The sequence below is a fragment of the Malania oleifera genome, chromosome 2 (genome assembly GCF_029873635.1).
Source record: "Malania oleifera isolate guangnan ecotype guangnan chromosome 2, ASM2987363v1, whole genome shotgun sequence".
Lineage (NCBI taxonomy): Eukaryota > Viridiplantae > Streptophyta > Magnoliopsida > Santalales > Ximeniaceae > Malania > Malania oleifera.
In genome coordinates, this window is record NC_080418.1 from 142002603 (window position 1) to 142116627 (window position 114025).

The 114025-nt window shown below is 36.1% G+C and overlaps 2 protein-coding genes across 4 annotated transcripts; one reads left to right on the forward strand and one right to left on the reverse strand.

Moving 5' to 3' along the window:
• Window positions 1-40040: 40040 nt before the first annotated feature.
• On the forward strand, window positions 40041-85639 carry LOC131149242 (ABC transporter G family member 15-like). Of its 2 annotated transcripts, none has more exons than XM_058099516.1 (9): window positions 40041-40600; window positions 42256-42335; window positions 42723-43184; window positions 43567-43689; window positions 44123-44254; window positions 44452-44736; window positions 44864-45136; window positions 45216-45323; window positions 85493-85639. In XM_058099516.1, exons 1-9 carry the CDS (start codon window positions 40312-40314, stop codon window positions 85514-85516), a joined length of 1776 nt encoding a protein of 591 aa, XP_057955499.1. In that variant the 5' UTR covers window positions 40041-40311; the 3' UTR covers window positions 85517-85639. The 2 variants fall into 2 exon arrangements, with proteins under 2 accessions (XP_057955499.1, XP_057955498.1); XM_058099515.1 differs by lacking the exon at window positions 85493-85639 and adding an exon at window positions 45634-46443.
• LOC131149243 (protein TRAUCO) lies at window positions 59267-91328 on the reverse strand. Of its 2 annotated transcripts, XM_058099518.1 has the most exons (3): window positions 89972-91328; window positions 77004-77108; window positions 59267-59697 (listed from the first exon to the last, which is right to left on the reverse strand). In XM_058099518.1, exons 1-2 carry the CDS (start codon window positions 91056-91058, stop codon window positions 77029-77031), a joined length of 1167 nt encoding a protein of 388 aa, XP_057955501.1. In that variant the 5' UTR covers window positions 91059-91328; the 3' UTR covers window positions 59267-59697; window positions 77004-77028. The 2 variants fall into 2 exon arrangements, with proteins under 2 accessions (XP_057955501.1, XP_057955500.1); XM_058099517.1 differs by lacking the exons at window positions 59267-59697; window positions 77004-77108 and adding an exon at window positions 77865-78322.
• Between the last annotated feature and the right edge of the window lie 22697 nt (window positions 91329-114025).

Below are 114025 nucleotides of genomic sequence, written 5' to 3' on the forward strand. Positions count from 1 at the left end.
ACACTTTTTATTGCTTTCTGGTGCTTGTGTGAGTAATTAAACTGTTTTACTTAATTTTTGATATATTTATATTACTTGCACTAGATTGACCATAGGCTTGTGAACATACTGTTGTTAAGAGGAATACCTAAGAGATAAATTTAAAAAATACCAATTCACCCCACCCCCTCTTGGGATCACGATAAAGCTAACATTAGGAATACACCAATTCCAATACTTTATACCGTTAATCCATTTTAACATTCTTGTCTCGACTTTTATGACCAATTTAAATCAAAGATTTCTCTTGGAAAAGGAAAGAAAAGGAAAATAAGAAGGAAATTCATTTTCCACTATATTTTCTTGCTATGTCAACTCCTATTAAAAATGAAAATTTATTCTAATATTATTAAAAATTAAGAAAAATCAAATCATAAAAATTTGTAAAATTAAAATCTTGTTATTAATTTGCTGCTTCTGCTGCTCTTCATAGTAACTAGGTAACTCACTTTTCCTCACCAGCACACTATTTGGCCTGCGATGTAAGCATCCTAATAATTTGAATTGTTCCTCTTTTATCATATTTTATAAGGAGTTATGCCCGAACTATCATGAATATTTTCCATTCCTTAGTTTATCTTCTAACTTTATATTATTTCTCCATGTTAACATTCTCATCTCAACAACTTTTACTTTTTGGATGTGTTATTTTTTAGTCACCCAATATTTTGATCCATATAGCATGATTAATTTTATAGTCATCTTTATCGAGCTTTCCTTTTAATTTTAAAGGTATTGTACAATTACACAACACACTCAAAACACCTCTTTATTTTGCTTGCCCTACTTTAAATATATGCATTACTCGTCAATTTCTCGTTCAATTTGCATTTTAACAAAATTAACAAGTACTTTTGATTATTTACATATTTTGAAGAAAAGGGTTATAATAAAAAAGCTTGACAGTTGTTATCACACATCCATAATCAACTTTAATAGCTTCATTGACCAATATATAAATTTCTACCATATTGAATTGCTTTGGTGGGTTCTTTATTAAAATTTCATAGCTTGGTGATATCATTTGAATTATATGGCAAGAGATTTTTAATTAGATTCAAGCTATGATTCTAATTTTGAAAATCTATTAATATTAATGATTAAATCAAAATAAATATCAAATTTTAATGACCTTGGGGTTAGTTAATAAACAAAAGCGGTCACAAAATGCAAGGTTATAAGCCAATATAAAAATTTAAGCTATGCACGATCCATATAAGTCAACAAGTCATGTGATTAAAATGTGAAGAAATTTGACATGACATAGGAGAAACCACTCTATTTAATTAATTTATTATTTTTTTTATTATAAATTTTATTATAGAGTATATTATATAAATATATTCTAATTAATATTAATGTTTAATTAGTGTGTGTATGTATGTATATCATTATTTAGTATTACTTAGTTTATTTAGTATTAGTAGAATGTCATTTATACATAGTTGTCCTCTATAATGGATGAAATAAATTCAATTGTTGCAACATTTACATAATCTATTATGCTTAAATAATAATAAGCATCATTTTAACTAATTAATCAATTTGGGCACACTTCATACCTATGTGGAAATCAAACAACTACAAAATAAAAATAAGGGAAGTGTCGCACGTCCTATTATGTATGAGAGATTATGAACATTTCTTACTTATATTCCAATGTTTTTGATTGACTTGGTCAAGGGAGAACCATCGGAACATTCTTTTTGTTAGCCTAACTTTTCATTAACCTAATTTTGATGATAGCAAACTACGTACTATATATTATTGGTTTTGTATATAAGTTTTTTTTTCAACATATACAAGTGACTAGAGTTAAATAATTGAGAAAAATTGAAGTTGTTATTTCTTGTCTTATTTCACTTGTTTCTCCCTCATTTGTATTGTTTTATAACTTGTATATCTCTAAGAATATAAAAGTCAAGACACAATAACACTTATTTTGAAAATTTGAAACAAAATTAAGATTGTTTTGAGCTACCTTGCTAGGGTAGGCCATCAACTAGTAAGAGTGGTCGACTGGGGGTAGTCGACCAGTCAAGAGGGGTGGTTGACTAGTTTAGGTAGAAAGTTTGACCGGTCGACCAAACCAAGAATGCGGTCGATTGGTCTTACTTTTTAGAGACTACAATGGTCAGTTTTTCTCTTTAACATCTAATGCCTGGTTAACCATATTGTGACACAGGTCGACCACTATGAAAAAAATAACTAACTCCAACAAGCAGAAAATGGTCAGTTTGATTCCAAACTCTTTAAAGATGCCCTCTAAGTCCAAGGAACATTAGAGAACATATCTATAATGAATTTTCAAGTTCTTAAATTCTCTCTCTCTCTCTCTCTCTCTCTCTCTCTCTCTCTCTCTCTCTCTCTCTCTCTCTCTCTCTCTCTCTCTCTCTCGCACACACACACACACACATATAATCTCTTTGTGCCTTGACTTTCTCATTTTGAGAGATCACATGCAAAACTATTATGCCATCACTTGCATATTTCTTAAGAGTTGTTTTGTTGTGCATCAATTTATATATCAACTTATGAGGATATTTTCTCTTTTAAACTACAAGTTGTATTTAGTTACCTTGTCTCCATATAAAACAAGGGGCATAAGCCGATATTGCTGCCGTTAAAGTATGGAGATATATTAGTGGAATCTCAAGGTAGTTGACCTTGAGAGAACGATATATGTTGGCAGAGATAGTCGAACCATTATAAAGCATTTGCAGCTCTCTTCCCTAATCTCTTTAATTTAATAACTTTATATTTGTTTGGTTACTTGATTTGTTTAATTGGCTTTAAATTTCATATCAAACTATTTAATTTTTACTTAATCTAATTTACCCCTCCTTTTGTGTTGCCACTTGGGCTAACACTTTTGACCAACTTATTTTGCAATTCATATTATGCAGGGACCCAAAAAATATAATAATAAAAATAATTGGAAATGGAGGATTTTTGGGTTGGTGAATAGAAAATTGGCGATGGATTTGTGGAGCATTAAGAAAATCATCGACGGTTATATGGTTTCACGTACTGCAGCCAGGTAAGTGGGTAAACGGTAAAAACTGGGCCAGTTAAAGAGAAAATTGGTGACGGTTTTCTCTACAATGTGGAAATAAAAGGGATCCTATGAGTTTCATTGTTTTAATTAAACAAATCCTCTTTATCTCTCTCCTCTCTCTCTCTCTCTATCGATCTCTCTCTCTCTCTCTCTCTCTCTCTCTATCTCTCTCTCCTCTCTCTCTCTCTCTCTCTCTTTCTCTTTTTCTAAAACCTATGGCTCTCCCTCCCTTCTCTCTATGATTCTACTCCGGCCTTAGCTTGAATTGATGATCAGAAGATACCATGAGGTTTGTGGGAAGATTCTCTGCAACTTAACTGGAGCATATATTCAATTTGGAGTTCCGGGGCACCACTCCAAAATTGAGGCATGGGTGTTAAATATTAATTTTAATTATTAAATTGGAGTATTTAGGACCTAGGGAATACTAAATGATAATATTCTGGAGGTTGAGTTGATTAATTTGGGGAAATGTAAATTTCAAGCTTTTGAGCTGTGAGTGTCATGGAGCGTAGGGTTTAGGGTGTTAGTGGACCTCTCAGTAAGTCAGGTAAGGGGAATAAACTATAACAGTATTTTAGAAATTATGGGTTGAATGAATATGTGAAAATGGTTATATGATATTTTTAACTGCATACATTATGATATGAATAACAAACGAAACTGTGTAGCATATGAGTTATATTGAGAATATGTTTGAAACTGGGTTGTGTGAACTGTATGATGAATTATGGGAATATGAAGTAAACATATATTGAAATGTTTTTGGGAAGAAAAGAATGTAAGAGAAACCCAGTGAAGTTTTGGTCTTTGAAAGTTATGAAATGATGAATTATGTTTTATTGAGAAATGTTGAAATATGCGAAATGTGAAATATACTATTATGATAATGGAATGAATATTGAAAAGATGATAAAGAAACAAAAAATGTTGAGAAAATTGAAATGTGATATATACTATTATGAGATGAGATATAAGTAATGAAATGTGAATATGAAAATGTGAATATTGCAATATGAATACTGTAATGAGAATGTTGAAATATGAACACTGAAATGTGAATAAGAAAATATGGATATTGCAACTTGAATGCTGCAATGTGAAATGTGAATACTGATATATGAATATTGTAATGTGAATACTGTAATGTGAATGTGGAATTTGTTAAGTTGTATAGGTTAGAAACTCAGCAGATGAATGTTAGTTTGTATGTGGCTGCACCGTCAGTGGCTTTGTTAAGTTGTGTGGGTTAGAAACTTAGCAGATGGATGTTAGTTTGTCAGTGGCTACACCGTCAGGGGCTGTGGAAATATGTAAGAAGGTACTCGATAACTGTCCATTCGGTATTCAAGGGAGGTATTTATTAGCTAATCTGGTGGTGTTGGATATGCATGGATTCGAAATGATTCTGGGGATGGACTGGCTAGCTACCCACTACGCTAGTATTGACTGCCATTAGAGAGAGGTAGTGTTCAGACCTCAAGGAGGACAGGAGTACCGATTTGTGGGGTCATGTGTGCGCACCCCACCACAGTTGTTATCCACTATTCAAGTGAAGAGATTGTTGCTAGAATACTGTCAATGATATTTGGCTTATGTGAAGGAAGTATCATAAGGGGAGTTGAGGTTATAGGATATCCCGGTAGTGAGGGATTTTCCTGATGTTTTTCCCAAGGAGTTATCGGGACTACCCCCTAATCGTGAGGTAGAGTTTACTGTGGATATAGTTCCAGGGACAGCTCTGATTTCTAAAGCGACGTACAAAATGGCACTAGCAGAATTGAAAGAATTGAAGGAACGGTTGCAGGAACTATTGGATAAGGGGTTTATTCGGCCCAGTGTGTCACCCTGGGGAGCACCGATTTTGCTCGTGAAAAAGAAAGATGGGTCGATGAGAATATGCATCGACTACAAGGAAATTAATAAAGTAACTATCAAGAATAAGTACACGCTTCCCCGCATCGATGATTTATTTGACTAGCTACTGGGGACATAGATTTTCTTAAAGATAAATTTACAGTATAGGCATCATCAGGTAAAGGTCAGAGTAGAGGATGTTCTGAAAACAGCATTCAAGACTCGGTATGGCCATTACGAATTCTTGGTTATGTCATTTGGACGAACAAATTCTCCCGCAGTATTTATGGATTTGATGAACCAAGTCTTCCATTGGTATTTGGATCAGTTTGTAGTGGTGTTTATCGGCAACATGCTGGTGTATTCAAAGAGCCCAAAGGAGTATGAGGAACATCTAAGGATAGTGATTCAGGTGCTAAGAGAAGGAAAGTTGTATGCGAAATTCAAGAAGTGTGAATTCTAACTGGAGCAAGTTACCTTCCTTGGACACATGGTATCCAGGGGTGGTATTTCAGTAGATCCGAGCAAGATTGAGGCAGTAGTGGATTGGGCACGACCGAGGAATGTGCAGGAGATCAGAAATTTCTTGGGATTGGCTAGGTACTACCATAGATTTGTTGAGGGATTTTCTAAACTATCAGGTCTATTGACTAAATTGACCAGGAAAGGTGTGAAATTCGAGTGGACTGATGAATGTGAATGGAGCTTTCAGGAGCTAAAGCAGCGACTCATCACTGCACAGGTGTTGACAATTCCTTCAGGAGAAGAGGGTTTCATAATTTATAGTGATATGTTACATAAATGGCTCGGATGTGTTCTGATGCAGCAGGGGAGAGTGGTAGCATATGTCTCCTGAAAGTTGAAAGAATATAAGAAGAATTACCCTACCCATGATTTGGAGTTAGCAGCGGTGGTTTACCCACTGAAAATTTGGAGACATTATCTCTATGGGGGTAGGTGTGAGATTTTTACTGATTATAAAAGTTTAAGATACTTCTTCACGCAGAAAGAATTAAACATGAGGTAGAGAAGATGGTTGGATCTGATTAAAGATTACGACTGCACCATCAATTACCACCCTGGAAAGGCTAATGTGGTAGTTGATGCACTGAGCTAGAAATTAGTGGGAGCAGCAGTATTTGCAGGAATGATTCAGCATCCGATCCAGATGGATTTGGAAAGATTTGGGGTGAAACTCATAGACGGTGATCATCAAGCATTTATTGCCAATCTGGTAATACAGCCAACCTTGCAGGAAAGGATTAAATCGGCTTAGAGGAGTGATGCAAAGTTAGTAGAGCTTATACATCAAGTATAAGATGGTAAGGAGGCAGATTTAAGTATCTCAGAGGATGGAGCCTTGAGGTTCCATACCAAACTGTGTGTACCTACTGACCCTGAGATTAAGAAAGTTATTTTGGAGGAAGCATCAATCCCTGTATACTGTACACCCTAGTAGCACTAAAATGTATAGAAATCTTCAAGAATCATTTTGGTGGAGCAGCATGAAGGAAAAGATCGCTGAGTTTCTAAGTTAGTGTTTGACATGCTAGCAAGTGAAAGCTGAGCATCAGAGACCGGCGGGATTATTGCAGCCACTCTACATTCCTGAGTGGAAATGGGAAGATATAACAATGAATTTTGTCACAGGATTACCGCCGGCACTACATAGATAGGATGTTATATGGGTAGTCATAGACCAGTTGATGAAGACTGCCCATTTCCTACCTATCAGAGCTAACTACTCCATAAGAAAACTTGCAAAGTCGTATATACAAAAGATAATTAGACTTCATGGCGTGTCAGTGTCCATTGTATCGGACCAAGACCCACGGTTCACATCTCGTTTCTAAAGGAGTTTACAAGGAGCCATGGGTTCTCAATTATCATTCAACACAGCATTTCATCCTCAGACAGATGGCAAATCGATGGAGAGGACAATACAAATATTGGAATATATGCTACAAGCTTGTGTGCTAGACTTCGGGGGCAATTGGATACAGTTCATGCCACTAGTCGAATTTGCGTATAATAACATCTATCAGGCCAGCATTGGGATGGCACCAAATGAGGCATTATATGGCAGGAGATGTCGATCCTCGTTGTACTGGGATAAGATTGAGGAAAGACAAGTATTGGGGCCAAAGCTGATACAACAGACACAAGATAAAGTCAGGCTCATCAGAGACAAGATCAGAATGGCATAGAGTCGGCAGAAGAGCTATGCAAATACTCGCCGACGAGAGTTAAAGTTTGACACAAAGGATCATGTTTTTCTAAAAGTGGCACCAATGAGAGGGGTTATGAGATTTGGGAGGAAGGGTAAGCTGAGCCCTAGATATATTGGACCATTCGAGATTTCTGAAAGAGTGAATCCAATTGTCTATAGGTTGGCGTTACCACTGGTTTTGTCTAGAATCCATGACGTATTTCACATTTCTATGTTGAGTAAATATGTCTCATACCCCTCTTATGTGATCAGTTATGAGGCAATGGAGCTTGGTGATGCTTTGTCATATGAAGAAGTGTTAGTGCAAATTTTGGATCGGAAATAACAGGAGCTACGCACGAAAAGCATTCCACTAGTACAGGTGTTATGGCACAATCATGCAGTAGAGGAAGCTTCCCAGGAATTTGAGGAACAGATGCACCAGAGATACCCACACCTGCTCAGTGGGACCTAGGGTGGAATAACAAGGTATGTATTTTGATTTCTATAGTGTAGTGCAGGGTAGATAGTGTTTTTGGTTTTAGGATAAGAATGGTTTTGGGGAGAATTTTATTTGAATGGTTGTAATCTCCCAGAACCCTCCTTTGTAACCACAATAGTCCTCTACCATAAGTGAGGGTAATTAATAAAATGGTGGTATTTCTCCTTAAGAATGGAAATGTGATAAATGGCAAATTTTGAGGACGAAATTTTATAAAGAGGGGAGAACGTAGAGACCCGAAAAATATAACAATAAAAATAATTGAAAAGGTAGGATTTTTGGGTTGGTGAAGAGAAAACCAGCGACGGTTTTCTTGGGCATTAAGAAAATCGCCGAGGGTTATATGGTTTCACCTCAGTCGGGTAAGTGGGGAAACGGTAAAAATCGAGCCGGTTAAAGAGAAAATCGGCGACGGTTTCCTGAGATCCAGAGAAAACTTGTGACGATTTTCTCTACAGTGTGGAAATAAAAGGGATCCTATAAGCTTCATTATTTTAATTAAACAAATCCTCTCTCTCTCTCTCTCTCTCTCTCTCTCTCTCTCTCTCTCTCTCTCTATCTCTCTCTCTCTCTCGCGCTCTAAAACCTACAACTCTTTCTCCCTACTCTCTACGATTTCACTCCGACCTTAGCCCGAATTGACGATAAGAATATACTAAGAGGTTCATGGGAAGATACTCTACAGCTTAACTAGATCAGATTTTCAATTTGGAGTTCTGAGGCATCATTCCAAAACTGAGGTAAGGGTGTTAAATATTGGTTTTAATTGTTAAATTGGAGTATTTGGGGCCTAGGGAATACTAAATGATAATATTCTGGAAGTTAAGTTGATTAATTTGGGGAAATGTGAATTTCAGGCTTTTGAATTGTGAGCATCGTGGAGCGTAAGGTTTAGGGTATTAGTGGACCTCTCAGTAAGTCAGGTAAAGGGAATAAATTATAGCAGTATTTTAGAAATTATGGGTTGAATAAATATGTGAAAATGGTTATATGATATTTTTAACTGTATACCTTATGATATGAATAACAAATAAAACTGTGTGGCATATGAGTTATACTGAGAATATATTTGAAACTGGGTTATGTGAACAGTATGATGAATTATGGGAATATGAAGTAAACATATATTGAAATGTTTTTGTGCAAAAAAGAATATAAGAGAAACCCAATAAAGTTTTGGGATTTGAAAGTTATGAAATGATGAATTATGTTTTATTAAGAAATGTTGAAATATGTGAAATGTGAAATATACAATTATGAGAATGGAATGTATATTGAAAATATGAGAAAGAAACGGAAAATGTTGAGAACATTGAAATGTGATATATATACCATTATGAGATGAGATATAAGTAATGAAATGTGAATATGAAAATAAAAATATTGCAATGTGAATGCTACAATGAGAATGTTGAAATATGAACACTGAAATGTGAATAAGAAAATAAGGATATTGTAACGTGAATACTGCAATGTGAAATGTGAATACTGAAATATGAATATTGCGATGTGAATACTGCAATGTGAATGTGGAAATGTGAATACTAATAATGTGAAAATTGCAATGAGAATTCTGGAATTTGAGTACTGAAATGTGAATACTGGAAATGTGAAAATTGTAATGAGAATACTACAATGTGAATACGAAATATGAATGATGTAAATGTGAAAATGAGAACCCTGATGGAGGGATTGTGATAGAAAGCAGGGTACCGATGCTAGCGGATGAAAAGTGCAACCACACGGTTTCGTGGAAAGTGTGGCATGGAAGTCGAATGAGCCAGTGAGAATGGTAGTTTTGCCCCCTGGAGTCCGGACCAGGGTTAGGTAGTTCATTCGTACTCCAGACAGGTATATGGATTGTTTATTTTGATCTAACGGGGTAGGCCAACGGCGGTTTAGATCCAGCCTTCAGGCCGCATAATCTTGACCATGCGGGGAAGCATAGCGTGGAGAATATCCTCAGTGCAACCAAGAGTTACAGACACGAATGTATTGGTTACCGAGAACACTCATGTGCTAGATGATGAAATGAAATTGAAAGTGAAAACAAAAAGTGTGAGTTTAATAACATAAATAAATAAGGCGAAGTAAAACTCTCCGCCTAAGGGCTTATTGAGTAAGGTGAATGCCCTGATAAGTATCAGTTGTTGTTGTTGTACCCGAGTTAATCGGGCAGGGTTACAAATGATATGAGAGCATAGGGGAGCTACATGTATGGGCGTGTAATCTCTCCTCTAAGGATCTTTTGCTGGTAAATATGGGTTGCATGTGAGTGAGTTGAAAATGGAATTAAAGCTTATAAACGCTTGTGTTTTATATTTATATGATTATGAGAATAATTGGTATATTTTCCTCAAATAGTATTATCACTGAAATGGGTATATTAAGATATAATGAAACTCATATTGCCACACACTGTAAATAATTTATTCCGTCTTACTGAGATATGTCTCACTCAAATATCTAAATATTTCAGGGAACCATGATAGACCAGGAGATGGAGCTCCGAGATAGAGGGAAGCTGGTACCTTGATAAACAGGGTGAATGTTTTGACCTATGGATGTGTAATTCTCCTAGTGTTTTTGATTGATTTTTAGGAGTGTGTTGGATATGTATATGTGTATGGATGTTTAGTACTCTGGTTATTGGTATTTTGGATTATTTGTATATATTGACTTCTGCTGATAAGGTTGTTTATAAGTTTGACTAATTACCCAGTATCCCACTTCGGGTCAGGTTATACTTAAATGGTATTAGAGTTTTGACGTGACCGATGGTTGAGTATCATTGATTTATTATTTAGTGAAAAAAAAACGGTATGAAAATCGAGGCATCACATATTATGTTAGTGTATTTAAGCCACTTTAAAAAGCTTTGCATTAACAATTGGTGTTGCTTTGGGAAGTTCTAAACAAAAGCGGTGACTCAATGTAACAAGATGGGGGCACACAAGTGTACTATGTCTTTGTACAATTGTTTTTTAGGAATTAGTTTTTTATAGTTACAAACACAAATAAACCCCCTCGATTGCACTAGAAATCTAAGTTATCCTACTTGAAAAAATAATAGTTAACAATTTTTTGTTCATCTAAAAAGAACTTATCAAACCACACAATGAGAAAGAATAATCATTTGGGTCTTAAAAAGGGAAGAATCAAAGATCTGAAGGTTGTAGATCCCTATCATAGCAAGCTCTTAAACATAGCAAGCAATGGAGAATGAAAGTTGAAGGGTTGAACACTTCACACCTAGTGAAGTTTGTACGGCTCTAGTCAAAGCACTCTTACTTAATTAATCATTCAAAGATTACTACAATTGATCACAAGAATACATTCACAACAATTGAAAAAAAAAAAAAAGTAAGAGAAAGCATTTGGAAATTGATGAAAGCAAATGACAAGCAAGCGGTAGACATTGAAGTAACTTAATTCATTAACAGCACCTCTATAAGCAATGTTTTATTAGTGAAGGAGACAAGTAGGCTAAACACGTTTGTAAAATGCTAGTAAGTTTTATAAGACTGATGAACAGTAGTTATTCCCGTTAAAAGCTTTATATGATAGTTTAGCTTTAACACTAGGAAACATAAAAATATCTAAGTCATAATAGCACTATACACTAAGATTTACACATACTCAAAGCATAAACCCTATATTATTGTTTACATGTTGATAACATATCCCATATATATATATATGAGACTAACAATCACAGGAACATACATATAATGCCCCAAACAAGTTTGGCTCATGACAAATTATAGAAAAGTGGTTGCCATCATGATATTCAATCTCAACAGGTTAGATAGAGTAGTGAATAAGACCCTCACGTGAAATTAGACTCATCATTTTCATTACAATAAGGATTATTCCCATAGGTAGAGATGTACCAAGGATGATTAAATAATGAGTTGTGTTGTTTCCTCAAATTGAGTATAGAGAGGTCTTGGAAAGAAAAATCTAAAGATAAGTAGAAGATTAAACTATTAAAGTGGGCTTAGTAGTAAGGGTGAACAAAGACTAAAAGAGATCCTGAATTCCATTCCCTTATAAGTCTCCTTGACTTGCCTAGGGGTTTGCCTATATGCAATTGTAGTCAGTTTCCTACTAGGTTTTTGTAAGGAGGTAAATGCTCGAAGGGCTTTGACCACCTAAATTTCTCAATATATGAAAAAAAAATTAAAAATAAATACAAGAGGATAGAGACAGAAAAGACTAGTTAGGATAAGTGAAAGTAGTAGTTGTCGACATGCATTAGCTCCCATCTACGCAATACTCTTTGGATGAACCATTGCCTAAAAAATATAGGTTACCTTAATAAAGCAAGAATGACAAAAAAAAAAAAAAAAATGATCCTAATAGTACCATCACGATGCTACCTACATTATTAGTGCAGTTGGTGTCAACCTTTGATCACTACTCTAAAAAAAATGCATACCTAAATTGACATGTAAGTAATGTGATAGCACACAAGCTTATGTGACGTCTTTTTATTAGAAGGTGCATAATACCTCCAAAGCAACTAAGTTTTTTCTCCTAAGGAACAAGAATGTGTATCTCATCCAGTGATGATAGTTGGGAAGTGTCATAAGCCATTTTTTTTTTTTTTTAAAGAAGGGAGGCACCTCCATTTATTTATTGATAAACCCTCACATACCATGGTTACAAGATAATCAAAGGGAGAAACAAAAGACAAAACTTCAAAGGCCTCCCAAATAACAACACCAACATCCAGCCAAAACAGGATTACAAGTTCAATCAAAACAAAACAAGGACCTACAAAACAAATATCTCGCAACAAAACAAACAAAAGATAAACAACATAAAGCATAGACCAAAACCAACAAGAAATCAGCTAAACATAGCTCATATAAGTCGTACCCATCTTCTCCAATTTATACAACCCATTGATAACTCTAGGGAGTTGACTACTATTTGTAAACTATTCCTCCCCCTAGCACCTTGACGAGCCAAGGCATCTACCACTTTATTTCCTTCTCTATACCAATAATTTATCGAAAAGTCTACTCTCTCTAATAAACCAATCAGATGCTCCCCAAAATCCCATAAATACCACAAGGAGCACCTACTTGATCTAATCCAATTTACAACAATATTCGAATCACATTCAATATCAATACTAATATGTCCCAAATGTTTGCAAATCTTTATTCCCTCCAACACTGCTCTCAATTCAGCTTTATTATTTGAATAAGAACCAAAATATTTTGAAAAACCAAACATAAAAGAACCTGTATGGTCTCTAAGGATGCCACCACCACCCGCCGGCCCTGGGTTCCCCAAACTACTCCCGTCCAAATTTAGTTTCAACCTCCCTTGCCTCGGTTTTAGCCATCTCACACATTGCATAGTTTTAATACTTTTATTCACAAAATTTGCACTTCCAAATTGTAACAACCCGAATAATAATGGGATTTAAATAATAAGAGGAGGGGAAATGGAAACGGTAACAGAGGAAGGAAGTCAACGACATTGCCTTTTGGAAGGAAAAACCAAAAAGGAATCATCAGGGCTTCATCGAAGAATACAAGGGATTCGTCGACGAGGTCTTAAGAAAATTTGTCGACGAAGACTGAATTTCGTCGATGAAGAAATACCAAGAGAGTTTTGAGTCGACTGAATTTCTTCGACGAGGACTGAATTTCGTCGACAAAATTATTAAAGGATTCATCGATGAATGACATGGCTTGTTGACAAATCCAGTTCTATAAATAGAAAAATCCAAATTTTTAACTTCATTATTAAGCAACCTTTGCCCTCTCTCTCTCTCTCCTCTTCGGTTCTCTCTCTCTCTCTTATCGATTTTGGGCTGGATTTACGCCGGTTCAACATTCCGAAGTCACCACAACGCTCCTGGAGAAGTTCTCTCCAAACCTGCTGGAGCGGATCGTTGGTGAAAGCAAGTTGAAAATCATCCCTGAGTTGAGGTAAGGTTTTTTAAGCCAAATTTGGTCTTGCGACAGTTATAGGAAATGATGTACACATAGAAATACTGAAGTTTAATACTGGAAGTTTTTAATTTCAGGGTATTGATCAGGAAACCCTACGGGTGTGAGATTAGAGTTTATAGGGGCTTTTCTCAGTAGTCAGGTAAGAGAATAAACTAAAGCAATTGCTTTCTTGCAAATTATTGTTATCTATGAGAAAAGTTATTTTTAGGAAAAGCATATATTATATCTGTATATTACGAAGAAAATGTAGGTTTGAGAAAAACACTGTTATTATGTTGGAAACATGTATATATGTATGAGATGCCAGAAATCATGATTTTCATAATATAATGTATAATTTTATACAGCAAATGTGTGGCATGAATATTATTTTACGCAGAGAAATACTATGATATGATAATGACTTGAATGCAGTATGATTTGAGAAGTGATGAAGGTATACGGTACATTATGATTCTTATAAATGCATGATAAAATGATTATTTTCAGAATGACGTATTTATGTATGATATCGGCGCAAGGCCGTAATTATGATATGATCAGCGCGAGGGCGTAATTATGATATGATCGACGTGAGGCCGTAATTATGATACAATCGGCGCGAAACCGTAATTATGATATGTTCGGCATGAGGCTGTAATTATGATATGTTCGGCACGAGACTGTAATTATGAAAGATGTTATATAACTATGTACTATATGTTATCAAAACTCGGATGTTAGTTTAGTTCAGTTCAGGAGCTCGGTACCGTAGCTATATAGATCAGATATCTATGTTCAAATTAGTGCTAACCACCCCACGATGGGGTGGGAGATGGATAGTCGATGTGGCTTTCAGTAGAGTGTGAACATCCACCTGGCAGTTCGGACCAGAGTGTGGCGGGCTCATCATACTTACAAACATATTTGATTCGGCAGTGGTCAGCCAGCCATTGTCGGGACCCGCCTTCGGGTTGCACAACCCGTCATGGAGGGTAATTTATGACATTAGTTAGTTATTCATCCTAGGTATGTTTTCAGTATTATCAGTATAACAGATGTTTTATGTATGATACGACTTACTAGAAAATATGAAAGCATGTGATTATTCAGTATAATATGATGAATGTTTACGAAAATATGAAATGTACTGTATATGTATAATTGCATTAAATGTTCATGTTGCCACACAGCTGTATTTAGTTTATTTTTCCTTACTGAGATGTGTCTCACCCCCAACATTCATTAATTTTTCAAGAGACCCTGAGTGACCGGCGGGTCGTGGCCGCCATTGAGATAGGGATATTACCCCATTATGAGGGTAAGATTTTTGTACTAGGGTCAGAATTATTTTGTATTTGACCCTAAAGTTATTTTGATGTTTATGAGGATGTATAAAAATACAGTATTATGATGTTGTAGTAAACTCTGGTATTATGCTTGATGAGTGGATGGTTTCAATTTTATAATTGCTACTGTTTAGGTTTCCGCTATGATTGACAGGTGTCCACATTACCCATGGGTTCGGGTTGATCATTTTATCTATTATGTAACATTTTATATTAAGAAATTTAGGTTCCTTACACAGATTCTGCAATATTCAAAAATCAGCATCCTTTAACTGAGTTATTTCTGTCATATTCCTACTCAAAACCCTCACCCAATACTTAATGGACAGCCAGACATCTGTACTGCTCTTCAATTTCCCCTCCATTCTAGCCACACATCTCCTTCTCCACAGCCTCCAAACTACTAAATAAGGAATCAAACTCATCAATGATCCCAATTGAGAAAATCTGGCAGCTCTATTAAACCACATTTTGACTATTTCTTTCCAACTTTGTTGTCTAAAAAAAGGAACACCAACCTCCACCGAAACCTTCCTCCAAACCTCAGTAGCAAGGTCTCCCTTATTTAACACATGCTCCATATCTTCTAGCTGCCTCATCTCACAACAATTACACGTCGAAGCAAGCGAAACCCCCACCCTTCTCACCTTTTCATCAACACTTAAGCACTCAAAAGCAGTACCATTTATTCCGAAGTGTCATAAGCCATAGAGAGCTAGATAATTGAATTAAAGGGATCTACCAATAAGAGATTTGGGAACCTCAAAGAATACATTATGCCTATAAAACACATCCATTATATCTTTGCAATATAAATTCTCATGGAAATGGAACTTGATTTTTAAGCATAAGATATTCATATAGAGATGTAATTCCTTAAGCCAAATACCTAGTCATATTTATTTAAAAACATAATGTTCATGAATGAGAGGGAGAGAGAGAGAGAGGGAGAGAGAGAGAGAGAGAGAAGAAGAAGAAGAAGAAGAAGATATAGCGTTCTATATATACAAGGGCAATAAAGAAGGATAATATTTCTAAATTTCCCCTAGTTAATATATAAGGACAATATTTTTAAATTTCCCTTATATAGAGTTCTAGTTAATATATAATGGCAATAAAGTACGGATAATATTTCTAAATTTCCCTTATTGTGTGTGTGTGTGTGTGTGTGTGTGTGTGTGTGTGAGAGAGAGAGAGAGAGAGAGAGAGAGAGAGAGAGAGAGAGAGAGAGAGAGGAATATTTATAGAGAAGAGGGGGAATCAAGGAAAAGTGGGAAAGAAATATAGTAATGTTTTGAGTTTTAAATAAACATAAAGAAATGAGTACAACTCCAATTTTTCTCACTTGATGAACCTAATTAGTTCAAGTAAGGGTTTTCTTACTAATTCAAAAAAAAAAAAAAAAACCCTAATTTCTAGTTTGAAAAGAGATATTGTCTAACCTAATCTATAGTTTGAGAAGTATTGTTATTGTTTTTGTACACTACATGCATCTTTTCTTCATAATGTTGAACATTCTCGAAATATATATATATATATAGGCTATTAGATTTTTAATTAGAAACCTAACTTAGGTAAGGAGGTATACGAGATTTTTGAAATCTCAGGAAAGGTATTTGGGAATTTTAAAATCTTAAAGAGAGTATCTTTTTATCAAATTTCAGGAAAGGTCAATAATACTTTTTACCATGAGCCCACGAATAAAATAAAATAAATATAGTTCTTATGATAAGAGGACACTATGAGTTATTAATGCAGGGTGGATGTCTAAGGACAGCCCATTCTACCAACAATGTTATCATTAAAAATGGAGTAAATGGATCTATCCTTTTCAAGAAATGGTCCCATTGCCCATCAGAAAGGTAGATATTATGTACAGATACCTCTTCACCAACAGCACATCACATCCCCTTCCAATTCTCACACCGTAGAAAAATGAAAAATCATTTGATTAGGAGATGCATGTTAGGGAAGACCCCACCCTCCCACTCCTCATTTACTCAAACCCCATATTGGGAGATTGGGATATATGTTTGTATGTATATGTATATAGCTGCACCCCCATCACCCCCATATATATCATATCCTCTTGCCATGTTCCTTCTTTATTTCATATCTCTTGAGGAGAAAACAATTCTACTCGCACCTATTGTATTACTTTTATTTTTTGAAATTTTCATCGGAAGCTCACTAGATTTGAACGACACCCGCCCATAAAAGTCGCATGTAGTTCATGATCTTTCTTCGTACCCTTTTCAACCTTCTTTAAAGTTCAAATCGAAGATCTCCAATGTAAAAATCTTGATATATTTCAAAAGAACCCATATTTTATGCTTGCTTTTTATAAAAAATTATAGATATATCGAATAATATTGTGTGTATATATATATATATGGTAAAATCATGTTAAATTTAATGCATGCAATCAGTGTATTGACTATTTTCTTTCTTTTTATTCCTCGATCGGAAATTAATCCTTTTTTTTTTTTTTTTTATATTTGGGTTTGACCTCTTCTGCATTGGTTTGGCACTTTTTATTTTTGGAATAGAAGTTTTCAAAGTTTGAATACGTAATTCAAAGGTTTTAAGATGGGGGTATGGAGGTGGAAGTGAAGTTGTAGGAGTAGGTGCACGGAATGGTACATGACTCCATGCATGCAATCCGACGTTGTAGCTGATGAAAAGCAATATTAATTATGAATTTATTACGTATTACATCCATATCATTTAAATATTTGGTCCAAAATGCCAGAGTTCAAATCCAAGTTGCAAACTGACAGCCAAAAACTCATTTAATATTCATTGCAGATGTTGATACGTAATATATAATGGTAATATCTCTTTACTTTTTTAGAGTTTTGGTTAGCATGATGCTTAAGATTTTCAAAAATATGATGTTAATAACATTAAATTCTTATTTATTTAAAAGAAAAAAAGAGGCTGATCTCTTAATTTTAAGGTTTGAGAAAAAGATAACGATTTCTCCTAAAATTTCAAAATTTTCAAAAACTTTCATTAAAATTTCAAAAATTTTACATATCTCTCTCAATATTTGATTCTTGAGACACTTAAATATCTCAAAGGGATTATCTTGTCAATTTTCTGATGAACACTTGAAAGTTGAACTTAATGCATTAATACAAGTACAAAATGTATTTATAGAGAAAATAATATGACAGAAAAATAACTTTCTACATCTTATCCTACTTTGACACATGCTTCTTTAGACTTTAATTCCATTTGCTCAATTTGCAAGGCTATACTCCAACCCCACCCCACCCCCCCCCCCCCCCCCCACCCACTCTTCAAGATAAACATGTATATTAAGGATGTTCATCTTACGAAAAGTGTGATGAGAAGGAAGGGAGCCTAAAGGTTTTGTGAATATATCTGCCAGCTACAATCTTGAACGAATGTGGAAAAGTTTAATAATGTTTTGCTGCAGCTTCTCTCTAACAAAAATGGCGGTCAATTTGTATGTGTTTTGTCCTCTCATGCTAAACTGGATTAGTAGCAATAGATAATGCTGATTTGTTGTCTGTATAGAGTAGTGTTGGTTGTTGGTGGTTGATGTTTAAGTCTTGCAAGACATAAAGGAGCCATTGGATCTCACATGTTGTTAAAGTAAGGGCTCTGTATTATGCTTCTGTAGAAGATCTGCTAATGGTAGCCCACTTTTTACTTTTCCATGAGATCAATGAGTTGCCTAGGAAAATAGCAAAACCTATTACACTCCTAGTATCAGCACACCCTGCCTAGTCATTGTCTGAGAAGGCCTTTAGCTGCAATTCTGATAAAGAAGAGAAGAATAGACCTTGTCTTGGTGTAGCTTTTAGATATCTGAGTACTCTAATAGCTACTTGGTAATGCCTAACAGCTGTTTTGGCAAGGAATTGACTCAGAACTTGAACTAAATATGCAAGGTCAAGTCAAGTGATTGTGAGATACAATAATCTTCCAACCAACCTAGGATCTTCATAGAGATCAGAATCTATTGCAGTAAGTTTAAGATTCGACTCCATTGGGAAGGCAACAAGCTTAGTGTAGAGACCCAAAAAATTTAATTTATGTAGTGATAAAGGAAAATATGAAGGGAAAGAAAAGGATAAGAAAAGAAGAAGGAAAGAAATTCAAAAAGGGAATCTTCAGGGCCTCGTCGATGAGATCCTTGTACTCATCGACAAACTATCTTCTTAAACTTATCGACGATGACATGTGTCTCATCGACGAGATCTTACTGAGAGGGGTGATTTCAAGACCTTCAGGCTCGTCGACGAACTTGTAACCTTCGTCAACGAACTGCCTTCTTGAGCTCGTCGACGAGGTGACATGGCTCTTCGACCAGGCCACGTGGACAGCTGCCTATAAATAGTCGAGAGCTGGGATTTTTTGAAAGAAAATTTGTTTTTCTCTCTTTCTCTCTCTAGAAATGGCAGTTCTACCTTCTCGCTAGGATTTCGGCCCCATTTTTGGCCGGTTCAACGATCAGGAACCGCCACGGTGCTCATGGGAGAATTCTCTATGACTTTACCAGAGCAGAATTTTAGTTTGGAGTTTTGGGGCAGCATTCCAAAACCAGGGTGAGTTGAGTATTTTGGAGTTTAATGATTTATTTGGATTATTAGGAACCTAGGAAGTGTTTTATGAAAATTATTTTGGGGTTTTGTTGAATGTTGTGGGAAATGAGCTGATTGATTTGGTAAAAATATGATTTTTAAGCTTTTGAGTTGGGAACACCGAGGATCGTCGAAATTGGGTATTGTTGTGAGCATCTCAGTAAGCCAGGTAAGGGGAATAAATTATAATAGGTCTTTTTGTGAAATACTGGGTGAATTATATGTGAAATGAATTATTGTATTTTCCTTGAAATTATTATGATATGATTAATAAATGAAATTTGTGTGGCATATGACCATATGAAAATGATGAAATGCTAATTGATTTTGCTGGATGATAGTGAAATGGGATAAAAGGATGTATGGAAATGATTTTTATGAAAACAATGAAAGTATGAAATAGTGATATTTGTGAATATAAAGAAATGTGGAAATATGTGAAATATGGAAAGGATTTTATGAAATGGGGGAAATATGAAATATTGATATGTGCATACTGGAAATGACGAAACATGTGATATGTAATATATTTTCATATATATATATATATATATATATATATATGTATATTGTTATGAAATGAAACTAGTATTGAAATACTGAGAATGTATCAGTAGACAAATGTGAATTTATCAGAAATATTGAAATGTGAATATTGGTTGGTAAATACTGAATTGTGAATGGTGATTATGAATATTGGGAATGTGAACATTGCAACGTAACAACTGCAATGAATATTGAATTTGGAAATGCTGACATGAGAAAAGTGAAATAATGGAAATAAAAATCCTGATGGAATGGATATGTAAACCCATGTAATGACTCGAATAATAATGAGATTTAAATAATAAAAGGAAGGGAAATGGAAACTGGAAATAGAAGGAGGTAGTCGACTTCGTCGACGAACGCGACATTGTATTTTGGAAGGAAAGACAAAAAGGGATCACAGGGCTTCGTCGACGAATCCCCTGTATTCGTCGACAAAGGCTTAAGAAATTCGTCAACGAATACAGGGACTCGTCAACGAGAAAATACCGAGAGAGGATATGGGGCAGTCTGAATTTCGTTAACGAACACAAGGCTTCGTCGACGAATTTACGGAAGGATTCATCGACGAAGTGACATGTCTCGTCGACGAATCTGGCAGTATAAATAGTGGAAAACCAGGATATTTTGTCATTTTCACGCCCCTCTCTCTCTCCTCTCCCTCTCCTATGACTCTCTCTCTCTCTCTCTCTCTCTCTCTCTCTTCGATTCCGGGCCAGTTTTACACCGGATCGACAAACCTAAGCTACCACAACACTCCTGGCGAAGTTATCTGCAAATCTGCCGGAGCGGATCATTGGAGAAAGCGAGTTAAAAATCATCTCTAAGTTGAGGTAAGACTTTTTAAGCCAAATTTGACTTTGTGGTAGTTATAGAAAATGTTGTACGTACGGAAATATTGAACTTTAATATTATGAGTTTTCATTTTCAGGATATTGGTCAGGAAATCCTACGGGAGTTAGATTAGATTGTTTAGGGGGCTTTCTCTGTAGTCAGGTAAGGGGATAAACTAAGTTAGTACTTTTTAGAAAATGCATGTATATGTATATATAGCATCTGGTTTCAGGAAAAATAAATATATTTATATATATATATATATATATATGATTTATATTTGCAAAATACTGTGAAAATGATCGTATGTTGAATATGTGAAAATCCCTTTGTGTGGCTTGAGTAAAAATGTTGTGAAATACTGTTTTCTGGGAATGTGGATGATATGGATTTTTATGATAGAAAACCAGTGTACGGGCCGAGATTTTATATGATTTTCCAGCGTATGGGCCGTGTTATATGGATGTGATTTGCTAGCGTACGGGTTGTGCTATGATTTGCCGGCGTACGGACCGAACTATGATAAAATGTGTAAAATCGGCGTACGGGCCTATTCTTTTCATGATACACGTATGTATGCAAAATGATATGATTGATGTGAAAATTAATGATATGAGATATCCATGTATCACACTTTCAGTATATTATATGATATCAGAACCTGGTTGGCTTGGTCTAGGCTAGCACTTGCACGGTACCGTTGCTATGTGTTCATGGTCTTTGTGATCATGATATTTGTGTTAACGCCGCTGTACGGAGTGGTGTGAGATTGGATGGTCGATGTGGTTATTAAGAAGTGTGCTGTGATCGCCCCTAGTGTACGGAGCAGGTCTGGCAGACCCATCGGACCTACAGACTACTGTTTGACTTGGAAGTGGTCGGCCAACCATTGTCAGGTCCCGCCTTCAGGCCACACAACCCAGTCATGTGGGGGTAATACATGACGACAGCCAGCTAACCTACTAGGAATGTTTTTATATTATTATTATTATGATATGAGATGAGATATGCTTATGAAATGCAGTATGTTCTGCCATGTTTTGATACACTATGTTTTCCCAAATTTGATAAATAGTACTAAATATGTTATATATGATATATGTACAACATACAATACTCATGTTGTCATACACTAGTATTAGTTTATTTCCCTTACTGAGAGGTGTCTCACCCCTGAATCTTATAAACTTTTCAAGAGCCCCAGATAGGAGAGCGGGAAAAGCCCCGCTGAGCTAGTGTTGTATATCTGCCCTCTGCGAAGGGTAAGTTTTGTAGGGACAGTTAGAATTTGTGGGAAATGTCCCTAGATATGATTTTTGGTATGTATATATATAAAGAAATACAGTGGTATAGTGACTCTGGTATATTGTAATACATGTTATGGTGAGATGTATATGATTATATGTTTTCTGCTGCTTAGGCTTCTGCTATATATTCTGTTAAATCCCTGGTACCCACGGATCCAGGTGGATGGTGACCTGCTGAGCTGGGATGTATGACGTTGATATTATTATTATAAAAAAAATGTGGAAAATGAGCAAGTTGTGACAGATGGATTATGATATCGAGGACGGTACCAATGCTAGCGGATGAAAAGTGCAACCACACGGACTCATGGAGCGTGTGGCGAGGAAGTACGAATAACCCAAAGAAGGGTTGTATATTGCCCCATGGATTCCGAACCATGGTATGAGGCAGGTCATTCGTTACTAAAGACAGGTATATGATATTATTTCATCTAACCAGGTCGGCCAGCCACGGTTAGATCCAACCTTCGGGCCACACAACCCTAACCATGGGGGGAAGCATGGCGTTGAGAAAGATCCTCAGGGTAGCCATAATTTATAGACATGGGTGTATGGGTTATCAAGGATACTCATGTGCTAGATATGGAGATGGAAATGGAAATGGAAAATGGAAAATGGAAAAGAAATGGAAATGGAAATGAAATGAAAATGAGAAATGAAATTGCGTAAGTAAATAAATAATTAAAGCGAAGTAATACACACCGCCTAAGGGCTTGAGTAAGGTGAGTGCTCTGATAAGTAAAAGTTGTAGCTGAACCCGGGTTAATCGGGCTAGGTTGCAAACGATTTCAGGGCAGAGGGAAGCTGCTTGTATAAGCGAGTAAGTTTCCCTATTCTTAGGAACTTCACAGTTAAACTTGGATTATGAATGAATGATTTTGGAAATGGAAGTAAAAGCTTATGAAAGCTTGTGTTGTATATCTATATGATTATGATTATGGAAATGATATATTTTCTCAGAAGATACTATCATTGATATGTTATATGCTATGAAACAGTGAATCTCATATTGCCACATACTGTAAATAATTTATTCCTTCTTATTGAGATGTTTCTCACCCAATCATTTAAAATATTTCAGGAAACCGAGATCGAGCTGGTACTAAAGCTCCCAGATATAATGGAGCTGGTACCCTGACATACAGGGCAAGTGTGTAAACTATTCCCCTAGAGTTTTGTTATTTTGGGATGTATGTTGATGTATAAACTTCTAGTTGGTTGACACTCTGGTATGTGTATTCACTGTGATGTTTATATATATTGTGACTTCCACTGATAGGAATACTGGTATGATCGTTTTATCCGGTACCCACCTCGGGCTGGGTCATGTTTAAATGGTATCAGGGTGGTGACGTGGTCGATATGTTATGTATGTTAATATGTGAACAAAAAATGGTATGAAAAATTAGGGCGTCACACTTAGCACCAAGAATCCCAGTGTAGTCTTGAAGTATGTCTAAGGCATACTTTTGTTGACAGGGTGATATGCCATTTTCAGACCTCGCCACTTCCAAGCCAACGAAGTATTTGAGTTTCCCCAAATCTTTAATTGTGAACTTGTCATGTAAAAAATTTTTGAGCAATTCAATCTCTAGTAAACTGTCACTAGCTAGGAGAACATCATCTACATAGACTAGGAGTGCTATAAAAGAGGATTCATATTTCTTAATGAACAAAGATGTTGGCTTTATTGTAATTCCAAGAAGGAGATGAATTGGATATTTAAAAAAATTTTCCTAGGTCAACTAACCAGAAGCAGTATTTCACAAACCTAGGGTCAATCTAGAATGTGTAAGAAGCAAGCCAACAAATACAACTGTAATTAATTTGCTCTAAATAAAGCAAACAACCATACACAGTATAGTAAAGCAAATAAAATAAGGATGACACCAGATGTGTTATCGAGGTTCGAAAAAAGTGCCAATGTCCCTACCTCTACTCGCAAGCCCTAGGATTCCACTAGAGCTCACTTAACGGGTGGAGCAACACCGTATACAATACCATTTCAAATTTTCAGGGCTGACATCAACCTTACAACTAATCATTAACGAGCTAGATTTACACCCCTTTAGGCCACGCCTAGAATACAACAGATAATGAAATACAAATTTTGTGTACAATATGCGTGCTTCTCCAATAAGCAGATTTGTACCAGTATAACCAATGCACTACAATATAATAGGATATTATAAGCTCAATGTAGATTAAATGACTACTCTCAAGGTAATGCAAGTATAGCAATCAGAATGTGAGAGTGTATGTGTTAGGATTTTTGAATCAAGATAACAATATCAACCACAAAGTGCAGTATCAAAGATCTTAAGCACGCAAGAAAATATCTCAAAAAAGTTTTTCTCAAAAATCAACCACAAGAGATATTTGGATTTAGTTTGTGAAAAAAAATTTCACAAACAAACACAATACAAGCTTTTGAGTTTTGCAACAATAATGCAAGACTCACAAGCTCTAGAGAGTTTTCCCAAAGAAGACTTATAAATAAAATCACAAGGGAAAACTCAAAGCTTACTCTTAATAAAAATCAATCTCAATCAAATAATATGAGAGTGTAAGCTTATATGAATAATCTCTAGAAACACTCACAAAGGATATCTTGCAATAGGAATGAGTAAGAGTAGGTTTTTGAAGCTTGTATGAGAGAAATAGGTTTTTCAAATTTCAAAGAATATTTTGCTAATGATGTTTGCTAATCAGTGCTAATCAAACCAAATGAGAGAGTATTTATAGACACTCCAAATGAGGGAGTATTTTACTTTTCAAATCATCAATTCATCTGAGAAAAATATACTAATATATATGCTCATAATCGTATAGATATAAAACACAAGCTTCCATAAGCTTTTAAATCCATTTTCAAAATCATTCACACACAACCCAAGTTTACCAACGAAATTCCCAAAATAGGGAAGATTACCCACCCATACAAGTAGTGTAACGACCTGCTTAATTAAATGGGTTTTTTTTTATACTATGATAATCTACATGCTCTGATACCCTACTGAGATAAACCCATCCATAAACCTAAGCAGCAAGAAGCAGAAACTGAATAAACACATCCATATACGTTTATGTACAATACCAGAGTGCTAGTATGTAATCTCAAAATATACATATATCACTGTTCCCAAAATAACCTCAACTGGTGAGGGATATACAAAAATGCTCCCAAAAATGATACTCACTCTCTGTCAGGGCACTACAAAAGCCCCTCTATTTTCGAGCCTGGTCTGCTCGCCCACCTGGATCACCTAAAAAATGTTTCAACAGTGGGATGACCCAATGCTCAATAAGAAGAAATATGCTATTACTAGTGTGTGGCAAATGAGCTACTATATATCATGAAATCTGTTTTCATATAAATATGAATAACTGAATACAAAAGTACAGTACAAATAATAAAATACACCATATCTTTCCATGTTGTTTAACATAGCAGCATTATAGGTTATAATTCAAAGTACTTCTAGTGTACATAAATATGGTCCCTGTTTCTGTAAATTCGTACATATGTAATAGTAACTGAAATTGTTCCCTGTGGCTATCTGTGTGTCATGACTCCCCCCCCCCCATGACAGGATTGTGCGGCCCGTAGGCTGGATTTACCCTAGCTGGCCAACTAAAAATAAATCACTGAACTCTGTCAGTCGACCTGCCCACCTCAACCCATATCTAGATAGGGAGCCTAACCTCTTCAAGGGCCTAGGTGGTCGACCTTACCACATATTATCTGAATAGGTGGTTGCACTAAATAAGTAACATAGTATCTATAGCAACGGTACCGTGCTCTGTAGCTGCAAGTCCAACAGGGTCTAATACCAGATAATATATTTCTATGTATATATATCTATCTGATTTGTCATGATTCTGAAGTACTGAAATAATCATAATGCTACATAGACTGTAACTGTAATTCATACGTAATACTGAGAACTGAATAATCATAACACTGAACTACATAATCATAATACTGGAATTCATGTAATCATGGTACTGAGATCCGTATAATCATGTTACTAAAACCCATAAAATCATGGTACTGAAATTCGCATAATCATAATACTGAAATTCATAAAATCATGAAACTAGCATTCGTAAAACATATACCTGTACCATATACATATTCACAAGCCACACCATACTAAATACATAATTTTCGTAATTAAATAAATTGTATCATATTTTAAGAAATGCCTAGCATAGCATATTTCCCTTACTTGACTACTGGAAAGCCCCTAGGGAATACAAGCCTAACACCCGCAGGGCTTCCTACAAAACACCCTGAAACCAACATATGCCAGAACATAATATTAGTATTTTTTTCCGTCTATATCATTTCCTATAACTATCAAAAAGCCAAAAACTAACTAAAAGGTCTTACCCTGAATTTAGGATGAAATCCAACTCTATTTTTCCGACGATTCGCTCCGGTAGATTCGCAAAGAACTCCACCAAAAGTGTCGTGGTAGCTTCGAATCATCGATCCGACTACTAGTGGGGCCGGAATCAAAGAGAGAAGGGAGAGGGAGATGTAGAGAAAGAGAGGAGAGAGATAGCTCGGTGAAAAATGATAAAAATCCCGAGTTTCCACTATTTATAAGGCTAAGTTCGTCGATGAGACAAGTCATCTCGTCGACGAGCCCTTCATAAAATTCGTCGACAAGACCCTGTGTTCGTCGATGAAGCTTGGCAATTTTTTGAAATTATGATTATTTAATATTATCTCCAAAATTCTATACGGCCTTCTTCTATTTCTGTTTCTATTTTCTCTCCCTCTTTATTTAAATTCTATTATTTTCTGGGTTACTACAAGTAGCTTCCCTTTGTCCTAATACGTTATGCAGTCAGGTATGACTACATCTAATACTTATTAGGGCACTCACCTTACTCAATAAGCCCTCAGACGGAGAGTTTTACTTCGCTTAATTATTTAGGTTATTAAACTGACACTCTTTCATTTTTCATTTTTCATTTTCCATTTCACTATCCATCACATGAGTATCATTGACATTTAATACCAACATCGCATCTGTAACTCATGGCTATCTTGAGGATTTCTTTACCACGCAATGCTTCCCCCCATGGTCAGGGTTATGCGGCCCGAAGGCTGGATCTAACCACGGTTGGCCTACCCAATTAGATCAAAATGGAAATCCATCCATGCGTCTATAGTACGACTGGCTGGCCGGCCTGTAGCCCTGATCCAGACTCAAGGAGCACAAAAACTCTACTAAACGGCTCAGTTGACTACCCACACCACACTCTCCACGAGATAGTGTGGTTGCACTAACACCTCACTAGTAACGGTACCATGCTCAATATCACAACCTATCATTAGAGTTTCCATAACCATCTGTTAGGGTTATCATTACCGCATACCCACAATCATTATGTGGTATCGGCATTTCATCAATCATATTTCAATGATCCCATTGCAGTTTTCGCACTTTACAATGTTCACATTTCCCAGTATTTATTGATCCCATTGCAGCTTTCGCACTTTACAATGTTCACATTTCAATTTCCACATTTCAATATTTATATTGCAGAATTTACTTTGCAATATTCCTATTTTTAATATTCACATTTCAAATTTTATTTCATAATAATACATACATATATATATATATATATATATATATATTATTTCACATTATTCAACATTTCCCAGTAAAGCATTTCTATATTGCATATTTCATCATTTTTCAGAAAATATTCTTCAATATATATATATATATATATATATATATATATATATATATATATATATCCTCGTTTCAATGTTTCTCAATAAAACAATTCTCATATTAGTATATTTTAATTCATCTCAATAAAAATATTCTCATCATTTTCTATGCACATTTCATCATCTCATAATAGTATATATCATGTTTCACATGTTTCAACATTTATCAATAAAACATATCTTCATTTCATAATCATTTTCCCATAAACATATCAATGTTTCACATATCAGTATTTCTCAGAAAATACTCATTAATATTTATCACTTTTCATCACCTTTTGTATTTCAAAAACCAAAACACCACAATTCAATATAAATCATGTGCCACATAACTTTATCTGATATTCATATCATAATAATTTCAGGCAAAATATCATATACTCATTTTCACATATTAACTAAATTAGTAGTTCTCAAAATAACTGTAATAATTTATTTCCCTTACCTGTTTTCCTGAATTACGCCTGTAGAGATCTCAAAATCATACCTGCGGCACTCACACGAACCCTAAATTCAATAACCTTAGTTCAATCCCAAAATGCCCAATATTTAACTTTTCCAAATCTACAATAATTAAATAAAAATTAATCTCTAAATAACCCCCTTATCCTAATTTTGGGGCTATGCCTACGATGATCCCACGAGAAATTTGCTCCGCTAGACTTGTAGAGAATCATCCCTAGATTCTCATGGTGGTGTTTGATCGTCCATTTGACTTAGGATTTAATAAAAATTGAGGTAAGAGTGAGAATTTGCCTTACCCTAGGGGATATGCCTTCGTCGTTCTTACGATAAATTCACTCTGGTAGAAATGTCAATGGCAGAGAATGGAGCTCAGCGGTATTTTTCGATTTTCAATCGACGCTCGTTAGGCCAATGAAATCGAGGAGAGAGAGAGAGAAAGAGAGAGAGAAAGAGAGACAAGCGTGAGAGACGGAGAGACGCCTAAGAGAGATTGCAGAGAGGCGCAGTGGTCCAATTTCAATTTTGAAATTGGAAAGCTTCTTCAGGAAGAAGCTTTGCTAAAATACATATATATATATATATATATATATATATATATCCATCCTATTATTTATTTAATTAAATTAATTTAACAATGTTTAATCAATTAATTTAATTTAATAATGTTATATTAATTAATTTTATTTATTTATTTATTTATTATTTTATTTTATTTTATTTTACATTTCCATGCATATTATTTTTGGTATCGTTACAAAATATGTTATTTTACCTACGAATATTATGATATAAATATTAGATGAAATTGTGTGGCATATGCTTTATATATACTAAGAATATGTTGAAACTGGGTTGTGTAATGTGCACGGAGATTAATGAGGATATAATAAAAAACATATATGGAATGTTTTCTGCAATAATGAATATAAGAAAAACCTAGTGATGTTTATATACTGAATTGTAAAGATATGAGAATTGTTTTATTGAGAAACATTGAAAAGTGATAGCTACCGAAGAGTATCCTCTGAGAAAATGATGAAATATGAAATATGAAAATGCTTTACTGAAAAATATTGAATAACGGGAAATGGAATATATATATATATATATATATATATATATATATATATATATATGTTATTATGAGATGAAATGTGTATGGAAATAATGAAAATATCATTGGTATGATGAGATGAATTGCAAATGCAGAAAATGAAAATATTGTAATGTGAATTCTATAATGTAAATTTTGAAATGTGGAAACTAAAATAAGAATACTAAAATGTGAATATTGCAATGTGAATAATGCAATGTGAATGATGAATGGTGATTGTGAATAATGCAGTATGAATAATGAATTGTGAATACAGAAATGTGAAAGGTGAATGATGAAATATGGAGAATATTTTCAGGGTAGTATAACCTCGACCATGGGGTGAAACATGGCGTGGAGAATATTTTCAGGATAGTATAACCTTGACCAAGGGGTGAAGCATGGCGTGTAGAATTTTTTCAAGGTAGTATAACCTCAACCATGTGGTGAAGCATGGTGTGGTGAATATCTTCAGAGTAGCATAACCTCGACCATGGGGTGAAGCATGGCATAGAAAGAATATTCTCAGGGCAGTGTGCTAGATGATGAAATGAAATTGAAAGTGAAAATAAAGACCGTGAGTTTAATAACATAGATAAATAAAGCGAAGTAAAACTCTCCGCCTAAGGGCTTACTGAGTAAGGTGAGTGCCCTGATAAATATCAATTGTAGTTGTACCCGAGTTAATCGGGTAGGGCTACAAACGATATCAGAGCAGAGGGGAGTTACATGTATGGGCGTGTAACCTCCCCTATCCTCAAGAACCTTCACTGGTAAATATGGGTTACATGTGAATGAGATGAAAGATGGAAATAAAGCTTATAAAAGTTTGTGTTTTATATCTATATGATTATGAGAATGATTGGTGTATTTTCTCAAATGGTGTTCTCACTGTAATGTATATGCATATTATGATATAATGAAATTCATATTGCCACACACTGAAATAATTTATTTCGTCTTACTGAGATGTGTCTCACCCAATTATCTAAATATTTCAGGGAACCGTGACAGACCTGAAAATAGAGTTCCAAGATAAATGGGAGCTAATACCCTGATTAAACAGGGTGAGTGTTTCGAGCTAGGGATGGAGGATTCCCCTAGACTTTTGATTGACTAGAGGTGTGTGTGTGTGTGCGTATATATATATATATAGATGTATAGTACTCTGGTTATTTGTATTCTGGATGATTTGTATATTTTGACCTCCGCTAATAGGGTTGTTATATAAGTTTGATTGATTACCCGGTATGTCGCTTCGGGTCGGGTTATGCTAATACGGTATCAAAGATTCTAACGTGGTCGATGTGTGATTTTGAATATTTATTATTTATGTATGTTAAAAGAAAAAGGTATGAAATCGGGGCGTCACAACTGGTCTTCCAAGTTTTTCAACCGGCTATGGAAGAATCCTCGGACAGTCAACCACCTCCCCTTAGTTGGTTAACTAGCCCAACTTAGAATACTTTGAAAAAGCTACAACAAAGATAAAACCAAAAAATATACAAAAAGATGTCTGTTTTTAGATTTTGGCTTGGAGTGGTCAATGACTAGTCTTCCAAGTTTGTCAACGGCCCTGGAAAAATGATCAAATGGTCAACGACCTCCCCTTAGTTGGTTAACTAGCCCGAGAGCCTAGGTGGTCAACCAATCCAAAGAATAGGTTAACTAACCCAACTTTTCAGAAATTTCAATAGTCTGTCCAAAACTCTAACAACTAGTACCACGTTCAGCAATCACACTAAAAGACGGATTCTAATGGACAAAAACAACCTTTTGAATCAAAAACTCTAATATGCACCTTCTAAAGCCCAATAAAAAATACCCAAGGTACTCACTTTTAAACTTTAAGAGAGGTCAAACACTTTCTTCTCTCATTAAATTTCAGTGTGTTTAAATTTGCTTATTTGGAGGGAACCCTTCAAAAATTATTTTGTCATCCTCTTGGATTCATAGTGCTTTGTTTTGTATGCATAGTTTGTGAGATTCCATCTTCTTTATCTTTTAAAAGAAAAAAAAATCATATTTGGTGTCCTTGCCACTAAGTCCTCAAGACTATTGGCACCTTAATAGAATGTACTTTTGCTTAAGAAAGTTGAACCACTATACGAGTTTATTTTGCTTGATTGAGTGGCTTAATTTTTAAATTTGTATTAAATTTTAATTAACCCAATTCAACCCCTCTCCCCTCCTGGGATGACCTTGGTGTACTTAGGAGAGCCAAAAAAAACATCACCACCAAGATATCCTTTTGTGCCACGAGGTTTCATAAACGATAGTATTTTTTAAAAATATATGGAAGTAGAACTAGAGACTCTCTTTGGCCTTAAAATCTCAATACAAATTTCTAATAATTTTAAATTTTAAAATTTAAATTCTAACTACCAATCAAGGTTTTCTGTGCTATTAAAAAAATAAAAATTAAATTTAATGTAATGGCACAAAAAATCATTAATAATAGGAGGGAAATAACAGCATACAATATGTTAGAATTGGTGTATTCCCAAGAGAGGGAATGAATTGGATATTTAAAAATTAGTCCTCTAGGTTCAACTAATCTAGCAAGTAGTATTTCACAAACTTAGGGTCTTTATATGCAATTATAAACCCAACCATTCACAATAGTAATATATAAACATTCATACGCTGGGAATTTAAAATGCAGAAATTAAAAGCAAGCACAAGAAATGTTATCGGGGTTCGACCAACTATGCCTGCATCCCCGCCTTAGCTACACCAAGACAAGGATTCCACTAATGGCTCACTTAATGGGTGGAGCGGCACCGATTACAATTAGGTCAATTCAAGAGACTGACCTCAACCAACACGTCTTACCAAGATAGCGCACCTAACTTTCCTAACCGGGTCTAAGCCAATCCGGAACTATTCAACAGGGCTAGTCTCCCTCTTCAAGCCCGTGTCTAGAATAAAACAAATGTGTAATACAATTTTTGCGTACATGGAAATATGTTTCTCACACTAAGCAGATATGTACTACAATATGCGCAAGTAATAACCAATCCACACCAAACATGTAAGAACCGTAAACTCAGTGGTATATATGTGCAATCTACACTCAATATAATGATTATACTCAATCAAGCACAAGAGTGTTCAAGCAAACTAATTTTGAAAGCAAAGCATATGAGATCTCAATATCATATTAGTGTTTCAAAGATGCTAGCAATATTATTCAAATGAACTCAAAAAATATTTTCTCAAATTGTATCAAGCAGACGAGTTTGTTTGAAAACAACCTTTGTAAAATATTTTGCACACAAAAATAATTACTTAAGGAATCTTGTAATGACAATGCAAGATCCTCAAACTAAAGGGTTTTCCCAGCACAAGATTTATCAAGTTAAATCTTTGGGAAGAACCTTAGCCAAACTCTCAACAAAAATCAAACAATACAAATATCAATAAAAGTATAGGACTATTTAGGATAAAGCACTAATAATCTAAACACTCTCTCTAGACTTGGATTATCAAAGAAAACGAAGTAGAGGAGTATTTGGGATAGTATTTGGCAAAATAGGCTTTTTAAATTTGAGAGGATTTTTCGTTAATGATCTTGCTAATCTCTTACTAATTTTTCCAAATGCAGGGGTATATATAGAGATCCCCAAAAATATAATCGTTCAGGACATGTAGGGTATTATTAGAATTGTTTAAAATCATTTTAACACCATTAACCATGTTTAAACAATTTAACCACGGTAAAAATAATATGGCAACCCAAGAGCACCGGTCGACCGAAGCAAGGTTCGGTTGACCAAGTTGTGCACGTTTGGTCGACCGAGTAAAAAATGAACTAGAAGTTCGGTCGACCGGTCAACCAGGTTCCAGAGGCGATTTTCCTTTTTAGCACAGTTCAGTTGACCGAGAGCTTTTGAACTGAGTAGTTCGGTCGACTAGAGCGTTGAGTTCTCACACGTGGGAACTCAGTCGACCAGGGCATTGGCTTACGTTTTGGGCACGGTCGATTGTAAGGTCAAAGAGTTGACTTTGAGGGAGTTCGGTTGACCGGGTGAGAATGAACTGGTATGTCTCGGTCGACCAGGCAGTGGTCAAATAATTGACCCGGTCCCGGTTCAGTCGACCAGGTGATATTGTACTTTCAAGTACGGTTGACCGAACATGTATTTTTCATACATCTCGGTTCAATTTAATTATGTGATCAGTCTTTCCATATGACCATATATATATATACATGTATAAGTGTCCTAAAGTCATTCTAGATCTTCTTTAGGACATCGAAAAAATTCGGCATTGGTCGACCATCCCTAAGGTCATGATTTTGTGTAGGGACCTAGAGTCGTTTTAAGGTGTTTGAGTTTTGTAATTCCTACATGCATGATATGCATTAAATATTATAGATCTTTCCTACTTAAATATTACAGACCTGAGTTAAATAATAATAAAATACAATAAAAATGATTTTCAAGGTCTTCAAGCTTTACTTCATGTGTCATTAGTGTATCTACTAATATAAACATGCACATGAACTAGATAGTCATTAAATACATGAGTATTTGTCATTATCAAAATCGGGATATGACTCATAGAGTCAACACAATAAATTCATCGTTGGCCCACAACCTAATAGTTTAAGATTTTAGTTAAAGTTATAATCTTACATGGTATCAAAGTCAGTTTCTAGGAGGTCCTGGGTTCTAGTCGTGTTGCCCGCGTTTATTCTATGGTGTTTAAAAGAAAAATTATGTTCCCTATCATGAGTGTTTTTTATTGTGTGTTTATCTCTCCACGTGCTGTCAGGTTATACGTGCGGGGGAGTGCTAAAACTTAATATACATTGTTGGCTCACAACCTAATAGTTTAAACTTTTAGTTAAAGTAGTAATCTAACACTACATTATTAAACATTATAGCAAGTTTTAAACAAAGTAATAATGTAACTTTAAAATCACGACGAACATAACAACTTATTTGTTTCCTTTTTGCAACAATAAAACTTCAAAACAGCAAATTAAGTATATCTCGTAATTATCCTCAATCGTTAAATTTTCATTTTTTTGAATTATTTAAATAAACAACTCGACTTTAATTTATGCGATCAAGAAATTCTCACAAAACACAATATATATTTGAGTGGGAGCAAATTCAAAAATTTGCATAAAATTAATTATTCAATATCCTCATTTAAATAAATTATTATAGCAATACACATTTATAAAAAAACACCAGAATAAAATTGTAAAAATTAATGATAATGATAAATATTCATTTAATGTTTACTTACATTTATTACATGCACTTATTACTTTCATCTATTATGTAACTATATACCTAATATGAGTTGGAAAAAATGCTCATAATGAGTATCTATTTGAGTCGGATCTAATTTTTCATTGACTCAGAATTTATATGAAAGATGAGCCTACAACCCAGAAACCAAGTTTAAGAATAAGGTGGAAATTTTTAATTATTTTTTTATAAATATTTTAATTAATATTAATTATTACAATTTGTGCAAGAAGAGCTATTCGAACATTAAAAAAAAATAGGATAAAAAATACTAATCTCTCCCGAGATTTGACAAAAAGACAATAATTTTGCTTGAGATTTTAAAATTTTCAGAAACTTTTTCTAAAATTTCAAAAATTTCAAGAACCTGTCCTAAGGTTTGTTAAAAAGACATAACCTCCCCCTCCCCCCCGATAGTTTGTTAAAAAGACAATTTTTTTTTTAGAAGATTTGTATCTTTTTAGTAAATTTGGGAGGTCCGTGATATTTTTAAAACCTCATAAGAGATTTTGACATTTTTGAAAAATATCATGGAAGGTCCTTGGGATTTCTGAAATTTCAAGTGAGATAATTATTTTTTTGTCAAATCTCAAGAAAGGTAAATTATCTTTTACACAAAAAAAAAAATATTATTGAGTCTCTCATTTATAATTTCACATTTAGCTTTTGATTTCACTTTACAAGTGAATGAAAAAAAAAAATAGAGAGGGAAAATATTTCATTTTATTGTATGAAAAAAATAATTAATGGAGTGTCGACGATATTTTTTTGAATATCAATAGCATGCATTTCCCTTTATTAATACATTGAATTTACCAAACAATGCTGAGGAATGTAAATGTATTCGAGTTGGTGGATATTCCGCCTTGGTTTGCCTTGTAAGGGCACTGTTTGATGGTATCAAGTAGTACATAGTTGGGATAATTTTTGTAATCTGAGGCAGATTTGAGGCAATAAGTGAGAAATATATTTTTCCACCCCAAATTTGTCCCGTTTAATTGAAATTCGCCCAAATCACTTCTAAATGTATTGTTTTTATTTTATTTTATTTTATTCTATTCTATTTTATATTATTCTACTAGAAAGGTTATGTTATCTATAATTATATTTAAAATATGATAAATTATACTATTTTTATAATATAAAGACAAATAATGTAAGGACCTGAACCCGAGTGGGTTCCTACATATAAATTTTTCAGCAAACGTAATAAATTTTAATTATTTTTATTACTAGAGCACAAAATAACTTTATTACAAATATACGTCTCAAATATTAAAATTAAAATTTATAAAATTCTAAAATACACTAACATATTTTAAATTGTTTTATACTAAATTTTTATTCTACTCTACTCTTTCTACTTCTACCTATGCACTTGATACACCAAATTTCTGGTACACTTTTCGAAATTATTTGAAATGTAAAATAATGATTTGGGTGAGACGACGCTCAGTAAGTAAATAAGATTATTATTAGTGTGTAGTCAAAATGAGCTTTCATAATATTATTATTTCGTAAAATAATATTTAATACTATAATTTTAAAATTATTTTTAAAATAAATGTAAATTTAAATTTTTTTACATAAAACTTTTACCATCAACTACAGCAGTAAAATTTTATAATCATATACTATAATTGTTAAATTATACTTTTAACTTTAAAATTATAACTATAATATTTAATTATATATACATATATTTTTTCTTATACATTTCCTTTAGATCATTATTTAGATACAAAAATGATCATATTCACATAAACATATATTTTTCCTTCAAATCATCAATAGTTTTATACACGCAATTAAATATATATATACATATACTATAAAAATCATTCTTAAGTCTGTTAGCTGTAAATCATGTTTTTGTTAGCCGTAAGTCATGTTTCTATTAACCATAAGTCATGTTTATCCCCATGATTAGGTTGTGTCCAAAAACTAGACTTAACTAACTGGACGGTCAAATTAAATCAACGTATATAATCATTAAGTGAGATTTTTCCTATTAAACATTGGTCCGACCCAGGTGTGCACTTAAAAGAAATTCACTATCATATAAAATCATTCTGTAAACAGTGTGGGTGCATTATGATCCATTTAAACTTTAAGCTGCGGTACCGAATATTCGTAATTTTTTGTATCGTCTGAATCATAAGAGTTTTGAAAACATCTTATTATATAATTTATACAATTAAAATAATATCATGAAAATCTCATTTTACTCATATTTTCATGAAATACGTAACGTAAGAATAAACTCATGTCATCGTTACTCATATTTTCATGAAATATGTAATGTAAAAATAAATTCATGTCATACAATTTGCGTGATAAAAATATTTTCTTAAATAGAAATTAATACTATAAAATGCCTGAGAGGTTTAGAACATTTCTTAAAAATAAACGCAAGTATATTAAAAATAAAACCAATATAATTAAATATGTGTAAAAATAAATTCAAAAAAAATTTATGAAAAATAACTAACATAATCAAAATTTACTTACAAATAAATTCAAGTATATATTTTAATAAAAATCTAACATAATAAAATTTGTTTACAAATAAATTCGAGTATAAATTTAATAAAAATCTAACATAATCACAATTTACTTACATCTTACTTAACCTTGTGATGCGGTTACAATGAATGTCTCTAAAAATGATATCGGAAAGAGTGAGTGAGCTAGTGAGAATCTTAATTATAATAAAAATTCTTCCTGCGCCACTAATTTTTTCACTCACTAATCCTTCTCTTTCTTTGAAATTTTTTTGTAAAAAATGAAATTTGAGAGCTTCTTATTTATAGGAAAATTTTGGAGAAAAAAATAGAATTTATAAAAATGTGTGGAGAGATGTGAAATTATAATTTTTTTAAAATAAAGGAATGGATAAGGAATGGGTATGGAATAAATAGATTTGGGATGGGAGGTATGGGATGGGGATGGGGATGGGGATGGGGGTACATGTGGGGAAAATAGGAGTGTTTGCCGACACTCTTATTTAATTAATTTTTAATTAATTTACTTAATTAATTAATTAATTTTTGTAAATCGTTATTATTTTTAAATTATATTTTAGTATATTTTTTTATGAAAAAAGAATTAAATTTGAATTTCGAAAACTCATGTACACATGGTCTTGTGAACCCCACACAAATTTGAGACACACATGGGTCTTACGAAATTTCAATAGTCCTCACACGATTTTATGGGTTCTACACAATTTCGGAACTCATGTGGACCCCACACAACTTCGGGACTCATATGGGCCCCACATGGTCTTGTGGGCCTCACATAAGATACCTAAATTATTATTATTATTTTCTCATATATTTCTACAAATTATATCAGTCAAAACATTATTTTATATATATGTACTTATTTACGTGTACAAATAGTATCAACCTTATTTATCTTATGAAATTTCATTTTTATCATGCCGACCTTCAGGGACCAACTGAACCACAGTGGTCTCTGAACACTCGTTAAGATAAGATTTTTCTTAAGCATCAAATATGAAATCAAGTATCCTACAGAAAAAATACTTATGTATTGATATTAACTTCATGACTATTTTTATTATTTTATTATTATTATTATTTTATTTTAATCGTATATATATATATATATATATATATATATATTTGGGACATTACAAATAATTTTTTAAAAAAAATATTTAATACTTTTTGTAGTTAGCAGGGTGAATTCGGATCCTTGACAAAAGGCACGTCCCTAAATGAGGCAAAGATGGAGATACAAAGGAGGTAGGCAAGATGGATAATTATTGATGGGGGTCGAATTCGGATTCTGCCCCTCCCTACTCCAAATTTAACCCATTAATATCCAACATCGAGAAGAATATGATGCAAATGCCAACATTTTAAATGAAGATTATTTAAAGTCATTATTTCATGAGGTTTTATGCCATTGAAAAGAAGAGTAGGTTTTTAGATTTGACTAATTTTAAATTAAGTATTTGTTTTAGAAAAGTTATAAAATTTTATTTTAAAAATTCATTTTATTAATGGACAAAAAACATTGAGTATCTTGAAGATTTATTAAAAATAAGTATATCAATCTATATCAACATTCATAAAATGACATTAGGCTTTTTTATATTTAAATATAATGATATTTATTATACTTTCTCTATGGGTCATGCAAGACCAACTGCCAACATTGTTCTTTTATGACATGTCCAAAAATGGTAACTTTTTTCTGACATTTATTTTTTTTTCACTTTAACATTTATGAGACCTAATTTGTTATTAAGACGCATGATCCAACTAGTAAAATAGGTTTAAATGTCATCTAGTGAAGCTAGTGTCTTTTTTATTTTTATTGAGAAAAAAAGGGTTCATCCTTTCTTTTTCTTATATATATATATCACGAGAGCTAAGGTCCGATAATCAATTCTGATCTCAAATTCCTTTTCAAGATTAGAACTCATCAGTATGAAGGATTGCAAATCTCAAAGGTTAGATCTTAATTTGGCCTTTTTAACAAGTCTCAAGATAAATATTTACATAATGTATTTGAAAGCGAGCATAAATTTTGATGCTTAAATTTGGATTTATGTGAATTTGAAAAAATTTAATGTAATTTTGTATAACATCTTTTATAAATCCAAATAAATCTAAATCCAAACTCTCTCCCAAATATAAGATTTGTGTTTAGAAGCAACCTAAAATTTAGATTTGTGTGAAATGGATGAAAACAAATTATATTAAATTCTAATTCTAATCAATCCAAATCTAAGATATGAGAAATGCATACTTACACAATCCATTGTTTGAGAATTGCATAATCACAAACACAGGCCATTGCCTGAGAAACGAATACTCACAAGCATAGCCCATTGTATCTTGTCCTCTATAAATTTATAGTGCATTGCCTAGCCTCTCTCTCTCTCTCTCTCTCTCTCTCTCTCTCTCTCTCTCTCTCTTCGATGATCTGTTGTCGTGTAGGCGTAAATGTGTTTCCCTCCCTAACTTCTCATTTTCTACGCAAACAAACAGTACTGGTGGGGTGGTCATGACAATTTGGTGAGTTGAAGTTGGAGCCACCCTCCATACAGCGTCATCATCATGCAAAATTTAAAGCTCAGATCTGCAGAGACCAAGTCGCATATGCATCTATCTACAGCACTATGCCTGCCCATCTAAGCTACCTTTTAAATTTTTAATTAAGTTTCCAAATTTTACAGAAGGCCAGGGGGTCCAACTATTCAGCTCTCTCTCCCCCTCTTTCTATAAAAAGCTTGCTTCCCCCTAGCTAGCTACCCTCCATGCCACTTCCTCCACTCATGTGCCTCCTGCATTCATGAATTGAAAGGTTGGTTTGGTGAATACAGTTCCTCCCACACACGCATATTCCTCTGCTGGCTAGCTAGCTAGTTAGCTATTGCTATAGCTTACCTATATAGCACTGTGTGTGCGTGTGTGTATGGAGATAGAGGCGGTGGCGGTGGCGGCGATGGGTGGTGATGGACACGGTGGGGGAGGTGGTGGAGATGGTGGTAATGGGGCGGAAAAGGGCGGGGGAATGTATCTGGTGTGGGAGGACTTGACGGTGGTGCTGCCATCAACAGTTAAGTTTGGGAAGATGGTAGGAGGAGGCAGCGGCTGCAGGAGGTTGCTTCATGGGCTGAGTGGGCATGCTGAGCCTGGCAGGATCATGGCTATTATGGGTCCTTCTGGCTCCGGCAAATCCACCCTTCTTGATTCTCTTGCAGGTCTCTCTCTCTCTCTCTCTCTCTCTCTCTCTCTCTCTCTCTCTCTCTCTCTCTCTCTCTCTCTCTCCTAATACGAGTTCAGTTGCAAGAGCGTACTTAGCTAGGGCAGATCAGTCGTGTATGGTCAATGACTAACTCAAGGTAACAAGTCAAAAGATTGTAGCGAGTAAGGATAACGTTAAGTACATTATCGTGATTGTAACGTGCACCATTCTATCTCATCCCTTCAATATCATTGAAGGAATCATATAAATTTAGTGTTGACCTTACAAAAACAATGAAGGAATGAGACGGGATAATTGTCTTTAACTGTTTTCGGTGTACTAATTATTAAGGTAGGTATGAGAGTTTAGGGTTTTCGGGTTTCAATCCAACTTGGTCTGAAAGATTTAGAGCATTTTTAAAGTTAAAGTTTGCACTTCAGACCTTCCAAACCAAATTTGAACTTCATACTTCTTCTGATTGGGTGAGATCAATTTTATAAAAAGTCTATAAAATAAATTTTAGACATAACTTCTATTTATAGTTCAATCAAGTCAAATGTCTCCTAAATTAATATCAAAAATCTAACCTCTCTCATCTTAGTGAAAGTTTTATTTCCCTCACCGACCCACATGGCCTTTATAGATTAAATAGTAGACTTAAATCGGCATACTTTTAATTGGTCATATCATATTTATTAATTTTAATTGAAGTAATAAATATTAGTTAGTGTTAAAATATTGCAAGCCAATAAAAGAATTGTTGTGAAGTAGGGTAAGAAAGCTAGTGGATCTTCTACTTAAATAGGGAAGATTTCACATACGTCTCTCTTTCTCTTACCGTCTCTCTGGCGTTTGGCGCATGCCCCGAGAAGAAGCCTTTTTTGAAGTCCAATACAGTCATGCTAGATGCATTGCCTTGCCCTTGTTGGTATTGGTGTTAATCCAACTAAACATGAATTTGGTACTTCAATTAGTTTCGTACTTTCATGCTACCCCTTCATTGATTCATCATTCATTCTCCCATGAATCATTAAATGATATTGATTGCATCAAGTAGCCCACCCATATAGGTTGAAGCCCACTTAAATATGTATATAAATTCACATACCATGTCCTTCAATAAAATTTACCAACATCCTATATAATAATAATAATAATAATAATAATAATAATAATAATAGTTTATCAACAAATAAAATAATATTCAACAATAATGCACGCAGTTAAACGTGCTTGGGTGAGAATAGTACTAGGATGGGTGACCTCCTAAGAAGTTCTCGTATTGCACTCCTTTTAAAATAAAACAAATAAAATAATATAGATACCTTCTATAATATATATATAGATATATATATATATATATATATATATGTGTGTGTGTGTGTGTGTGTGTGGATAGTATATGCATAGACAAATAAAAATTTGCGATTTTGAGTTTCCTAATTATTAAAAATGTATTTGCTTGAGTTTTGTCAAAAAGAAAACTTCTTCGATTTTTTTTCTGAAACTACACATTCATCACATAGTGTTACTTGTTGATTATTTATTCTTATGGGTGCAGAAGGGTGGGTAGTGGATTATGCCATGAATACTGGAAGTGCAGCAGCTAGGGTTGCTACTTTTGCTTAATGTGTAGTTTATTGTGTTAGTAAAATTTTCAGCTTGTTACAGGTAGACTTGCAGGGAATGTTGTTATGACTGGCAATGTTCTTCTTAATGGCAAAAAAAGGAGACTAGACTATGGAGTTGTTGTAAGTATCCGTACAACCCTTACAAACTAAAAGCTTCAAACCTCAAAACTCATTTCCAGTTTTCTGCAACCCATATGTATGTATGTGTATATATATATATATAGGAATTTCAATTCCTCATGAATTCCTGACAGGACAGATTTTCAAATCCATTTTCTGCATTTGTCAATACAAAATGTTGCTGAACATTTCAACAGTTGCTCAGTGAAGAAAATTAATATGCAACAGAGTTTAGAAAACTAAAAGGAATGTTCATTCATTCTTACTTTCATGAATTCTAGTTGAAGATCAAAAATCTTGTTCATTCCAGGCTTAAGATCGTATTGCAGAAGCAGCATGCACTATTACTTCTGTCCGTTCTGATTCTGCCAGTTCTTCAAATTTCAGGCTTATGTGACACAAGAGGATATAATGTTGGGAACTCTGACAGTAAGAGAAACCATCACTTACTCAGCACATCTGAGGCTTCCAACCAGGATGACCAAAGAAGAGATTGATGGAGTTGTGGAGGGAACAATTTCAGAGATGGGTCTCCAAGATTGTGCTGATAGGATAATTGGAAACTGGCATTTGAGGGGTATAAGTGGTGGGGAGAAAAAGAGACTCAGCATTGCATTGGAAATCCTCACAAGGCCACGAATCCTGTTTCTTGACGAACCCACCAGCGGCCTCGACAGTGCCTCAGCATTCTTTGTGGTCCAGACTCTCAGAAACATTGCTCGCGATGGCAGAACTGTCGTATCTTCAATTCACCAGCCAAGTAGTGAAGTTTTTGCACTGTTTGATGACCTTTTCTTGCTAGCTGGTGGGGAAACTGTCTACTTTGGAGATGCCAAGATGGCCGTGCAGGTATACAACAATGCACATGATCATAGAAATGGGTAAAAGTATGTTTTTTAAATTTTTTCATCAAAAAACCAATACACTAAATTTATGATCTCATCAACATTTTTTAACAGGAAAAGATTTTGTAAGTGTTACTATGTTTCTTTACATATGAAGTATATGTGATACTGATTTGGTCTGAATTGGTCTGAATCTTTTTTCCCATACTAAGTTCTTATGTTTTTTTTTTCTTTTTTCATCATAAAACCAAAACACTAAAGTTTATGATCTCATCAACATTTTTTAACAGGTCAAGATTTTGTGAGGGTTACTATGTTTCTTTACATATGAAGTATGTGTGATACTGATTTGGTCAGAATCTTTTTTTCCATACTAAATTCTACAGTTCTTTACCAAAGCGGGATTTCCATGTCCAAGCAGAAGAAATCCATCAGACCACTTCCTTCGTTGTGTAAATTCAGACTTCGACGTGGTTACAAATACCTTGCTGGGATCTCAAAGAATGCATGTATGTGCGTGCTAGTAGCTTTCTGTCATTATATTGAATTCATAAGATGATGAGGTGATGCATGTTTCCTGCAGCAAGATGCATTTCTTGCAGTATAATAAAAATGCGGCATGGTGCTACATTTTCAAAAAACATGTTGCGAAGAACTTTGCATTGTTTCTTTTAAATTAAATCCACAAAACACTTCAGTGAACTGAGAAAGAAAAAAAGGGAAACATTGAGTCCTTCCTCAACAAGGCTCAAATTTCACAATTTTCTTTTTCGATCATTGATCCAATCATTGCACACATACAGAAGTTATGATAGATTCTTAATGATTCATTTCCGCTCAAAATTATGTGAAAGATTGAGATAAACCCGACACTTTAATTTCAACCTTCCATTTCTAGTTTCTTACTAACAATTTTCTGGCTTTTTGTTGCAATTTTATCAGGATATCGATAAGACAACAGATGGTTTGATTAGTAGGACAACTGCAGAGATCAAAGAAATGCTTGTTCAGATATATAGATGCTCAGAGTATGCAAAAATGGCACGGGCTAGAACACGTGAAATTTCAGCCATTGTTAGTATTCAGGCTCAAGTTATCTGCATTTAAAGAAACATTCACCAAAAATAAATTAAAATTCTTTAGTCATGCATACAGAACCATTTTGACTTGTGTGCTTTATAAGAGCAAATTTTCTTGGGGCAAAATACTTAAAAGATAATCTGCATCATTATAAATCACTGCTCTGATCATTTCGATGGAAAGTATTGCAGGGTGGACTATTGATCAAAACTAAAAGCAGCAACCAAGCCTGCTGGGGGAAGCAACTTTCAACCTTGACACAAAGATCTTTTGTAAACATGAGTAGAGACATTGGATACTACTGGTTGAGGATAGTAGTTTACATTGCAGTAGCCATTTGTGTTGGTACCATTTTCTTTGATGTTGGCACCAGCTATCCTGCAATCTATGCACGGGGATCCTGTGGTGGATTTATATCAGGTTTCATGACATTCATGTCCATTGGAGGCTTTCCCTCATTCATAGAAGAAATGAAGGTAATTAGATATTGTCATTCTAAAAGAAAATTATATTGAAATTCTCAACGGAGGACGAATGGTAGAAAACACTGCACTTGGTGGTTTAGGCTCTCAATGCTTCTGTTTTGTCTGTATTCTAAAACAGGTGTTTCATCGAGAAAGACTCAACGGGCATTACGGGGTTGCTGTATTTATTCTATCAAACTTCCTCTCCTCTTTCCCATTCTTGGCAGCAATGTCAGTTAGCACCATTACCATCACTTATAACATGGTGAAATTTCGTCCTGGACTTCCTCACTTCCTGTATGCCTGCCTGGATCTCTTTAGCTGCATTGCTGTTGTTGAGAGCTGCATGATGATTGTTGCTTCACTGGTTCCAAATTTTCTAATGGGAATCATAACCGGGGCTGGATTTATTGTAAGAAAAAACACAAATGCCTTATACCTTTCCTACGTGAGTCTCATGTTTCTCATCATCTGTTCGTTTACGTATGCAGGGAATCATGATGATGACTTCTGGGTATTTCCGGCTGCTGCCTGATCTACCAAAGCTATTCTGGCGCTACCCAATTTCTTACATCAATTACGGAACATGGGCATTGCAGGTAATTCACAATAAGACATTTTGCATTTTTACTTCCCTTCATTTTGAAATGCCATGGAAAATTCTCTCGAGTGTGAAAAAAAAGTTAGTTCTGTTTTGTCAACTGACCTTGCATCTGCTGCAAGTCGATTTTCGTAAATTTAGGAAGAAAAAAGTGTTCTGAAACCATCAAAAAGCACAAACTAACCTACTCAACAGAGGAACTAAGGAACAAGATTCAATTTTTTTTTCAGAAACAAAAAAAAAAAAAATGAGCCTATTGCCCCAAAAGTTTAAAATTCAATGATTTTTACTAACAATGAAACATTTAGGGAGCATACAAGAATGACATGATCGGGCTAGACTTTGATCCTCTATTTCCTGGTGACCCCAAACTGAAGGGCGAGTACATCATCTCCAACATGTTTGGCATACCACTGGACCATTCCAAGTGGTGGGACTTGGCTGCTGTTTTTATCATTCTCATTTCTTACAGACTCCTCTTCTTCACCATTCTCAAGCTGAAGGAGAGAGGTTTGCCATTGTTACGAATGCTTTATGCCAAGAGAACTCTGAAACATCTTGACAAGAGGCCTTTCCAGAAGAACCCTTCCATGCCTTCCAGGAGGCACCAAAATCTTCAGTCACTGTCTTCTCAAGAGGGTCTCAACTCCCCAATCCATTAGAGGCCACAAGAGATGAGGCTTTACATTGAGTTTTGAGCCATCACCAAGGTTACAAGTCAACTTTAGCAGTTACAGTTCATAAAAAGAGCATATCCTTAATGAAAGTTTCCCCATTTGACTAGCTTTGATTAATTGGCACACTTCAAGGGAAAACAAATGGCATATATGATTGCTCTAGTACAAGAAAGAGCAAGAGAGATCAAGGAAACAATTTAAATCAGTGATAATGACCTCAAAGAAACAGCATCGAGGTGGAAATTTGAAATGTTAATAGTGATCATTGGAAAAACAAAATGAGAATACGAGGTTTACATCAGTTTCTGTATTTAAAAAAAAAAATTTCAAATTGTGATAGTCAACTTGCATAACTTATATGTAATCCTTCATATTACTTTGTTAATTATCAGGCAATGACATTGACTATGTACTTCAACAAAATCAAAACATTTTTCTCTATGTATACATATGTAAACAAGCACACATGCGCATTTATATTGGAGTAGCTATCCTGAGCTGCTTACCCTTTTTTATTTATGGAATAAAATTTAGACAAAAATAGAGAAACCAGCAACATCAAGAAGCAATGAAATCCAAATTTGATGGGGGGGCATTCTCTAACCAGCCCCTTCAAGACAAAAATGATGCATTCTAGCTGGGTATCACGTTCCAGACGCCTCACACCAGATGAAGGGACGTGTGATACTAGTTGTAGAGCACAAGCATAATTATTCAACCGAAAGTTATCCATGGATACACAACATGAACACATTCAGCAGCATTGATTACAGAGTACATGGTCAGCAGTAAGTAAGCAAGAAGTGAACACGATAATTTAAGCATGAAGTGAACACGATTATTGTATGGCAAAAAGCAAAACAAAGTAATTGATCTGATTACGCCTTCATAGAAAACATATGTTTAGTGAGAGAAGCAAGTAGGCTAAACACATTTACAATAGCTAGTTTTACAATAATTGATGAATAGTCATCCCATCTATCCAATTCCAACTCTAGCAAAAGGAAACATCATTATTGACAAGGAATCATCCTCCCTTTCTTTCCCTAGGGTGCTTCAAATTAAAAATAAAATCCTATATTGTTACCCACTAAATAAACAGAAGATAAGCAGTCATAGGCAAACATAAAGTCATGAGGAAGTTTAGCTCATGACATTATCCCCCACTTATGCAGCCAACCTCCTAATAGACTTTGACCAAAGTACTCTTGAACTTTGTCCACTAACGGATGCATGTCTTCCGCTGACATCCAACTGATCTCTTCATCTCCTAGGCGCCTTCCACTTCACTAAAAATTTGTGTTGTTATCGCCTTGATGATATTGACTCTCCATCTACAAAGAATATTTTCCACTTCTTTCCAGATTGCTTAGTCTTCTTTGGTTGATTGAATGCAAGTTGCTAATTGTAACACTGAACGCACTTCCATCCAAGCAAAATGAGTTGTAATAGGTCTTCCCGACTTTGGCTAACATGGGAACTAATCCTTTATATTTATGAAAGGATCTCCTAACTTGACCCTGAAAATACATCATCTATTCTGGATGGAGCTTAACAAGCATCAAATCTCTCTCACTGAAGAGTAACTGCTACTCATTTTTTGTTCACTTGATAGCTTTTTCTAGTTAAGCTTAGGCAATATTGAGATTTTGTCTCCATTCTCCGGTGAGGATGTGTGCTGCACAACTCTTTCCTCTATAAGGCTCGTCCATTTTGTGAGGTAACAGCGACAACCAGCATGTAACAAGCTTAAAAGGCTGTTGTTGAGCTCTTTTGGGCCTTGAAACAAAAACTAAGCCATATTAAGTAACTACACCCCAATTCTAGTTGTTGGCATTGACAAAATCGCACAAGTACTCCTCTACTAGCCCATTGAATCTCTTCACTAGCCTTCAGTCTGCAAGTTGCAGGTTGTTAGTGAAGTCAAGTGAGACACTTCCCACAATCTTGTTGGCACAAAAAGAGGCTCCAACAACTTTGTAGTCTTCTTCCACTCGACCTTGTCCTGTTTGCATATGAGATAAAGTGTAAATATACCCAGGATTTTGTGATATGCTTGAAAAATAGTCGTGCTGTCTCCTCAATACTAGCATAAAAGTAAATCGTAGAAAAATCTGTCCATAACCACAAGCATAGACCCCAGTCCCAACTTCGAGCAACTTGATGATAAAAGCCAAGTGAGACACTCTCCCATAGTCTCGTGGCACAGAAAGAGGCTCCAACTGTCACGCCCCGAACCCGCAGGTGGGTCCCAGGGATGAATTTAGTAATATAACCTGTCTCTGTATCAATTTAAATCATACATGATACAATACAAAAGAGGGTCCGACCCCGTGGGGCGAACGGATGCTTCATATACATACACCTAAACATCCATACTCATCCAAATACGTAGCGAAATACGGTCTTTTTATACATGAACAATATCATACCCGAGTCTATACAAACTAGGACATACATTCCCATAATATCAAACATACCTCAGGTGTCTACAAAACCATCCCAACAACCTGGATACCAAAACTCGTACCTAACTAGTACTAGCAGTAGCTAATGACACCCCCGCTTCCAGATGCTAGGATGCTAAATACGACTACCAGAAGGACCTGAAAAACATTGTATGTACATTCGGGGTGAGACACCTCTCAGTAAAGAAGAAAGTAGGTTATATCAATGTGTGGCATACCAGTGTTATTTTACATATTTCATAACACTATAAAATACGATACAGTTCGAAACATTTACATACAGTTCCATACATTTCTAGTATTTTCACAAAAACAATTCCACTACATACGATACCCAAAACATAGGGTCAGTGTCATCACACTAGTTCGCAACTACACAAGGTCACCTCATCTCACAGCGATTACATTGCTACATATGCAACTACGCTGCGACGACCGAGGCCCAATAGTGATTACATTGCTCCATACGCAACTACACAAGGTCACCTAGTCTCACATCGATTACATTGCTACATACGCAACTACAATGCGACAACTCAGGCCCAATAGTGATTACATTGCTACATACGCAACTACACAAGGTCACCTAGTCTCACATCGATTACATTGCTACATACGCAACTACAATGCGACAACTCAGGCCCAATAGTGATTACATTGTCACATACAGTGTAGAACACACCCTTCGGTGACCAGCCGGAACATAATGGTGATATTTCACACCCCGAATATAAAGTCGGCCACTCTCGCCCACGGTAATTAACCGATACATGACTGTTTTACAAATCCCTGGAATCATTTTGGAACTCACGTTCCTATACATTTCAGCGTACGGTAATTAGCCGCCACATAGCTGTTTTACAAATACCTAGAACTAATACATACAACCATACATACCACACTTATTTGTTTACGGCAAATCATATCGTTTACAAATTCAAGTATACAGTTTATGCAAATATGGATTACGGTCACCTCAATAATACAGTTTCAACGTAATTAATAGTTTTCCAAACCAATTAGAGATGATACCTGAAATCCCCAATTTTTTCGAAAACTGTAACCCGAAAATCCCACATTTTTACCCGATAGATTTCCCCAAATATGTTTCCAAAACATACATACGATCGTAGCCTACAAGCTTACCGATCCCGATTTCAAAAATGAACTGATATAAACAGAATCCCCTTACCTTAACCCGAATTCCAACTACAAACTTTACGGTCCCAAAACTATGAACCGAGACTCCAAAACCTACAAACCACCGTACAGTACAATCTTACAATCCGTACTACTACACATATACTGAATCAGAAATAAAAACCGAGCCTTACCTCGATTTTAGCTCGAAACCCAAAATTGCTCGAAACGAGATTTCGATCCGCTAGAAACGTAGAGAATCCTTCACTGATCCTCGCAGTAACTTTGGATTTACGAACCGGGCAACGATCGGTAAAGAAAACTAGAGAGAGAGAGTGTAGGGAGAGTTCTAGAGAGAGAGAGAGTGTTTGGGGAAACTTAGCCCCAAAGCAACCCAAAATATCCTTTTATAGGCCTTTGACCCGAGGGGATTCGTCGACGAATTAAGGTCCTCGTCGATGAATTCTTCACTAGCCTCGTCGATGAGCCAGATATTTCACATTTTCCTGGACCTCTCAGCATTCACTCGTTGACAAGCTTCTGAATTTCGTCGATGAGAAGCCTTCAGCCTTCGTCGACGAATTATGGCCTCGTCGACAAATTCTGTGCAAATTCCATTTTTCACCCCTCTTTCACATAATTAACCCCTATATCATGGTTCGGGTTCTTACAACCTCCCCTCCTTACAAAAATTTCGTCCTCGAAATTTGCAATCTCTCGTTACAAACACATTCATACTACTACATACATACATACTCTGAGGTGAAACGACGGCCATTCATACGCAGCCTCGTCATGATACATACATACATACTCTAGAGAATACAGCGGCCATTTATACGCAGCCCCATTACGATACATACATACATACTCTAGAGAATACGACGGCCATTTATACGCAACCCCGTTATGATACATACATACATTCCCTCACTTATGGCGGAGGAATACCGTGGTCACATACATACACGGTCTCGGGAGCTTACAATACAACAAGACTCTCCCAGAGACTAACCACCAAATACAATACGATAACAGAGGATTACATACATACATACTCATACCACCCTGCTATCCAACTACTACTCAGAATAACTGCGGATACTTCCGGCGTATTTCTGTTTCCAGTTCCCAAGAAGCTTCCTTGACCTCGTGGTTTCGCCACAATACCTTCACCAATAGTATTTCTTTGGTATGAAGCTTCTGAACTTTACGGTCCAGAACCTGAACAGGTATCTCCTCATACGCTAAAGTATCCTCAATTTCCAAATTACCATAACTGATAACATGAGATGGATCCAACACGTACCTTCTCAGCATAGATACGTGAAATACATCGTGGACCCTCGAGAGTGTCGGGGGTAGTGCAATTCTGTAGGCAACTGGACTCACTTGCTCAATGACCTCGAATGGTCCGATATACCTCGGGCTCAACTTGCCCTTCCTTCCGAATCTCATCACTCCCTTCATCGGAGCGACTCTAAGGAATACTTTACCCACTACCTCGAACTCCAACTCACGGCGACGAACATCCACATAACTCTTCTGCCGACTCTAAGCCGATCTAATCCTCTCCCGGATCAAACCTACATTTTCAGACGCCTGCTACACGAGTTCAGGTCCTAAAACCTAACATTCACCTACCTCATCCCAATACAAAGGAGATCGACACCTCCGACCATACAAAGCCTTGAACGGTGCCATTCCTATACTGGCCTGGAAGCTATTGTTATAGGCAAACTCCACCAGTGGCAGAAACTGAATCCAACTACCACCGAAGTCCAATACACAAGCTCGTAACATATCCTCCAAGATCTGTATTGTCCTCTCTAACTGTCCATCAGTCTGGGCGTGGAACACTGTACTGAAAGTAAGCTTCGTCCCCAACGCTTCCTGTAAGCTTTTCCAAAATCGAGAAACCTCAGGTCTCGATCTAAAACAATGGACACCGGTACGTCATGCATTCTCACAATCTCATGCATGCACATATCAGTTAGTCTGCTCAAAGGGTAGCTAACCTTCGTCGGTACAAAGTGAGCAGATTTCGTCAATCTATCCACGATCACCCAAATAGCATTCTGCCCGTGAAGCGCTGGCGGCAATCCGGTTACAAAATCCATGGAAATATGCTCCTATTTTCACACCGGAATAGGCAAAGGCTGCAACGGCCCTGCCGGCCTCTGATGTTCAGCTTTGACCTGCTGACACGTCAGACACTGCTCCACAAACCGGGCAATATCCCTCTTCATACCACTCCACCAGAAGGACTGGCGCAAATCCCGATACATCTTCGTACTATCCGGATGTACCATATACAAAGAACGATGCGCCTCCTCTAGAATCGTCCTTCTGATCTCATCATCTTTTGGAACACACAGCCTGGTCTCAAACATCAACACACCTCTGTCAAAGATGTTAAAATCCACAGCCAAACCCTACTGTACTTTCTCCACAATATCAGCTAACTTTGCATCATTAGCCTGCGGGGCTTTAATACGCTCATACAAGGTCGGTTGGATTATCAAGCTAGCAATGAATGCCTGATGATCACCAGACACCAACTCCACGCCAAGGCTTTCCAGATCCCGTCTGACATGATGCTGAGCTACAACTACAGTTACCGCTACATGTTCTAACTTCCGACTCAACGCATCAGCTACCACGTTAGCCTTTCCCGGATGGTAACTAATCATGCAATCGTAGTCCTTGATCAACTCTAGTCACCGCCTTTACCTCATATTCAGCTCCTTCTGTGTGAAAAAGTACCTAAGGCTTTTGTGATCAGTAAAAATCTCACACTGAACACCGTACAGGTAGTGTCGCCAGATCTTTAGGGCATAAACTACAGCAGCCAATTCCAAATCATGCGTAGGGTAATTCTTCTCATGCTCCTTAAGTTGCCGAGAAGCATAAGCTACCACCTTACCCTGTTGCATAAGCACACATCCCAAACCTTTCAGAGACGCGTCACTATAAAGCACAAAACCCCCATCCCCCGAAGGAATGGTCAACACTGGGGCAGTAACTAGCCGGTGCTTCAATTCCTGAAAACACTGCTCACAATCGCTAGTCCAGTCAAATTTCACCCCCTTCTTAGTCAATCGTGTCAGAGGTCCAGACAATTTCTAGAAACCCTTTACGAACCGACGATAGTAACCCGCCAGTCCCAGAAAACTCCGAACCTCCTATACACTCTTCGATCTAGCCTAGTCGACCACAGCTTCGATCTTACTAGGATCAACAGAGATACCGCCCTAAGACACCACATGGCCTAAGAACACGACCTGATTCAACCAGAATTCACACTTCTTCAACTTAGCATACAGCTTCTTCTCCCGCAGAATCTGTAACACTAACTTCAAATGTTCCACATGCTCTTTCGTACTCCTCGAATATACCAGAATATCATCAATGAATACCACCATGAATCGATCTAGGTACTCATGGAAAACCCTATTCATTAGATCCATGAACACCGCTGGAGCATTTGTCAACCCAAAAGGCATGACCAAAAACTCATAGTGGCCATATCTGGTTCGGAAAGTGGTATTTGCTACATTCTCAGATCTAACCCTCACCTGATGATACCCTAACCGTAAATCGATTTTCGAAAAGAAATGCGTGCCCTGCAACTAGTCAAAAAGATCATCTATACGAGGTAAAAGATAGCGGTTCTTCACCGTCACTTTGTTGATCTCACGGTAGTCAATACACATACACATCGTCCCGTCCTTCTTCTTCACAAATAATACTGGAGCTCCCCAGGGTGAAATACTCGGTCGAATAAAGCCCTAGTCTAGTAGTTCCTGCAACTGCTCCTTTAACTCCCGAAGTTCTACTGGAACCATCCGGTACGGAGCTTTAGAGATCGGTATCTTACCAGGCAGCAACTCTATCGCAAACTCCACTTCACGATCTGGAGGTAAACCGGCTAAATCATCTGGAAACACATCCAGGAACTCACTAACTACCGGAATGTCCTCGAGTCTTAACTCATCCCGTGGCAGTTAATTCATACAAGTTAGGTACCCCTGACATCCGTCCAAGAGTAGCCTCCTTGCCTGTAGTGTCGACAGAATCTGTGGCGTCGAACGCACACACGATCCCACGAATTCATATTCCTACTTCCCAGGAGGTCTAAACACTACTACCTTTTTACGACAATCAATAACCGCATAGCTAGAGAACAACCAATCCATTCCCAGTATAACGTCAAAACCCGACATGTCGTACACTACAAGATTTGCCGATAGCAGTCTCTCTTGAATCACAACTGGTCAGTTTCCTAACATCTTACTACAAATCGTTACACTCCCAGTCGGCGTAGTCACAGACAACATTTCATTCATCACACAGGTTTCCGCCTCACACAACTTCACAAGACTAACAGATATGAATGAATGAGGTGCCCCCGAATTAAATAAAACAACAACTCTATTCGAAAGCAATAACATGGTACCTGTCACCACGTTCCCAGCGTGTTCCGCATCTGCTGGAGTAAGTGAACACACTCTCGCCGGAGTCGTGGTTGCTTGGTGTTTCTCCCAAGGCATCTGATTACTCCCACGGTTCTGACTCTGTGCAGGTATAATCCTCCTCTCTTCCTGACAGTTCTTCGCCATGTGGCCCGACTTGCCACAGTTGTAACAGACACCCCAGAACGGCTGACATTCGCCATCGTGCCATTTACGGCACTTGGCGCACGGTGCGGAGGATGGATCCCCCTGAAAACTCGGCCGCTCGGTGTTCTGCCGATAACCAAAGCTGTAATTCTTCTTCTTCTTCCACTTACTCTGCTAAGGACCACTCTGAGGACCAAAAGATACTGGCATTTTCCCCTGAACTTGCACTATCTCATCTCCCCGAAGGTCAGTCTCAACTCCACCATGACAGAGAACTCACGGATCTGCAGCATCCCCACAAGACGGCGGATGTCTTTCCTCAGACCCCTCTCGAACGTCCGAGCCTTCTCGTGCTCATTCGGAACAAAGTACGGTGCAAATTGAGATAACTCGATATATCTGGAAGCATACCTCTGCACCGTCAAAGTTCCCTGCGTCAGGCCTGAAAACTCATCAGCCTTCGTATCCCGATTGGAGACCGGAAAGTATCTCTCGAAAAATACCTCCTTGAAGCGGCCCCACGTCATACCAGATGGACCAGCTCTCTGCCTCTCAAGCAGACTCACCGTCGTCCACCATCGCCCTACCTCCCCAGTCAGCTGGAAGGTGGCATACAAGACCTTCTACTTCTCAGTGCAGTGGAGGACTTCCAAAATCCTCTCGGTCTTCTCGACCCAGTCCTCCGCCACTATCGGATCGGGTCCTCTCGTAAATGTCGGAGGGTTCATGCGTGTGAACCTCTCGATGGTACACCCCGCATCAGTAGGAGAGCTCTCGCGTCTCCTAACACTCCGCCCAATCTCTCGGATCACCTGTCTCGCCGAACCATGAGACACAGAAGGAGACTCATCGCTTGTCGTCTCCTCGGAGCCACTTTCCAAGTTATTATCCTTGGATTCCATTCTAAAAACAAAATAGGAATCGGTTAGAATTCCTATATCGTACGAAGTTAACACAATCATAGACCTAATCATGTCAACTATTACTCTCACAGGTCTAAGCCTGTCCCGTCACACTGACATAAAAGTCGTCAATGGTCTGCCCTGCCTTTACTAGAATCGTCATCCTAGGAAAAACACAAAATACCACCGATAAATCCGGATCTAGCAACAAAACAACCCTCAACCAATACTACCCATTTCCGACATCCTATACTCTAGTATGTACACATCAATACTCCTAACCAAATCTACAAGACCTAACAACCTGGTTAGCTTTGATACCAAGCTGTCACGCCCCGAACCCGCAGGTGGGTCCCAGGGGTGAATTTAGTAACCTAACCTGTCTCTGTATCAATTTAAATCATACATGATACAATACAAAAGAGGGTCCGACCCCGTGGGGCGAACGGATGTTTCATATACATACACCTAAACATCCATACTCATCCAAAATACGTAGCGGAATACGGTCTTTTTATACATGAACAATATCATACCAGAGTCTATACAAACTAGGATATACATTCTCATAATATCAAACATACTCCAGGTGTCTACAGAACCATCCCAACAACCTGGATACCAAAACTCGTACCTAACTGGTACTAGCAGTAGCTAATGACACCCCAGCTTCCAGATGCTAGGATGCTAAATACGGCTACCAAAAGGACCTAAAAAACATTGTACGTACATTCGGGGTGAGACACCTCTCAGTAAGGAAGAAAGCAGGTTATATTAATGTGTGGCATACCAGTGTTATTTTACATACTTTATAACACTATAAAATACGATACAGTTCGAAACATTTACATACAGTTTCATACAGTTCCATACAGTTCCAGTATTTTCACAAAAACCATTCCAGTACATACGATACCCAAAACATATGGTCAGTGTCATCACACTAGTTCGCAACTACACAAGGTCACCTCGTCTCACAGCGATTACATTGCTACATACACAACTACGCTGTGACGACCGAGGCCTAATAGTGATTACATTGCTCCATACGCAACTACACAAGGTCACCTAGTCTCACATCGATTACATTGCTACATACGCAACTACAATGCGACAACTCAGGCCCAATAGTGATTACATTGCTACATACGCAACTACACAAGGTCACTTAGTCTCACATCGATTACATTGCTACATACGCAACTACAATGCGACAACTCAGGCCCAATAGTGATTACATTGCTACATACGGTGTAGAACACACCCTTCGGTGACCAGCCGGAACATACTGGTGATATTTCACACCCCGAATATAGAGCCGGCCACTCTCGTCCATGGTAGTTAACCGATACATGGCTGTTTTACAAATCCCTGGAATCATTCTGGAACTCACGTTCCTATACATTTCAGCGTACGGTAATTAGCCGCCATATAGCTGTTTTACAAATACCTGGAACAAATACATACAACCATACATACCACACTTATTTGATTTACGGTAAATCATATCGTTTACAAATTCAAGTATACAGTTTATGCAAATATGGATTACGGTCGCCTCAATAATACAGTTTCAACGTAATTAACAGTTTTCCAAACCAAGTAGAGATGATACCCGAAAACCCCAATTTTCTCGAAAACTGTAACCCGAAAATCCCGCATTTTTACCCAATAGATTTCCCCAAATATGTTGCCAAAACATACATACGATCGTAGCCTACAAGCTTACCGATCTCGATTTCAAAAATGAACTAATATAAACAGAATCCCCTTACCTTAACCCGAATTTCAACTACGAACTTTACGGTCCCAAAACTACAAACCGAGACTCCAAAACCTACAAACCACCATACAGTACAAGCTTACAATCCGTACTACTACACATATACTGAATCAGAAATGAAAACCAAGCCTTACCTCGATTTTAGCCCGAAACCCGAAATCGCTCGAAACGAGATTCCGATCCGCTAGAAACATAGAGAATCCTTCACTGATCCTCGCAGTAACTTTGGATTTACGAACCAAGCAATGATCGGCAAAGAAAACTAGAGAGAGAGAGTGTAGGGAGAGAGAGAGAGAGAGTGTTTGGGGAAACTTAGCCCCAAAGCAACCCAAAATATCCTTTTATAGGCCTTTGACCCAAGGGGATTCATCGATGAATTAGGGTCCTCGTCGACGAATTCTTCACTAGCCTCGTCGACGAATCGGCAGGCTCGTCGACGAGCCAGATATTTCACATTTTCCTGAACCTATCGACATTCACTCGTCGACGAGCTTCTAAATTTCGTCGACGAGAAGCTTTCAGCCTTCGTCGACGAATTATGGCCTCGTCGACGAATTCTGTGCAAATTTCATTTTTTACCCCTCTTTTACATAATTAACCCCTATATCATGGTTCGGTTTCTTACACAAGCAAACCTGTAGGCTTCTTATTCTTGGCTCAAATAAGTTGGGGATAAATATTTAACTTTAATAATTTCATAAAAATATGATGCTTTGTGGATTCACTAGGTGAACTTGTTTGACAAAAACTTTAAATAGGAATATGTGAAAATAAATTTGAGAACAAAATATAATTGGTTAGTTGTTAGGAGACAAAGGTTAAAAAATAATGACAATGAGAAATTTGTAAATATAATATATAGGCAAGGTTAATATGTAATTGCCTAAAGTTGAAAAAAAAATTGAAAAAAGAAAAATAAACAGAAGAGGGCCTGTTCACTTGGAATTCTTGAAGAATTATTGTGTTAAGAAGTTATCAATAATCTAGTATCATTATAATATAGTAGATTGTATGGACATATGTATATTGAATGGAGAATTTGCTTGGTTAAGGGAAAATATATATTTATATATATAAAGAAAGAGGAAATGTGGCAAGTAAATTTTGATAATCTATATATATATATATATATACATATACAACCTACTTATTTTATTTTCCTATTTCCTTTGTGAGTTAAGTTGTCCAAAATAAATAATCAAGAGAACAACTGTGATATTAGAATTAAATATTACAATACTAGGTATATTTTTCTTGAAATGCTCCCCTTTTTTTTTAGATTAGGGGGTTTTGTGTAGGGTTGTGTTTAGACCATCTTTAAAATTGATGATATTTATTATGGAAATATTGTTGTGGGAATATTTCTTTAGGAATTAATTGATTCAAACAGAGTTTTAATCAAGGGCAGCGAGACAAATGATCTTTGAGTGATTGATTTTAAAATAATTATGATTAATTATTGAGCCGAGATTTATTGCATTTATGCATTATCTGGATTTCCATGTATACTCAAAAAAATATGTACTGATATATTATTAAGTTGGTGGCACATCGACAAACCCATGGGGTGGGTGCACCTAGGTAGTTTGGACAAACTCCGATTGCAATACGTACATATACGTAATTACATATATATGGGGGTTGTGTGGGTGTGCGCGCATAGGAAACACATATAATTATATAAAATATATATCATTGTATTAATGGTACCAATGCATGTTAACCATGTAGATTAACCACAGAGATAGTATATCCAAGTATATATTTTTTTTATAGGTATACCTAGATGCATGTGTATTTATGTACATATATTAAGTGATTGAAGAAATATTAATATAAATGGTAATGCTAAATGTTAGTGTGAATTTAGTGTTTTTGCTTCACTTTGGTTATGTAATGTTATGTTATTTGTGTGGATTCATTGGTAAGGGTTTCATCTATTGTTTGCCACATTGATGAATATAAATTGTGGCGGTATGGTAATATGTGTCATTTGATGTGGTAATGTGTTGTAAGGTAATCATTAAGGGACGAGATTTTGTGATACCTAGTTTGCGTGGCAAAATTAAAATGAAACCCCTAAAAATCAAATAATTGACGATGTGACATGAGATATTTTAAACTAGAAATTCTAACTTAAAATCTCTTAGCCTATGTTCAAGGTGGTCATAAATTAAGAGTTGTATTACATTTTGGTAAAATGTAATATAAAATTATATTAAAATTTATCTCAATTCAAATATAAGGTCTGAAATCTATACTCCCAAACACAACATAACTTAACTTGAAATGAAACAATTGATGGAGTGGTTGGTTGGTTCACACCCCGAGCCATTGGTTGGTTCATACTCAAACAATAAAATATAAAATTATATTAAAATTTATCCAAATTCAAATATAAGATTTAAAATCTATACTTCCAAACACAACTTAATTGAAATAAAATAATTGAGGGTGGTTGGTTCACACCCCGAGCCATTGGTTGGTTCGTACTCAAACAATAGATTCATGATCATGATTCATTGGGTTGTATGCCCGGGCTGTCAATTGATCCATGCCCGGGCTGTCAATTGATCCACACCTAGGTCATTGATTGGTCAGGTCATGGTTTATGAGGGTTGTTGGTTGGTCGGTCCCAAAATTGTTGATCAGTCCACGGTCACAATAGATGTAGGCTGTTGGTTCAGGCACTGGCCTGCTGATTGGTCTACGCCACTGGTTCACAGCCAGCCTTTGATTCGTTCAGAGGCTGATTGTCTCTTGATGGCTTGGTTCACATCCTGCATCGGAATCAGACATGTCTATATATTTATTTCAAGTTACATCTGCATACTTATATACAATCTAGGTACACATACATGCACATATATATACATATATACATACCAAATTTGTTTTCAAAATAATCTAAAAATTCTCTCTACAAACCTAGTGTACTATTTTGCAAGCACCAAAAAAAAAGTTAAAAGAGGATTTGAAAATATTTTACGAAATCATATTTTGTTAAATGGGGTACAAGATTTACATGTCTTTTCTAGTTCACATCCGCATATTAGAGTCTACTTGAAAATGTGATAATGGCTTGAATACGACGAGTTCTATTGGAAATTGAAATTGTAATTCTGGCTCAAATTTAATATTTTATTTGAAACGAAAATTGATTCGGAAAACTCGAATGAGAATTTTCTTACAATCTGCAACAACACCAAATATGGGAAAAAAAATAAATAAATAACAATCACCTAGACCTCTCAAAGAGTTTATTTTCAATGGATACCTTAGTTGGGTACTCCTAAAGGAGGTACCTCCCATTACAAGAATCAAAAAGGTATAGAAATAACAAGTAGAGAAAAATGTTGCAGTACTGAAAACACTTCAAGGCAGGTTACAATGTAGTTTTCCTTAAAACATTATTTGTCCCCACTAGATTGGTGTGTATTGAGTCAACAAATACATTTCCAGAATATGATCTGATATCAATTGCGTTATACATGTTGTGCCGGGCACCCCACTTGTGTCAAACACCAATACTACAACTATTGCTATTGAATATATAAAAAATTAAAGTAATGCAGAAACTAATAATAAAACAGTAAAAAGAACAAGACAAAAAATTTACGAGGTTTGGTATAGAATTACCTACGTCCTCGGGCGCTGATGATCAATCCACTACTTTTTGACAAAGTACAACTTTGAGGTGTGTTTTACAAATGAAGAGTTGAGCTCTTTATATACTTTCAACCTCAAGTCCAAAAAACACTTCTCTCCAATGTGGGACAAATAATATAAAAAATTCAAAACAACCTTTTATACTAATGTGGAACTATTCTACCAATGTAGGACAAAAAAACAACAAATCTCCACCTTGACGATAAATTCAATAAATTTTTCAGTCACCAACATTTTCTGGAGTTCCACATCATCGGCGCCTTCAAAAATTATTCAGACTTGCAGGATATTGATCAAGTCCAAACAATGTTTGAACTTGATTGTTGTCACAATCTTAGTCAACATATCTACGGGATTTTCAGTTGTAGCATTCTTCTGAACAAGTATCTTGCCTCCATCAATAATATCCCGCATAAAATGAAACCGAACGTCAATGTGCTTCGTTCGTGCATGGTAGACTTGATTCTTTGCCAAATGAATAGCACTCTGGCTATCACAGAACACAACAATGTGCTTCTAAATAACTCCCAATTTTCAAGTAAACCCTGCAACCAAATAGCTTCCTTAACAGCCTCTGAAGCTGCCATGTACTCTACTTCTATTATAGACCAAGGCAATGGTAGACTGTAAGGTAAACCTCCAACTCACCGAACCATTAGTAAATGTAAAAACATATCCAATAGTTGATCGACGTTTATCCAAATCACCTACAAAATCCAAATCCACATATCCAACAACACTTTGATCAATAGTATTATTTTTCTTAAATACTATATCAATATCAATCATATTCATAATATATCTCAAATTCCATTTCACAGCTTGCCAATGTCCTTTTACCCGGATCATGCATATACCTGCTCACTATACTAACAACTTGTGAAATATCAGGTCTAGTACAAACCATTGCATACATCAAACTACCAATAGCACTTGCATAAGGAACTTGTGACATATACTTACGTTCTTCATCTGATTTAGGAGATAAAGCCGCACTAAGTTTGAAATGAGGAGTAAGAGGAGTGCTTACTGGTTTTGACTGCTCAGATATGCCATAACTCTATACTACCTTCTTCAAATATTTTTTCTGAGACAAACTAACTCTTCCTCTCATTCTGTCTCTGCGAATCTCCATGCCAAGTATCTTCTTTGCTTCACCAAGATCTTTCATCTCAAACTCTTGATTTAACTGACTTTTCAACTTGTTGATTTCTTCCCTATTCTTTGAAGCTATCAATATATCATCAACATTCAAGAGTAAATATATAAAAGATCCATTTTGTAGTCTGCAAAAATAAACACAATGATCATGTTTATTTTTAATGTACTTCTGACCCATCAAAAATTGATGAAATCATTTGTACCACTGTCTTGGAGACTGTTTTAAACCATACAACGATTTACCAAGTTTACGTACCCAATTTTCTTTTCCAGCAACCTGAAATCCATCTGGCTGAGTCATATAGATTTCCTCTTCCAAATCACCATGTAAAAATGCAGTTTTACATCGAGTTGAACTAGTTCAAGATCAAATTGTGCTACTAAAGCCAACAAAATTCGAATGGAAGAATGTTTAATAACTGGAGAAAATACCTCATTATAATCAATGTCTTCCTTCTGTGCGTAACCCTTAGCTACCAATCTAACTTTGAAGCGAACATTATTTGCATCTGGAAATCTTTCTTTCTTTACATAAACTCATTTACAACCAATTGCTTTCTTACCCTTGGACAGCTATGCTAGTTCCCAAGTCTGATTATGATGAAGAGACTGCATTTCTTCATCCATTGCTTTTTTCCACTTTTCTGATTCAGGGTTCCTTATTGCTTCTTTGAAAGTGTAAGGAACATTATCATCCACAACTGGAAGTGCATAGGCCACCATATCAGTATACCGAGCAGGTTTTCGAATTTCTCGTCTTGGCCTTTGAGAAACAATCGATTCTTATTGCTGTGAAGATTCTCGAATTGAAATCTCCTCTTCTTGTACACTATTCCCCACCATAACTGGAGAGCTACCTTGTGTAGTCTCATTTCTCACTGGGTTTCAACAAAATTGTCTCAACCTCCACCTAATGTTGAGTACCACTGGTTTTCTCTTCAACTTGTGACTCCTTGCATATTGTTTTCTTTATCATCGCAAGTTCATCAAAAGTTACATCTCTACTTAAAATCATTTTTTTCGTCTCTAGACACCAAAGACGATATCCTTTGACTCCTGCACTTATCCCCAAGAATATTGCTTTCTTGACTCTTGGATCCAACTTAGATTCTTTAACATGATAATAAGTCATAGTACCAAATACATGTAAAGAATCATAATCACTAGCAGGCTTTCCAAATCATACCTCATAAGGTGTTTTCCCCCTTATTGCAGATGATGATAGACGATTGATGAGATGACACACATATCTAACAGCCTCAGCCCAAAACCTTTTGTCTAACCCAGCATCAGAACACATACATCGAACTTTCTCCAGTATAGTCCGATTCATGCGCTCTGCCACCCCATTCTGTTGTGGTGTATTTCGAACTGTGAAGTGTCGAGCAATACCTTCATCCTGACATACCTTCATAAACGGGTCACTCGTGTATTCACCACCATTATCTGATCTGAATCATTTAATCTTTTTGCCAGTTTGAGTTTCAACTAATTTTTTCCACTTACAGAAAATATCACACACTTCATTTTTATGCTTCATAGAATACACCCAAACTCTTCTGAAAAAATCATCAACAAAAGTGACAAAATAATGCATACCACCCAACAAAGCTGTTTTTGTGGGCCCCCATACATATGTATAGATGTAGTCTAAAATACCTTCAGTCTGATGGACTGCTATGCCAAATTTCACTCTAGTTTGTTTTCCCAAAATGCAATGCTCACAAAATTCAATTTTGCACACCTTTGCACCCTTTAACAAACCTCGCTTAGCTAATTGCTGCAAAATTTTTTCTCTTGCATGTGCTAATCGCATATGCCATAATCCGGTTGTATCTGAACCTGCATCTTTCTCAAAAACAACAGCTACTAAGCAAATAACTGTACTACCTTGTAAATAATACAAGTTATTTTTCCTTATTCCTTTCATCACCACCAGCGCACCTGATTTAATCTTTAAGGTTCCATCTTTCAAAGTGATAGTGAACCCTTTAGATTCTAAGGCACCCAATGAAATCAGATTCTTCTTTAGGCTTGGAACATACCTAACATCAGTCAAGGTTTAATAGTTCCATCTTGACATTTCAACTGTATTGATCTTATTCCAGTTGTTTTACAAGTATTATCATTTCCCATAAAAACAACCCCACCATCTAATTCTTCAAAATTAGAAAATCATTCCCTATTGGGACACATGTGATAAGAACAACTAGAATCCAGAATCTACTCACCAAAATAATGTGACGAAGATGTTCCAACAAGAGAAAAATCTGACTCACTTCCATCATCATTGGTTATATTGGCATTAGAATGTGTTTTGCCCTTATTCTTCTGTTGTAATTTAGGGCAATCTTTCTTCCAATGCCCTCTCTCACAACAAAAGGCGCATTCATCTTTAGTAGGTCTCCCACGAGATTTACTCCTCTCATGAGATTTACTCTTCCTTCCAGGCATACGACTCTAAGAACGTCCCCTTATTGTTAGTGCTTCTGTTGTTTCCTTATGAACCCTCTGATCCTTCTTTCTGCATTCAGCACTAATCAATGCAGTACAAACGGCATCATAAGTAACTTTATCTTTCCCATATAATAAAGTGGTGGTCAAATGTTCATACTCATCAGGGAGAGAATTCAGTAACAATATGGCTTTATCCTCATCTTTCACCTTTTCATCCAAATTTAACAAATCGGCCAAAATTTTATTGAAAGCATTTATGTGGTCATTAATCGAAATACCTGGTTGATACTGGAAGCGAAACAGTTTCTTTTTCAAATACAGCCGATTTTCCATACTCTTGATCATAAATGTATCTTCCAATGTCTTCCACAATTTCTTTTCAGATGTCTCCCTCATAAGAAAATATTTCTGATTTTTGACGAGACACAGACGAATTGTACCACATGTCTGACGATTGATCTTTTCTCAATCTCTGTCACCCATATCTACTGGTTTATCATCCAAAGCAATATCTAGTTCTTACTGATACAAGATGTTCATTACCTCACATTGCCACATACTAAAATTATTGGTACCATCAAATTTCTTCACCTCAAACCGAGCATTAGCTATCGTCTTCGATGATGATGCCGAAGCTGAAGGGGTTGGAGTTCGTGTGGACAGAGTTTTTTCTATTGCTGCACTAGTTTCTGCCATCTTCTATATATTCAATAGCAACCAACAAAGCAAAAGGCCTAGGATGAATAGTACGTACCAACTCTGTCTACTTTGTTTTATCCTATAAAATTTCACTTTGACCAAGTCGACCTCCAGGAAGCGACTGAGCCGCAATGGTCTCTGAGCACTCGCTCAGATAAGGTCTTTCTTAAGCATTAAACGTGGAATCAAGGATCCTAACAAAGGAACACCTCCGTATCAACACTATTCAACCTAACTCTGATACCAATTGTTGTGTCGGGCACTCCACTTGTGCCAAACACCAATACTACAACTATTGCTATTGAATATATAAGAAATTAAAGTAATGCAGAAACTAATAATAAAACAATAAAAAGAACAAGACAAGAAATTTACGAGGTTCAGTATTTAATTACCTACGTCCTCGGGCGCTGATGATCAATCCACTATTTCTTGACAAAGTACAACTTTGAGGTTTGTTTTACAAATGAAGAGTTGAGAATTAGGCAAAATTATTTCTTTTCCGAAAGATTGCATCTGTTCAAATCTGAGCCATTCGCGAAGCAGATTTCTGAAATCGACCAGGCGCCAACCTGGTCGCGCCCTGGTCAAGCCTTGGTCGACACATTCTGAAAAATCAATTATTTCTTCATGTTACTGTCGACTAGGTCGCACTTCCATGGTCTCCTGGTCGCACCCTGGTCGAGACATTCTAGAATTCAATTATTCTGACCGTCAGATTATTTATACGGTTCAGATCGCACCACTTGATCTTATAAAAAATATAAGATTAAATTTAAGTCATCCGATCATGATCAACGGTCAAGATCTCACAACGATGCAAACGTGCTAAGTGCTTGTGCACCAACTAAATGTGCCATTAGCGCCCTACAGCCCACATGCGCAAAGCACCGTCTTAGGGTGCATTAGAGTACACACTAGCAATATCTCTTAACCAACTTTAAAAGATTATTCCACCTTATCATTTATTAATGACTTTTCATTTTCCACTCTTTTCAATGTGGGACAAACCCACATAGCATTAGATACTCCTCATGAATGCTTTAGAAAATTCACAAACAAAATATTTTGAAAACCCCATAAAATCGATTATTTTAGAAAATATTTCAACAAAAAGTTCATTTCATATCCCATACCACTACTTACTCCTTTCAGATTCGACTAAGAAGTTTAACATAGAAGTCCCAGACGTAAACACTATAGGATGCCCCCTAAGAGATTCCAATGCATTGTCATATATTTTTTTTTTTCTAGATTTTATGAGATGATCAATGTGTAACCGCAAATTTCATTCCTTCAAAATTAATGACAAGGTAATTTGAAAGAAATTTGTATACTAAATAAAATGAAAATGGTAAAATCTCTCTCTCTCTCTCTCTCTCTCTCTCTCTCTCTTTATATATATATATATATATATATATTCTTTACAATAAAGAATAATAATTCCTCTTATTCAATCTAAAGGTCTACCAATTTGAGGGTTCAAAGAACATGTTCTCAAAGACAATGGTGAATCTTCCAAACAACGAATTTGATTATCTATCATAAAATGAATGTATTTGTATTTGATTCTCAATCTCCTTGAAAAGAGTTCATTGATTTAAGGGCTCAAGAGTGTTCCTAAATGAATTGGTGGTAGATTTTTCAAATGACAAATTTGCTAATCTTTTTGAAAATGAATTTGTATTTGATCTTCGATTTTCTTGAAAAGATCTATTAAATCAAGAGCTTATGTTCCTGGATAAATAGGTAGTGGATCTCCCTTTATCAATAGATAGATTTGTATTTGGTCTTCGATCTCCTTTAGAAAGATCTATTGATTCAAGAGCTAGTGTTCCTGAATGAGTCGATTGCAGATCTTCCAAATGATGGGTTTGTTGATTTATTGAAAGATAGGTTTTCATTTGATCTTTGATTCAGGGCTATAGTGTATGTTCCAGACGAAGAATTTGAAAATCAACAAGAAGATGGATTTGCACTTAATCTTTGTAGGCATGAGCATGGTCACAAAAAAATGAATTTTCAAGCAAAGAGTGAATTGCAAAAGAATGGTCGAAGACTTGTTTTTCTATAACTTACTAATCTTCACAATGTAGACAGCTTTGATCTCGAGTTTTTGCCAAAAAATACAAGCTAGATTTTTCTTCACAGGTTAATATTTGGCTCATAGTTGAGAGCCACTTTTGAAAAGCATAAAAGATTTTATACAAAGAAACTAGGGTGAGGTAAAATCTTAAGATTTTTAATATCCTAACATGCGTCCTGACTTATACAAGATATGTAATATCCTGACACATGTTGAGTTGTTTATATGTAGGACTATTAACTAGTTAGGTTCATATTTAAATATTGAGCCCAGAGTCTCCTTAACAAGTGCCGAGACATCTTTAATTAATTGGACCTATGATAACTAGTCAAACAAATTTTTAGTTTGACCAATAAGACATTGAAAAATTTTTTTAATGGCTACACTGTAAGTGCTCTTGCAAGTGGAAACAGCAACTACAAAGAAAACTAATGAAGATAAAAATTATAAATATATATCAAGTGATCCCAGCGAGGCAAGATTTGATTTTATGTTCCATAGAGTTGTGGGCTACCTTTGGCTCCCCAAAAGTCATACTTCAATGAATCTACACATCCAAATCAATCAAAACGAGGATCTAAATATACCAATTTTGCAGAGTCAAAACATATACTAACCAATCGTGCTAATTATAAAGAATAGTCGATTGATTAAACTATGCGAAGTAAATCTAGGACTAGTGGTTCATCTCTTGGCCTTCTTAAGGGAGGCTAGGGTTCAGATCCCCTCCTTTAAACCTTGGGAGATACAAAGAGATGGGGTGCTATTGAGTAGGATAGCAGACTCCCCCCTTTTTAGTGGCCATACAAAGCCAAACTCCCAAAAAATGAGTTGAAAAAAAAAACAAAAAACAAAAACAAAAACAAAAACAAAAAAAAAAAACACTACTCATGCTTTTTTAGTGTCTAAAACATAGATTCAAAAATTAAATTAATACTTGAACTATCAAGAATTTAAAGTCTAAATATACGAACTTGTATACATCTAAACATGCTTTATCCTATATAAGCAGTAAAATGACACAAATGAACTTTTAGAATAGAAGGGATTACCTCTCTTGAGCTTCAAAAGGATGAATTTTCCCTCATCTATTATTGTATCTCTTTCTTTGCAATAATATCTTCCAAACCCCATGGAATTACCTCTAACCCCGTTGTAGAAAATGAGGGACAGGTTTTGACACAAGGCTCAAATTCATGAGTTTGTTATCTCATTTTCTTTTCATTTCAGAGGTTTATCAGCTTGGGGAATATGGATTAGGTTCGTGAAAGAAATGAAATTTTAATCTATATTGCAGGAAGAAAGAATGTACAAGGAGGACAAGAAATCTTCTAAAGTGAAGCAAAATAGGAAAACAATAATCAAAAAAGAAAAAGGCCTAAATCAAACAAGGAGAGCCAACTACTCTTGCTAAATATCCCAAAATGCCCAACACCCAAAGCATCCTAATGAAATTACCCATAATAAAGCAAAAAATACAATCCAATCCCAAATCAAATTGACAATCCTGGAAATACAAGCAACACTTTCTAGCCAAAGCCACCACAAGACAGCAAAAGAACTTCATATTGCCATAAAGTCCTAGCATCTTTATGCCTCCCAGATTCTACAATGATCAAAATGCTAGGATACGCCCAACACTCTTCAAACAGATGAAAAAGCTCACGACAAACAAGCCACAAAATAGTGTAGGACGACGAAGGAGCATCTGTCTTCCCGCTTAACATAACATTGTTGGTGTTAATTCTAAAGCACAAGCCTTAACCTTAGGAAGAACCGTAACTTTTCCACAAATAATTACATGAGGAAAAAATTGGGATGACTGAGTTAGGTGGACATACAAAGAGCTACATGAGAAAACACTGAAAGCATCCAAATTCCAAATACAAACATCTCCTATAGGAATACCCAAAAAAATCAAACAAAGAAATTAGTGAACTCGATTTTCCACTCTAATATTAGTATCCCATCCCACCCATTCGTTTGCAAGCGAAACACACTTAATCACTTTGTGCATAGGAGAACTCACTTACAAGAGAAATCATCATAGAAAAAAGGTATACATTTTTTTAAAACCAAGGACTCAAGAGCTCTTATTTGATGTCAGTTTGAGTGAGCTTCCATCACACTCATTGGGACAGCCAATCAGTTGACAGAGAGCTGATCGGTTGTCTGCCCAGTTTCTCTCCTATATTTGAAATGTTCAAATGCTTCCAGATCCTCCTCAATGTCCTATCTGAAGTAAGTTTCAGCTCCTTAGGTTCCAACAATGTGAAATCCTTCCCCAAATCAAATGCAAGAACCCAAATCTATAGAATTACAGCCGATCTTTGGGTCAATAGAGTGGCATCTAAAACATTTGATCAAAGATCAACTATGTTCTACTGGAGTCTAACTACTATTTTTTTCATAAAATAAACTAAAACAGCATTACAGTTACCAAAAAATGCATTATATTAATCTCTCCAATATTATTAATTGCTTGTCAGGCTTCAATTCCATTCAGTATAAAACAAAATTTGAATGAACGGGGTTGAATTCAAGTATTTTTCAAACAGGTATTTTCACTGCCTCAACTCAAAGGAGGAAGCCTGGTGTCACGAGGTGGTAGATTTCCAAGACGACATGGTATTACCCTTACATTAATCTGCCTAAGACGTGACGGAGTCACACCCACGTAGTAACAACACCACACCAAGTTCTATCCAATCGTACTCATCCTTATCCATTATTCAAGTCTCACGGCAAACTAATCTTTGTTCCAACTAAAATTGTCAATGAGGAATCATGATTCAAACAATAAAGGTATAAACCTCACATTCTACCGGTACTGAAAATAATTCTCATCCCAAAGCACATTTCTCATGTAAGAGTACCTCCACTTACCACCCACTAGCCGAAGTTAAGGGAAGCAACACCATAACACTATACGAGTCTGACATATGAAGGATCAATATTCCTCGATAGTCCAATTGGGCATGAGACTACACCGCCCAGAGCATATCCAAGGGCCAACATGAGTGTAAATCTCAACCACTAGACTACGAATAACACGCGCCTTCATTCTCTAATAAGTTGCCTATGGGGCTCCCAATCTGACATGCAAGCCCAAGACACCCCTTGAAGATGTCTGGAGCCCATCCCTAAACTCTTCTCAAGGTACTCAATTAGTAACCAATGGGATACCAGGGGAGGTAGGCCGCTCACCTGGTGTTCCCCAAAAGATAATCTCTCCAGTGCATTCTCATTCACATACAAGTGACCACCTATATGTCTAATAACAATCATACATCATAGCCCAAAAATGCTACCATGGCAACTGTCTATATCCACCACAATGTTACAATGACATTCCAAATACAACTTATGACATCTCTATAATTGAAAAGCTCAGAGTTATAGGCACGATACGACTTGACAAAATTGATCTTCCTAATTTAAAAGTCTAATGTGTCGTTTTGTATTCGTTTCGTTTTCGTTACGTTTCGTTTCTATCTGTTTGTAGTTTGCTTTGCTGGAACCACAATATTCCTCCATCATAAGTGAGGGGTTTTCTAATAAAGAAAGGAGGTGTCACCCTCTTTTATGAATAATAATAATAATAATAATAATTAATAAATAAATAAAATTGAAAAACTCGGTGCACAAAGCTCCCGCGTATGCGGGGTCCGAGGAAAGGGCGAACCACAATGGGTCTATGGTATGCAGCCTTAAATTGCATTTTTGCAAGGGGCTGTTTCCACGCCTTGAACCCGTGACCTCCTGGTCACATGGCAACAACCTTACTGTTGCGCCTAAACTCCCCTTCTCTATAATTGAATCTATATACTAACCGAAGTTCCTTCTGACATGAACACCATAACCATCCAAGGTTGCCCAACGAGCCATTTGATATATGTCATAGTTACAAGAATGTAGGACCATAGCATATTCCCCCACTCCATCTTATTAATGTCCTCATTGATTGGCAACCATATATCTTCTATTGAAGCTTCCACAAGCCCCAATTAAGAACTCTTAGAACAATCGAGCTTCAACACTCTTGTCCTCACAGCACACTTACTCATCTCCATTACCCACGATAGACCTGAACCCAGTTCCCATCAGAAGGACCCTTTTGGAACACATTCCTAAACACAAAGTCCTTTTCAAATCTCATTATAGAGCTTAAATTTAGATTCCTATAAGAATCACACTCTAATCTCTAATTCCTCTATGAAATCAATATGTCCAAGAACATTGCTCAAACCCACTTGTCATCAACCAACCTTATTACCACAAGTTTTCAAAGGTACCAATCAATCCTCTCAAAACTCTACCTCACTAATCCTTGATACAGATTTGTATTTTGTCATTGTCTCTTAAAGCCCAAGCTCTCACCAAAGTGGAGAAAATTCATCACCTAATATATCGAGCAAAATCCTTCCCATGGCCCAATCTCACTCTTGAAATCAAAGGAAACCCTTATCAGTTTAGCCCAAGGGCCATCATACCCAAAATTCCATTTTGTTTGTGATTTCCTAAAATTGACATCTGACACATAGATTTGATACCATCTACTGGAGGTTGACACAACTTCCTTTCTATTGCAAAGCGTTCCATTTTGTAACCCTCATTTCCAAAATTATATTGACTACCTCTTCCACCATTTACTCGCTCACAAACAAGATTCCCACACCAAATGAACCTTCAAGGCCCATTCTTGACACTATAGTTCAAATATAACTCCACATCTCGAAGACTCTCCAAATCTGGTAATCCCACGACTAACACACCAAGCATGACGTCCAAGCTCAATTCCAATATTTTAGTCCAAAGATGAGTCCCCACCCTAGAGTCTCAAAAGCATGTTTCCAACACTCGACTCCAAAGATAGGGGTGAGCATAATTCGGTTAAAACCAAATTAACCAAATGGTTCGATTCGGCTAAAAATTTATTTGGTTCAGTTCAGTTTTCATTTTCATTGAATTTCGGTTTTCAGTTCAGTTTTCGGTTCAATTTTTGGGTTCGGTTAATTCAGTTAACCGAATTAACCGAATAGTATAAATTAATAATAAATAATTATATATATTATACATTAAAATATTTTATATAATATATATATAAACTAAATTTTTATTTATTTTTTATATATTAAATATAATAAAATTTTATATATATTATATATATTTTTATATTTTATATATATTAAAAATCTATATTTTACATATATTAAAATATTAAATCGATTAAAATAGGTTAATTAATTTAATCGAAATTTGGTTTGGTCGGTTTTGAGTTCGATTAAATATAGAATTTCAGTCAATTCGGTTAATGAGATTTTTTAACCGAAATTTTTTTGCTAATTAACCGAACCAATCAAAGCTCACCCCGATCCAAAGATGAGTCCAAACCCCACAGTCTCTTAAATATGACCAATTTTAGGTATCAAAAAGTCCACATTCCAAACTTCTCAAAAGTACCCAATATTCTCGCACCCACTTCAAATGTCAACCATGCGGTCTACACAACTATCAAATATCTACTCAAATTCACTTTTGGGATCCTCAAGATTCAATAGTATAATTCCCACCTCGTGTACCAACCCTCAGTATCATATCTAGTCTTCCACGCCCTTAGGAAAAATATATACATATATTTATACATACATACATATACATACATACATACATACATATATATTAACCACTATCCATTGTGGCTAAAGTCCTAATACCACTACCCTCTAGCTTTCCTATGTTCGAACTCAAATCTTCTGAATAGATTGCCCTCTAGCAAAGTTGCATCAAAAGTAACATGCTCAACAACAAACAAAAAAAGCCCCCTAGCCACAACAACTCATGTTCCCTCTAGAAACAGGGCTCAAATGCCCTCTAACACGAGTAAGGATAAGGCCCAAAGGCCAATGAGCAAAAGTGCTCAACTGTCAATTCCACAAATGCAGTCTTCAATCACGTTCCAATTAGAGCTCAAATCATAAAGTCCTCTTGGAGTTCCAATGAAGTCCTCTAACCAACATTTGCAATTCCCCTAAGTCCATACTTCATTGGATTTTCGTGCAATACCTTCTACAAACTCCTACATCCATCCCTTCCATCAAATCCAAGAATATTACCTCTGCCTATAGAACAAGGACACCACAAAGTCTTAATGTATCGTAATTCAAGCTCAAGTGCCAACCAAAATAGGAGAAATCCATAATGTCGCCTTAATACACGCCTAAAGGCCCCAAGGTCTTCTGATCTTAGTTTCCACAAATCAACCTCATTCCTCATCAAGGGTATGGGGCACTATCAAGCATCCTAATGTTGAAAGGGCAAACTACCAAAGGCTAACTGTCTCCTCATTAATGCAGGAGTCACATGACAAAAGGGAAGAGAGTGATCAACACCCACTCAAAGGTAGATTGATTCTTCTCCCACTCAATGTCACATATTGAATTCCCATTCTAGAGTTGAGGCCCACAATATCAATCTCAATTTAGCTCTCAAAATAGAAACACACTATTACACACTGATATCAATAGTCACGAACTATAGATTACCAAGCCCTAAAGGAATCACCCTTGTCTTAATATGCCTAAGATGTGACAAAGTCACCTATGCGATGAAACAACACCACCGAGTCCTGTCCAATTGTACTCATTATCATCCGTGGAAACACTCCAATGTCCAATAAATGATTAACTCTCATGGCACGACAATCCTTATCAACAATTGAAATTGTCACTGATGAACTATGATTTGAGCAACAAGGGTGTTGAACTCACATTCCACCAATATTAAGAGTAATCCCCAAAACACAATCCTTGTGTAAGAGCAATTGCCACTTGACATCCACTAATTGGAGCTGAAGGAAGCAACACCATGCCTTGTACAAGTCTAACATACTAAAAATCAACATCCCTCAATAGTCTAATTGGACACCCAAAAGTACACCCAAAGGCCAATACAAGCGTAAATATCAACCTCTGGGCTAAGAAAAACGCACAACTTCATTCTCCAATGAGTCATCCATGGATCTCCTAGTCCCACTCGGAAACCCAAGACACCCCTTCAAGGATGTCAAGAGCTTGCTCCTGAGCTTTGCTCAAGGCGTTCACAAAGTACCCAATAGGATACCGGGGGAAGTAGGTCACTCACTTGGTGTTCACCCAAAAAAATATATCTTTGATGTATTCTCGTTCACGTGCAAATAAACACCCATAGGTCTAATGATCATACATCACGGCCCAAGATCGCTACTATGTAGGGGTGGCAAAACGGGTTCACGAGCCGGACCCGAGGGGGTCGTAAATGGGTCGAGGTTAAACGGGTTTGGGTTGTCCCGTTAATAAACGAGTCACAACAATGTAAACCCTAACCCGTTACCCATTTAAAAAATATAATTTATTTATTTTAAAATTTTCATATAAAATGACATTTTAAAAAAAAAACTCTATTTTATTTATTAATTATTAGTATCTAAATAAAAACTACATAAAAAGCAGATCAATGGCCAGTGGGGAATGAAAGTTTAGAAACTTCGGCTTTGTTTGGCAGTCTATGCTTCCATGGCGCCTTCCACTGCCCATCACCATTCACTTGTCATTCTGCTCGCTTGAACGGCCAATGATTTTGTCTTTGGCATGAGGTTAGAGATGGCGGTGACCCCCCCCCCCCCCCAAAAAAAAAAATCATTGTAAAAAGCATACGCTGTAAATCACCGATGCCCAAATCGTACTAGCCTGCTAGGTGAGAACTGAGACTCGGGAGATCTCAGATCAGGGGTGGCTGCGTTGGGGCCCTAGGGGGTCATTAAGCGAGGACGACGAGAGGACGAGAAGGAGAGGAGGGTGCGGCGTGCTAGGCAGTGAACTTGGGTAGAAATTAGGGTTATTTTTAAATGTATATATATAGGAAAATAAACGGATCACCTAACCCGAACCCGGCTAACCCGTTTAATAAATAGTTTGGATCTGGGTTGATCCGTTTATAAACGGGTTGACTTGTATTAAAACCTGGTCACGGGTCACCCGACGGGTTTTAACCCGTTTTGCCACCCCTACTGCTATGGTGACTGTCCAAATCCACTATAATGTCATAGTGGCATTCCAAATACATCCTAAGGCATCGCCATATTCTAATCCGCATTAACCGAATGTCTCTCCATAACCCATCCGACATGAACACAATAACCATCCCAGGTTGTTCAACGAGTCCTTTGACATGTGTTATAGTTGCAAAAATGTGACACCTAGCATCGAAAAGAGTAGGACTAGGAGTTCGTGCCATTCTAAATCATAGCCAATCACAGGCTCTGAGTAAGAAAATTAGCAGTGCAATAAATAAATAAATAAATATACAAGCCCGATGTGTTATTTAATAAGAACAAGAAGAGACCCTTCCCAGAAATGGTAAAACATTTTTCCCTAGAGGCCAAAACCAAACAATGACTGAATAATACTCACTACCAATCTTTTGCTCTCTAATCTCTACAAGAATCTTAAGCAAAAGTTTCCATATACTCATCTTCTCCAAAGAATATTTGTCGGTCATAACTATGCTCAGAGAAAGTTAAGGCAAAGTCCACATGAACACGCAGCAACTACAACTATTACAAAAAAAAAAATATCGCCATTGTTTTTAAAAGCAAAAAACATGATTGAATAAGGTAAGAATAATTAAAAGTACCTAAAATAAAGTAAGAACTATTAAACGTCGCTGTACATCCAACAAAAAATTTACCTCCCCCAATTATTCCAAATTTCCAATATTACTATTGTTTAACACGCACGCACACACACAAAAACATTTGTTTATTATATTACCAAACTAAGAACCTTTTACAAATAAATATATGTTACATAAATTCAAAACATCTAAGAAATCTTACATTGTTCATATAGATAGGGTCAGTCCAAACTCTCAATTTGATAAGATCAATCTAGGCATATCTCACATTTTTTGTGAGCATCCAAAACATTACATGCATGCTTCCATACAAGCACATTTTACTCTTCAAAGAGCACGGGGTATTCAATTACTTTTACAACAAAAGTTCCAAGCAAAGCTTCAGCATTTGTAAAATCGTTCATAAGTCACATCTTCAAATGCACCATAGAAGTTTACAAAGAAGGTCTGAGCTTAATCAATTTTTGCCATAGCCAAGAAGCTCTTGTGAAATTGGACTGCGATGCACTTAGGTATAGTAAATGTTCCTATGGACACCTCATCGCCCATTAGAATAACAAGAAGCTATTGGTGATAAGACAAGGTCAGGTTAAACCCATTATCGAACATTCTAAACCATGTAAAACATTTGTTATGGTAGTCTTGATTTCAAATAAATGCCCAAACTGTTTTCAAAGACATTTATGCATTTGGCAATCAAATAAATGTCAATTATAATAATTAAAAAAGCAAATAGAACATGAAAAGCTTCTGATATAGTGGGCCTGTAAAACTCACTAGGACAAGCGATATAATTGAATCAGACAAAGCAACAAGCAGTGAAACCAAAGACAGATAAAGCACCTACACTACATGACAAATAAGCCTTTCCAAACCATACAAGTGCATAACAAGCCCATACGAAAGGTTTGGTTACGATATTAGTTCGTATTTCCAACTTAGCAATAACATTCTTCCATGTGTACTAGCATGTAGAAGTGCATGATCAAACATAAACAGGCCCTAAGGTGTGAGAAATATGCCCTCAAACCCAAATAGTTTGGGATGCCTCGGATGCCTTAAGAGTCGAAGAGCACCCATACAAGTCCCTTCAAAAATATGGTTATTCAGAAACGTGAAATTTTGAACCATTAAGAACTTAGCATGTAGTCTCTACTCACAAGGCCGGACCAAAAACAAAAGGTTGATTAGGATGGGAGAAGATTTTCAATAAAATATTGCACATATCCCTTCTTTCACTTAAGAGCAAACCATACTAAAAACACAGTTCAATAACCAAGATGTGAAGACGAGACACAGCCATCCACGCACAGATTTTCATCCAACAACAATATAACCAACCTCAGCGACTCCCATTTAGATTTGATCAAATTCTGCAGCTCACTTCATCATCTTGCTCTTCACCACCTCGATTAAGGGCAAATTCAGACAAGCCCCTTATATTTCCTGCCATCAGAAAGAAATTCATAATTATATAACATCAGCCACCACAAAAACCCACTCAACTCTCCCACTCCCACTGTCAAAGCCCTCCCTGCCACCCCACCCCACCCACACCCCCAACAAAGGGAGAGGGAAAGAGAAACTCCATCAGAAAATTGAAAATAAACACAAGAAGCTAAAGAGAAAAATCAAGGGATTTAAGCTTTTCTGGCATAAATGGTAATCCACAATAAAGATTATTGCTTTCTATTTCTTTGGCGTCCTCATGCATCCCTTGGGTATGCAAAACAAGAGGTTGCAACTGCTCTCCCTGATTCACACATAAGGTACACGCTACAAACCACTTGTCCAGAACAGAATGAGAACAAGCAAATGTTTATTGGTTCTTGAAACTTGAGGCTTGCATAAAGGGTCAAGCAAAATACCAACAAACTTCATATTACCTCTCTTACAGATGGTGAAAAGGATAAACAAATTTATCTGGGTCCAAAAGTCCCAAGCAGATGACAAGAAACAGAATGCAGAGATACAGTAACCCATCAACTTACCACAAGAGCACAACATCTTTTTAAATGCAAACCTTGCAAAAATGAAGTGAAAATTTTAACAAAAAATAGAAGAACAAAAAATAAAAATATTAAAAAAATAGATTCTAAAAAATCAAATGTGATTGACCCACAAACACACCCTATAAATCCATTAAACAGATCAAAGAAGCTTAATCATGTTAACATTCAGCTCATGCAAAAGCTCACTATGTACTGCATAAAAGGAAAATATCCCTTTTTGTTCTTTCATTAAATAATTGAGTTTACATCATTTCATTTGTTCATTGGCCAGACATAATGTAAGAATCACTACAACTAAAAAATTGAAAACTGAACTCATGTCCACCCTCCAATTCCCCACGCCCACATATATCCCGTAAAATGGTCAAAGGATGCTCTGTTGCTAATGTTTCTTCTCACTGGATACACCATTTTCCATTCTGTTGTCAAACCCATGGTAAGGGACTTCAATCATGGGCCTGGGGACTGGGCGGCCACTGAAATCTTCCGGAAAGAATTCAAAATCGGGACCAAAGTTGAACTTGACAGTGCAATTAGGTTGATTGGGAAGAGTGTACATAGAAGCAGCAGGGTAGTAACGACCGCCGTACAGATCTTTGAAAGCGACCCCTTGGCATACCCCATTTTTGAAGAAGGATATCTCACTTCCTGCACAGCGAAGGATATTTTTTATTCACAAAATGATTAATTACTGTCAAGAAGAACTGTCAGGCACACATCAGAAACTGTAGCTTGTCTCTCTTCTTCGACACTCATCAAATATTGTCTAATCAACCCTATAGTCTTATAAGATTTCCACTTTTTTTTCATAAACAACGTTGTTTTAGTAATTATTGAATGTGAAATACAAATACTATCTGTACAAGCATATTGTATTTCACCAACTTTTGGAGATGTTAATCCAAAGTGCTCACTCAGTACCAAAAAACACAGAGTTCACATGCATTTAAACATGACCAGCATTGGACAAGACTTTCAAGAAATTTAACTTTATTTTCATCCATACCACTAAAAATGATACAAACTAAAATATTATCCATATATCAGAATCCATAGCACACATGGTTCATTACATCCGACCAAATGAAAACGAATATTTGAATACTAACTAAGATCTACAATTAGAAAAACTTGGTCTGTCAAATAAATAATGGTTTTATGCAAATATGGTTCATTACATATATCAGAACCCATAACACACATGGTTCATTACAACCAACCAAATGCAAATGAATATTTGAATAATAACTAAGATCTCCAATTAGATAATTCTGGTCTGTCAAACAAATAATGGTTTTATGCGTATATGCCTACATTATATGCTCATTTTCTCCACACTTGACCAGTTTCACCCAATACGAGCACATGAACCCCCCCCCCCTCTTTTTTGTAATAAAAGTAGAGGGGGATTTATTACACAGGAGGATAAGGCATCTTCCTTTAGGAAACTAAATGAAGCAAAAGAAACAACTAAAACAATGGAGGTTTTAAAGATTTAATCCATCAACATGCCCATGTCAAGTCAAGTCTCCAAACTGTTCCGATGCAAATGCAACATAGCCAGCAGTAGAAAGAGGCAACCATTGTTTTATCACCCCATAGTCTTACAGATTTCCACCTCTGAATGACTAGCATTATCGTAACAATTATTGGATGTGAAATATAATTACCATATAAATAAGCATATGAAAGTCGTACTTCACTAACTATTGCAAATCTTAATCCAATAACAATAACAAACCAAGCCTTAAATCCCATTAGGTGGGCTCGCCTACATGAATCCTTTTCCACCAATTTACACAATTTGGGCAATTTCCTCTGACAATATAAGGAGCAGATCTTAATCCAAAGTCCCAAAAAAAAACACAGGCACACACTCTTTTACACATTTGAATGTGAACTGCATTAAACTCCACCTCCAAGAATTTTTTTTTTTTTTTTTCCTTTCCATGTCACTAATAAAATGAATAATTAAATAATAATTTGCAAATAGAATATCTTGGTCAATCAAATAAATAATTTGGTTTTATGCATGGTTTAAAACTCAGACCGTTGACCAACCCCGTGAGGCCACTAGGTTGGTGTCAAACTGGGGGTCAAAACAATGATATCATAAGATAGATATATATATATATATATCTTATGATATCATTGTTTTGACCCCCAGTTTATATATATATATATATATATATATATATATATATATATATATATATATATATATATATATATAGGCATGCACATGTATACATGATAATAATATTGACTAGTGATAATATTGCAAAGATGTTGGACATAATCGCCTATTAGCTTTTTTTTTTTTGAGCCACATTGGACCCCCTAGTGCGGCACCAAACCCACAGGATAATGGGCCTGCCCCTCTACCCTTCTCCACTTAAATACTTGAATATGATCTCAGGGGCAGCAGGTTCGAATCCTCGACCATGCAGCAAACCAGGCACAATCCTTACCACCTGAGCAACCCCAAAGGACCACCTATTAGCTAATTACTAGTGACAATTACATAAAATTTAAATTTTTTATTTTTCTAAAATATTGTTTAAATTTATTACTATTATTATTATTATTATTATTATTATTAATGTAACAAAAAAAGGGTTTAACAATGACAGCGACGATATCATCACTGATGTCATCATAAGGCAAACAAATACTAAAAATAGTGGGACAATAATTGATTCAATAAAAAGTTACATAAGGGTAAAAGAGTTCCATTAATTCATAAAAGTAAAAAACAAGAGCAAGGAAAGAGATTGCCTCAATTAAAAATATATTTAAGATTAAAAAATTAAGAATTTGATTAATTCTATATCAGATTGATGCAGGACAGTATCAAAGAATTACAGCAATGAGAGAAACAGGAAGGAGTAAAGGAGAAGAGGAGGGAAGAACAAGGCAGAACAAGAGAGGAGAGCAAAGAGATATTGAGGGAAAACTCATGTTCACTTCTCAATTCAAATTCATCAATAACCACCAACATGGCATTCACACAATATTTATAAAAAATCCTATAATACAAGAAATTACACATATACCTCTAAATTATATAAAATTACAACCACACCCCTAAGATGCACAAAAATTATGAACAAGCCCCCAGAACACATAATCCTAGTGATTAACAAACTAAACACACGTAATAAACTAGTGATTAACTAAACACATTTGGGTCAGGACACAATAATCCATTGATCTTATTCTTCAAAATAGGCCCGGATTGGATCAAAATGATCCATCCAAATACACACTTCCTGATTTTAAATAATATTATTTGTTCTTTTAAAACTTGAAAAAGTACATCAACTCAATCTCCGTGAGGTTATGTGTTCAAATCCCTCTAGCAGCATACTTGATTTCCTTTTTCCTTTTAATGAGGGGCTGGGTTCGGGCCAGGTTCACCAAGTCACCTAAATCTGGCCAGGTTGACTCCAGTTTTTATAATTTCTGGATTCCTGTCCTCACTTGGACCAGTAAAGTGAACACGATTTGGACCATCTGGTTTGATCCAAATTTCAAAATCATGGTTTTATGCATATATGCCTACATTACTATGCCATTTTCTACGCACTTAGTAAATGTCACCCGTTATGTGTATACCTTTTTTGATGAAGGAAGAGGAAGATTTATAAAACAAAAGGCGAATAAGGGATCTTCCTAAAGAAAACTGAATGAAGAAAAAGAAACAGTAAAGAAACTACTAAAATGAAAAAGTTCTCCAGCATCTAAATTTCAGCAACTGGCACTTCTCCAGAAACGTGTTGAAAGCCAAAAAGAAGTGAAAAAATCACTCTATCCCAAACTAATTGCATAGGCAGATAAAAGTCCCTAAAAATACATGCATTCCTCTCAATCTAAATACAGCAAATCACTACCATCAAACCACATGTCATAGAAATCTTCCCATCTCTCTTTCCTTTGATCTGTCTCTCCCAGAACCAGTGAAATGAGTAATTAACAGATTCTCCAATGACTGTAGGCAAACTCACTGCTCTTCAAAAAACCAAGAAGTCTATTACAAAGACTCCACAATGAGACAATGCAAAGCAGAAAAAAGATGATTTGCAGTCTCACTGCTATGGTAGCCATAAAAGAACATCAAGAAACAGCCTTACTTAGCTCTTAGTTTGTAACCAAACTATTTGTGTTAATTTCATAAGGAATGCTGACAAAACAAAAGCCTTAGTCATTAGATAGTGTTTTTGTTTCATGTGATAGGCTGGCTAAGCTCTCTTAGCCTATGTTTACTGCATCTCAACAGTAGGATAGGACCAACTAGGGGATGGCTTCCTAGCCCCCTTCACATAGGCTAGAGCTGACTGGCCACCCCCCAGCTAGCTCAGGCTAAGGGAGTTAAAAGATATAAACCTAAAAGTAAAAACATTAAATAAAAAAAATTCACCTATGTCCTATCCTATCCCTTACAGATGGCAGATCAAAACACGAGACAGGAGTACAGGACAACTATCCTATCAAGTCCAGTCCAATACTATTCAACCAGTCCAATTCTACAAAATCTTAGCTTGAGAAACAAACACACCTAGAGGGAACTTCATATTTCCAAATGTGCTTAGACAATATGGAATGGTTTGGATGAGGAGCCCGAACAAGAGAACTAAAGAAAGACTTGCAAGGAAGGCACCAAAACTATGCAAAAATCAAATCCTTCTATCTGAACCTATAGAGAAATGACAAGAATCAAGAATATTAAGCAGTGAAAATAGATCCATCACCTCCCTCTTGTTAAGGTTCTTGTGAAAATGAAAATTCCAAGATACCTACCAATGTACCATCAAGATTGTAAAAACTGGAAGTTCGGTCATTATGAAGGCTCAGAAGAAGATAAATGGAAGGAAGTGCTTGAGGAAAAAATAAATAAATAAATAAAAAGAAAAAGAAAAAGTATCCATGTTCAACATATCATCCAGGAAAGGAATTCAAGAAACATCTCTAACCTTGTATTTTAACTGCTAGAAAGTAAAGAAAAGAAATAGTGACACGAACTTTCACAGACTAGAATGAGATATATTGGATACAGCCTCAGCATCGAAACTATTCAACTGAAGACTTTATGCCAAAGGGAAAAGAACTCCAAAGGGAATAAAGCTCAAAAGGGAAATGCCACAACCACTTCCACCAAAGCAATGATCTCTGACACTAAATTACCAAGGTCGACCCTACCCAACTTTAACTAACAACAAATCCCCCAACTAACTAAATGATCATGTTTCATATTCCTCACACAGCCACATATAACCACAGAAAGCCCCTCCTCAACATCATCAACTTAACAATCTTAGTAGGAATTCTGAACAAGGACAACCATTGTAGAGGAATACTAGACTAAGAAGCCTGCACAAGGATAATAAAACCTTCACAAAGAGAAAAAACACCTCTAACCATCCAAGCACCTAGAAACATCATCCACCACAGGGTACCAGAAAGCATGACCTTAAATTGCCCCATAAAGGAACACTCGGACAAGAAAGAGGCCACTTCAAAAACCCCCCAATGAGCCAAAACGGAAAATTTAGCCGCTAACATGTTGGGGGTGACCAATATGGCATTATAAGAGGATTCAGAAATCAGAAGCTAATCCTTCAAATTCCTCTCAAATTGAGAAATTAATAATCCAGAGTCTACTAGTAAAATTTTTATTCATGACTATAATGAAGAAACACACACACACACACATACATAGAGAGAGAGTTAAAAAAAATCAGCTGAGCAACTTTAAGAGGAATTTGCCTACAAAAGATATCATCCCAAATTTTCATCATACGTTTCAAAAATCCTCTAACCAACCTTTGATATTTCATTATATGAGGCAAAACCCACCAAAGTTCCCTAAATGTTGCTGCTAATTTCATGTTCAGATATAATCACCTTTCACCAAAAGGCTATCAACTTCCTTTCAGAATCTCCAAGACCATTTGTGCATCCAAGCTATATTTGATGAAGTTAGGGAACTTTCAAACTCAAGAAGAAGGAGAAGAAGAAGAGCTTAGAGAACTCTATCCCTCCCTATGTTACCAGGAATTGAGTGCAAATAGCGGGTGTAGATGTTTAAAACAGAGCCAAATTGATTCCACCATGAAATCTAGGACAGAGATATGGTCAAAAGTTGTTGAAGTGCCCAATTCTTCTTATCTATACTTCAAAGCAAAATGAAACATGTGCAACACAATTTCTCTAATGCAACAATTATGCAAATTTGCAAACCGATTAAACATTTAAAATAAACAGTAAACTATATCGAATGTCCATTTTTGTTATATTCCTTTATTCCCGAGTGACCTTCAATTTCCTTCATAACCAGGAGCCTCAGAAACTCCTGCAAAATTATATACAATCAGAAAGCGAAGTATCAAGGAAACCTCCAATAGATAACACCATACCAAAAACAAATTTCAGGCAGAGGACACTAGTTTGCAATTAGAAAAATGGGTGGACATTTGACAATGAACTAGCTCACCTTCATGGACAAGAAAAAGATAAGAAAATTTAACACCCTATTAAAAAATCCTTCTCAAAAACATATCTCCAAAATCGTCTTTAATTTTTCTTTTTCATTTGATGGACAACATGTCACTGATGTCGTCTTGCACAAAATCCACACTACCTGAGAGGTTCGATCTTAAAAATTTGAAAATGTAGATTGCAATCTAGAAGACACTGTCAGTTATCAATTTAGGGAATGAAAGTTGTTGAAGCTCAAGTTTGGTATGAAAGAGTCAATCTACAGGAACGGGACTGCACCATGAGTGGGAAGTGGGAACAAATCCAGATTTTGGGAGTTGCATGTTGCAAGTTTTTCTCAGTGGTCCCCACTGCTACACCCAAATTGTCATTCTTGGAACTCCTAATTGGGGAACCCAAGGGGGTGCGTGCATCTAGGTGGAAGGAATAGATTTTTATGGCTCAAAATGGTAATATTGCCCTTTGACCACTACACACAAAAACAAAAACAAAAACGAAAAAAAAAACAAAAACACAAAAAAAAATAAAATAAAATAAAATACGTTTTAGTGTTTCCAGTCCCACGCATTCCCATTCTAAGTTCTATACGATGCATCAAGGATATGCAAGGACCTAGTTCATCTGCACATAATATTTAACACTTCTAATTAGACTTGCCTTCATAACCTGTTCCTACAAAAGATTATGAAATCCTCATTTCTCTTCACAATTATGAATTGCAAAAACTACCCCAATTGTCCCTGTCATATCGGACTCCTATTACAGAAGCGGTAAAAATTTTAAAATAAAACAAGAGAGAGAGAGAGAGGGGGGGTAGAAAGAATTACCTTTTTTCCCCCTTCCAATTGCAGTCAAAAATAACGATGGAAGAGAGTCAGGTTATCTATCATTAAATTTGCCTCCCAAAGGTGAACAAAGCTCTAATGCAATATGAATACATTTTCAAAACGTGTTAAATGTGAAGCTAAACAAGTGAGTACAAGGTACAATTGCAAGATTTCGATTTTAACCATACAATATTTAAAATGCATTATATTTCAATATTTGATCTTGGTTGCTGGATTCCACGGGTGCTTTTTCATGCAAATCTTTCTTTCATTTCTTGGTTGCTACCAATCATTCCTTTCCACACTACAAAGTAACCTGGAAGGTCAAAATCCCCTGTAAAATGAAAGCATTTCTTTTGTTGGTTGTGCATACTAGAATAAATACTAATGACTTGCTGCATATGAGGAGACCTTTAAAGGCTCTAACCCCTGATATATAAATGCTTTGTTTTGATTGTTCAGAATATGTATCTCATTTTTTCTTGCATTGCAGTTTTGTATGGAAGGTCTAGAATAAGTTATTTAATTATTTTGGAGAAAGCTGGGTTTGTCCGAGAACAGTGGAAAGGCTCTTGGCAATATCTTTTGTGGGGTTTGGAAGGAGGAAGGTATTGCTTTATGGAATTGTGCTTTATATTTAGTGCTATGGAGCTTGTGGAAGGAGCGTACTTCACGTATTTTCTCAGGGAAGAAGATTCCATATTGATTGTTATGGGAGAAATTGCTTTTTATGGCTTCTTTGTGGTGTGTGAGCAATGGAAATTTTAAAGGGATATTTTTGACAGATGTTAAGCAGGACTGGTAGTCCCTTCTAAGGGCGTGCTGATTTGAGCGTGCTGTATTTTTTGTGTTCACCTTTTCGTGTTTGTTTTTCTGGGGATTCCCAGATTTCGTTAAGGACATGTCTTCTCTCCTGATTGCACATTCTTCGTTTATATAATGAATTTCTTTTTCTATCGGGAAAAAAAAATTAACAAATTACTTAGTGCCATTGTTCAACTTTAATTGTTGTGGCCAAGGTGGTTGAGTTTGTTTCACATAAAGTCATAAATGCATTGCAAGAGCAATGGAAGTACAAAATTGAATTGATCGGAAACCAACAGTTGCAATTACAATTGTTTCAAAAAGAGAAAAAAGCCTTTCCTGCATGGTTCACCTCAACACATATTGGCCGGGTTTCACCAATAGACACACAATAATTTTATGAGTGAGATTAATAGAGTTCACTATTTTTTTTAATTCACAACATTTCTAGACCATATAGAAACTGTTCTACAATTATGAATCCGAGAGCACCTGACACAAATTCAGTAATTGAATTCATAAATTAACATCTTAAGAATTGAAATTTTGATTAGAAATATTGAACATCGATACCAGTAACCAATATACTGGTATGGAACACCAATACCAGTAAGACTTTTCCCAATGGCAGGTTGACAATGAACTAGTTTACAGATAAGAAAATTTAAACACCCTATTAACAAATCCTTCTCCAAAATCGTCTTTAATTTTTATTTTTATTTGATGGACAACATGTCACTGATGTCCACGCTACTTGAGAGGTTCGATCTCAAAAATTTGAAAATGAAATTGCAATCTAGAAGACAATATCAATTATCAATTTAGGGAATGAAAGGTGTTGAAAAGCTCAAGTTTGGTATAAGGGAGTCAATCTGCAGGAACAGGAGTGCACCATGAATCGGAACAAATCCAGACTTTGGGAGTTGCATGTTGCGAGTTATTTTCAGCAAGCCCCACTGCTGCACCTAAATTGACATTGTTGGAACTCCTAATTGGGGAACCTAAGGGGGAAGCGGGAGGAATAAATTTTTGTGGCTCAAAACAGTAATATTGCCCCTTTACTACTACCCAAAAAAAAAATGATAAAATATGTTACGTATTTCCAGTCCCACCCATTCTAAGTTCCATAAAAGTCATCAAGGATACGCAAGGACCCAGTTCATCTGCACATAATATTTAACACTTATAATTAGACTTACCTTCATAACCTGTTCCTACAAAAGATAATGAACCCCTCATTTCTCTTTACAATTATGCATTGCAAAAACTCCCCCAATTGCCCATGTCATTGTTTCCCATGTTCACATTCCTATTACAGAAGTGGTGAGAATTTAAAAATAAAATGAGAGAGAGACAGAGAGAAGCTTGAAGAATTACCATTTTTTCCCTTTCCAATTGCAGTCAAACATAACGACGGAAGAGAGTCAGGTTAGCTATCATTAAATTTGCCACCTAAAGGTGAACAAAGCTCTTCAATTCAATATCAATGCATTTTCAAAACTCGTTATATGTGAAGTTAAACAAGTGAATACAAGGTATAATTGCAAGATTTCCACTTTTACCATAAAATATTTTAAATGCAATTTTTTTTATATACAATTAACAAATTTCCTAGTGTGCCATTGCCCAACTTGAACTGTTGTGGTTGAGGTAATTGAGTTAGTTTCACATTCAGTCTTGAATGCATTGCAAGGGCAATGGAAGTACAAAATTGGATCAATCAGAAACCAACAGTTGCAGTTACAATTGTTTCCTTTCCTGCATGGTTCACCTCAACACATATTGGCCAGGTTCACCAATAGACATACACATTAATTTTATGAGTGAGAAGAATAGAGTTTACTATTTTTCAATTCACAACATTTCTAGACCATATAGAAACTTTCTACAATGATGAATCTAAGAGCATCTAACAAAAATTCAGTTACTGAACTGATAAATTAATATCTCAAGAAATTGAAATTTTAATTTTGCCACTCTGTTTCAAAATGAAGGAATATTAAACATCAATACGAGTAACCAATATACTGGCATGGAACATCAATACCAGTAACACATTTTCAGATTGCGAGTTGACATTGATCTTCTAGCTTACCTTCTTGGACAAGAAACAGATAAGAAAATTTAACGCCCTATTAACAAATCCTTCTCAAAAACATATCTCCAAAATCATCTTTAATATTTTTTTATTTGATAGACAACATGCCACTGATGTCATCTTACACAAAATCCACACTACCTGAGAGGTTCGATCTCAAAAATTTGCAAATGAAAATGGCAATGTAGACGACAATACCAATTATCAATTAGGGTACAAAAGGTGTTGAAGCTCAAGTTTGGTACAAGGGAGTCAATCAGCAGGAATGGGAGTGCACCATGAGTGGGAAAAAATCCAGATTTTGGATCTACATGTTGAAAGATATTCTCAGTGGGCCCACCAATAAACCCAAATTGTCATTTTTGAAACTCCTAATTGGGGAACCTACGGGGAATGTGCATCTAAGCGGAAGGAATAGATTTTTATGGCTCAAAATGGTTATATTGCCCTTTTATTACAACTAAAAAAAAGAAGATAAAAATTGTTACGCACTTCCAGTCCCACACATTCCCACTCTATCTTCCAAACAAGGCATCAAGGATATGCAAGGACCTAGTTCACCTGCACATAATATTTAACACTTCTAATTAGACTTAACTTAATAATCTGTTCCTACAAAAGATAATGAACCCCTCAATTTCTCTTCACAATTATAAACTCCCCAAATTGCCTGTCATTGGTTCCCATGTTCGGATTCTGATTACAGAAGAGGTAAAAGTGTAAAAATAAAACAAGAGAAAGCGAGGGAGACTGGGAGAGATAAGCTAGAAAGAATTACCATTTTCCCCTTCCAATTGCAGTCAAAAATAAGGATGGAAGAGACTCACGTTATCTAACATTAAATTTGCCTCCTAAAAGTCAACAAAGCTCTTCAATTCAATATGAATACCATTAAGGCTTGATATACATTGTTAGCCCACAAGATAATAGCTTAATCTTTTAGGTGAAGTGGTAATCTAACATGGTATCAAAGTCAATTAATAGGAGGTCCTAATTTCTAGTCTTGCTGCCCGAGTTTAATTTAGATTTGTTAAAAAAATTATCGTGATCCCAATATGGATGTTATTCATTGTGCATTATCTCTCCAAGTGCAATTGGGCTACATGTGCAGGAGAGTGTTAAGGCTTGATATACATTGTTGGCCCACAAGCTAATAGTTTAGGCTTTTAGGTGAAGGATTAATCTAACAAATACATTTTCAATACTAGTTTAATGTGAAGCTAAACAAGTGAAAGCAAGGTACATTTGCAGGATTACCACTTTTACCATACAATATTTAAAATGCATTTTTTTCTATATACAACCAACGAATTACTTAGTATGCCATTGTTCAACTTGAATTGTTGTGGTTGAGGCAGTTGAGTTTGTTTCACACTCAGTCATAATGCATTGGAGGGGCAATGGAAGTACAAAATTGAATCGATTGGAAAAAAACAGTTGCAATTACAATTGTTTCAAGAAGGGTAAAATGCCTTTCCGGCACAGTTCACCTCAACGCATATTGGCCGGGTTTCACCAATAAACACACACACACACACTAATTTTATGACTGAGAATAGTAGAGATTGTTTTACAATGATGAATCCAAAAGAACTTGACAAAAATTCACTTATTGAATTCAAAAATTAATATCTTGAGAAATTGCAAAACTGATTTGCCTCTGTTTCAAAATGAAGGAATATTGAACACCAATACCAGTAACAACCATTATACTATTTCCTATACCATAAAATAGCACCACAAGACTTAAATCTAAAGAAACCCTTAAACTCAAGAATAAGCAAGAGATACAACTACATGAATGACAGATATATTCACACATACTACATCGTAGCATCACCAAAAAAGGCAGTTTGAAGAAAATCCAGATTCATTGAAGCAAAAACAGAACTTTACACAATTGCAATATCAATGTTCAAGACTAAAAGGTTAAAAAGGCATGCTCGAAAGTCCAAAAAGAGAACTTGCTTCTGAGAATTAAGATCAAAATAGCAGAAAATTAATTTATATTCGCTTAACATAGCAACTTATCGAGAAAGATTCACGTTTTGGAACATAATTATCACTCACCAGGTATTATTTTCGGTGGATCCTCCTTCGCATCTGGGGCACAAACATATCTCTGCCCCTTATACCAAACCAAATGAGGTGGTTTTGGCGCATACAAATTTCCCTCTGGCAAATTAATATAAAACCCAATAACATCACCCTCCACATAACCCTCATACCCATACTTCTCCCTCATAGCCTTATGAATTCTGCAACCATCAATGTCCCTATACCCAAAACTGTTCCCATCATACCCTACTGGGGCCTGCAAGTCCCCCTTCTCTGTCGACCATCCCAGCCTCGTGTGTCCTGTCTCCCCCAGCTTCACCACCTTGATTTCAAAGTACCATGCCCCCTCCGTAACACCTCTCGTAGCTCTCACCATTCTATACCCTTTCGTACTCCCGGCACTCATTCGATCCTCACTCAACTCCACTCTCTCCGCCTTGTACACCTTTGAAAGGCATATTTTCATATCTGAAGTGTCGTCATTTTTATCCGGGAATCTCGGCACCGGCGTAATCAGAACAGTGTCCTCCGCCGGCACATTGTTGTTATTAGGTTTGCTCTTCTTCTTCCCTTTCCTGGACGTTGATTTCGTCCACACATTGCTGTTCTTCTTCTTCGCCTTCTTAACAGTAGTGGTCACAATCGTCGCCGCTGTAGCCAATGCTGTACGCAAGCTCCCGTTCGCTTCTCCTGCCGCAGCTTTTTCAGATGGCAGGTTGGTCAGAGGAGTTCGTGCGGTCAATGAAGAAAGGGGCTTCTGTTTCTTCGGTGGCGGTTCTTCGTCTTCGTCCTCTAAGGAGACTTTTCTGGTCTTGAATGACTTCTCCGCATCTTCTTCCATCTCCAGGGGTTTCAGGGGCTTCCGTTCTTCGTCATCGTCGGAGGCTTCGTCTTCAGATAAATCGTCCGAGGCAAATAGCTCATCTTTAATGCCATTCTGGGGTTTGGCCGCAGCGGCGGTCGTAGCAGCGGCGTCCGCCAACAGAAGAGGGTCGTCGGAGCCATTGTTGGTGGCGGACGTGGAGGTGGTCGTGGTGGCGGCGGCGAATTCTTCGTCGTCTTCGTCGTCGTCGCGGTAGGCGTCTATGAGCGTGTCCATCCGGGGGCCGGGGGGGGAGGAGGGGAGAGAGAGAGAGAGAGAACGGGAGAAGAAAGCAGTAATCTAGGGTTTGGAGAGATTTTGAAGAATGAAGAGGATTGGGAGATCAAATCGACATGGGAATGTCTCCAAATTTTGTTTAGGAAAAGGGATTGGGTCCATTGGGAACGTGAGATAAGAGGAAGATGGAATGGAAGTTATGGAAGTGTTTTTGTTGCTTCAGGTGTTTTATAAAGCAGGAACTCTGAGGCTAATCAGTAACCCAAATGCAGAAGGAAGCTTTTGGTGGGCTTATTTGTATTGGATTTATCTCCTTTCTTTGTGGGCCTAGGCTTTACCATTTTTGGAAACTTGGGTTTTATTTGGGCCAAAACCCAGGTTTGGTTAAGTTGGGCTGGGCTTAAAGATATTGATTTGTATAACTGAAGTTATCCTGCGCTATCCTTGGCAACTGTGATTTCTAAAACAATTTATGCAATGAAGGATTATAATAAATTTTGATAGTTTACATGAAAATTTTCTTATTATTGTAGAGAGATTAAGATTGTAATAGTTCCTTTTATATATGGCCCGTTTGAAATTCATATAATATTGAAAAAATGAAAGGGAAATTTTGAAAAATTTTACCTTTTCATAGTTATTATGAAAAATATTTTTAAAAAAAAATACACCAAATCAATGAACAGAATTTTGACATTACATATTTTTTATTTTAATTTTTTATTTGTAATAGTATTTAATACAAAGAAAAGAATATACAATTTGACCTTACACGTCATTAATAATTTTTTTTATAGGTAATTTTTTCAAATTATTCAAGAAAAATTCATGAATGTTCTGAAAATGGGTATAATATTCGCATTTTTTTGTCAAGCCTTGTAAGAGGTTAGTGATTTTTACCCTTACTATTACAATGAGGAGAAGAATTCCCATGCCTAGGAATTAATTTAGATTAATTTTTAAAATTTTTAAAATGCCTCCATAAAGATTTATACTTTCTAAAGATGTAAAAGCAAAACTACAGTGAATTTAAAATTTTCAAAATAAAAAATATTTAAAAGCTATGGAAGTACACATGCAATGTGCGCTCACAACTAGTTGTCGTTATCATCAGAAGTGTTATTAAAAATTAATAATGTGATAATATTTTTTTTCTTTTCTTAAAGTTTTGTTTTGCCACTTTATTAATATTCCTATTACAATTATTTTTTATTAAAGATTACTACAATTATTACTAATATCTATAAATATAAATTGCGAGAGGACATGTATGACTTGAGTCAAATACCTAATCAAAAGCTATTTTTTTATTCTTTGAAGGTTCACTAAATTAGGCAATAGAGCGGGAAATAGCGCATCTCTAATCTCATGTTCCTTCGATCAAAATCTCCAATATGAAAGTCTTATATTCTAACCATTGGAATATTCCTTAGAAATCCTATGAAATTGTTAACAACGTGACATTTGAAATGTTAGATGCCCTTATATGTTTGAAAACTTTAAAGGAGTATGTGTTTGATTTGTGTTATTAAAAATATGTTGTAATTGGTGGCTCATTTTTTTTAAATGATTAACTTACACAAGAAGAAGAACATAGTGCAACATAAAAACATGCTCTCGATATCTCAAATCGTCAACGATTTCAAGAAATCTCAAGAAAATCGTCGATGGTTTTGTTTCTAGGTAGCAAGACTAAAATTCAAAAATTGAATTTGAACGTTAAGTTGGTTGGTTTTCAGGAGGGAACCTCCGAAAAAAAGTCTATATATTCATGTCTGAGTGTATTGTGAGACAAAAGAGAACATTTTGATAAATGTATTGTGTACTCTAAAATCTTTTAGTGAAATTCTTGTGCCGATTGCTTCTGTGGATATAGGCATTGCTGAACCACGTAAATTCTCGTGTTATTATTCTTGTTGTTTCTCATGTACTAGGTTGTCTTTGATTGCTTGTTGCATTTTTACTTATTCCGATGTGCTTCCTATATCCGATCAATTTACAACAAATTGGTATCAAACCGATTGTTGTCATGGCATCGGGATCATCTTCTACAAAATTTGACATCGTCAAATTCGATGGAATTGGAAATTTCGGTTTGTGACAGAGGAGAATAAAGGATATACTTGTGCAATAAGGGATGGCGAAGGCTCTACGTGGTGTTCAACCTATTGGTATGGATGATGCAACATGGGAAGATTTGTAAGCAAAGGCCATTTCTACAATACGTTTGTGTTTGGCCGATGAAGTTCTCTATCATGTGATGGACAAGGATTCTCTGGCAGCAGTTTGGCATAAAGTAGAAAGCCGGTATATGTCTAAGTAATTATCGAATAAACTTTTTCTTAAGCAAATGTTGTATTGGCTTAAGATGGTTGAAGGTTCGGATTTGAACAAGCATATCAACACTTTTAATCAGATTGCGAGTGATTTGGTGTGAGTTGATGTAAAGTTCGAAGAGGAATATAAAGCGTTGATGTTATTAAATTCCCTACTTATGTCTCTAACTTATGAGAACTTTGTTACCACTCTTACCTGGGGCAAGGATAGTCTGAATTTAGAAGAGGCAACAAGTGCATTGCTTGGTTTTCATCAAAGAAAAATGATTAGCAATGAAACTTCACATAGTGAATGACTTGTTTTGAAAAGTAACCAAGAACATGGGATACGTAAGTCCCAAAGCAAATCTCGGTTGCAATCTAGGAAGAATAAAAAGGACGTAAAATGCTTTAAGTGCGGTGAAATTGGGCACATAAGACCGGAATGTCCGGAGTGGAAGAAAGGGAATTATGAAAATTAGTAAGGTTCATCAAAATCTGCAAATGTAGTAGAAGGAGATTCAAAATACAGTGACGGAGATATGCTATATGTTTCATCGGGTTCGGAGTGCCTCACAGATGACTCTTAGATTCTAGATACCATATGCTATTATCATATGACAGCAAATAGAAAATGATTTGACACCTACAGTTCAGTCAATACTCGTTGTGTTTTGATGGAAAATAATATTTCATGCAAAATACTTGGTCTTGGAGATGTCAAAATAAAAATGTACGCTAGTATTGTAAGAACTATATATGATGTAAGGGATGTAGGGGGTCTAGGAATGAATATTATTTCATTGGGTACTTTAGACTGTAATGGATTTTGTTACAAGTATGAAAAAGGAGAAATGAAAATGTGTGAAGGCGACTCGATAGTGATGAAAGGAGAAAAGATAGCAGGAAATATTTATGTACTGCAGTGTGTTACGGTTGTAGGTGGAGCTGCAGCTGTTGAATCTGAATCAGATACCTTGTGGCATATGCAGTTGAAGCATATGGGTGACTACATGTATTCAGATGTTGGGGGACCGATGATGATAGCATCAAATGATGGACATATGTTTTTTGTAGGTGTATCATGGAAGGTCTTGGTTTATCTCATGTGGCACAAGTCTGATGTTGATGTGTTTACCAGGTTAAACTTGTGGTTGAGGTGGAGTACCAGACCAGAGAAGAAATCTTCTAGTAAAGCATTGGGATATTTGTTGTAAATTGATCGGATATAGGAAGCACGGCAAAATAAGTAAAATGTAATAAACAATTAAACACAACCAGTATATGAGAAACAACAAGAACAACAACACGAGAATTTACATGATTCGGTAATGTCTACATCCACAGGAGCAATCGACACAAGAATTTCACTAAGAAATTTTAGAGTACACAATGCACTTATCAAAATGTTCTCTTTTGTCTCACAATACACTCAGACAAGAATATATGGACTTTCCTTCGGAGGTTCCCCCCCAAAAACCAACCAACTTAACGTTCAAATTCAAATTTTGAATTTCAGTCTTACTGCTCAAAAACAAAACCATCGACAGTTTTCCTAAGATTTCTTGAAACCGTCGACGGTTTGCGATACCGAGAGCATGTTTCTATACGCATTATGTTATTCTCCTTGTGTAAGTTAATCATTTCAAGAAACAAGCCACCAATCATAACAAAATATTTTCATGCAATGATATTACCAGCAAACTCATTTCAAGAAATGGATGCCTACGTTACAAAAATATTTTTGTTTGATTCAAGTTATAAGGTTTCAAGAAATGTAATGATTTCCATGTCAATATTAGGTTTTATATGAGAATCCTAATAGACATTTTAAAAACTAATCATTATATCATTGGCACTTGTAATTAATTAATTAATTATTGCGTATATTATATTTTTAACACAAATACTAAGAATGCATACCTAATTAAAATCTATGCCTTAAAATTTTCAACAATCATAAATTGAAAAAAAAATACTTAAATGATCAATTAACTAAAATAATTAATGGTATTATGGTATCTAAAATTAACCAATAAATATAATATAATAATAATATTACTTTAATTTTTTTAATAATTTATGGTGGGTCCAAATAGACACCTAATAGGGATGATTTTGGTGATTTAAAAACTTATCTTGTTTATATATTTTTCAAGTCAAATTGTTAATTAATTAGATAATCTAAACACAAACACAAAACGCACACAAAAAGAGTTAAATCAATGCCATGAGTTAAAGAGACACCAAATATATAGTAGCTCCACAAAGGAGAATTATTTCCCTCTAAATGACTATAACTAGAATAATTATATGAAGTCGCTATGATCTTGTGCTAGCAAGACTTCTTCCTTCTATTTGACGCATCAAATGTTAGGACCAGAGGAACCAATGGGTGGGTTTTATACACATGGATAAACACCAATTTGACCCAAAAGTTTAGGCCTATTGGGTATTGAGTATAACCATATGTATAAGCATCCATCATCTACTCAATTTTTTCCATGTAGGACAAACTCATAAGTGGAATTCTCAACAATTTCCCCCTTACTTGTGAGTTCCAACTACGTCCCCTTAAACGAAAATTGTCTCTATTATGAGAGTAAGCTCAATTTTCTAACAGTTACTCAAGTAAGCCTTACCACTACCACCTTACGTGTCTCGGATTGCATTCCACGTGCATCCAAACAAATCCTACCTCTCACGTCTTGACTCTATTCAGATCCATCCCATGCCTAGATGATCCTTATTGGTCTCGGTCACACACTTGATCCTCCAACTGTTAGCATGTTAGGAGAATTAGCTTCACATCTCGACTTTATTTATATCGCTCACCTAAAGTTACGAACCGTTGGATTTAATACCGCTTGTTAGGACTAGAGGTATAGTAACCTAGGAAAAAAATAAATAAATAAATAATATTATATTATATTATATTATTAATTAATCAATTAATGAATTACAAATTATTAAATTAATTAATAAAATAAACAAATAAAAGGAATAATATAAAAAAAAACTAATTGGAATAAAAGTATATATATGTAAAGTTATTATAATATAATAGTTAAAGCATATATGATATATATGTGTGTGTATATATATATATATATATATATATATATATATATATATATATATATTATGTACCAAAGCTTCTTCAGGAAGCCTTTCAATCCAATTCCAAATTGGATTCTCTAGAGAATTGCACATCAGTCTCTACTTCTCTCTCACGCCTCTCACTCTCTGTCTCTCTCCTCCATCCTCTTCCTATTTCACCTCAATTTTCTCAGCAAATATGCAGTCGATCGAAAAATGGAAGGTACCGTTGGATTCCTAGTTCCACCACCGACATTTCTATAGAAGTGGATTTGTCATGGGAGTGGCATAGATACCACTCCTGTGGAAAGGTAAACCCTCACTTTTTACTCAATTTTCCTTTAGATCTTCAACTAAATTGACGATCGAGTACCACCATAAGATTCTAGTCTCGATCGTTGTCATTTTGGCCTGAGTAAAATTTCATTTTGGGTATCATAAACACCACTCTAAAGCAAAAGTGAGATTTGGAGAATTAAATAACTTGGTTATATTTGGAAATTTAAATGTTTATTGAGAATTTATGGACCTAGGAAATGTTAAAATAGTATTTCATTTAGGGTTGATTTGATTAAATTAGGGTTATTGAATTCAGGGTTTGGGTGAGCGTCGCGGGTATAATTTTGAAATACTTACAGGCGTAGTTCAGGAAACCAGGTAAGGGTGTTATTTGGGTATTTTGGATTGATTATTAATTTATTGAAGGTATAAGCTTAAATATGAATGTATTTCTAAGGTTGATAAATTGAGATTTTATACAATTCAGGGTTGGTATATACATGACAAGCAAGCTAGGTTTTTAGTGGGTATTCCTAGGAATTCAGGTAAGATAATGAATAATTTATAATTCGGGAAATGTGAGTATGAGATTATTCTGAGAATTCAGTTATTTGATAGGAATATATATATATATATATATATATATATATATGTTATTTTCAGGGAAATGAAATTATGAACATCATGGGCATGAGTTAGAATCGGTAGACGAGTTCAGTTAATCAAAGTAAGGGAAATATGTTATGTTAGGAATTTCAAAAATTTCATCAGTAGTATTGTTGTGATAATGGTTGGATCGGATAATGAAGATGCACAGTGGAAATAAAAACAACAAGTGAATGAAAATACACAATCAAAATGACAACACAAAGATTTAACGTGGTTCGGCAAAGCCTACATCCACGGAAGCAATGACACACAAATTTTTCACTAAGAAATCAAGATGTACACAATACACTTCTCAAAATGATCAACTCTTTACTCATATATGCCCAGAATAACATATATAAAAGTTTCTCGGAGGTTTCCCCCCGTTTGCCCAACCACCCAACATTCAAAATTCAAAATATTCTGAAAAACTGCTCGCAGCCCAGGCGTCTCTCGTCGACAAACACAGGGCTTTCGTCGACGAATCCAGAAATCTGAAATCACCTGCTCTCAGTAATTACTCGTCGACGAAATTTAGAGCCTTCGTTGACGAGCCTTTGTTGTCTCCTCATCGACAAATATAACTCCCCGTCGACGAGTCTGCTGTCCTGCCTCCTTCATGTTTTTCCTTCTTCATTCTTTTCTTAAAGTATAAGAGCCAAAAATAATAATCTCCACCTTGGCGATTATACGCCCCTTAGGAGAGTTCTAAAAATATGATCAACTCCACCTTGAACTTTAAAACGTTAGGTTTGGGCTTGTCTCCCTTCAATCACTTGAAGACATTAAGCAAGTCCAAGCAATGCTTGAATTTCTCTAAAGTAACTGATTTGGTCAAAATATCTGTTGCATTATCAGATATATGAACTTTCTCTAACACAAGTTCACCCGAAGAAATCAATTCCCGAACCCTATGAAATCTCACATTAGTATGCTTGGTTCTAGCATGATATACTTGATTCTTCGCCAAGTGAGTAGCACTCTGACGATCACAATGCAGCACCACTCCATTTTGCTGTATTCCTAGCTCTTTAATTAAACCAGTAAGCCATAAGGCTTCCTTTGCAGTTTCGGTGACTGCCATATATTCTACCTCAGTCGTGGATAATGTAACTAGACTGTACCACGGATCTCCAACATACCGGTCCTCCTACAAAAGTAAACATATATCCCGTTGTAGACCTTCTATCATCCAAATCTCCAGCATAATCTGCATCAACAAACCCATAACTGTAGGACAACTCTGTTGCTTGCCGAACATGATGCCATGTTCCGATGTACCCCACAAATATCTGAATATCCATTTAACGACTTCTCAATGTTGCCTTCCTAGATTAGAAAATAACTTGCTCACCACACTTACTGCATGTGTCAAATCTGGCCTTATACATACCATGACATACACTTGGGCAATCTGCAGTAGACATGTCCCGAATTTCCTCATTCGAACTTGGGCAATCTACAGTAGACAACTTAAAATGATTTGCTAAAGGTGTACTCACCGGCCTTGCATCATTCATGCTAAACCTTTCCAACACCTCCTACACATAACTACCTTGAGATAACCATAATCTCCCTACAGTCCTATTACGGCAAATCTTCATCCCAAGTATTTTATTGACTGAACCAAGATCCTTCATGTCAAATTCCTTATGCAACAGATCCTTTAACTGATTTACCTCAGTTAAATCCTTTGTAACTATCAACATGTCATCGATGTACAATAATAAGAGAATAAGAGAACCATCCTCAAGTTTATTCACATAAACGCAGCAATCATACTCACACCATTTGTAGCTAATTTTGATCATGTAGGAATCAAACTGTTTATACCATTGCCTTGGAGACTTTTTCAGAGACTTCTTCAATCTGCAAACAAAATTTTCTTTTCCTGATTCAACAAAACCCTTCAGCTGTACCATGTAGATTTGTTCCTCCAAGTCACCTGAAGAAATGCCGTCTTCACATCCATTTATTCCAAATGAAGATCGTAATGAGCTACCAACCCTAACACAATTCTAATAGAAGTATGTCATACCACTGGAGAAAATATCTCATCATAATCTATTCCCTTTTTCTGTGAGTATCCTTTTGCCATCAACCGTGCCTTGAATTTTTCTCCTTCCTTTTCTGAAATTGCCTCCTTCTTCCTATACACCCATTTGCATCATATCGGTCTCTTTCCATCTGGAAGTTCCACCAAGTCCCAAGTTTGGTTCTTATGCAAAGATTTCATCTCCTCAATAATCGCTCCCATCCACCTATCTTTCTCTTGGCCGTGCACTGCCTCTTGAAAGGTAGTTGGATCATTGCAACAAGTAAGGAAAGCATAAAATACTAATTCATCAAAACCATACCTTGATGGAGGCCTGATAGTGCGTCTAGATCTCTGTATAGGAATATTGTCGACTTGCTGGTTTTTCGAGCTAGAGTTCCCTGCAACCACGAGACCATGATCATTTCCGTTGCCTTGAGCTTCCAACTCCACTTGCACAACATGTTCCTCACTGCCCCAACTTTCTAGCTCCTATTTCTGATCATCAAACTCTTGAATACGCTTCACCATAGTCTTCTCATCAAAGACTACATCTCTACTAATCACCACCTTATTTGGCACTAGGTCCCACAGCTTGTACCCCTTTACACCCTCTGGATACCCCAAGAAGATGCAACGACAAGACTTCGGGTCAAGCTTAGACCTCTCCTCACTAAACACATGGACATAGGTTGGACACCTGAATACCTTCAATCCGGAGTAGTCTACTGCATTTCTTGTCCAAACCTCTTCCGCCACTTTACCTGTTAGTGATGCCTTTGGTGATTGGTTTACCAGAAAACAAGTCATACTAACTGCCTCGGGCCAAAAATTCTTCGGCAGCTCTGCATTCAATTTAAGACACCGAGCCCTATCAGCAAGAGTCTGATTCATCCATTCTACCACACCATTTTGCAGAGGTGTCCGACAAACTGTAAAATGTCTCTTGATGCCCTGCTCCACACAAAATTCCATAAACTAAGAATTAGTGTACTCAGTCCCATTATCCGACCTTAAGTATTTGATTCTCCTTCCTGTCAGGTTTTCCACTTCAGCCTTCCAAATCTTAAACTTGGCAAACGTACTAGATTTGTGACGCATGAAGTAAACCAAAACCTTCCGTGAGTAATCATCAATGAATCTCATGTAGTACATATGTCCACCATTTGATGCAACTTTAACTGGACCCTAAACATCTGAATGTACATAGTCAAGAATTCCTTTCGTTTTGTGAGTAGTTGAACTGAATTTTGCTCTATTCTGTTTTCCAAGAACACAAAATCTACAAAATTCCAACTAACATGATTTCAAACCTTTAAACAAATTTCTTTTGTGTAGTTCTTTCATGCTATGTTCTCCTATATATCCAAGACACATATGCCATAAGACAGTCTCATCTAATTCAGCATCCACCGCTGCAACTCCACCTACAACAGTAGTTCCCTGCAATGTGTAGATATTTCCATCCAGTTTCTATCCTTTCATTACAGTCAAATTACCTTTAAATACCGTTAAGACTCCACCTTTAAACTTGTAATTGAAGCCATCACAATCCATAGTACCAAGCAATATCAGACTCTTTCTCAACTCAAGTATATGTCTTACATTACACAATGTCCTTACAGCACCATCAAACATTTTTATTTTTACACTTCCTATGCCAACGATCTTACAAGAAGCATCATTACCCATAAGAACTGATCCAGAATTTACTAACCTGTAAGTGCTGAACCACTCCTTGTTTGGAGTCATGTGATAAAAACATGCTAAGTCAAGTATCCAAGAGTTCATTAGATTATCCGACTCCGATGAAACTGATAGAACATCACCATCTACTGAATCCTATTATTGAACAACATTCTCAGATTTTGAAATCCATTCATGTTTATTAGCATTTCCCTTCTTCCGATTTGGACACTTCGGTTTCACATGCCCCTTTTTACCGCATTTATAATACCGGATCTCCTTCTTCTTCTTGGATTGATTTTGGGATTTCTGATTAGACCTATTCTTAAACTTTCTTTTGCCTCACTCATTACTAACTTTTATCACAAGTCCTTCTCCTTCATCACAAATCTTCAATCTTTGATGAAAATTCAACAAGGCACTTGTTACCTCATCTAAATCAAGAGTTTCTTTTCCCTACGTAAGAGTGGTCACAAGATTTTCATAGGTATGAGTCGAGGGCAAGGAATTTAACAGCATCAAAGTCTTATCATCCTCATCAAACTTCACATCAACACTCATAAGATCACTTATGATTTGATTAAACGAATTGATGTGTTGATCTAAACTAGATCCTTCAACCATCTTGAGCCAATATAAATGTTGCTTAAGAAAAAGTTTGTTATTGAGGGATTTAGACATGTACCGACTTTCTAACTTTCGCCAGATAGTCGTTGGAGAATCCTCCTCCATCACCCGATAGAGAACTTCATCGACCAAACACAAGCGTATTGTAGATGCTGCCTTTGCTTTCAAATCTACCCATGTTGTCTCATCCATTCCTTCTGGTTGAGTATCAAGTAGAGTCTTAGCCATTCCTTGTTGCACAAGAATGTCCTTCACTCTCCTCTGCCATAAATGAAAGTTTTCGGTTCCATTGAATTTAATGATGTCAAAACTTGCAGAAGACGATCCCGATGCCATAACAACTTCGATCTGATACCAATTTATTGTGATAATGGTCGGATTAGATAATGAAGATGCACAACGGAAATAAAAGCAAGAAGTGAATAAAAATACACAATCAAAATGATAACACAAAGATTTAACGTGGTTCGGCAAAGCCTACATCTACGGAAGCAATGACACACAAATTTTTCACTAAGAGATCAAGATGTACACAATACACTTCTCAAAATGATCAACTCTCTACTCATATATGCCCAGAATAACATATATAAAAGTTTCTCAGAGGTTTCCCCCTATTTGCCCAACCACCCAACATTCAAAATTCAAAAAATTCTGAAAAACTGCTCGCAGCCCAGGCGTCTCTTGTCGACAAACACAGGGTTTCGTCGACAAATCCAAAAATTTGAAATCACATGCTCTCGGTAATTACTCGTCGACGAAATTTAGAGCCTTTCGTCGACGAGCCTTTACTGTCTCCTCGTCGACGAATATAGCTCCTCGTCGACGAGTCTGCTGTGCTGCCTCCTTCATGTTTTTCTTTCTTCCTTCTTTTCTAAAAGTATAAGAGCCACAAATAACAAGTATATATGTGTTTCAGGGTGAATTCTACAGGGTATAAATTATTTTTATAATTAGAAAATACAGATTTTATTACAAAGATTTTTGTATATTTAATTGTGTGGCATGAGTTAATATTATATCAGTTCAGGATTTATACAGTTTTTCAGAATATCATGATTTATAGTGTTTTTGCATGGAAACATGTTTTACTAGATTTTACAGAATTATAAATTACAGTGTATATATAGACAGATATATTTTACAGACAAACATTTATCAGATAGATATTTTATAGTATTTACAGAATGCCATGATTTCCAAAACCATAACATTTCGACATTACATATTATTCAGTCAGATATTACAGTCAAATATTATGGTTATTTCAGTCAAATATTACAGTTATTTTTTAATCAGATAATACAGTATTTCAGATTAGATTTATAGTGTTATGGTTATTTTAGAATCATGATGAAACAACAAGATAATTATATATATTAGTATTATTCAGTATCAGATCCCTGATGAATTATTTTAGATAGATTATGTAACGACCCGAAGAATAATGGTATTTAAATAATAAAAGAAAGGGAAATGGAAACCGGAAATAGAAGGAGGCAATCGACGACATTGCACTTTGGAAGGAATAACCGAAGGAAATTGTCAGGGCCTCATCGACGAACACAGGGGACTCGTCAAGGAGGGTATAAGAGGACCTCGTCGATGAAGGCAAGTTTCGTCGACGAGGAAATACTGAAGGGATGATTTTGGGGTTTCCGAATTTCGTCGATGAAGGGGAGAGTTCGTCGACAAATTTTCTCTTGACCTTGTCAACGAGGTGACGTGGCTCGTCAACAAAGGCCACAGTTTAAATAGACCTAAAATTCATTTTTGGCCAAAATTTTCCGTGCAGAACTTCTCTCTCTCTTACCCTTCGGTTCCTCCTCCTTCTCTCTTCGATTTCGGGCCGAATTTTTGCCGGTTCAACGATTAGAAGCCACCACGACGCTCCTGGGAAAGTTCTCTGTGAGTCTGCCAGAGCGGATCATCGGTGGGGCTGAGTTGGAAATCATCCCAAATCCAGGGTAAGACTTTCTACTCAGTATTTGGTTAATTGACAATTGTAGGAAGTGTTATACGCGTAGAAATACTGAACTTTAGTTCTAGGGAAAGTTGTTTCCAAGGTGTTGAGTTGGGAACCCTGCGGGTGCGAGACAGATTTTCTTAGGGGCTTTTCAGGAATTAGGTAAGGAGATAAACTAGGCTAGTTCTTTTAAGAAAATGTATGTATATATAGCATTTGATTTCAGGAAAGTAAATATGTTTATATATATGATTTATATTTAGGAAAACATTGTTGAAATTGATGGTATGTTGAATATATGAAAACCTGTTCAGTGTGGCATGAGTAAAAATTGTTATGAAATACAGTTTTCTAGGAATGTGTTAATGATACAGATTTTTATTATGGAAAACTGGTGTACGAGCCAAGATTTTTATATATTTTGCCAGCGTACGGGTCGAGCTATGTGTATGATTTGCCAGCGTACGGGCTGAGCTATGGATATATTTTGCCGGCATACAGGCCGTGCTATGGATGTGATTTTCCAGCGTATGAGCTAAGCTATGTATATGATTTTTCGGCGTACAGTCCGAGCTATGGATGTGATTTGCCAGCGTACGGGCTATGTTATGATATGATTTGTCGTCGTACGAGCCGAGTTATGGTAAAATGTGAAATACCGGTGTACGGGCCTATGATTTTCATGATATACGTATATATGCAAAATGATATGATTAATTTGAAAACTAATGTATGAAATATCCATGTATCATAATTTCAGTATATGTTATATGGTATCGGAACCTGGTTGGCTTGGTTTAGGCTAGCACTTGCACGGTACTGTGCTTTGTGTCCATGGTCATCATGATCATGATATTTGTGTTAACGCCGTTGTACGGAGTGGTGTGAAATTGGATGGTCGATATAGTTTTAAAGAAGTGTGTGAGCGCCCCTGGTGTATAGACCAGGTCTAGCAGACTCATCAGACTTACAGACTGTACTTTTGACTTACCAGTGGTCAGCCAACCATTGTCAGGTCCCACCTTCGGGCCACACAACCCAGTCATGTGGGGGTAATACATGACAACAGTCAGCTAACCTACTAGGAATGTTTTTGTATTATTATTATATGAGTTGAAATATGTTTATAAAAATGCAGTATGTTCTATTATGTTTTGATGATATATATGTTTTCCCAGATCTGACATAACAGTTTACTAAATATGTTTTGTATGGTATATGTATAACACAAAATACTCATGTTGCCACATATTGATATTAATTTATTTCCTTTACTGAGAGGTGTTTCACCCCAAAATTTTATAAACTTTTCAGGAGCCCCTGATAGGAGAACGGGTAAAGCCCTGCTAATCTAGTACGGTAGATCTGTCCTTCCAGAAGGGTAAGTATGCTAATATGGTCGGATGTATTTTGTGGAAATAGCCCTAAGACATCTTTTTGGGTTGAGTGTTGTGTGTGTATATATATATATATACACAGTGATTGTAGTAACTCTGGTATTGTGATGTATGGTATGATGAGATGTATATGATTGTATGTTTCCGGCTGTTTAAGGCTTCCGTTATGTGTTCTGATGTATCCCTAGCACCCATGGGTCCAAGTGGATTATGAGCTGCTAAGTTGAGTTTTGTGATTTTGTAATATGAAAAAATAAATAAATAAAATATATGTGGAAATTAAGCAGGTTGTCACAGATTAAGTCAGTAGAGTACGGTACTGTTATTATTTTCATATCAAAGTGCAACCACATATCTCAAATAGTGAGTGAATTCCGTCAACTGTGCCTATGGAGAGATTGCAGTCTCCCCAAAATTTTGGGTTGAGGAGACCGGTTCGATAAGGTAGATACCAGTTTCGTGCCTAAGAAAGGTTGTAGTTTAGCCGGGCTGAGGATTGGTAGAGTATTCAGGTGACTTATCCTGGTAGGCCAACTAGAGTTAAATCCAGCCTACGAGCCGCACAGACCTATCATGAGGGGTTAAATCATGACATACAGATTTTCAGGGATATTTCTCAGTTATTTATATATATATATATAAATAATTTACTGATAAATAATTGAAATGAGATATCATGTAAATACTGTGCAACTCACACTTACATGGCTTAAAATACAATTGTATTATCTGATTTTTCTATTTATCCATACTAATAAGAATATAATATATCTGTTGTTCTTCTATAAATCTATGTGTGAGTTGCACAGTATTTACATGATATCTCATTTCAATTATTTATCAGTAAATTATTTATGTAGACTTAGTTGCCACACACATTAGTAAAAGCATATTTTTTCTTACTGAGCGAGCGTTGTGTCGTCCCAATAAATTAACATTTTTCAGGTGATCTAGCTAAACGAGCAAATCAGGCTCACAGGTAGAGAGGTCATCTACACTACCCTGTCTGAAGGGTAAGTGTTATCAGAGGATTGTATTTTGAGTAGCATTCATGAGTGTTTAATAGAAGGTACTAGGATGATGTATAATTATGTATGTATGCTTTGGGTTGATATTGGATTCTAGTATTATAATTATGGATATATGACTTTATGCTTTCCGCTGCATAGGTGATTTTAGGGGTATCAGAGTAAAATAATTATCAGTATATTTTATATACTATTTGGGAAAAAATTTATATATTATTTGGAAAGAAAAAAAATGGTATGAAATTTTAGGTCGTTACAGGAGGAGCCCATGGGTGGGTTTGATACACATGAGTAAACACCAACTTGACCCAAAATTATAAACCTATTGAGTCAAGTTGGTGTTCACCCATGTGTATCAAGCCCACCCAAATTGTTGGGAATTCCACTTGTAAGTTTGTCTCATATTGAAATTTTTGAGTGGATGATGGGTGCTTATATACATGGCTAGGCCCAAGACCCAAAAAGCTAAAACTTTTGGATCAAGTTGGTGCTCACCCATGTGTATCAAGCCCACCTATGAGTTCCTCCGATACTAACATCAAATTGCTGCTACCAAAATCTACAGTATTAATCTATGATCTTAGCCTTCTATAAAGAAAATAGATAAAACTTAGAAGCCTTGTGGCATATTTTAGGATCTCTCTTTGTAAGAACTTGAACCATGGTATGTGGATTCAATATTTAAAGGAAGAGTAAAGTGGTAATTTGGGCAAGCTTCGTCGACAAAGCCAGAGTTCGTCGACGAAGTCCCTTCTGTTCTCATCGACGAAATTCAGAGGTTCGTCGATGAGGAGAAGCCGAGAGATTTTGGTAAATGGGGGATCTTAGGCTCATCGACGAGGCCACCATCTCGTCGACAAAGGCAATGGCAGACTCGTCGATGAGGACGCCAATTCGTTGACGAGGTCGGCCGAGTCAAGGGCTATAAATATCAGTTTCCATTGCTTTTAAGCTAAGTAATCTCAAAATATCCTCTCCCTCTCTCTTTAGAACTTGAAGAACTCTCTCTCTCTAGTTTTCTTCGCCGTTCGTTGCCTGATTTGTAAATCGGACGTTACTGCGAGGATCAAGGAAGGATTATCTACGTTTCTAGCGGATTGAAATCTCGTTTCGAGCAGTTTTGGGTTTTGGGCTAAAATCGATGTAAGGCTCGGTTTTCGTTTCTAATTCAGTACATGTGTAGTAGTACGAATTATAAGCATGTATTGTACTGGGTTTGTAGGTTTTGGAGTCTCGGTTCGTTGTTTTGGGGACCGTAGAGTTCGTAGTTGAAATTCGGGTTAAGGTAAGGGGATCTTGTTTATATCAGTTTATTTTCGAAATCAGGATCGGTAAGCTTATAGGCTACGATCGTATGTATGTTTTGGTAACTTATTTGAGGAAATCTATAGGGTAAAATACGGGATTTTCGGATTACAGTTTTCAAGAAAATTTGGGGATTTCGGGTATCATCTCTGCTTTGTTTGGAAAACTGTTTGTTTTGCTTAAACTATATTATTGAGATGGTTGTTATCCATATTTGCATAAACTGTATACTTGAATTGGAAAACGATATGATTTGCCGTAACCAAATAAGTGTGGTATGTATGGTTAGGCCTGGCAAAACGGGTCATGACCCGTCGGGTCACCCGGATCCGCCCGTTTAAAACGGGTTCGGATTTAAAGAAGTTAACCCGTTTAATATTTGGGCGGGTCACAAGTTAACCCGTTTATAAACGGGTTTCTCGGGTTTGGGCGGGTCACCCGTTATTTTGGATCCTTATTCCTTAATGGCTTAAGCCTTACTACATAATTCCAAATTTCCAAGCTTCCAACCCCAGCCCCCAAGCGCCAACTTCAGCCTTCAGTCACGACGTGACTCACACTCACTCACGCACGCGACACGCAGCACAGCGTACAGTGCACATACATACCTTCACTCAATCACTGTTCAGGCTTCAGGCTTCACAGCCTTCACTCAATCACTCTCAAGTCTCAAGAGTCAAGAGTCAAGAGTCTCAATCAACAAAAAAAAACCCTAAGGGCTCTCTCTTAGACTCTTATTCTCTCTAACCCGCGCCGCGGCTCTCTAAGTCTCAGCCTCTCCCGAGTCTCCTCATCTCCGACCTCTCAACTCTCACTCTCTCAGCCTCTCCCGAGTCTCCTCATCCCCAAACTGTCCTCTCCTCTGGCTCTCCTCTGGTGCGCTGCTACTTGCTGCCGTCGGACCTGCCAGTAGCTCGAGTCGTCGTCTCCAGGTCTCCTCCAGGCTCCATGGACCACAACCGCTGTTAGTCATCCCCAGCTCCACAGACGGACAGACCACCTGACTCCAGAGGTGAGTTGCAGAGGTGAGTTGAGATTTTTTTTTTTTTTTAGGTTCTTTGTTACCGCCTTACTGAGTTGCTGCTTGCTGGGCCACTGGTTTGTTGGGTTTCAATGTTTCATGGATGATGCATGATGGATGTGTGTTTCAATAGTAGATAAATAAAATAATTTAAGAAAACAAGAAGGATCCCTACCATGTTCATAAGCTAAGTTGAATGAATAAAATGTAATATATATATATATATTTTTTTTAAATATCATTTTATATGAAATTTTTTAAAATTTTAAAATAAAAAAATTATATTTTCTTAAACGGGTGACCCGTTACCTGCCCGTTTATTAAATGGGCGGGTTAGGATTGGCGTGTGTTTGATCCATTTAACATTGACCCGTTTATGACCCGGCCCGTTTATGACCCGGCCCGTTAGTGACCCGCCCAAACCCGGCCTGCCCGCCTGTTTTGCCAAGCCTATGTATGGTTGTATGTAAATGTTCCAAGTATTTTGTAAAATAGTTATGTGGCGGCTAATTACCATACGCTGATATGTATAGGAGCGTGAGCTCCAAAATGATTCCAGGTTTTGTGAAATTGGTTAGGGGTAGCTAATTACCAACACCGAAATAGCTATGTGGCGATTAATTACCGTACGCTGCGCTATGTACCTGTGTGAAAACCGTGGGCGAGAGTGTCCGACTCTATATCCAAAGGTGTGAAATATCACTACGTATCCCGGCTGGTCACCGAGGGGTGTGAGCTACACTGTATGGCAATGTAATCACTATAAAGTTTCGGGTTTCATGGAGTATTTGCGTGTTGGCAATGTAATCGGTATGGAACTTCGGGCTTATGGAGTAGTTACGTATTAGTGTGAGCTACATCGTATTGGCAATGTAATCGCTGAAGCTTTGGGGTTCATAGCGTAGTTGCGTATTAGTGTGACGACACTGATCATATGTTTTGGGTATCGTATATACTGGAATGCATTTGTGAAAATACTGGAACTGTATGGGACTGTATGGAAATGTTTTTGAACAGTATCGTATTGTATAGTGTTATGTTTTGCATAAAATAACACTGGTATGCCACACATTGATATAACTTGTTTTTTTCCTAACTGAGAGGTGTCTCACCCCGAATGTACGTACAATGTTTTCAAGTCCATCAGGTACCCGCAATTAGCATCCTAACAATCGGAAGCGGGGGTATCGTTAGCTTCTATTAGTTCCTGTTTAGGTACGAGTTTTGTAACCGGGTTGTCGTGATGATTTTTGTAGACACCCGAAGTATGTACAGTATTTATGGGAGTGGGTATTGTCGATGAAATTATTAAATTATTGAATAGTCTGAATTTTGTCGACGAGGAGTGGGTTTCGTTGACGAAATTATTAAAGGACTGGTCGACGAGATGACGAGGCTCATCGACGAATCCAGTCCTATAAATATTAAAAACTCAGATTAAACGTCAAAAATAAGGACAAATCTCACTCACTCACTCTCTCTCTCTCTCTCTACGATTTCTCCCTCTTTTCTCTTCGATTTCGGCTCCGCCGCTCGATGGATCGACGATCTAAAGCCACCACGACACTCCTGGAGAAGTTCTCTGCATATCTACCAGAGCGGATCGTTGGTGGAACTCCGTTGAAATTCATCCCTGAGTTGAGGTAAGAGTTTTTAAATCAAATTTGGTCTTATGGTAGTTATAGGAAATGATATACACGTGAAATACTGAAGTTTAGTACTGGAAGTTTTCATTTTTAGGGTATTAATCAGGAAATCCTACGAGTGTTAGACCAGGATATTTTAGGGGTTTTCTCAGCAGTCAGGTAAGGGAATAAATTCAAGCAGTTATTTTCCATACAAATTATTATTATGTATGAGTAAATTACTTTCAGAAAAACATGTATTATATATGAATATTATGGAGTAAATGTATATTTGGGAAAATACTGTTGTATACAGGAATTACGACTTTAGATGGAACGTATGATTTAATTCAGCATTGTGTGGCATGAGTATTATTTTTCATGAAATGTATTACGGTACAACAATTTTACGAATAAGCATGTTTTCAGGAATTACGTAATAATGTAGTATATGATGATTTTGAAATACATGATAATTGATTTATTTTCAGAATGTTATGAAACGTTCAGCACAAGGCCATATTTATATATGATTTTAGCGCAAGGCCGTATACATGTATGATTTCGGCGTGAGGCCGTATTTATGAAACGATTGGCATGATGCCATATTTATGAAATGTTCGGCACGAGGTCGTATTTGTGATTATGAAAGATGCTATATTATCATGTATTATATGTTATCAGAACCCGGATGTTAGTTTAGTTCAGTTTCAGGAGCTCGGTACCGTAGCTATATAGATCAAATATCTATGTTCAGACTTGAGCTAACCACCCCACGAGGGGGTGGGAGATGGATAGTTGATGTGGCTTTCAGTGTAGAGTTGTAGACGTCCACCTGACAGTTCGGACAAGGGTGCGGCGGGCCCATCGTACTTACACACATTTTTGACTCGGCAGTGGTCGGTCAGCCGTTGTCGTGTCCTGCCTTTGGGTTGCACAACCCCTCATGGGGGGTAATACATGACATCAGTTAGCTATTCATCCTGGGTATGTTTTCAGTATTATCAGATATAACCGACGATTTATGAATGATATGAGTTACTAGAAAAATATGAAAGTATATGATGATTCATTATATTATGACGAATCTTTACAGATATGTGAAATGTATTGTATATGTATAACTGCATTATATACTCATGTTGCCACACAGTTGTATTTAGTTTATTTTCCTTTACTAAGATGTGCTCACCCCCGAACTTAATTAATTTTTCAGAAGATCCTGAGAGACTGGCGGGTCATGGCCGCCGTTGAGTGAGTTGAGCTTCCCTGCTAGAAGGGTAAGCTTTGATCTAGGATCAGAAGATTTTTGTTATAAGATCCTAAGTCTATTTTTGATGTTTTGGAGATTGTATTTAAACACTGTATTATGGGAGTGTAGTAGACTCTGGTATTATGTAATTAATGGTTTGATGATGTAAATTATTTTTACTACTACTTAAGTTTCTGCTGTTTATGTCAGGCTATCCCCGCTACTCATAGGTTCGGGTTGATGTTATTATTATTTATGTTTATTATGTGATAAGTTAAGCAGGACATTACATTTTTCGTTGCGTAACTGATGAGTACGAATGTATTTGTGTATGTGTATATGACATCTGTGTACCCCACGGGGTCGAACCCTCTTATTGTATTGTATCATGTATGTTTTTAATTGATACAGAGACAGGTAAGGTTACTATATTCACCCCTGGGGGCCATCTGCGGGTTCGGGGCGTGACACTCTTGATACTTGACATATTCTAGAAGATCTTTTGATACAAAAATCAGGAATGAAATAAGTAGAGATGAAATAGAACAATATTAAAAATTAAATTGTACGTGTCTTACCAATCTCTCATAAGTTTTCCATTTTATATATGAGATACCCTTTAAACATCTAATGTTGAGTGTCTATCCATTTCATACCCTCTCCATTACTTAAAATCACTTACATCCCTTTAGTTACACCTTAAAGGAAACCCCTTATTTCCCTTGACTAAACTCTTTATATAGGTATTTTTCCCATCAAGAACTATCTTGAAATCCAATGTCAATCCCACCACAAAATAAGTTTAATACCTAAAAAAATAGAACTAAAATGAAATACTTAATAATCAAGAGATTCACTAAAATCGCGTGAAAAAAGTACTAATATTTTTAGTTATGTTTGGTTTATAAAATAACTATTCCTCGAAATAAGATCAAATTCAAAGAAAAATTTGCGAGTAGAAAGAATGATTTTTCCTTATATATCTTATTTATTTTTTAATCAAATACGTAATGGAAAAGGAATAGACATTCCAATGATGAAATTTGTGAACAATTATTCCTTACATATTCCTTGTACTAGATTCATAAAAAGCTCAACTTTGTTATTTATTTTATGGTTACAACATTTTTGTTGTAAAACTAATTGTAACTAACCACTACAACTAATTTATATCCAATAAATAGGTATTCCATAATCTAAATGTAATCTTCAAATGGTTTTCAATCATGTATTCAAGTCTCGACCATATACGACTTTCCTTTGAGTTCACACAATTCCCCAGTATAGTTTCACACAAAGTAATTTTTGACTTTTTTTTTCCAAAATGTACTAGAGAGGATCATGTGAAATTAGGGTGCAAATGAATATATGGTTGCACGTCATTCAAAAAATTTAGCCAACAAAATTGTTATTCATAGTACTTTTATTTGGGCTAAATAACCACAGGATTGCCACCACTCCTGATTCTTGACAAAGGAAAGAGAATCTTTGAGACTGATACTAGTGATTTCTATTAAGGAGCTGCTAAATTCCTCTTTAACCTAGATAATAAAACAATTCACATATAAAAATTGTATGTTTTGACCTAACAAAAGGCAAAAGGCAACACAAGGATGAATAAAAAAATCGAACCAAGTCGGACTAAAAAACCAATTAGCTATTTTTTTTTTTGTTTGGTTTTGGTTTAAAATTTTTTATTTTTTCAGTTATCGATTGGGTTTCGATTCGGTCCATTCAATAATCATAATTAATCGAATTGAATCGATATACTATAAATTTATATAATAAATATTATATAAAATATTTTATAAAATTTTGAGAATTTAAATTTTTAAAAATTGTATTGACCTAATATTCATGCCCAAATTTTTATTTTAAATATTTTAATTTAAATGTTGATTATTGTGAAAGAAATTTTCATTTGTAATGACTTTAAAATTTTAAATTACACTTACTTTATGTTTGAAGAGACTTTAGATTTAAAATTATATTAGATTTGAATAAAATATAATACAAAATTGCATTAAAATTTATCTAAATTTAAACTGAAAGTTCAAAATTCATACTTTCGAACGCAATATTAATGATTCGACTTGATTTGGTTATCAAAAAAAAAAATATTATTGATTCAATCTGGTTAACCAAAAAATATTAATTTAAAAATCAATTAATTAAAATTTAATTAATCATCTTAAATCATTCAATCTCAAACCATATTATTTAAAGAATTAAATTTTCAATTCGTTTGAGGATAATGTCTAACCCTAGCCCACATACATCCACTAGTTCATAATATTGTGGACGCTGACGGCAGCACATAGCTGGCCAGGCACTTAGAAATACTCAAAATTTCATATAATATTTTTAAGTCAAGGGCTTACGAATGCGCCCACGCACATTTATATATGGAACGTCAGGGACACGTAGTAGGCCCCCAACCTTATGGAAGTTTTGTATGTAATTATTGATGGCGGCCACCACCCACCCACATACCTTAATTGTAGTCAAATGCAATTTAACAGTAACAACCAGCTCCTCTGCTGACTACTCTCCTATACTTTTGACAGTTTGTTTCTCATGCATATGCATACTGAGTGCATAATTTGATTAAAATCAAATTAATTAGATAAATTTGATCAATTTAATTTAATTAAAATTTTATTTGATTTGACTTTGCTTTTATT

Bases quoted from the DNA above. Each gene is read 5' to 3' on its own strand.
- LOC131149242 (XM_058099515.1), top strand. From the start codon at position 40,312: ATGGAGATAGAGGCGGTGGCGGTGGCGGCGATGGGTGGTGATGGACAC. The intron at 44,737-44,863 runs GTAATTAGATAT...ATTCTAAAACAG, and splicing joins CATTCATAGAAGAAATGAAG to GTGTTTCATCGAGAAAGACT. The intron at 45,137-45,215 runs GTAAGAAAAAAC...TTACGTATGCAG, and splicing joins TAACCGGGGCTGGATTTATT to GGAATCATGATGATGACTTC.
- LOC131149243 (XM_058099517.1), bottom strand. From the start codon at position 91,058: ATGGACACGCTCATAGACGCCTACCGCGACGACGACGAAGACGACGAA. The intron at 78,323-89,971 runs GTGAGTGATAAT...TTCGCTGTGCAG, and splicing joins TCCACCGAAAATAATACCTG to GAAGTGAGATATCCTTCTTC.